This window comes from Podarcis gaigeae (genome assembly GCF_964106915.1).
Source record: "Podarcis gaigeae genome assembly, chromosome: 6".
Taxonomy (NCBI): domain Eukaryota; kingdom Metazoa; phylum Chordata; class Lepidosauria; order Squamata; family Lacertidae; genus Podarcis; species Podarcis gaigeae.
In genome coordinates, this window is record NC_139682.1 from 41,998,975 (window position 1) to 42,120,870 (window position 121,896).

Below are 121,896 nucleotides of genomic sequence, written 5' to 3' on the forward strand. Positions count from 1 at the left end.
TTTGTGACTTTTGTGATTTGTCCCCACAAAACACTTCATCACAGTTTCTTCCAATCTATTCAAAGGGTCTTTGCTGCACAATACCAAATGTAACAATTCACTGTGAAATGTACTGTATCTATGTACTGGCTCACTGGGAAAACTTCAGAAATTTATATAGACATGTGAGCTCAGCTACTCAGCAGCCCCTCTTGCCTGAGTGATAATCCCTGGCATCTTGATACCCAAGTGCCAGACAGGAAGCCACTCCAGAAATAAGAAACCCAGATGAAGACAAAAGGGTGTGATTAACTTGACTGGGAAACAGGGAAATGTAAATATCTCTTTTGTTTCACTTGCCGGGTGTTTGGCAAGGGGAGGAATGGGGCAGGGTCCAGGATGCTCAGATTACTGCCACCAGACCTCCCCTTTCATTGTGTAACCATTATGTATTAGTGATGTCGTTTTGGGGGTGTAACATGGGGGTTACTAAAAAGGTAAAGGTACCCCTGACCATTAGGTCCAGTCGCGGACGAACTCTGGGGTTGCAGCGCTCATCTCGCTCTATAGGCCAAGGGAGCCGGCATTTGTCCGCAGACAGCTTCCAGGTCATGTGGCCAGCATGACTAAGCCGCTTCTGGTGAACCAGAGCAGCGCACAGAAATGGTGTTTACCTTCCCGCTGGAGCAGGTACCTACTTGCACTTGATGTGCTTTCAAACTGCTAGGTTAGCAGCTAATAAAAGTTTGGGTTCTCTTTTGTATGGGGCTTCCATCTTGTTTCACCTGGTGGCAGGTGGGAGTCCTGTTGCAACAGTCTTCAATAAAGACCAAGCCTACTGGCTGCTGTTTTGCTCTGGTATTCCTGGCTGGTGTCCTTGTTTTTTGTCCAAGGGAGCCCTCAGATTTCTCCGTTAACAACTTGAGTTTAAAATTCTGTATTTATTTTTTTTATAAGCCACCTTTAGACTTTCTAGGTATAAGGCATCTGAGAAACACAATGGGACAAATTCCAAATTGCGCTCTTCCAATTGTTCCATCTGTGCGAGAAACTTGCCAGATGGAAATATCCCCCATACCCCCATACACCACATGCTGCTCTTGGGGTTCTCAGTCACAACCCCCCAAGGTTGATTTTAGGGCATGGGGAGGGAAGGGAGCGGGAATCCTGTTGCATGAACAGAAGTCCTTGTGCAAAGATTCTGCTGACAGAGCTGGTTAGGTGAATCCCACCTAATTATTACAGCATATTTTTTGGCTTTCTGTTCTCAGATGACAGGAGTGCTTATCAGAAGCCTTGGATGGCACAGGATGACAGCAGTGATCGCTGTACAAATACAATGAAGGGACTAGCACAGCTACCCCTCTGAAAAGAATACTGTTGTAGACTCTGCATTTCAGAGTTCAGGCTTAATTGTCACTTATTCTTACGTATTTGTTCGCTCTTCAGTGCATTGTTTGGTTCTTTCCACTAGGGGGCAGGTTTTACCAGCAGATTGTGTGGCTCTTAAGGGCAAGAGATTCAGGCAATCTGCTTGAAAGTAGAATTAGCACCGTCCGAAGAGGCACTGCAAACAAGCAGACTTTCAGCATATGCTACTTACATTGTAGCAAATGTATAATATCGATCGCCTTACCCCATTTTGTTTTTTTCTGCAGTGTCTGCATCACACCTCAGCGTCACTCCGTTTTGGACATGCATAATATACTGCCTTTACATTAGCAGTTTAAAATTCATTGCCGATTTAGCAAAGCGTTTTTAGGCTTCCATGAGACGTAGCTGCGGGTGGGTTAGAAGATCTGCAAGCATCAGTGACAAAAGAAGAGTGCAGATGATTCCAGGCTTCACAAGTCTTAAGATGGGCTATAGTTCACCGTTCCTCTTTCCATAAGACTTGTGAGCTGCACAAATGTGAAGCTCTAGGTCATGGGTAGGCATACTGGATCCGGCCCAATCGCCTTCTCAATCCGGCCCACAGATGGTCTGGGAATCAGCATGTTTTTACATGAGTACAATGTGTGCTTTTATTTAAAATGCATCTCTGGTTTTTTGTGGGGCATAGGAATTCATTCTTTTTTTTCTTTTCAAAATATAGTCCGGCCCCCCACAAGGTCTGAGGGACAGTGGACCGGCCTCCTGCTTTAGGCAAAGGAACTGGGGAGTGACATTTCCTTAGCTGCAAAGGTGCATGATTTCAGTGGAGGAAACATCATGCAAAAACCTACCTACTGTACAAAAGCAAAATTTACATTCACTGCTGTGCCCACTTTTGCCCAGAAGGGAATGTGACCCCTTGACTGGACCCTGGAAATGGGATAGCCCTATGCTTCTAAGGCATGGGGCTGTGGAAGCAAAAAGGAATAGCTGCGACTTAGGCTGTGTACATACTACCAGTTTCAAATGCAGCTAGCTCCTTGGGCATGGGCAGATCTATTCTGTACCTTTAAAGCACATCACTTACCCCCAAAGAATCCTGGGAAATCTTCTTTTCCCCCTTCACAGAGCTACAGCTCCCAGCATCCTTAATACACAGGATTCTTTGGGGAAAGTCATGCGATGGAGATGGGAATGATGGAGTGGGTGTGCCCCTTTTTCTCAATTAGAATTGAAGCAGTCTTCGGGGGGGACACACCCAATTTAAAGCATGGTATTTCATAAAAGGACAGGATAGATGCAGGCTAGGTATGGCTAACCTGGAAGTGCACTGGAAGATGGGAGTGTGCACAACGTCCTTAATGCTACTGAAATGACAAAAGTGTGAGGAACTGAAAGTAGATTGAGAAGCAGTGGAGGAAGTGCTGTGGCACCTGAGAGGCTGGCTGGCGGTGGCCTGCTTTTCCATAGCAATGGCCCACTTACTTTCAGATACAGTACAATGTAATATTAAAAGTGGAATCTGTATTTCGTGCATTTGTGTACCAGGAGTTAAATTCTGTAAATGCCTTGCGTTTGTTGTTGTTGTTTAGTTGTTTAGTCGTGTCCGACTCTTCGTGACCCCATGGACCAGAGCACGCCAGGCACTTCTGTCTTCCACTGCCTCCCGCAGTTTGGTCAGACTCATGCTGGTAGCTTCAAGAACACTGTCCAACCATCTCGTCCTCTGTCGTCCCCTTCTCCTTGTGCCCTCCATCTTTCCCAACATCAAGGTCTTTTCCAGGGAGTCTTCTCTTCTCATGAGATGGCCAAAGTATTGGAGCCTCAGCTTCACGATCTGTCCTTCCAGTGAGCACTCAGGGCTAATTTCCTTAAGAATGGATACGTTTGATCTTCTTGCAGTCCATGGGACTCTCAAGAGTCTCCTCCGGCACCATAATTCAAAAGCATCAATTCTTCGGCGATCAGCCTTCTTTATGGTCCAGCTCTCACTTCCATATATCACTACTGGGAAAACCATAGCATTAACTATACGGACCTTTGTTGGCAAAGTGACATTTGCAATTCACCAAAGCCAAGGTCCCAAGCACACTGAGCGGGGAGTTTCCTACCTTCTCTCCCTTGTGGAACCTGTATGCTTATAACAGTCCCATGACAGGCAGAAATCCAACCGGTATAGCTTTCCCTTGTATAGAAAACTTTGGTAATTATGTGGTATATAAATACCTTAAATGAAATGAATAAAAAGCTGCACTTGTTGAATTGCTGCTGCTGCGAGCACAGCCTCTCTAAGGAACGTCGGGAGAATGATTGCGTATGTTCTTGCACGTCTGTGATCAGTCAGAAATTGTTATTATTTTTTGAATTTATATACCGCCCTATACGCAGAGGTCTCAGGGCGGTTCACAGAACAAAATCAAAATACAAAATGTAAAACCACAAAATAAAATTAGTTTCAGCAATGAGCATGACTTCTAAGTATATCCTAAGTGTGGAGCCATTTACAATCGGAGGCCATATCCCATTTTGGGTAATTTTCTGAGGGCCACATGCCTCTGTTGGCAGGGACAAAACTGGGTGGAGCAGTGAATGTAGAAAGAGATATTATTGGAGTTGAAGGACACATTTCAGCCAGGCAAACACAAGTCTAGGAGGCTGTGAAGCAGGACCAGTGAGGAGTGGGCTTGGGTAGGGTCTAGAAACAGTTCTGACAGCCAGGTAGAGAGCCCTGGAAGGCTGATTTGGCCCCTGTTCTAAGCCAGGATGTTGTTAGCAGGGCTGTCGGCTTTTTATCCGGCAGGGCTCCTGTGCTTCTGAGAGCTGCCTGACATCCAGAAATGCAGTAGGTAAAGTCTTCCAAGTGTGCAGGAGCAATGATAGGAAAAAGCTTCACCTGGTCAATGACTGCGTGGAGACTTTGCCGTGGTGTTTGCGTAGGAGTGCGTTGGATAGTTTTGGTATTGCTTGTACTAAACTGCGACATTCCTTTTTTTTCCTTTTAGGTTTTGGAAGCTGAAACAAATCGCCATATGAAACAGAATCCGAAAAGCCAGCAAAAGGACTAAATGAATTTTGCTGCTATCCCAGCCCTTAACACATGTACTGGAAGCAAAGATCATTCAGAGAATTTTTCCTCACCAAGTTGAGATAATGTGCACTCAGAATTACATTAACATGTATGTGTTCAGGATGTAGAGGGTGTGTGTGTGTTTGTGTGTATAAAAGCTGTGTTCCTCTCAGCTCTACATCAAAGAAAGAGGCTGGGACAATTATTATGGATGTGCATTACCATGCGCTCATCACAGCCAGCCCATTTATTAGTTGTATCAGTGACAGCAACCTCAGCTGGCATGGCGTGAGATCAGCACAATAAATGGCCACTTAGTTACAAGCACACAGGGGCTCATTTTCTCTGTGTGCGTTGACATTTTCATTTTAATTAATCCATTTCTGGGACATAATCCCAAGCTGACAAGCCAGAGGTAAAGACTGTCTCTTGGCAGAAGTATTTTTTTGTTTTGTTTATTATATATCTATTCTTTGCCTAACCCAAGGAGCCCAGGGCAAATTCACACTTCTCCCTCTCCCCAAACACCATTTTATCATCATAACAATCCTGAGGAGTAGGCTGGACTGAAAGAGAGTGACTGACCCACTGAGCTTTAGGGATGAATGGAGAACTGAAACCCAGCTTCCCTAAGTACAATGCTTGAAACACAATATATTTGTTTTGTATTTTGTTTTGTTATTATTTTGCATTTCATTATTATAGAGTTTTGATTTTTCCTTGCTGTAAACTGACACTAGGGATGTTAACTGCAGACAACAGGGTATAAATTGGTTTTGTTGTTGTTAGGATTGTAGGAAGCTGCCCTATGTCAAATCACACCATTGGTCCATCTAGCTCAGTATTACTTACACTGATTGGCTGCAGCTCTCCAGGGTTTGGGGCAAGGGTCTCTCCCAGCCCAACTTGGCCAGGAATTGAACAGAGGATGATGATAGTTGTTACATTGATAAAACATCTAAGATGACTTCTTCATTATTCATTTTCCAGTGTCCTTAACATTCTTAGAGCAACTCCAGTCATTCATTACAAATTGTCGAAATGTGATATTTAAGCCATTAGTCAGAATAACCTTTACAATGTCCATAAGCCATTCACACTCTTCCATACTGGATTGGATCAAGAATGGCTACCAACAGTGTCTCCACCCACATCATTTAGCCCAGACACTGAAGTCCAGGACCTTATGTGGTTCCCTCACTGCGAGAAGTGAGGTTGCAGGGAACCAGGCAGAGGGCCTTCTCGGTAGCTGCGCCCGCCCTGTAGAATGCCCTCTCATCAGATGTCAAGAAAATAAACAACTATCTGACTTTTAGAAGACATCTGAAAGCAGCCCTGTTTAGGGAAGTTTTTAATATTTGAAGTTTTATTCTGTTTTTAGTCCTCTGTTGGGAGCCGCCCAATGGGCTCCCAGATGGGCAGGATATAAATATAATAATAATAATAATAATAATATCAGTGATCCTCAAACACATCCCTTCCCTACCACCCCAGAATATATCTTGACTGTGACCCAGATCAAAGTACAAATTCCTCTCATGATGATCAAGGGTTAGATATCGGTGGAGCTATTCCTTTGCCCCATACACACTCCAATCTTTTGCTCTGAGATTAATATTGTCGGGCTCAAAAATCCTGCTCTTTCATTTTCCTGACGATCTGCTTGCCCTTAAGCTTCGGATGAGGACACAAGTGAAGACTGCAAATGTAATCCTCTCAGTCGGGCTTGTTGAGAAATACGTCTTACAGAGTTCAGCAGAGGTGACCTCCCTAGGAAATATCCATAGGATTGCGATCTAGGTAATTTTCCACACTAACCCTTTTTTCTGGTATCGACAGCATCATTTGCTCACACATGAACCAGAGGCATCTATCCCAATCCAATGCACTCCCGTGTTTCGCCCATTCTTCTCCTGTTCTGGTGTTGGTGGTGGTTTGGTTGTCAGTTTCCTCCCTTCCAAGTGCTAGACCATCACGGTTTATCAAACAAACAACACAAGAACAGTACAAGGCTTTCAGGTGTGAACTGACTGATGCTGTTGACTCAGCTGGTTCGCAGGCCTTACTTGTGATATAGCTGGCGACAGTGTGGAACCCTGCCTGCCTCCCTTGTTTGGCAGCCTCACCACCAGAGCCGTCTTGCCCATTGGTCTTAGTGGTTTGTTGCACCAGGGCGCCGGCCTCTCAGGGGCGCCCTAGCGAGTGGGGGGGGGGGTTGCGTGGCTTTGCCAGCAGCCTCCCCTTTCCCTGCACGCCTGCCAGCTGTGCCACGCCAACTACAGTGGTACCTCGGGTTAAGTACTTAATTTGTTCTAGAGGTCCGTTCTTAACCTGAAACTGTTCTTAACCTGAAACACCACTTTAGCTAATGGGGCCTCCCGCTGCCGCTGCGCCGCCGGAGCACGATTTCTGTTCTCATCCTGAAGCAAAGTTCTTAACTTGAGGTACTATTTATGGGTTAGCGGAGTCTGTAACCTGAAGCGTATGTAACCCGAGGTACCACTGTATATGGCTGGCGGGTGTGCAGCTTCCTTCCCAAGGCTCCACAGGAGGAGAGCGATCACCACAGAGGCTTAGGATGGAAGCTGCACGCAGCTTCCCTCTCAAGCCTCTGCATCTGCTAAAGACGGGGTTGTTATCCTTCTCCTGCTTCCTGGCGCGCAGCTTTCCTGGCTTGCCTTCTCAGGCGCCCCTATGCCAGAGAACATGTCCGCCAGCACGTTTTCCTACTTGATTGCCGCTGCCACGCCGGGGATCGGGGCAGTGGGCGAGGCAGAGGACATTTTCCACTGCCCTCTCCCTTGTTTTGGAGTTGCCGGGGGGGGGGGGGCGCCGGAGGGATCTTCGTACCATGGCACCGGATATGCTTAAGACGGCCCTGCTCACCACTGTCCCTTCCTCTGCTCTTCAGTGAAATTGACAAGATGGGGGTGTGATGTTACCATATGAGAGTGCTGGAGGTGAAATAGTTAAACAGGTTACCCTATCAGAACCCAGGGGGGTGGAGTCAGGGGGACTATAAAACCAGCTTTGGGAGGGGCAAAGGGGTGTGTTTGTTGGGGAGTTCGTTGGGAGTTGGGTGGTTGGTTGGTTGGTTGGTTGGAGTGGGAGTGAATTGAGATACAGTTTGTGGATAGGTTGAGTTAGTGTAGCGAAATAGGCTGAGTCAGGAACAGTTAGGGGCTAGGCAGACAAGTAAATATCTGAGAGGTGGTTTAGTGAGTGAGAGCAGGTAGCAAAAGTTATAGGTCTGGATAGGCACCCCATTAATGTAATTGACTGATACTGTTTATGAAACCACACACTTATTAAACTGTAATAAATAAACAAAAGTTTCTGTTTCAATTTAATCCTGACTGGACTCAGTATTGTCGGAGGTAGGGCCTGGGTGGTGGCAGCGAGAAATAAAGTGGTGACACAGGGATCAATAGACAGTGAAACGTCCGGGAACCCTGTGTGATTGCCACAGGGTGGGGAGCCTTTCCTGTTCTTTACCTCAAAAAAGAAAGAAAAAACTCTGCTTGAGAACACACATGCACTTTGATGCAAATATAACCTAAAAGACCCCTATCCTTACAGCGATAAGGCAGGGAAAGGATGTGAATTATCAGAAAGGATGTGCAATGGGGCAGAAGCAGGCAGAGATAGGCAAGTTAGTTCCCACCAAGGTTCTGCAAAGTAACGCCGCTCTCCCCTGCACTGCCTATCTGGGGTTGCAACATTGCCTGCTTCTGTCCCTTTGCCCTTCCTTGTACTTGAAAATATTCATTTTTGTTAATGCGTGGGGTTATGTTCTGCTGCTGTGCACAATCGCCAAACAAAGTTAATGCTAATTTAGGGTTAGTTTCACATCAATAAACTTTCATTAATGCAAAACTAGCACTAACTCTGTTCTGTTCAGCGTGGCAGCTGCTGTCCTCTGGATGCACCCCCTAAATTTCTCTAAAGGCCAGTTGCCTGAGAGCATGAGCTGGAGAGAGTGATGTTGCACATGTGTCCTGGTTGTGGGCTTCCCATGGGTATCTGGTTGGCCACCTCCAGAACAGAAGGCCAGTTTACATAGGCATTTGGACGCATCCAGCAGAGCTCTTCACGTTCTTACCTCTTGTTTTGAGGAGGCTTGGCCATTTCAGGACCAAAGGTCAACTCCTTTTATCCATTTAAAGCCTGTGATCGAAAGAAGAGAAGCAAATGAATCTCAGCAGCAATATTTTTATTTGTTAAATTTGGCTGCTGAAATTAATAGGGTTATGGAACCAGAAGCAGATTTCTGTGTGTAATAGTAGGGCTTTTAAACTCGGGTACCAAAGAACATCATAAACCATTTGATGATGTCTGTTGCAGAGAGTAGGCTTATTATTGCATTATTTACTAGGTTTTGTTTGAAACATGTCAGTGTTGATAGTGCTCTAGCGCAAGTCACTCCCGTATCTGGGAAATGGCCAGCTTCATTCAACTCGGGTCTTGATGCAAACTAAAAAATCATCACCATTCTGATGAAGTGGGCTCAGGCCCACAAAAGCTTATGCCACAGTAAATATGTTTGTCTTCAGAGTACAATAGGGCTATCCCAACTACCTTCCAGAATTGTCATTTGGGGCCTCTCAATGTCTGTAAACATCTACCAGAAGCCTGTTTCGGAATCTTACTCTTCAAACTATTATAGGAAAAGGAAAATCTTCCATCCAACTTCTCGTTAACTAGGACCAATCATGTAATTACCATCAGCAAAAGGAAATACAACGGCCCAGTAATGAGAGGACTTGTTTAATGAGAATTGATTTGGATGTGTTGGCAAGGTTAGGCAATGCTGTGTTAAACAAATGTTACCTCTGACTTTCCAATCATTTTCCTTACTGCAAAATGTCCAAAGGTTTTTTGGTGGGTGGAGAAGTGGGCTTGTTTTGCAAGAGCTCCAAATCGACTTAAATTGTGCAACCTAAATTGAAGGTCCGTATAGTTAAAGCTATGGCTTTCCCAGGAGTGATGTGTGGAAGTGAGAGTTGGACCATAAAGAAGGCTGATCGCCAAAGAATTGATGCTTTTGAATCATGGTGCTGGAGGAGACTCTTGAGTCCCATGGACTGCAAGAAGATCAAACGTATCCATTCTGAAGGAAATCAGCCCTGAGTGCTCACTGGAAGGACAGATCGAGACTCCAATACTTTGGCCACCTCATGAGAAGAGAAGACTCTCTAGAAAAGACCCTGATGTTGGGAAAGATGGAGGGCACAAGGAGAAGGGGACAACAGAGGACGAGATGGTTGGATAGCATTCTCGAAGCTACCAGCATGTGTTTGACCAAACTGCGGGAGGCAGTGGAAGACAGGAGTGCCTGGCGTGCTCTGGTCCATGGGGTCACGAAGAGTCGGACACGACTAAATGACTAAACAACAACAACATATGACTGAATCCCACCCCAAAACAGTGAAATTTTGAAGCAATGAGATGAAGTCGCCGTTTTCTTTTTAAATATTTTGAGCTGCTGCTGGTCTCAACATGGCAACAGGACCTTCCACAAAACCCCTTGGATCGTTTCCCCAGCAGGAAACAGAAACATCTTAACCGTAATTTATTTTTGCATGCATGTATGCAAGAAATGCAGATATGGCGAGTCTTTGCCCGCTGCCTGGGGCCTGGCACCTTTCTTGGACTCGGAGACGAGCAGAGGAGCAAAGAACTTTGCCGTGTGAAATGCAAGGGGGCCTGTCGGTTCCCCCGCGCGCAATGCAGCATCAAACTCCAGCGGATGAGCTTCTGCAGAAAGGCGGACACGATCATATGCCTTCGGCTCCTCCACAAAAGTCCAGAAAGCAGCCGGAGCCCTTTTTAAAGCGCCAGGGTTCACGGCGGCCGTGCGCGAGGTCTCCAGGAGATGGCGCGCGCCTTTGCGGCGCCTCTCGTCTCCATTGTCTGGCTCGCTCGCATCGCCCGCCTCGCTTGGCTGTGCTGGGAATCTGCAGCTCGCCGCTTTCGCTCGCCAGCTCCCCTCCGAAGAAGAGACCCGTTCCCGGAGCTGCTGCTTGGATTTTAATGCCAGATGCACGAGGATTAGCAGATCGCCCCGAGGAGCTATCCTGGAATTACCACAGGAGGAGGCGGAGGAGGAGGAGGAAAGGGGGGAAAGGAAAAGGCATTGTGGAAGAGAGAGAGAGGAGAGGGAGGGAGGCGCGCAGGGAAAAGACGATCGCTTGGAAACGGCAGCAACAGACCAGGAAATCGCTGGGCAGACACCAGGTAAGCAGGGAGCAGGAGGAGGCGTTTGCGAAATGGACTTAGGGAGGCACCGGCAGAGAAGATGATGTGCGAGACGCAGGTTTGGAAACCAACCAGTTCTCCCTTTCGCAACATGGAAATCGGGGAGGGAGGAAGCTTGTGCAGGGAAGCTGCTTCCACTGCAGTCCCAGCCTTGGATGCAGTGCAGCAGGCGCAGCAAGCCTTGGCGAGCAGGTTGCGCGCATGGAGGCTGAGCCTAGCTTGCAGAGGAATGCTTCTGGAGCGGGATCCTGCTCAGTTCCTCCAATAATCTCTCCCCCAGTTGCAGCGATCTCTCTCTCTTAAAAGCTAAAGCTGGCTTTACTTTAATCTTTCCCTTTGGGTTGGCCTTTCTCTCCCCACCCGTATAGCTGGAACCACATGTGCTCGGATCTCCTTGCAAATTCCTGCTCGCTTTGCGTTCCTCCCTCTTACAAAGCGACGAGCTTTTGGGCAAAGCAAAAAGCGGGGAGAACGGACCGCAAAAGGGGCGCGGTGCCGGAGGGTTGGTGGGGCGGGGGGTCGTGTAAGAGGGATAAATCCAGTACCTCGGACATGGGCAGCAGAATCTCTCGTTCTGGGCAAACTTCCCCAAGCTGACGGGGCACGATGGATCTCTGACTTTTCTGAAAGTTGTAATACTACAATTCCTCTTCTTTCTCTTCCCCGCCCCCTAATAACTATCCGAGGAATGGACAAGAATTGCCCAAGCTTGAGCGAGAATACAAGGTTGGGCCTCTGTTCCGTTTATGTTGGTTGGTTTCTGCAAAATTCCTGGGATCAATAATAATAATAATAATAATAATAATCTATCCCTTGGGATAATCGATTCCAGGAGCCAGCAGCAATGTTAGCACCCTTATTCCTTTGTCTAGTATTATAATTATGACTACTGTCTGTGTCATGAATATGTATTTTTAAAGCCTGGCTCATGCATTTAGGAAAACGTAAGGAGCTTACGATTCCCGTGTGTAGACTGCTTTATATGTAATTTATAGGGTTCTTACTATAATCCTGGTTAAAGTGATGAGCGGGGGAGCAGAATCCTTAATTAGAGGGTCATCCCTGTTTTTCTTTTTAGGAATGCATGGAGGGGGGAAGAGCCACTGACCTACTAAGAAAAATAGTGGTGTGGGGATTTTTTTAAATCAGGCTTTGGGTTGTTTTTCCTTTGTGCCAACTGTGCTGTCAGTGTCCCTCCTCCGCCCAAGCAACATAAATGCTAAACATAAAATAAAAAGCAAATGATAAAACTGGATTTGGAAAAGTGGATGTGTTCAACCGTTTGGTGGGAAAGACCATGACCTTGCACTGAAATGGGCAATAGTAGAAAGCCATTTCTTTTACTTGTGATAAAAAGGAATCCACAAGTTATAAAATTGCACACCGATTGTAACTTTAGAAGCCTTGGACATTGAGACATGCTGCCTTCTCAGGTGCCAAACTGGAGCAATGTTTACATATGTGCTTCTTAGACTCTCCCTCCTTGTAGTGGCGATAGACAGGGATATGATCCCTTCACAGCAAAACAAGTTTGCTATGTGTTGATTTGATATTGGCTTAAAATGAATCAATGGCCACACTGCGATTGTGTTATAGTATGCCATATAGTTTCCTGCTTCGTAGGCCTTTTATGTCACAGGTACGCTTTCCTTTAAGCATAGATGTAATCCCACAAAATACAACGAGTCCATTCCTGACAGGGCTGTTGGAATAACTGGAAGCTTTGCTATTGATTTTCAGCAACCTTTAGAGAAAGCTAGTAGCGCTAGCATCCATGCATATATATATATATTCCATTTTAATGCCCACCAGCGGAGATTTATCTGCACTGAAATCTGATTGGCAAGGGAGGATGTCTAGCCCAGCTAGCAAGGCTGTCCTGGTCAGGGCTCATTAGCTGCATTACCATGGATTTGTGTGAAACAAAATACAGAGCGTGGTTGGGATCAGGCTGAACGTTTGCATGCGTTGTTCCCAGGAGGAAAGCTGAAATGCATTCCAAGGCCAGGATAGCAATCATTAAAGCTCCATGCCTTTGCGGATTCAGATGGAAAGATGTACAAATTATACATTGCTGGCACCCTAGAATGAAAACTGCTGCCAGTGTGTACAATAGTGAGCAAAAGGAACCAGTGGCCTGAAGGTGATGGAAAGTAGTTTTCTAAGTTCTTAAGAAATGAGCAGATCCAGAGTGCAGGGGGGCCACAAACCAGAGGAACAGACTCTTGCACCGGGGTGTTGTTTCAGGGGTTTTGTTGGGAGAGGGTTAGGGTTAGGGTTAGGGTCAGTATCTTTTTAGATTTCTGTGGAAAATGTTCAATTTGGTTGTTTACTTTTTGATGAGTTTTATTTATTGTTTATGACTACTTTTGTGATGTTTGTCATTATGCACATTTTTTTCATGTTGTAAGCCGCCTTGAGCATTTTAACTATAGAAAGGTGGCATACAAATAATAGAATGATGATAAACCACTTATATTCTGCATGGTGCAATGCAGTTAGCTGCTTTATATCAAGTCAGAATACTGATCCATCTCACGCAGTGTCGTCTGCACTAACTGGCAACGGTTCTCCAGGGTTTCAGGCAGAAGTCCTTTTTTCCAGCCTGACTGAAAGTCACCAGCAATTGAGCCTTCAAAGCTCTTCCACTGAGTTGTGTTCTGCTCATACTGCATTCGCGCTTTTGGGTACTTTGAGCGAGGGTTGTACCTCGATGGTGGAGCACATGCAAAAGGTTCCAGGTTGAAACCCCATCCTCTCCTGATTGGTCTAGGAAAGCTTGTCTGGAGTCCTTGGAGAACCCCTGGCAGTCAGTAGATAATACTGAGTTATACAGACTGGTGCTCTGTCTCTGTATGAGACAGATTCCCATGTGCTTAATCTGATGGCAGTGAAGGAGGTCCACAGCTGCTCCAGCTATAATTTGCCAAATAAGACCTACTTTAGATAACGTACGCAGGCAAATGCCATCCTTTCTTCCCCAGAGGAAAAGTGTCTGCTTGTGGTGTTTCTAGTACCTGCTCTAGCATCCTGTGAATCAAAGTGGGGTGCTCAGCATGACACAAGGAATGGCAGAAATGGAACATGAGTGAAAGAATGAAGCTAAGGATTTCTTAGTAGGGTAGGGTGGGATGGAACCTATGACCTAATTTTCCTAATGTAGGATATTTCCTCAGAAATATTACCCAGACATTGGACTCAGCGTAGGCTCTGGGAGGCACTGCCTGAGGGACGTTGCAAAGATTTACAATTCACTCATTTATAAAAAGTCAGAGGGAAGAGAAGGCATATGAAAGGGTAAAGCCCTGCTTCTCATGTGACGGCTGATATTCCACCTCTCTCTCTCCCACCCCCTGGCCTTGGGTGTCCTTATTTTCACTAGGCCTTATTCCCTGCAGCCTGAAAGTATGTTTGTGGCTGAATCAGGACCTGTGTTTGCAAAACACAGGAGTGTGTCACTTTAGGGCAGGACTTGACAACCCAGCCTTCTAGTGATTCAGAAAGTGAGTTGAGAGAGACTATGTGAAAGGTGCGTAACCTCCTGTCGTCTTGCTGCATTACCTCTCAAGGAAACTTACTTTGGCTCCATCATGCTGCCTGTTATGAATGTCATGCATTTAGGTCAGCCTTTTCCCTAACCTGTGGTGCCTCCGGATGTTCCAGGCCACATCTCCCATAATCCCCAACCACTGACCATGCTGGATGTGATTGATGGGAGCTGTAGTCTAAAACATCTAGAGGGCACCCAATTGGGGAAGGCAGGTTTAGGTGATGGTTGGAAGGATATACCTGCGCTGATGCAGCCAAGGAAGGCTACGCCAAGGAAAGATGGGCATTCCAGTTAGGATGTTGCCTTGGATTTGGAGCCAACAGACACAACTGTGACTTTGCACACTACAACTTGGGGACGCGGGTGGCGCTGTGGTTTAAACCACTGAGCCTCTTGGGCTTGCCGATCGGAAGGTCAGCAATTCGAATCTGCAACGGGGTGAGCTCCCGTTGCTCTGTCCCAGCTCTTGCCAACCTAGCAGTTTGAAAGCATGTCAAAGTGCAAGTAGATAAATAGGTACCAATCCAGCAGGAAGGTAAACTGCATTTCCGTGTACTGCTCTGGTTTTGCCAGAAGCAGCTTAGTCATGCTGACCACATGACCCAGAAAAACTGTCTGCGGACAAACGTCGGCTCCCTTGGCTAGTAAAGTGAGATGAGCGCCCCAACCCCAGAATCGTTCGCGACTGGACTTAACTGTCAGGGATCCTTTACCTTTGCCTTTTACTACAGCTCAGTACTATCTTAAACTTCCTATGAGGTCAGGGACAATCTGTTAGATGGTGGCCATGATCCTATACAGAAATCCAGTCACTCAGCATCCAGAGAGAGACTTGGGAATGGGAACTGAAGCACCGAAGTCCCTTAATTTCTGCAGGAAGATGATGTCTTAAATATCAGAAGTGTTTGAACATCTTAACGCAAAAGCCCTCCAGCACTTATCAGAGAAACTGGGATACAGAGCTGCTGATAGCCATGCCCTGATGCAGTCACACCTCCTCTAGGTTATAACAGGTAACATTTACATGTATTCAAATGTGCCTGTTCTTTTGCCTCTTGATAGTTAAGAACCAGATTTTCAGGATTGTGCAGAAGGTGGAACATATGTACTCAGCTGGGGAAAATGCTTGTTATTTCAGTGTGTATAATTTTGTACAAAACCAGAGTTTGGTGGTCATTGCCAAGCAGCTGGGTGCCTAATCTTGGACTCCTCTGCAAACCTGCCCCCTTTTCTGTCTTTGTCCCAGAGGTGCAGCTGCATGCGTCTGCCGCGTGTACATTGATATGCACAGCTGGTCAGTTCTGCAGAACTGAAACTTCTGCATCGGAAACAAAAGGTTGTGCTGAATTTGACTGTTAGGCGTGGCTTCAGGAAGTGCTGCACCAGGTAGCATAGTTGCAGAGAGATAGCTGTGCAGAGCAGCAAACCTTGCAGGGATATTTGCTTAGCTCAACACTACTGACATAGATGAGTCAACGTCCGTCACACCTCAGAACTTCCAGGCCTGGTGGCGATACTTGCCAGTTGCACAGAGCAAGCAGGTTTCAAAGCAAATGGAAACTGCACAGTATGTGGGAAATTATGCAGTAGATGCTGGCAAGATGTGTACCTTTGTTAGGTATCTGTTCTGCTTTCTACAGGCATGTAAGACTGAAAGGGTGCAACGTGGGGGTGGGAGCGAGCCGTCTAGAGCCATCCCCGTCATGCTAATGAAACTGAGCATGAGGCTTAGCCAGGCCTTGCTCCTCAAATATAGTATAACTTTACCCTGACAGATGGGCAAAAGCAACCTCGTCAGAATGACAGTTCTATCAATGACCCCTCACTTTCCCTTTTTAACGGTTCGGTGTGCTCACTTTGAAGCCCTTTCAAGGTAGAAATCAGGCATTCCGTGGATGTCACATAATAATAATAATAATAATAATAATAATAATAATAATAATAATAATTTCTACCCCGCCTATTTGGCTGGGTTTCCCCAGCCACTCTGGGCAGCTTCCAACAAAATATTAAAAAATACATTAAAACATCAGTCATTAAAAACTTCCCTGAACAGAGCTGCCTTAAGATGTCTTATGAATGTCAGGTAGTTGTTTATCTCTTTGACATCTGATGGGAGGATGTTCCACAGGGCAGGTGCCACTACCAAGAAGGCCCTCTGCCTGGTTCCCTGTAACTTTGCTTCTCGCAGTGAGGGAACCACCAGAAGGACCTCGGAGCTGGACCTCAGTGTCCAGGCAAAAAGATGGGGGTGAAGACGCTCCTTCAGGTATACTGGGCCAAGGCCGTTTAAGGCTTTAAAGGTCAGCACCAACATTTTGAATTGTGCTTGGAAACGTACTGGGAGCCAATGTAGGTCTTTCAAGACCTGTGTTATGTGGTCTCGGGGGCCGCCTCCCATCACCAGTCTAGCTGCCGCATTCTGGATTAGTTGCAGTTTCCGGTTCACGTTCAAAGTTAGCCCCACGTTTTGTTGTATTGTTTGAAAATCGCAATAAATATCTTTATAAAAGAAAAAAACAAAGTTAGCCCCACGTAGAGCGTGTTGCAGTAGTCCAAGCAGGAGATAACTAGAGCATGCCCAACTCTGTCGAGACAGTCCATGGGCAGGTAGGGTCTCAGCCTGTGTACATGTAAACAGATGGCATAATATTTTGTTGGGAGCTGCCCAGAGTGGCTGAGGCAACTCAGTCAGATGGGCAGCATATAAATAATAATAAATAATGAAATTATGGAGTCAGACTGTAGGCACCGCACCATAGTAAGAAAAGAAAACTATATATTTCACAACTATGACCAGTTCTGTTCAATTAAAGGAAAGATCACTGAAACACAGCACCAAGATGGGGTCGAAATGACATTTCTCCTCCTTTTAGTAAATTGCACCTGTTCATCTGATAGGTATATACTGGGGAATGATGTGTTCAGAGAATTCAGGCAGCTGCATAGGATCATCTGGTTATAAAGTGAAGAGGAAAGACCAGTGATGTGAACCTCCATTCGTGCTATTAAACATGATCAATCTACTGCCTTAGTTACATGCCAGTTTTGGCCTTTGTGGAGATAAAGGAGCACAATAGTTCAGTTTAAGGACCAGCAAATCGGTGGCCATATATGATGATGCCAATAGTTCATGATATCCTTCCTCCTGATTGCCTCCTGGCAGTGCTGGTGATCCATTTATTTATTTATTGCATTTACATCCTACCTTTTCCTCCAAGGAGTTCAAAGTGGCATACATGCTTCTCCCACTTCTCATTTGATCCCTACAGCAACTTTGTCAGGATGGTTGGGCTGAGAGGCCATGACTGGCCCAAGGTCACACAGTGAGTTTCATCATGGCTGAATGGGAATTTGAACCCTGTTCTCCCAGGTCCTAGTCTGACACTCTAACCACTATGCCATGCTGGTTCTCAAGGAGGAAAAGAAGAGCATATACTACACAGCACACAAGCTCTACTTCTTTGGTTTGCATGCCATATTCACAGGGCCGTCATAAGCATATCTGGTGCCGTGGTGCAAAGATCCCTCCACCCCCCCCCCTGTTTCCTAGAGTTGTCGACCTTTTTTAAGGGGGGGAACCCCCAAAGTTGTTGACCTTTTTTAGGAAAGGTTCCCCATAGTTGTTGGCCTTTTTTTTTTTTTTTTTTTTAGGGAGCTGACACCACACTTACACAAAATAGAAGAAAATCTAATGAAGTCCTCAGTTCCAAAGCCAGACTCGTTCAAGACTCAGCAGTTCTTCTAATTCATCCTCATGATTCAAATCACCACATATCAAAAAGTTAAAGCAACCACCAGTTTGTTCTTCTTTAAATAAAGACACAGAGAATGAAGTTCCTGGCCAATTTGTGTTTTAAGTACAAAGCTGACGTTTTCAAATATTGTGGGTGGGTGGATGTAAAGCAGTGACATCCTGAACCTAAAAAGGACCCAAAACTTGGGCCACAAAAGCTGCAGCTCTAACTGCACTTACCTGAGAGTAAGCCCTGCTGAATCTAATAGGATCTCAAAACCCGCCCCCGTCTTTAAAGGACTTTTTGTTGGTGTGTGTTTGTTTTTAACCACTAACTGCATGGAGAGCACACTCTCGAATCCAAACTTGCCTCCAAACTGAGTCCTAATGGTAGTGCACCCCCCAGCTTTCCCCTCCCACTGCCCCAAATCTGAATGAATCCCTCCTCCACCTTTTTCCTCAACGGAAGGGGCAGGGGGTGATGTTCTTGGCACCCCTCCTCCTCCTTCCCACCCCCTGATCTGGGCAGCTCGAGGTTCGCTTGCCACGTGGGCTTCCTAAGCAGTCCCGCTACTGCCGCGGGGCGGACAGGAGGAAGGGGGGCGCTACGTAGCTTTGCGCACCGCTGACGCTGCCTCCTCTCCCAGGCAGGAAGTGAGAGAGCGCGGCTGGCCGTAGGAAGATCCGCTGCCGCCGCCATCCAGCATGCCCTCGCAACTGTTACCGGTCGGTCCCGGACTCTCGCTGCTAGGCGCCCCTGATGGGTGGGCGCCGTGGCGTAGGGCACCACTAACCCTAATGGGTAAGATGGCCCTGCATATTCAGATACCATGCGCATGTATATTCTTTTCTGGCAGCCTGTTCCTCAGCGTAGCAGCAAATGCTGCCCCTGGAAAGAATTCCTCATAACACCTACACACCCTCCAACTGTTGTTCTGGTACAAGTGAAAACACACACAATGTTTTACACAGTATCCAGAAGGGCAGCCATGGGGAGGCTTGCAGCAGCGAAAGGGCAAACAGTGCCAATTCGTGCTGGAGACTTGCTGGTGCATTGTGGCAAGAGCTGATTTGGTGGGCAGCAGCCTGACCAGGTCCATGGAGGAGATGTATTGTTTTACACAAATCTTAGTAATGGAGTAGAAAGCAAAAAAAGGTATGACCTAATCATGGGGGGGGGGGGGACTATTTGGGGATTGGATGTGGCCCAGACTGGATGTAGCTGAACATTTTTATCCAAACAGTAAAGTAATGATAGGTTGGCCACTTAGGCATTGCCCAAAAGGAGGAATTGCCTTACCAAAAACAGGGCAAAAGATGGCACAGAGTTGCACAGAATGCACTAAGGCAGTGTTTTCCAAACTTGCGTCTCCAAGCTGCTTTTGCACTACAATTCCCATCAGCCCTGACCACTGGTCCTGCTAGCTAGGGATGATGGGAGTTGTAGTGCAGAACAGCTGGAAACCCTGCACTGAGGTATGATCATAGGCATGCATATTTATGCATGAAATAATTGCTATTATTTAAATATATCTTACCATAGTGAGGAGGAGGGTGACCTGCAGGCCTGCTCAGTCAGCTGACTAGGTGCTCCCTGTTGATGGGCAACTGCTCTGCCTTCATATGGATTTTTTTTTTTTTAACTGGATGTGAGCTAGATTTCCCATCAAACATAGACAGGCTTTGAGTGGAGAATTGTTCTTTTTAAAGTAGGACACGTGGCCACTCTGGGCTGAGAGCTAATTCTCGCGATTAGCTTTATCCACGACTCACATATGGAAAACAGCAGGCAAGAGATGTTAAGTGGCCTTGTCCAAATCTATGGTGGAATAAGGGAACTCAAACCTGCAGTGGAGCTTGAACCCAGGACCTGTGGAGTTCAGCCTGTGTGCTGCTACTGAGTCTCCAGAGAAAAGCTTGTGAAAAGGCTTGACCTTTATAAACACCAACAAGAACTTGCTGATGGTAAGAGCTGTTTGACAGTGGACTCTCCTTCCTTGGAGGTTTTTAAGAAGAGGTTGGATGGCTGTCTGTCATGTATGATCTAGTTCAGATTCCTGCATTTCAGGGGGTTGGACTAGATGACCCCTGGGGTATCTTCCAGTTCTACAGTTCTGTGATTCTAGGAGCTTTTTTGAGACAGGGGTCTGCCTCTTTGGCCTGAGCAGCAGAGGGACACGTCCCAGATCTGTGCAGCCTCATTTGCATATTATGTAAATTGCTTGCTAATTATGCAAATCAAGCATCTTAATTGGGTACGTTCTACCAATTGCTTTGTGTTTGCTCCTGGCTCGAAACTTCCACAAAATTTGGGGGGGAAGAGATCGGGCCGCTTGCTCCATGCCAGGAGAGAAGAGTGGCCTTTCTCATCTGTTCCGCCTGCCTTTCTTCTCTGAGTCTAAGAGTGCAGCAAAGGCAAATTCTTCTGAATGGGCTGCAGCTTAAAAGCTCTGCACATGCCAATGAGGACCAGAATAATGCGGTATTTCTGCAGTGAAATGCTGCACTGAAACTGCAGCAGGTACACCCGGAAGGGGCATGAAATAACCGCCCCACTGGACTGTATGGCTGCTGGAAACAAATGGCCCATGAGAAACAAGCCAAATTTATCAAGACAATTCAGCCTCCTCATTTCACTTCCTGGGCGAGAATGAACCTGACTTAGTTAAGCTCTTGATATAGTTGGAATTAAGTCATATCATGACTGAAGTGTCCAATTGATTTCAACTTACTCAGTCTAGATGTAATGTTTTCCTGGAGCTGTGAGGGACTGGAAATTTGCCCTTGCAAGGCGAGGAGCTAGATGTTCTGGGGAACCATGTCTACCCTGGTCTGAAATCAGTGAGTTATTTCAGAATCAGGCCAAGCTGTAGGCCTCAGCTGGCAGGTGAACAAATTAACAAGAAAGCAGGGAAGGTCAAAGGTCAAAACTAGCCTACCTTGCAATTAATTCCAGGACTTTGGTAGGCCCAGAGCATTTTGGGGGCAGGGTTGCTGTGCCTGGAGCATGAGGAGGGGGTTGGTTCACAGATTGGTGAGCCAGGATTTTTGAGACGCTGCTTCTGACCTTGCTGTCTCACATCATCATTTGAATCGGAAGCCCGATGGTGGTTTTGCCAAGCTGATGTGCTTCCATCTACAATAAGGGTGAGTCGTAGCTAGATTGCAAGCCCCTGGTTGAACCTCTGACCTTGTTGGGCCAAGCCTGCCTGACTTTCTCATTGCTTAGCAAGTAGCTGCCCTGCAAGAGGAGTCACATGTACTGTCTCCCAGTCTTGTTTCTGGGCCCAGTTCAAAGTGTGTCTCCCCCCCCCCCCCCCATTGTACCTTTCCACATCTTGAGATATTCTTCAGGGGACCTCCTCTAAATGCCTCTGCCAAGTGAAGTTAGGCAGATGTTTATCATAGGGTGGGTATTCTTGGTGGTAGCACCCCAGGGAAGCTGGCCAGGCACCTTCTTGAAGCTTGTTTTGGCCCCAGGTGAAAGCTTTACTTCATTCTCCCAAACTCTGTAAAATTGCAATTTTAATGTTTGGAAACACTTTGTATATTCCTCTCCCTGGTTGAAAATATCTATGCTGCAAAATGTTAATTTATGAGAGTCTGTTTTATCATTATATTTCTGACAATCCTAGTGAGTAGCCTTATAAATATGTAAGTGGAAATAAAATTGAATGGAGGACTGAAGTTGAACAATGGTAGGAATGGAGAAAGGGCTCCATTAGGGTTTTTTTTTAAAAAAAAAAAAGGTGGGGGGTGTAGGAATGAGAGGATCTCACAATTATGTTGAAATTAGAAACAGCCATGGAGTGCTGGTTTTGATTGGAACAGTGCTTACCCACCAAATTTTTTCCAATGAAAATAGGGACATTTATAATTATAATATAATAACTTTTACCTCGCCCATGTGACTGAGTTGCCCCAGCTACTCTGGGTGGCTTCCAACATATATAAAAACATAATTAAACATTAAAAATTAAAAATGACCCTATACAGTGGGGAGAGACTTAATTCCTTCACCTGTGCCATTTTCCCCAAAGTAAATTGTGTTCTTAGCTCTACTTGGGGTTGGTGGAAAGTACCTAACTGTATCATACCTTACAAGGGACTCCTGAGTTCAGGAGATGAGTGCAAAAAAGGCATCACCTTCTTTCCTTGGAACTTCTTAAGCAGAAGTTGGATGGTCCATTTGTCATGAATACTTCAGTAGAGATTCCTGTATTGCAGGGGGTTGGCCTGGATGATCCTCAGAGTCTCTTCCAGCTCAACAGTTTTGTGATTCTATTCTTCTGGCCAATTAGAAAAAATGAACAAACCACACAATAGCTCTTCTTCATTTTCAGTTACACGTTATTCTTAATACAGTGGTGCCTTTGGTTAAGTACTTAATTCGTTCCAGAGGTTTGTTCTTAACTGTTCTTAACCTGAAGCACTACTTTAGCTAATGGGGCCTCCTGCTGCCGCTGCACGATTTCTGTTCTCATCCTGAAGCAAAGTTCTTAACTCGAAGTACTATTTATGTAAATTATGTAACCCGATGTACCACTGTAGTGAGTTCCCACCATGGCTAGAATGCTGAAAGGTAAGAAGATGACTTATTCCCTATGAGTCAGGAAAAAGCATGCAGCCTGCACGTTTCCCCTAACATCTCTGTCACTCTTTTCTTCTACATTTTTAAAATGAAAATTAAGAATTGGGGCCAACCAGTGGCCTCAGCAAGTGGGGAACCCTTGGTCCACATGCTTATTTAGGCACACGAGGTCTCCCCATTTGGCCCACAAAGTTGTTTCTGCCAAGCCACACCCACCTGCCCTACAGCTGACCTCTCATGATGTTAGGTGAGGATCGGGTAGCAGTGGGGCTTGCACAAATGGGGCTTTGCAGCCCTTACAAACCATCTGATTGGTGGTGCCTGCAAAGCCTCTTGGAGGCTTTAAGCACAAGGCATTCTGCACACACCTACAAGGCACGCTTAGAACCTGGGCAAAATCTGCCTATCAGCAGGATAACTCTCTTTAACTTGCTTCTCCCCCAACCATTGCTTGCCTTTCTTCCCCATCCCACCGGACCTTCCTTTGCTCTGCTCAGCCTTTCTTCATCCCTTGAACCAGCAGCAGCCACTGACACAGATCCTGAGTTCCCTGTAGAGGGGGGCAGAAGAATGCAGGCAGAAAGCCTGTGTGGTGATCTGGGAAGTGAGGGAAGAGTTAATGGAAGAATTGCAATAGAAGCTGCAAAAGCTGGCACTTTTTACCTTCCAATTCCCTCTTCTCCCCATTATTGGAGGAAGCAAAACTACAGCTGTCTCCTCTTTGCAGGCATAACCTTCATCTCTCCTGTTTGGATAACCTTGGGTGTGCTCTGTTTCGATGACCTTGGGAGCATGATGGGTCAAACATTAGCAACTGCCTCTGAATTATCGTTTTTCTGCACATCACACCGGGAACCTCAGTGCACCCCTCTCTTCAGGGCGAGGAATCTCTGCTACATCCCCCCACCCCGTCCCCCGCTCCCCATCTCAGCTGCCAGCAAAGCCATCTTCACACACTGCTGTTCTTGCTGCCTAATTTGGGGGTGGGGGGTGGGGAGGGTGGCGGGCTCTGCTCAGAATTCCCACGGACTTTAGCACAATCTTTCTGCTTGACTTCCCTTGTCTGTCCCCAGAGCTGAGCAGGTGGTGCTCAGCTGCTGCAAACACAAGAGCACGGGCCGCAGGCTGTTCGCATTTGGGCTGGCGCAAGCCCTAAAGTGTGCAGACGCACATGTCCCTCGTACCAGATGGGTTGCCTTCCCCACCCCTCCAGCTCTCCTTTCATGTTCCGCCTCTTTGCGCGAGGTTTCCTGCAGTTGTAAGCAGAAAGCTGGGAGGGCAAGGTTAGCTGGGATGCTTCCCTTTCTGATTTTCCTGCTCTTTCTGGGTGTGCTAGTTCTTTCTCTGCACCTGTCCAGTACCCTCCTATAATCCAAAGTAAAATATGTGATTTATGCATTGCTTGTAACAGAGCAGATGGAGCTAGTAAGGTTTTTAATCAAGACCTGATGGAAAAGAGAAGGTGGCAAATCGACTGTTTTCTCTGTTGCGGGACTAACGCTCTGCATAGCATGGGGTAAGAAGCCTTTTCATATGAGGGCTGCATTCCTTTCTGTGTAACCTGCCAAGAGCGGTACGGTGCAAACGTGGGCAGAGCAGCAAATGCAAATTTTCCCTTTGGACCAACAGTTCAGTTTCTGCACACCCACCCATGCCCACCTCTATTTGAGAAGTTTCTAAGAGAGAATCTACTACAGAGGTTGGCAGTTTTCTTAAGCTGCGGGCCAGTCCATTGTCCCTCAGACCTTGTGGCGGTCCAGAGAAGCGTCACGGGGGGGGGGGGCTGGAAGAAGAGGTGAGGGGGGCAAGTAGTCCTCCTCCCCAGCCCCAGCTCCAGCTGCTGTGCTTACCTTCCCAGGGGCTGGCTCTGGAGAAGGACTGCTTAAAATGGCGCTCAGCCAGCTCAGCGCAGCCCTCTTCCTCCTCTAGGCAGGGCAGGGAGAAGCCAGGAGGAGGGAGGAGGCACCGCTTGTTGGGGGGGGATGGAATGGTGCAGAGAAAAAAAAGGCACAGCCCTAATGAACAGAATCCCCACGCCAATCCACAGACAGTCTGCGGTCCGGATCCTGAAGGCAATTGGACCCGATCCGGCTTGCGGGCCTTGGTTTGCCGACCCCTGATCTAGTACATCTGGAGGTGGCCTGAAAAGCTTTTGAAACGGATGTGTAAGCAAGAGGAAGACGTGGCTTTTGATTTGGCAGTGTCTCCTGGTTCAGGGGGCCTGGCTAACAAAGAAATGGGATTGCATTTTGAACGGTACTAAGAATGTGGGCATCTGCATAATGCCAGGCCACAAATCTAGAGGTTTTCCTAAACTTTGAAAAAACTGTTGGCCACCTGCGTGGAGGATGGCACACTGATGCGCTGTCATAGGAAGTGGCCTTATACAGAGTCAGACCATTGGTCCACTCAACTTGGTGTTGTGCATCTTGCTGGCAGGAGCTGGTGGGAATTGTTGAAAACAACTGGAGGGCAGCAGGTTGGCCAAAGCTGGTCTACTTGAACAGTTACAGAATCTCAGGTAGAGGTCTTTCCAGTTACCTGCTACTGAATCCTTTAAACTGGCAATGCAGGGTTGCATACAATCGATGTGTTGTGCCACTGAGTTCCCATTGCTCCCTGAAAGTTTACAGGGGATAATCTGTGGCCTCAGTTCATATAGGGATCTTGACATCTGCAGAGTACTGTGCACAAGCTCTAAAGGGATTGCTCGTGTCTCATATCATTGACTGTCCACTGTATGGGCACCGTGAAGCAGTACAGCAAATGGCTTCCAGCTTCCAGCTCTTGGCCATTGTCCCACCCCACTTTCTTTCTTGTTTCCTGTTTTCCCTGTTAGGTTGTTTCTGTAACTCACTCATTAGAGAGGGCAAATCCAGGTCTGCCAGTGACTCTGCCAAATCTGACTCCCCAACCAAGACGTACAAGGCTTGTGTTTGTTGCATTCACATTTTTAATTTTGGAGTTGGGCCCTTTTACGCTTAAACTATATTGGGAGGCACTGTTGCTGCAACTGCCTGTGACACATAGAATTGTAGAGTTGGAAGGGACCCTGAGGTTCATCTAGTCCCATACAGAGATTGAACCTACAACCTTGGTATTATCAGCACCATGCTAACCGACTGAGCTATGATGATCACATGATCTGCAGCCAGTGTGGTGTAGTGGTTAGGAGCGGTAGTCTCCTAATCTGGGGAACCGGGTTCGCGTCTCCGCTCCTCCACATGCAGCTGCTGGGTGACCTTGGGCCAGTCACACTTTGAAGTCTCTCAGCCCCACTCACCTCACAAAGTGTTTGTTGTGGGGGAGGAAGGGAAAGGAGATTGTTAGCCGCTTTGAGACTCCTGAAGGGGAGTGAAAGGCGGGATATCAAATCCAAACTCTTCTTCTTCTTCTATGGAGAGGCATATCTCAGCAATGAATTACCATTACTTGTATCTGTATTTCAACTATACCAAGTGTGATTGGCAAACTGACAAACTCTACTCCAAGGTTTGTTTGTGTTTATTGTTCTTCTGCAGGAAAACCAATAAAACACATTTTAAAAAACAACAGTAGCAGCAACTTGGGAGAATCCCTAAAAGGGTTTCCTGCAAAAGATCCGCAGTCACAAGGGCAGCAGCTCTAATTTGTTTTGCTTTGGAAGGACCTTCAAAATCTTGTCTGTTCCTTTGTAGCTCTGTTCAACAGGCTGTAAACAAAGATACTAGCCCAAACCAGACACTGCGGTTGCTTGTAATATGCTTTCCCCCTCCATGAGAAGTGTTGTGTTGCACTTTGCTATCATGCCACATTGACAGGTACCATAACTGGGAATGCAATTAAGCATAAGTTGAAAGAATTTGAATAAGTTGTACACACACATGCACAAATACAAATTTCTGAAGAAAATTGTGTGTTTCTGAAGAAAAAGTGTGTATCTGAAGAAGTGTGCATGCACACGAAAGCTCATACCAAGAACTAACTTAGTTGGTCTTTAAGGTGCTACTGGAAGGATTTTTGTTTTGTTTTGACTATGGCAGACCAACACGGCTACCCATCTGTAACAACAAATTTCTTTGTTAACCTTTGGCATACTTCTTCCCAGCTTCAGCATCAAATAACTAGATTTTTATTCTAAGCAATGAAGCTGCTTAGTTACTGAGAGTGTGCTAAGGCCATCAATATTACCTACTCAACTTGCCTCGTGCACTCTAGGTCAACAAACACTCTGAGATTTAAGATATGTTCCTGCCTGCCCAGTGATCAGTTGGAGCCCTGCTCAGTCTTTCCTAACTAAATTTTCTGAGTGTTCTATAGATGTTTCCTGGCCATCTTCAATTTCACAACAACATAGATTGGAAACATTTTTAGGTTGAAATTTGGATTCTCAGGAAACAAGTCTGCAGCATATTCTGTATATAATATTGAGTGGAATGCATATACATTTGAGATCACTCAAATGTCAGGCAGTTTTAAAAGAAATAAAATACGAAGGTCTGGTAATCTTGTGCCCATTCTTTGGAGAATGGGGTCTTCTCAGAAAGACAGATCTGTGAAATGCTGTAAAACAGAAGACAAGCCCAGTGCAATTCTTTAAAAGAAGCACATCACCAGTTCATTTCTTGGCACAAGGCAAGCAGGTCTAGAAGATGTCAGGGGGATAATAATACTGTTAATTTGTAAGGAAGCAAAACGTGTTTGTCTTGGCTCTTCATTTTTTAAGGATTGAATCTGCCTTCTTTATTAATAGTATCTCATGAGGGTTTCCAGCTGGAATATCCAGCAGGATCCTTATCTAACTCACTTCAATTGGAAGGGGAATGAGTCTTATTAGCGAGGGAAGAACAGACAACAACGAGAGAAGACCTTAAAAAGAAAAGTCTTCTGGACTCTCATCTTATTTACCAGCAAAGGCCTGTGGCTGGCTGTTCTCTGAGATTGTAGGTACAATTTTATATACTGTTTAATTTCAAACATTTCTAAGCTGTGTGCAATCATCTCTAGGTGGTGCAAGGTAAGAAAATACTTCTTTAGTTTCTGGGTCGTTTCGCATGATGCTTGTAGAAGCTGCAGCTCTTTCTATAGGGAGACCTACCACAGAGAACAGGAGTCAGTTGGCACCCAGGAGCAGCTGGCATCTTGCCACAGCTTTATCAAGCAGATAAGCACAGAGGTAGAATGCTAGGCCTATGCAGGGAGAGTCATCAGATAAACCCGTAATAAGAGGCTGCTGCAATTGAAGGCTGAAGGGCAGCCAAAAAGCCACCACACTGGCCTTTCATGTGGTTTCTCATTCGCGTTTGATCCTCCTCGGTTGCCCACACACACACAATGCTTACTCCCTTCCTCAGGACTCAAATCTCTGCTCTCTTAAAGAGAGCAGATATTTCTCCCACCACATACTGTCAGATTGGGCTGCAGTTTTTGTCTTCCTTGTGTTTCTCAGGAGATGCATGAATGAAATCCGTTCCTTTCCATCTGGTGCCTGTACTGATTGGCAGTGGCCCTGTGAGGTCTCAGGCCTGAACCGGAGGTGCCCAAAGACTGAACATGGGACTATGCGCATACAAACCATATGCTCTGCTACTTCAAAGGTGGAGATTTGGTACCGATTTGCATGTGTAGAAATTTAGAATCAGAATTGTACAGCTGGAAGGAACCCCAAGGGTCATCTAGTCATCTAGTCCAGCTGCCTGCACAGGCAGGGAAAAAGGCAATTCTTCAGATATTCTAGCTTCAAGCCATAAAGGGCTTTAAAGGTCAAATCCAGCACTAATAGTTGTTGTGGTTTGTTACTTTATTTATAGCCCATGCTGGGTGGCTTACAATGAGAGGTGGAGGCTCACTGCTAATATAGGCACAAGTAGCTTTGCTGATAACATGTCAGAAAGTGTGCTTTTTAGTGACATGGTAGCTCTATGCATGTTAGAAAATAACTGGGAATTATCCCTTTGGACATGCACTTATATAGGCCTGGGTTGAAGCGCTGCAGATGCATCTATGGCTGTTCCTGATCCACATGGTGCACCTTACTTGAGTCGGTGTTAATCTGCCTACTGAAAGTTTGCATGGAGCAGGGACAGGGAACCCTCCTTATCACTGGCATAGATGACATTCCAAGATGAGCCGGGAAGATGAGCAGCTATTGTTGCTGGCATTTGTCTGTCTCAGGAGACAATGGAGTACGACTTTGGGAGTGAAGTTAAACTGTTGGAAGGCTGCAGCCCTGGCTGTGTCTGTAGAGACATGTTTTGTTGCAGCTGGGGCAGATGAAGGTGTCCAGATGTAATGCTGCAGATGCGCCATAGTGTTTCCTTTCTCTGTACTCCTCCCTGGTCACAGCTGTGGATGCACAACCTGACTGTCTGGCCCCAGGCGTTGCAGTCACCCGGAAGGAGGAGATGCAGTGAGTTACCTATCTTCCATTTAGCATCTTCCATTTAGCATTTGCTCTGTAAGCTTCCGTTTATTAGAAGAAGAGTTGGAGTAGCAAAGGGAGAGTTAACTCATAGCAGACATGCTGTGTGTCATGCCTCTTCCTCGCTAGGAGCCATAGGAGCACAAAGGGGACCCAATGCATAGAACACAATCATGTTGTGCGGATGCCTGATTATCGTCTTCCAAAGCAACTACTCGATTCCAAACTTAAAAATGGAAAGGGTAATGCTGGTGGTCAACAAAAAGACTTGTCTCAAGGCAAATTTTTAAAAATGTAGTATAAACACCAACAATTGGGAAACACTTGCCTGTGAGCGCTCCAGTTGGAGAACAGCCTTTACCAAAGGTGTCATGGGCTTTGAAAACACTTGAACTCAGGACGCAAGGGAGAAACGTGCTAAGAGGAAGGCACGCTTGGCAAATTCACACCATGATCAACTCCGCCCGGAAACCAATGTCCCCACTGTGGAAGGACATGTGGATCCAGAATTGGCCTCCACAGTCACTTACAGACTCATTGTTAAAACTGTGTTTATGGAAGACATTCTTACTCGGCTGCAAGTGATTGCCAAAGAAGAAGAGGAGGAGGAGCCAATAAAACATTTGAGGGGGCTGGGACACACATATTCCCAAAGTTGACGAGCATTGCCATTCAAATGGTGTGCATGCACCATGTCTTGTGATCGATTATGTAGGGTGGTGCTTACCTGCCGCCCCCCATGTTAATCATGTTGGCATCCCTGCTAGGAACAAGCAGAGCTGCCTTATACCAAGTCAGACCATTCATCTGTCTATCTCACTATTATCTTCCACTGACTGCCAGCAGCTCTCCATGCTTTCGGACAATGAGGTTTCCCCAGCCTTACCTGGAGATTCCAGGGATTAAACCTGGGACCTTTTGCATGCAAAGGATGTGCCTTACCACTGGGCTACAGCCCCCACTCTGTTTCCACGCTCTGTTTGTTTCAGCATTCACATATTTTCAGAACTCAGACACACCCAGTAACAGCTCTCTCTTCACATGCTCTTTTGGAGAGGGCAGCACGAATGAAGCAGTCAGGGTCAGGCTCGGCAGACCCTCTGCAGCGACAAAAGCACAAGAATGCTGCCGAATCATCAGGACAGAAGCCGTTAAGCAGGAAGTGCTGCGTCTTGCCTTCTTTTGTCTTTCCTTTTGCAGATGGTGCTCACATGCACATCGTGGCTCACGGGATTTCTTCTCTCCTACTGATTACTGCAGTGACTTTGATAAAGCCTCTTTCTGCTGTTCTAGTGACATCCAGTAGCTGTTAGGAGAAATAGCTGCAGCTTCATGGATGGATTTGAGCATGGGAAATAGCTGGTTCTAGGAGTTAAGGGTTGATTTGTGTACGGCCTTAAAGGGGGGGGGGGGCTAATGCAAGCACAATAGCTTTCTGCATTAAGGTGCAGCCCAGATGATCAGGACTGGGATAAGGATCTGTGTTCAAATCCCAGCTAAGTCATGGAGCTTCTGGGGTCACTGTGCTTGACCCAGTTGCTTTCTTTCAGCTTAACGTAACACAGGGTTGTGATGAAGGAAATTACCTTATTTCATTTCATTCTTCAGCCCAATATTGTCTCTGCTGATTTCCAGGTCTTATTAAAACTGGGAGAAATTGGTTTACTACAACCCAAGGTTGCAAACCATGGTTTGTGGTTGCAAACTGCTAGGATTGTGGCCAGAGCTTAAATGTTTGGACATAACAGGTAAGTATATACGGCTTAGCAAGTCTTGGAAGTATTGCAGTAAGTCAAGAGATCGGGGGTGAGGAGCCACGACCAATAACCATGGTTATTATGGAATGAAGATTATTACATCTGAACTGATTCTAAAAGTGGTACCTGCAGATTTTTTAATGTCTTGTTAACTGGTTTTCACAGCAGAGTTGTAATGGTAGTAGCTGTAAATTTTTACCCTCCAATCAAACCGGTGATGAAGATGTGTGCAGCAAGGTTGATTATTATTAAGTATTCATAATACAGAGTTACAATGGTACCTAAACTTAAATGGTGCATGAACAATGGTACTTAAACCCAAGAGAGAGGGATGAAGGATTCAATGGGCCTCATAGGCACAACTCCCTTTTTAAGTATCCAACACGGGGCTGGAACATAATGGACAGGATATGCTCTTATTGAAATCATTTCTTGCCTCTGCTGTGCCCATTTTCTACACAAACAACATTTTTGGTCCACAATGATTTGGCATCCCTCAGTAAAATCAGATTGTCCTGTGGGTGGAAGCAACCTGCCAAGAGTTGCTTGCACGTTGCCACTATTGGGATGAAAAATGCACTCAGGAAAACATCACCCTGTACTAATTTTTCTTCTTTGGTGCTTTTCACTTGAATACTTGCTGCTGCTGTTTATTTTCTTGCTGTTGCTGCTTATTTAACCCTAAGCATGTTCTTAAAACCTATCAGTTTTACTGCTTTGAAATTGGCATGCGATTGCACAACTTTGCTGTTAGTATCGTAATATTTGGAAGCAACGTCTTAAATTTGGTGCCATATATTTCTATGTGCGTAGGTCAGGCTGCAACACAGTCATGAGTTCTGAGTCCAGCCCACCAGCTGAAGACCAGTAGTTTAGAGTGGAGGGGAGGAAACCTGTCCAGAAGTTGCTGTCTTCCGTCTCCCATAATCCCTGGCCACTGGCCAAGCCGAATGGGCAGATGGAGTCCCACAATATATGGCGGGCCACAGGTTCACCACCCCTGGTCTAAAGCAACCCATTTGATAATCTCTGAAGATGTAAGGTTTGGTATTGGTCGGACATTGAGAAGCGAATCATTCCAAACCCATTGTATCATGGACTCCTGACTGACTTTTCTAGAGAGAGGGTTCCTGATCTCACTCTTCCTTGCTGACCAGGCCATGTAGTTTATTGAGGACATCAGAACGCTTTGTATCTGGCTTTGTCATGTTTCTCACTAGTTTTATTATCTGTTGCTATTATTTTGCGCCGCATTGTTTGTTGTGGTGAATCATGAGCTGCTAGTTTGTGGCTGTTTTGCTGCCTAAGAACAGTGTTCGCATCATGTCGAGTGCTTCCATGCAAATTGCAGCAAGCTGCTTTGATCAGCTAGAGTATTATTAATTAAGGGCCTGGAGCGCCACAGATTGATGGGATGCAGTGAAGAGATGAAGGAGGTTGCTGTCTCAGTGATGCCAGTAAAAATAGGGCACCTCTTCAAATCCCCTGCTGGGTTTCCAGTGAAGTGCTTTAAAGTCATGCTTCAACATATTTGCCTTAGTGTAAAGGAAGAACGCCAGCAGATCATCACGGAATAATACTTTTTCTCACTTTCAGACACATTCATTTATGTATTCTTTATTGCAGTTTTAACATGCCTTTTCTCCAGAGACTTACAATGCAGTGTGCAGGATTAGCCCAAGACAGCTTGCTGCCTGTTGTAAACGTTGCGTTGTGCCTCTCACTGTCCCATTTCACATTCAGAAGCCAGCTGAGCTGGCAGTTGCACCTTATTTCAGCTCTGGTGATGAGCTCTAGTGATGAGAGGACAGTGCAGCTCTGTCCTCGCCACCACTTCCTGCTCTCCAGCTTCTGCTGCTGAGGCAGCTGCTCACTCTGTCTGATGGTAGGACTGGTCCTAGGTAACTGAAGTTAAGAGAAGCTTCCTGGTCACTTTGTTTGAGTTCTGCAAGGAAGCATTTGACATAAAGATCTTTATTTTATTTTTTAATGGAAGTGATCTCTCTGATACGTAGTTCTGATTATAGACGGTCAGAAGCAGGTTATGGAGTGGAGTGCCTTTGAAAAAGTAATGTTGACCTGCTTTGTTTGCTAGCAACAAAATTCACAACCATACCCCTTTTTTTAGTGACGGAGCTAAATTAAACAGCAAAAAGCAGTTGCAAGGTTTTTTTCCTGAGCTGTTAGCAGATCCACAGGTGTTGGGTTAAAAAAATATCCAGTCAAGCAATAGAATAGTGTGGTGAAGTGGTTAGAGTGGTGGATTGGGATCTAGGAGGTCCAGGTACAAAGCCACATGCAGACATGAAGTTCACTGAGTATTCTTGGGAAGTCACTATCTCCTTCAACAGGGGCAACTTTCTGAATGTTACTGGACTACAGCTCCCTGACCACTGGCCATGTTGGCTAGGGCTGATGGGAGTTCAAGAGCATCTGGAGGCCAACAAATTGGCTACACCTATCTCAGACTGACCTACTTCACAGGATTGTTGCGAAGATTAAAATAGTAGGATCTAACCGGGTGGCGCTGTGGGTAAAACCTCAGCGTCTAGGACTTGCCGATCGCATGGTCGGTGGTTCGAATCCCCGCAGCGGGGTGCGCTCCCATCGTTCGGTCCCAGCGCCTGCCAACCTAGCAGTTCGAAAGCACCTCCGGGTGCAAGTAGATAAATAGGGACCGCTTACCAGCGGGAAGGTAAACGGCGTTCCATGTGCTGCGCTGGCTCGCCAGATGCAGCTTGTCACGCTGGCCACGTGACCCGGAAGTGTCTGCGGACAGCGCTGGCTCCCGGCCTATAGAGTGAGATGAGCGCACAACCCTAGAGTCTGGCAAGACTGGCCCGTATGGGCAGGGGTACCTTTACCTTTAACCCTAGAATTTGTATGTCAGCCTGAGACCTGTTGTGCAGGTAGATGAGATTAAAGTTTCTAATGACCCACTGTTGTGGTCTATATAAACACAGAGCCAAGCATGCTCCATTGTACAGTGGTACCTAGAGTTAGAAACGCCTCAGGTTACAAGCGCTTCAGGTTACAAACTCCGCTAACCTGGAAGAGTTACCTCGAGTTGAGAACTTTGTCCCAGGATGAGAACCGAAATCATGTGCCGGCGGCGCAGCAACAGCAAGAGGCCCCATTGGGCGAAAGCACGCCTCTAGTTAAGAACCGTTTCAGGTTAAGAACGGACCTCCGGAACGAATTAAGTTTGTAACTAGAGGTACCACTGTATTGCAAAACTGTTGGGCAGGACCCATTTTATAGGAATGCAGAGCCTCTGCTGTGCTGCATGAACCTCCTGAGGCTGTTCTGCTCTTTGTGATCTTTTCCTGCACCCAAGACAGAGATTATTCTTCCTCTGAGCAGCCTTATGTGGCCTAGAATCATAGAATCATAGAGTTGGAAGAGACCACAAGGGCCATCGAGTCCAACCCCCTGCCAAGCAGGAAACACCATCAGAGCACTCCTGACATATGGTTGTCAAGCCTCTGCTTAAAGACCTCCAAAGAAGGAGACTCCACCACACTCCTTGGCAGCAAATTCCACTGTCGAACAGCTCTTACTGTCAGGAAGTTCTTCCTAATGTTTAGGTGGAATCTTCTTTCTTGTAGTTTGGATCCATCGCTCTGTGTCCGCTTCTCTGGAGCAGCAGAAAACAACCTTTCTCCCTCCTCTATGTGACATCCTTTTATATATTTGAACATGGCTATCATATCGCCCCTTAACCTCCTCTGCTCCAGTCTAAACATGCCCAGCTCCCTTAGTCGTTCCTCATAAGGCATCGTTTCCAGGCCTTTGACCATTTTGGTTGCCCTCCTCTGGACACGTTCCAGTTTGTCAGTGTCCTTGAACTGTGGTGCCCAGAACTGGACACAGTACTCCAGGTGAGGTCTGATCAGAGCAGAATACAGTGGCACTATTACTTCCCTTGATCTAGATGCTATACTCCTATTGATGCAGCCCAGAATTGCATTGGCTTTTTTAGCTGCCGCGTCACACTGTTGGCTCATTTTCATTTTAGATCCTTTTCACATGTACTGCTCTCAAGCCAGGTGTCACCCATCTTGTATTTGTGCCTCTCATTTTTTTTGCCCAAGTGCAATACTTTACATTTCTCCCTGTTGAAATTAATCTTGTTTGTTTTGGCCCAGTTCTCTAATCTGTCAAGGTCGTTTTGAAGTGTGATCCTGTCCTCTGGCGTGTTAGCCACCCCTCCCAGTTTGGTGTCATCTGCAAATTTGATCAGGATGCCCTTGAGTCCATCATCCAAGTCGTTGATAAAGATGTTGAATAAGACTGGGCCCAAGACAGAACCCTGTGGCACCCCACTAGTCACTCTTCTCCAGGATGAAGAGGAACCATTGATGAGCACCCTTTGGGTTCGGTCAGTCAGCCAGTTACAAATCCACTGAGTGGTAGCATAGTCAAGTCCGCATTTTACCAGCTTCTTTCTTTACAAGAATATCATGGGGCACCTTGTCAAATGCAAGGTATTTGGCCTAGCCAAGGTATTCTGGCCTAGCCGGAGCAGATCTCAGGACCTCTACTCCAGGAAGTGGAATTCCAGGGTAGGTGATCAGCTGGCTGAGTGAGATCTGGCTGCCACTGAGAACTCTGTGGTTGCTGTGGTTTGCATGGTTTAGGGCTGGGGCTAATAAGACAAGTGGTGTGTTTATTTGCTTTTTCTCCTCTTCTTTCTACACTTGAGTCATGAGAGGAAGAGAATCAAAAGGATTATGTTGTGCATGTCCCAACAGCTCTTTGTGTGATCTGCTCTTTTCAGGTAGCAGGCTGCTTTGACCTCTGATAAAGGTTATGCGTAGTCCAGTCACTTGCCTATTTACTTGGAAATGATTAAAATTGAGTTCAGTAGGGCTAGGTGAAATAGATTGCCAAAAGAGGACAAAAGTGGACACGGATTTGAATGAAATTTGCCTATGGTAATTTATTTGTAATTATTCAGAAATAATTACTGTACTTTTAAATATCTCGCCATGGCGAGGAAGACTGTGACCAGGTGACCTCTGCATTTGCTCAGTCTGTGCTCTCTAGGTGCTAACTGTTGGTGGATAATAGTCTTCTATCACTTCTTTATCCTCCTTAAACCAGATTTGGATCTGTCTGAACTGTAGTGTCCTATGGGCTTTCACTGTCTGAGAACATCTTGCAGCAGCTATGGCTAATTCAAAGAAGCATCAGGACAACAACTTCAGTTATCCTATTTACTGGTGCACAATACTTCAACACTCAGCAGGGCAGCTAGGACTTGCTAGGCAGGTGAGACTAAGGTTCCCACTGAACTATGGAGGGAACCACATTGAGAAAGGAGAGGGGAGTTTCTAGGACAAGCCACACTCGCTATGCAGATGGCCCTTCAAGTGTAGGATGTCTTCAAATAGAGGACTGCCCTGTTCCCTCTTTGAGGTAGGACACATGGCCTATCTCGCAGTAAGGTTTACTCCCAAGTAAGTATGTATAGGAGCACACCCTTAGCTTGTCTTTACTTACAGCATCCAAGTGTGTCAAGAATATAATGGAAAACTAATGGAGTGTAACAGCAGGCATATTGCATACTCATGAAGCCCTTTAAGATCCAAATAATGGAGTTTTAGCTGATTTTAGCTCTGCAGATGTGGCATGGCATGCATCTCCTTTGCCATCGAGCTCTCCCCTTTTCCATCCTTCTGTCAATCTTTAACTTCTTCTCTTGCCTCCAAACAACGCTGCATTGTTCAATTACGGAAGAGGCGCTATAATTTTTGCATAGTATCTGGCTCTAAATGAGTCACATCATCTGTAGAATATGGTCTAAAGAAAATAAGGGTGTTCTTGACAATATGAGGAAATTGATCAGAAGGCTTCTGGGCTTCCTTATCCTCGATAGAAAACAACTATCTTATTCTGGTCTCATCACTAATCCCACAGTTGGCTTTAAGAAAGTCATGTGAATGCTCTGAAGTAAATTTCAGCCGGAATTTTCTGGAACTCAATTCCCGCACCTCTCAGGTGGGTGCCATTGTCATTATGAGAGAACAAGGGGGGGGGGTCATGGTGAGTTCAGGCACCTGTTTCTCTAGAAAATAGTTAATTTAGTTACTCTTGTTGAGTGCACCTCATATACTTTTCATCAGAAACTGGCAGAAGATACGTCCTCCTGAGGGGCAGATAAGCACTAAGAGACCCAGCTTCACTTGAGGACTCCTGTCCCTCCAAAAGTGCATGTCAACCAAAACTCTCACTAAAGCTGATAATTGTTCATGAGAACTGGCCTGTTTACACTTCCTTTTGGTTTCTTCACTTGTAGGTGACTGGTGGCACAGCATGACTTTCTTCCTAAGCCCTGAACTGAGCACCCAATAGTCACTGGATTCAGTGGCTTCCCCCCTGCCCCCCTTACAAGAGATGTCTGGAACTAGAGGCAATGGAGAGCACTGGAAGTCCTTGGAGTCCGTGGGGATCAGCCACAAGGAGCTGGCTCTTGCGGAAGCCCTGCAGATGGAGTATGATGCTTTGTCCCGCCTGAGGCAGGATAAGGAGGAGAGCCAGGCGAAGCAGAATACTGACCAACCTCTCATTTCCTGGGATGATCCAATTCTGGATTACAACAAGCCTGCTGTAAGGAATGACTGCCACAATATCAAGGTCATGAGAGGCCTCTCTGGCTCAGACTCTACCCTAAACTACAATGACCTCTCTGGCCAGGAGGTTTCGAGAGCTTTTGGGACCAACAACTCTACCTCATCCAGTCTGCTGCCCGAGCCAGAGAGCCAGCCTTGGTTGAAGGGACCTCTCTCCAGCGACTACTTGTACATCTTCGACAGCACGGGGGGTGACTTCCTCACTGACCCCCCCAATAGTACACCTCACCAGAACAGCAGTAGCGGCAGCTCCCCTAAGAAGCTTTCTCCTCCCCCATTGCCCCCTCGCATTGCCATCTGGAATGCCTCTGAAGTGAACCAAGCTTCCTTGAAAGGCTCCCAACCCAATGATATCAACATGTTCTCCTCAACCCACGAGAGGGCTGATGGAAAATTGCTAGGCCGTAGAATCTCGGAAGAGGACCCGTACAGCACAGTGGACTACGATGGCATCAACGACGCCATCACCCGGCTCAACCTCAAGTCCACTTACGACACCGACCTTCTGAGGGATGCCCCGTGGAGCTGGAAGGAAGGCAGAAGCATTTTTGAGAAAGAAAGCAGTGGGAAGCCGGTTGCTCGCAGCAAGACTATGCCTCCTCAAGTACCTCCCAGGACCTATGTCTCCAGGTCTGGTGGACGGAAGAATTCTGGACCCAACAAGAACCGGAGGATATCAGCAGATCCGGTAAGGCCATTTTTATGTAAGCAGAATGATGTATGTCTAAGGAGCCTGAGTGGTGTGGCAGAGGGATGCACATAATGTTCCCTGCCTTTGTTTTCAGATGCAGTGTGTATCATTACAGGAGTCAAATTATTTGGTACATTTCCTAGCATTCACCAAAACCAAACTCTTAGTCCTTAGTAGAAGTTTTTTATTCCTCCAAAGATTATTTGTAGCTACATCTCAGAAAAAGTGGCATCTCAATGGATATAACTGTTTTCTATGCTAAGTTAAGCCATCAGAAAATGGTTAGGGAATGCCTGCCATAAGGCTACCTAATCTGCTTTCCCCTCTCCTTTCCCCCACACATATTATGATACAATTGTTGAAGGATATCGTGGAAGCTTTTGTACATACAACTATAGGTGCAAAGGCCACCACCCAAGGATGTATGCATTCTTCAGTGTGGACATTTGGGTGGAGGGTCAACTGAAACGTTGTTTAAACCCAACTAAGTACAACCAAGTGTTTTAAAAGGAATCGAAAAGGGACAGAGACAAAGTTTGCATGTTTTGAGTGACGGTTTGTGAACCTATCCATGATACAGTGAAAATCAGCTTTTATTTTCTAGGCATTTGAATTTGACAGCATTTGAAATGTATGAATCCTTACTAAAATATCACATGCAAGGGTCTTTAATATTGCTGTGGGATGCTTAAAATGTTTCTGTCCACCAATAGCCATAGCTGTCAACTTTTCCCTTTTCTTGCGAGGAATCCTATTCGGAATAAGGGAATTTCCCTTAAAAAAGGGAAATGTTGACAGCTATGCCAATAGCAGCTCTTTTCTGTGGGAGGCAAGAGGTTAATTCTTGCTCTGTGTGTGCTACACTTCCAATTCTGATCACCCCGACTGCTTCCTTTTTTAAAAGAGCAACAACCTCAAGCCCTCCCAAACATACTGAATAGGTTTAACATAGTTTGTTTGCTTAGATTTCAAGTCCTCGTGCAGCTGTATCCTGTGTGGCTCATAGGCATACAGTTTCACAGTAATCCAGTCCCACCAGTCCTCATGCTCCTGGTTCTCTACCCTTAGTATCTGCTTAACATATGGAAACAACAGATCTCTTCTCCATTTCCCCAGTTTATGAAGACAGGACCTTGAAGGACAGCTATTGCTTCATCAGTGAGGCAGCTCAGACTGGGAGCTTACATAGGAGCTGGAGGCTCCACCCCTTCCTGGCTCTCTGCCAGGCCCCGATTCAAGCAGTTGCTGCCATATGCTTCTGAGTCTTTTTGAGTCGAAGTATAGCTAGTTGGACATTTCAGCAGCAGTTGGTACTGAAGGTCCTGCTTTTCTAAGCCATTTCTTCTGTTTTTAGGAAGTAGGGGTGCGCTGGGAGGCAGAAGAAATCTAGTCAGTCTGTGAGGGTTTTTTCCCCCCTCCATTTCTCATTTTTCCAATCTTAAGTTCAGTTTGCATCAGTTTGCCTTTTTAAAAGTCCTCATGAAAATATGCTGTTGTGCTAGTAGGCTCTTGACCTACCTTGCAAACTTTTGCAAGCAATTTCCCCTAATATAAGTCATTTTATACTATTTTTAGTAAAATGTTTGCTCTTATGCATGAGTCCTCTAATATGCACTGACTTTTCAGGATCCCTGGCAGCATGGAGGTCTGCTGAAGGGCCCTGCTCCCCTTCCTCTTCCTCTAGGAAGACCATGGGTTGCACTCATCACCCAGTCCCACAACGTTAGGTCTCTTCTCTGTGGGGGAACCACTCTCTGTTTGTCCATTTTACACGAAAATGCTGAACTGAAAGGCAAAGCTCTTGTGGAAGTGCACAGAAACAGCTGCCTAGGATGCTTCTGGAATAACAGATTCTGAACTTGTTTCCTCTTCCTCATCCTGACTTAAATGTCACCATGGGAATTCATTGTCCCACTTGTATGTTGCCTCTACTGAAGCTTGCTGGCACACATCAGCTGCCTTGAAAGGGCTGTCTACATCTGTTGTGCTATTTATATGATCCACACAACAGCAGTCAAAGGGAAAGGCAGCGTCCAGTAAAAACTTTCCCCAAAAAGCGTGAGTCCATCCTAGCTGTTAGAGCTCCTGCTTCCCAGAAGCTACAGCTTCTGAAATGTCACATGGTCCTCAGGCCAAATGTTTCCTGTTAGTAAGCAAGGATTGGATGGAGTATTTGCATCTTCACTTACCTTCCCAATCCTTTTTTTAAGGATCCTAAGAAGAATCACATAGCAATAATTTTTTAGAAGGAATCCTTTGCTGTAAAAGATTCTTGGAAACAGGGGATATCCATGGGGATATCCTTTCCTTGCTGCTTCTGGGATTGTGAATGGGTCTAAGGCGTATTTTTAGACATAGGAGTAGATGACAAATACCTCTGGCATCTGAAGGATATAAATACAAGCAAGCTCTCCACCGTCACTAAACTTCATGGGACCAACTCTCCCTGTACGCTCAGTGAAAAATGTTGTCAGAAGCTGCTGGCAGAGGTTATGTAAGTCGTTCTCTGCTTTTGCTGTGCAAGAAACTAATTATAAAGGAGCATTAAAATTGTCTTTAGTGTCTGTTGTGTTCTGTCCTTTTCTCTCTCTTTTTTCTCCCTCTCTCCCCCTGTTCCTCTAACTATTTGGTGGGTTAATTGCTCTGACAGTGGGACCTTTGTTTGCTTTGAAGGAGTGAATTGAGGCTCTGAGACCATGTGTGCACTCTGGCCTGGCATTCAGAGTGTTTCTGTCCTTGCTCCTTATCCTACTGTAACATTTGGGAAGGAGGCACTGGAAACAAAAAGAAATGTTTTTGAGAATTCTCCCTCTTCTGAAAATAAAAGCTTAACAACAACTATCTCGCCTGTGTGATGACAATGATGATTTTTTTGATTTTTTAAATTTTAAATGGCATCTGCTTCTGCCAGGGCTGGTGCATAATAATATCAGCACCATCCCAGCAGAGCTACAGATCTTTGAGAGAGATTGCATAAGAAATAACCCAAATGCATATGCAAGGGGTATGAATCTATGTGCATGCAGTCTTCCACTAGTTTCTTTCCAGAGCAGAAACTTTAGCAAAGTTTAGTTTGGGTGGAGGATCCTTGGTATAAAAACTGAGTCTTTACAAACAAAAACCACTGATGAATGCACTGTTCTACAAAGACTTTCCTTCCTATGGGGTCATTGATTAAATTATGGCCAGTTTTCTTTTAGGCTGTGGAATGCTATTTAGTTCCTTTTTGCCATACTATAACTGTTTGTTTACGTTATGTTTGTACATCTCTTTGGAAATGTTTTTAGAAAAGTGATTTAGAAATATTTGAAATAAATCATATAAATATAAATATGGTGCAGATCAGGCTGTGGACCAGTGTAGGCTGCTGGATGTGTACCTACAGCTATCCTCAGAACTGCTAGATTACAAATCTGCTTTATGGTATGTTCAAGCACTGAACTTAGATCATATCAGTTCATCCGGCATTCATAGAATCATAGAATCATAGAATTGGAAGAGACCACAAGGGCCATCGAGTCCAACCCCCTCGCATCGAGTCCAACCTCCAAAGCAGATATATTCTGCTTTTTTTTTCTTCATTTCTTTTTTTTTAAAGGCAGACAATAAATCCAAAGCTATTTGCAGCAGTTATGAGTTCTGCATTGGCTCAAAGGAGTGCAGCTGTTGTCCTCATATCAATAACTGATATTAATCATTGAATTAATAGCTGTAAGCCAAAGCAAGAACCTCCTCAATACAGTGAGCTGGATAGATCTGCAGCATAAGCTCAATGCACAACTTAACCCACATTTATCAGAGCACTACAAGGCTGCCAAGGCTGTTAGGGTTAAGGTGGGTTGAATTGAAGTCATGTGGAGAAGAAACTCTCTCTCACGCTTCATCACGTGCAGACATCTGTCTTTTCTACTCAACCATTTTTTTGATATCCTAATTTTGTGGGTAGAGAAGATGAGAAAGAAATTTGATTCAGTTCACATTTAAAGGCAGACTTAAAAAATCCACACTTTTCAAAACAATATGCAAACTGAAACACAGCCATCCTTCAAAACTCAGTTTTCAGAATTTTGCAGTGCTGCTCTATAGCAAAGCAATGCATACAAAAATACATAATATTAGGCCAAAATATGCATATAAATGCATATATTCATAAAAGTTACATGTGCGTTGGGGAAAATTGTTTACAAAAAATGTATTTGTCAGAATAGTGTACAAAAATGTGTTGGTTGGAAGAAATTCGTATTAAAATGCTGATGAATTTTCAGGTTATGTTTTGTTTTTGCAAAAAAATTGCAAAGTGCTGCATAAATGTGGAGAACTGAATTTAAGATTGGAAAAAATGAGAAACAGAGAATCAAAAACTGACAGATTTGCCCAGTTGACAGTGTAGATTGGTGTACCTTCTCCATGAATTGACCCTACGCACAGATTATATGAACCAATAGCACTTCCTCTTGCACAAGAGGAGCAGAGACTTTTCTCCAGCTGTAGCCCCCCACCCACCCCCAGGCTACATCCCTCATCATTCCTGAGGGTCGCTGACCATCAGTCAGGAGTGGCTTGGGTGAGATGAGGAATAAAGTCTGCAGCATGGAGAAAGAATGAAGACCCTGTTCAAAGAGGAAACTTCACTTGTGCTGATTAAGATATAATCCTGTATACTGAATTATGGAAATAAAATAAATCTGAGATTGGCCAGTGTACAAGTTGGAGGTGGATAGTAGAAACTATATTTCACTGAGAGTATTGTCTCTATTTCCATTTCTTGTTTGGTATCAGACCACTTCTCAACATTATCCTGTGGCCAATGGCTATGAGCTGTTTGAGGTTTCTGAGGAGAAGGATGAAGAGGTTGCTGCTTTCTGCCATATGCTGGATGTGTAAGTACAGGCAACTCCCCCTTTGTGTGGGAGTTGCTTTGTGGGTCTTTGTGTGTGTTGGCATAAGCCCACCCCGCTCCATTCTGCCCCCTTCCATGGTGCATGTGTATTGAATGGGCACAAAATGGTCACCACCTGTACCAATCTAGGACTCATCAAAGCACCCTACTAAGGGGATCCTTTGGCTGCAGTCCTCCTTGGAACCTAAGTATCTACAAGGGAGCTCTGCATCAAAATAGCAGAGTGCTGCTATTCAGAATTCCTCCCAGTCCATTCCAGCACTGCCCCACAGTTGGTCATAGGCGCCGACTCCATGGGGCCTGAGGGGGCCTGAGCCCCCTCAAAAATTCGTTTGGGGGGGTTCTGCCCCCCCAATAATTTAAGAAAATTATTAGTTATATTATGCTTTGTAAAATCACAAAATTATGTTGGTATTTTTTATTTTCCTTGTTTGACGATAGTTACCTTTTAAAATACATTCAGTAATGAGTTAAAACAAAGCCACTCCCGATCTAGAGAGGGGGTGGGGTTGCGGGCTCTCGACCCATCAACAATCTCGCGAGAAGCGGGGATTCCCCCTAGCGCATTAATATTCACCGCCCACGGCGGCAGCCAATCGGCTGCCGCAAAGGGCGGGCCCTCACAGGTTCACTTAAGGTCGGGGCAGCCCGGGGCTCGCCCCTTTCGTTCCCCCAGCAGCAGCGGTTTGGAGGTCTTGGCCCCCCCCATATTTTTTATAAGTCGGTATGGGCCCCCGCCCCCCCCATATTTTTTATAAGTCGGCGCCCCTGCAGTTGGTCAACGTTCTGTGCCCATTGAGCATGCTGAGTCTTCATTGGGTTGCCTTTGCTTCCCATCCCCTCCAAGGGGGCTCCAGAAGGACCAGAACTTACAGAACTGTGGTTGTGGTCAGTATCTGTAAGTGGGACCTATGATAAAATGTTCCGTTGTCGAGTGCTCCTGTTACAGCCGGCCAGCCATACTCTACTGCATTCCATTCCCTCTTCCACCTAGTTTTCCATTACCCCCACGAAACAGTCAGCATTCCTTTAAGGCAGGAATCTTAGATTTGGTGTTAGCTTAGCCAAATATTTCAGAAGATCAAATCAGTTATCTGAGTAAATGGGAAATTGAGAATCTCAGTAGCATAATACATTGGTATAAATTTTAACAGGGGTCAAAGATGAGGAGATCCAAGTGCAAAGACCTTTGCCAGCGTCCCCTTATTTAAAAAAGAATAAGGAAAAAGATGAGATCCTATCAGATGCCACAAGGAATGGGCATTTGGTGGTAATGGAAACTAATTGTACCCATCTCATTTTGCCCACAGACTTAGATCTGGCTACAGTACCAAGGACTATTCTCTTACTGGTTTTGTCTGGAGTGCTGTCAACCTCAGTCGTGAACACCTTGGCCATGGAGTCAGCTTGAAAGTGACTGTGGTTTACGATAGCCTGCAGGAGCCTCTCACTTTTACTTGTGACTGTAAGTTTTGCTGGTTTGAACTGGGATGCACTTTCCGCTTGTATCAACAGAACAAATGTTCCCAAACTGTGGTCTGTGGACCACTGGTGGTCCATAAGCTCCATTCATATAGTCCACAGAAAGATGCTGGAACAGGCCAGAATATATGTATTTGATCTTACTCTTAATATTTTTTTGGGGGGGGATGACAGAGACGGGGGCCAAATAGACCAGGGTTATATTATCAAAGAGGCTAACAAGGGCTTGTCATCTTTTATTTTTAAGTAATCCAAGGAGAACCCCAGCAATTTTCAAGTGGTTCCTGGGGGCAGGAATTTTTGAGAACTGTTTCAGTATTAGGTATATTATATTCTTCTTTTCACGGCAATGAAGTGAGCTGCGCTAGAAGTTAATACCACAGAAGTCTCTTCTAGACCTAGGTTGGGAGTGTCTGGATGGTTTTCTGGTGACATTTTGTATTGCTGTGAAGGGAACAGAAATATAATCAGGTTCTGGGAGAATTGTGGAGTCTGTGATGCCAGAGGGAGTCTACTGGACTTAAGAGGGAAAGGCCCAGGATGGCAAATTCCAGGGAATGTTGTCTTGAGACTCATCATGCTGTGATTGTTCTCTCCCTCCCCCCCTCCTGGCAGGCTCCTCCACCGTGGACTTGCTCATCTATCAGACTTTGTGCTACACTCATGATGACTTGTGTGATATCGATGTGGATGACTTCGTTCTCAAACTGTGTGGCCTTGAGGAATTCCTGCAAAAGTGAGTCAGTGGGCAATGCTTGTCCAAAAAAGTTTAGGCTGCCAGCTTATACTCACTCACTTTGTAGTAAGCCCCATTAAATTCAATTAACATCCGAGTAGACATATAGAGGCTTGTGCTGTAAAGACTTCCTGCCTGGTTTTTCCTTTTTCTTTGTCTCCACTGGTGCATTCTAAATCTTGTGCTCTCATGGTGTGCTGCAGAAATAGTTTAGAGACCCTGATGTCTTGTGGGGTGTGGGATGCTACCTATGGAGTGCTGCCCTAACAATCACAATTCTTTACCTTTCGGGACCACACCGGTTTGCAAGCTTTGCACATATCTTGAATGGTGGTCGCTAGTGCTGTGTGGCAGTGCCTACCTGACTCCATCACTGGTGTCACTGCCAGATACCAGGTGGAGGAGGGGTGAGGTGGCAGTGAGGTCAGCCTGGTGCAAATCTACTGGCTGAGCCAATCAAGTGCACTGCTGGTGCATTTGCACCTCACAAACCTCATCCCTCTTCCTTCTAGTAAGTTGCAACAATGCTAGTGATGGGAGATCAGGTAAGTGCTGTTGCCCCATTGACCACTATTGTTCTTTAACCCTCTTACAAAGTGTGTTTTATAGATCCTCCCTCTGATCGTCAACGATTCCCCCACCCCATCCCACAGAATGTTGTGTTAGGCCGTTCCATAGACTTTTCCCATCACTGAAGACTGAAGGGCCACTTGGGGATAGAAATCTCTTTAAATAAATAAGCAGAGAAATAGAAATCTGGGTTAGTTAGTGCCATGTTTGTCAGGATGGCATCAGTCACAATTTCACAGCCTCCATTTGGGATACTTCTGTGACTTCACCCATTTGCTGCGTACACAGTTTCCACTAGTTTAATCATCTCTTGGCATATAACATCCGCTTCTCCCCAAAGCAGGGTGATGTGAAGCCTGAATTATTTTAGCACCTGTTAGGAACATAGTTAGGGCTATGTGATGTATATGATAATGATTTTTTAAATCATTGAGCGATTCCTGCCAAGACACCCCAGCGGAAGCCTTGGGCTGTGGAAAGATATTGCTAAACCTCATTGACTGTGTTGAAATTCATGTTCCATGGAAGAGTCACTTCATGAATTAGGAAGGTGCCAAGTATCCCTCTTTAGATGACTGTCATGCTTATAAGGTGATAGATGAGTCAAATAAGTTGCATTTCTTTAAGGTATTTGTCTTCAGCTTGTGCTATGAAGCTGTGTACGGTGATAGACTATCTTAGTGCTTTTTAGACTGATTGGGCTCCTGTAGTTCTCTTCCAGTTCTAGCTGCCAAATGGAGGATGTGCATTGCTTTCTCTCTGAACCCCAATACAACAGAAATCTTACGGAATGGTCATAAATGAAGCAGATAGAATGTGCTGGAGACTAATGCATTCCTTGATGTCATCATCAAGCAGACATAGCTGGAAACTGGGCATTTAAAAGGCAAAGATGGTTTACTGCTATACTTCTGTCTCCAACTGCTTCCGCAAGACAGTGGACAATTGGTGTACTTTGTGATGCGGAACTGTAGACAGAGAGCTGTTGTATCCCTTCCATATGTGGTTCTGCTTTGAGCAAGCTGCACAGTGGAGCACATATCTCCTTCCCACATTTGCTGCCTTTGAAAAACAGTCCCATCTTTGGGGCTCTTTTTTGCTTCTCATTGGTACTGAGTGGTGTGGTTAGATGAAATCTCCTCTGGGGGAATAATGAAGATACCATCTGCTTTCAGCAGAAAATCAATAAACCTTGCCTATGGGTTGGCTGTCCTCCACCCGGGAACTAGCACTCCAAGCTCTGGGCAGACGGTTTAGACCACCCGACCTGCCCTCCTTGACCATGGTGTGCTGCACTTCCACCAAACAAATTACTCATTTATGTACGGAGGCATTGAGAGTGGCTTTGCCGTTTTGATCTTAAGAGCTTGTGGTCCAGTTACAGCGACTGGGAATGCAAGTTGGCAAGTGCAAACTGATTATTACTGGGACTAGCTTGTTAGTGAACAGAAAACCACAGAGCCCTCTGCGGACAACCATTCTCTCTCTCTCTCTCTCTCTCTCTCTCTCTCTCTCTGTGTGTGTGTGTGAGAGAGAGAGAGAGAGAGAGAGAGAGAGAAGGAAGGGGGGGTGCGCAAGGGAGAGCTCAAGCACTGAAAGCCAGATCAAGGGAACAAATATCCCAGATTTCATTATTTATGTATGGAACACTATGAAAGTTTTTGTAAGTCTTGAGGCTATTTCGTGCTCTTGTGGAGCCCTGGCAGTGAGCAAAGTGACCTAATCCATGGTTTAACTTTCTCTGCATTGATGAATGACAGTGAGAGAGAGAGTGTGTGTCTAAACGGCTCAGAGATCTAACTATATCACTTTTGGCACCACAAGATCTCTTAGCACTTTCGAGCATGCACTGTCTGCGTAGCAAATCTCTTGTGACTGCAATGGAGTCCAGGGATGGCTGTCTGTCGGAAGAACTCAGCCAACCACTGCAGGGGGGAGTTGGGAAACAATGTCCCAGGCTGAAGCCCATAGAACCAGTAGGAGCTATTGAAATATTTCTTCTTAGTCCTTGCAATGCTTTCTTATTTTTAAACGGCCACGTTGCCACCAGCAGAGAAATCTCTTTTCTTTTTATGTAACATGCCTTAACTAAAAGCAGAAACAAGAAATTTGTATCAGATGAGTAGAAGCTACACTGCCAACCTAGAACCCACAGGCGCCGTGAGTTTTCCCCCCTTTTAAGTTGCTTTTTTTCCTTGCAGAGGCATCTGGCACCGTATTTATGGAAAGCAAAAGGCCTGTTCATGAATTACAGTCTATATCATAAGTGCAAACTAGCAAGGCATCTGGTGGTTGCACAGGCTGCAGAGGGGTGGCCATCTCCTTGCTGTTCAAATAATGGTTTGGTGATTAATGAGCTGGACTGGGATTGTAGACAACTCTGTTTGAATCCAGCCACTAATTAAAATGGCTATTGGGTCCTGCACATAATGCTTCCTGGCCACCCCTCCCTCCCATAGTGACCTTACTCATATTTGTGTACTCTCCTGCACATCTGGGTCCCTGATTTGTTCTCATGGGTTGCACCCTGCCTGGAGGCTGTTTTCGTAGTCCCAGGTGTCTGTAGCTTCCCAGCTTGTAAACAAGTAATAGTGAGACGTAGCCAAGGCAGTAGAAGCAACAAATTCTGGCTCCCGATCCCTGTGGAAAACCCTTCTGTTAGGGCTCAAAGACCGTGTGCAGAAGGCAAACAAACTCTCTTAAGGTCCTTAAGGCAGCTTTCTTCAACATGTGGGAGTTCAGGCCGCTTTTAAGACCTGGAGGGCTGAAATTCCCCTCAGGGCCATGGTACAAGGGCCATGCTGCCTGTAGCACTTGAGACCAGGGCGAGTTTTGTTGGTGTGTAGCAGGCCTTGTTCAGTCCCCTTGCTCTCCTAGAAAGACAGCCTTGTAGAACTATACAGTGGTACTTCGGGTTAAGTACTTAATTCATTCCGGAGCTCTGTACTTAACCTGAAACTGTTCTTAACCTGAAGCACCACTTTAGCTAATGGGGCCTCCCGCGCCGGAGCATGATTTCTGTTCTCATCCTGAAGCAAAGTTCTTAACCTGAGGTACTATTTCTGGGTTAGCAGAGTCTGTAACCTGAAGCATATGTAACCCGAGGTACCACTGTATTCCATGTGCGCTGCCTCATGGCTTCTGTCAACGAAGAAGGAATGCCGCGCCCTCTGGGATTTAAAATTTATGCTTCGCAACATGGGGGCACAATTTTATTGTATCCGTTTGGGAAGCTTAGCACAATAATCTTGATATGAATAAAACTGGTGGTTTTTACGGGCCTGCAAAATCTCTGCCCGAGCTCAAAAATGCAGGCATTCCCTGTGCAAATTGGCACGCAGGCTGCGCCCCCCCTTTTCCGCACGTAGATTGAAATGAAATGAGCTGACCCTTCTCTCCGCCTGTGTTGTACGCCTGCCTTCTTGGCAGGACACAAAGTGCCGGATGCAGACAGCAGAAATGCTCCTTGCTTGACCTTCCATCCGGATGGAAATCTCTCTAATGAGCTAGTGTGCAAATGCCTGCTCTGCTGCAGCAGCACCTTCAAAAGATATTTAGAAACCTCCTCTTTTTTGCAATCGAGCTTCCCGTCTTCCCCAAACAAGCCTCCCCAAACCCCTTCATTGTTTGGCTAGCAGGATTCTTCGCTTCTTGAAGACAGAGAGGTGTTTGGGGTTTTTTTGACAGGCCTACCTTCAGTTCTTTTCACACCACCAGATAGAAACTGGAGGAGGATGAAGTGAGGGTGTCATCTTTCGACAGCTGCCCTGCACCCCCCTTTTCCAGCCCTCCTCTAGTGAGGGACACTGGTTCGCCACCAGTGAAATTGTCCAGAAAAGCCCTGCTGCGACACTACCTCACAACAGGCAATTGAGCAATTAAAAATGGGAGCCATTTGGCGCTTTCTGGAAGAGTGCAGCTACCGTCCTCCTCTAGCAATGGTGAGCCTGCCTTTCTTTCACTGTGTTGGAGCCAAAATAAATAGCAAGGGAAGGAAAAGCTCCTGCTATGTGGTGGTTGGGGACTCACGCCAGCATGGAGGGACACCAGGAGGTCACAGGCAAAGTTCCTTCACACCTGGAGTTCATTTATTTAATTTATTTCATCAAATAAATAATTTCATCAAATTTAATTTATTTCATCAAACTGCTTGATTGTAAAACAAAAACCTCAACAACATTCCTCTTCAACCAGGCCTTTGGCTGATTAATATTCTACGGCCTTTTAAACGTGTTTGGGGGGAGGGTATTTTTGTTTTTTTAAAACTATTTATTTTGTGCTTCTATCCTGCATTTTTATCTTGCAAGCTGCCCGGAGATCTTCAGATGAAGGGTGGTATAAACAAAACAAAATTAAAAATATATAAAGCAATGAAATCAAGAACAATTGATAACTGTACTTTGAAACATGCAAAAGCTGGCCGTGAGATCCTGTTTGACAGTGCTAGGCAAGCTGTTAGCAACTAAAAGGCAAGCTATAAAGCAGAAAGGGACATAGCACAGGCTTTCCACATTCTGTCCATCTTGGTGCAAATGGCCAAATTATTTTATTCTTGCATGTGACAATCTCTGAAATAGACAAAGTGCTGTTACCAGTGCACAGTTGAAATGGTTTTAGTAACCAGTCCAATTGTTACATTGGGAATATATGGCAAAAAGAGGAAGGCTTTGTTTCCTGCAGTAATGTTATAAACTGGCGGCCCCTCCTTCCAGACAGCTTCCCCTAGGACAACTTTGCTGCAGTTTCAGCTTTAATGCACTGCAACAATTTTGTTGCTTCTTTTGCTGACTTGGCAGTTAGCTAGCAAATTGCTTTTATTCTCAAACCACATGCGCTTGGGGCATGTACCATTTTTTGGATTTGCTGAAGGCAGTCTAAGAAATAAAAGCGAAAGAACTCTGGTTATCTTTTGTATTTTTAAATGTTCTTATTTGGAATTCCATAATGATTTTATGAAGTTCAGAAAAATAGTACAGCACTAGAATGGGGGGAATTTGTTAGGTTTTTGTCCAGGCGATATCACATGAACAAATCCCAGTCTCTGTAATAATAAATTTTCCCGTGAACATTTTAATTTGTTTGAGCGATAAAACCTTTTGAGCACTGCGTTTCAGTTCCAGTTCTAAAGGAGAGATTTTGAAGCACTGGATAGCATGTTAGAAAACTAGTGACAGCTTTTATTTAAACATTTTGTACATGTCAGCTAAAAGGCAGGATAGATGTGGAAATGGAGGACGTGTCTGCTCCCACAAATTGATTTAATGGTCATTTAAATCCTAGAATGTTGTCCAAATCCAATAGACTTCAATGGGATTTGGGGTTGAGATACACGTGTCTCCTTCAATAAGGGACTGTTGATTTCTGTTTGTTGTGAGGATGAGCTCTTAGGCTTTGTGTTGAGTTTGTTCGTTTACCCCTTTTCCCCAAAAAATTATTGTATGTTTATCTGTTTAAATATATATAAATTCCCTCCCTCTCCCCGCATAGAAGGCAATCTTAAAAATAAAGGAACTCAAAGCATGGATCAGGGTAAGTGGGAAGAGTAGCTTCCTGAGTCTTGCAGTGGCTTGTGAATCAGCACTCAGCACAGTCCGGCAAGGAGACAGGAGGTTGCCTAAATCCCACATAGACTAGCAGGCAGCATTCTGCATAGCTGATGCCTCCTGGAAACAAACAAACAAACAAAAAGTTGCAGAAGTTTGTACAGTCATACCTTGAGTTGAATGTGCTTCGGGATGAGCGTGTTCGAGTTGCGCTCCGTGGCAACCCAGAAGTAACGGAGCGTGTTACTTCCGGGTTTCACCACTTGCGCATGCGCAGACGCTCAAAATGACGTCACACGCATGCGCAGAAGCGGCGAAAAGCAATGCGTGCGTGCGCAGGCGTGCCATCGCTGGTTACGTTAGCTTCTAGATGCAAACGGGGCTCCGAAACGGATCCCATTCGCATCTAGAGGTATCACTGTACATCTATCTCAGAATGTCTGTATCCGCCTGTGCCTTTAACTAAGCTCTGATCTGCACGATTGAAGGTGAGGGGTTTTCGCAAACAACAGTCTCCTGTTTCCCTCAGCTTTTGACACAAGTGCCCTTCTGTAGACAAAAGCTAACATTTTATTTTTTTTACATCTCACTGTATGCATTTGATACTGGCTCTCATATATATAAAACAACCATTCCTGGTGCATGCCGAATACTTAAAGAAGTTCTGGAACTTCATGTAGCTCAAACTTGAGAGGTCAGGGAAACTTACCTGTGGTTACTCCTTGCCCGACATGCCCAGACTTGAGCCCAGATACCAGGCAGGGACGTTGAATGGAGTGGGTGGGGGGAGTCCACCTACAGGAGACACACGGAAATAAATCTTCCATAAAATGTACAGATCCTTCTTTTCATAGGTTTCAAAGTGCCCACATCCATTCAGGTTGCAGCCTTGAGAATAGAAGTGGCGGAAATTTAATCTGCCAGCCAGGCAGGGAGGCTTCTCCTGTGGGACAAACACTTTAAATTGCACAAGCACAAACAGTGATAGATGCTCCTTTTTTAATTGAACATATACACATATTTTCAAGCGCGTAGGAACGTAGGCAGACCATTGGTCCACCTAGCTCTAGATCTTTTACACTGACCACCAGCGGCTCTCCAGCATTTCGGACAAGGACCATTCCCAGCCCTACCTGGAATTGAACTTGAGAGCTTCTACACACAAGGCGGATGCTCTACCACTGAGCTGTGGCCCTTTTCCCAGAGTCTGAAGCAGGCCAGGCAGTCCATCTAGCCAGTACAGTGGTGCCTCGCAAGACGAAATTAATTCGTTCCGCAAGTCTTTTCGCCTTGCGAGTTTTTCGTCTTGCGAAGCACGTTTTCCCATAGGAATGCTTGAAAATCAATCAATGCGTTCCTATGGAAACCGCCTTCAGACCAGGTCCGGGTACAGTCTGTCCCCCGACCTCTTCTGAAGGCCGGCGGGGGGGGGGAAGTCTTTGCTTCCCCCCGCCTGCCTTCCCGGGACAGCGGAGACTTCTCTGCTGTCCCGGGGCGATCTTAAAATGCTGGCAGGCGGCAGCGAAGGCTTCACTGCCATCCCCCAGCATTTTAAAAGCCCCCGGGACAGCGGAGACTTCTCCGCTGTCCGGGGCGATCTTAAAATGCTGGCAGGCGGCAGCGCTGCCGCCCGCCAGCATTCTCCGCTGTCCCGGGGCGATTTAAAAGCCCCCGGGAAGGCAGGCAGGGGGGACAAAGACTTTTGCCCCCCGCCCGTCTTCAGAAGAGGTCCAGAGGGCTCCCCAAGCAGTGAATGTTTGCCCCGTGCGAGGGGCGCTCTGCTTAAGAGCGCCCCTCGTGCGGGGCAGCAGGCTGCTATCCGCAGCCTAGGCGGGAACTCTTCTGAAGGCTGGCGGGGGAGAAGGGCTTTTCTTCCCACCACCAGCCTTCAGAACAGCCTTCTGAATGTTGGCGGTGGGGAGGAAAACCTTCCTCCCACCACAAGTCTTCAAGACAGGTCCGGGAACAGAGGATAAGCGCTGCGCACCTTCCCCTCTGTTCCCGGACCTGTCCTGAAGGCTTGCGGTGGGAGGAGGGCTTTCCTCCCCACCGCCAACATTCAGAATGCTGTTCTGAATGTTGGCGGTGGGGAGGAAAAACCCTCCTCCCACCGCAAGCCCCGGGAACAGAGGAGAAGCCCTTCGCACCTTGTCCTCTGTTCCCGGACCTCCCACCGCAAGCCTTAGGACAGGTCCGGGAACAGAGGAGAAGGCGCGCTGCGCTTCCCCGCTGTCCCCAGAGATTTCCCTATGGGCTTTCGTCTTGCGAAGCAAGCCCATAGGGAAATTTGTCTTGCGAAGCCGCTAAAAAATCGGAAAACCCTTTCGTCTTGCGGGTTTTTCGTTTAGCGAGGCATTCGTCTTGCGGGGCACCACTGTATCTTACTGGCAGCAGCTCTTCAGGGGTCTTGCCCCATCACCTGCTACCTGATTCTAACTGCAGATGCCAGGGACTGGACTTGGGACTATCTGCAGGCAAATCCTGTGATGTAACACCAAGCTGTGGTCCCTCCCAAGGCCTCTTGCCCTTCTGTTAGCTCTTGTCACTTCCTTCTCACTCCCTGAGTTGATCAGGGAATATATGAGAAGCACATCCCACATTTGCCCACAAACTGCAATTACACTTTCTTTCCCCTTTTGCTAAAATGACAGAACAGCTGGGGTGGGGATGTGTGGCAGGACAGGAGGGGCAGCAGAGCAAGCCACTGAGAGCAGCAGCAGGAGGCCCTCCAGGCCCGGTCCAAATTAAATGTTTTCAGGAATTCCCTATCTGCTTAGGGGCAGGTGTTAACAAGCCAACCTGAATAAGAATGCCTTGTGGCACTTCCTGAAAATGAATGCAAAATCTTCCTTTTGTGACCCTACTCTCTTTTTTTGGCTATCTCCTTTTTCCAGCTGTTGAGTCTGAGCTGCTTCAGTGTTATTACTCTACTTGTCTTTCTTCCCTTTAAAAACACAGCACTCCCCCCCTCGCTCTCTCCTGTCTCTGCAAACTGGCTTTCTTGTGTGATGGCAGCTATGCCTAGTCTAGGCCAGGATGCAGGCTTGACATAGATAAGAATTGACCCTTTCCTCTGGCAGGTGAAAGGACCAGCTTCCTTTCTGTCACTGGCCTTCCAGCATGGCTTTGCTGCTTCTGTGGGCATGTTTCATTAGAATCGCAGGCAATGGCTCAGAGGTTGGCTCCAGGGCTTTATGTTACAGATTTGGGTTTGCAAAGATGCATGTGGGTCTTAAGTAGACCATACTGAGAGGTCATGAGTTACAAGGAGGTTGCAGGACAGTTAGAAATAGCCAGGTGTTCAAGTTGTGATTTGGCTAATCTTCCTCCCAAAGATTCTCCGCTTCAATACATTTTTATCATTGTTGCAGTTCAGGGTTAAACATTTTTTAGAATTCACCTGATGTACATATTATATTTAATCTTTCATTCTTTGTCATTCCTGAAGCTTTCGAGTTTTCTTTTGGACATTCTTGAGTGTTGCAATTTTTTACACTGGGTGGGGGAAAGTATATACATTTAATTGAAGCCTATCTATGGGATTTGTAGACCTCTGATTCTCTGAGAGCAAAACTGAAGTATATAAATATTACTTGACACACCCAGTGTCTTCAAGCCAAAGCAGTTGTAGAGCTAGGATATATTAGGTGCTGGAAGCTCCAAGTAATCTGCTCTTTCCTGCCTGGTTTATCCTCCATACAGCACAGAGGGAAAAGCCGTTTAGTTACAATTTATTGATGTGTTTGCATCCTTCCAGCAAACATCCACTGGGAAGTCATGAATACATCCAGCACTGCAGGAAGTTTGACATTGATATCCGGCTGCAGCTGATGAAGAGGAAGGCTGTGCGCACTGACTTGGCTAGGACAGTAAGTATTTGCTTGCCAGTGAGCAGCAGAACTGTGTGATGTCTCTGCCATTACAGATGGAATATGTGCTCTATTTTGCCTAAGGTTGCAGGTCCAATGGTGGCATCTAGAGCACTGTCTGTTCCAGCCATACTGGATCTGTTTCGATTATTGCAGCTTAAGGATGCGGTCAGGCAACCACCAGCCTCCTTGACCCTTGCCCATCTTGGATTCTTGGAGCTAGCTCTAGGGGGTTGAGTGGGTGGGTCCCAGGAATGATTGATGCCTCACTGGAGAAGGGGGAAGTACCATCGGCCTTGAAGGAGGCAGTGTTGCTCCTCCTCCTTAAAAGGACCTCCCTGTACCCAGAAGTGTTAAACCTCTGAAAGGCCCTCTCCTTCCATGTAACTCTCGGGTTTTAAAAGTGGGTGGAACCGGAAGGGGGGTGGTCTGGAAGAGGGGATTCTCTTTGGCAGCCCCAGGGGAGGAGCGCAGTAACCATGATTTTGCTCCAGGAATCTTCACGCTTCCTCATTCACACTAAGCCATGGTTTTCCTTAGCATTACATGCAAACGGAGTCAAGATGCATGTGAGTAATTAACCTTCACTTATGCAGGTGAACGATGACCAGAGTCCTTCCACGCTCAACCACTACGTTCACCTCCAGGAAAGGCCAATCAAGCAGACTATCACCAGGTAAAGATGAAAGGAGAATCTCCGGGTCACGGGTTCAAGCCCCACGTTGGGCAAAAGATTCCTGCATTGCAGGTGGTTGGACTAGATGACCCTCGTGGTCCCTTCCAACTCTGCAATTCTATGATTTTATGGAGTGGCAGCAGCAGCATACTTCGGGTGGCCTATGTAAAGCCAGTGCTTTTTTAATGGGGGTACTCATGGGTACACAGTACCGGCACCTCTTTTTGTTGTTGTTAAAAAGTGTGGCACTTACTGTAACAACTTCATGGTGAGTACTGGCACCTATTTTTCTAGGAAAAAAGCACTGTGCCCCCCAAAAAACCCCCAAAGTAAAACAAAAATAGACCCAGTGCTGAGTTCTTAATTTAGGCCTTCCATATTGAACTCCCTCCAGCCTCTTGGGAGAGAGGGCCCTGGCTTAGTGGTAGAGCATGGCTTACATGCAGAAGGTCCCAGATTGAAGCCAAGCATCTCCGGGTAGGAATGGGAAAGTCTTCTGTCCGAGAATCTCAGGAGACACTGCCAGTTTCTGAACTAGATGGACCAATGGCTTTGGGCTGTTGCTTAAGAACTCTCCTTGACAGAGATCTGTTTCCTCCATACGTACCAGCCGTGACTTGCTTCCTTTCTCTATGCCAAGCTGTCTCTTGTTGTTTCTTCCAATAGGCAGGCCTTGAGTCTCCTCTTCGATACCTTCCACAACGAGGTCGATGCATTCCTAGCCGTGGAGGTGAGAGGATAGCATTGGGGTTAATGTTGTGGTTAAACATATGTTGAACTATGCATATGGCTTTGGTGTGCTGCAAACGCCTCTGTGTTGGTGAATATTATTAGATGTAACCATTACACCTTTGGCATCTTCAAGCTATGAAATCCATCCATAAGGAAGCTTATGATAAGGAACCCAGGAACCCTCAACCACTTTCCCTGAGACACCCTGATCGCCAGTCTTCCCATCACTTTCCTCTTAGCTCGAACCATTGCCCCATGTTCTTTGAGCTACATCTCCAGTTCCTGGTCTTCTTCGGCAGCAGCAAGATAAGAAGCACGTAGCTTTGCACTTGCTTTCCCTGCACCCACTTTGGTATAAAACCCACCATATTGTTTGGCAATGAACAGTAGCGGCTGGTGGGGCAGAATAGACCCAGCTGTGTTGCCAGTGGCGTAGCGTCGGGGGTGCAGGGGGGGGTCGTCCGCACCGGGCGCAACAATTGGGGGGGCGCGCTCGAAACTCGAGTGCTAAAATCCATGGGTTAGGGGGCGCAAATTACTTGCCTTGCCCCGGGTGCTGACAACCCACGCTACGCCACTGTGTGTTGCGGAGCTGGCTTTCCAAAGGCTCCTGCCACTGTCGGTTAACCAGATGGAGGCTTGGCATGGTGTGGGCGCAGCAGTGGAGCCAATCTGATGTTTCTGGCACTGTGCCCACACTTTGCCAAGCTCCCTGCCACCATACCCCTCTCCCTCTTGGTAAGTGGCAGGGGCATATGGCATAGGGAAGCCAGATCAGCATTGCTGCCCTGCTGGTCACTACTGCAATATAGCACCTGGTATGGACATCACAGGTACGTTTGAAGATGCCAGATATAACAGACCATTGTATGATAGTATTTGTGAAAACACAGGCTAGGGTTAAATGACAATGCAAGTATTTTTCGACGCTGCAGTTTCCTCCAGGCCCTTCCCATTTCACTATGTTGCTCACATTGTTTCATTTCCTGCTTCAAGCTGATAAGGTGCTAGTTTGTTTTTTTACTGTTTTTGCTAGAGTGACGTTTGCTTTATAAAATAAATGCCCTGAACCTTGCTTCTCCCATCTCGTCTGACAGTCCACTGCTTGCTTGCTTTTCTTCCTCATTCCAGTCTTGAATCCTTCATGAGAGTCAAATTTCCCAACGTAAGGTGAAGGCTGCCAGCCACAAGTGTGCTTGGGACTACAGCCAAGAGGCGGATCTGCATAGCAGCCTTTGCTATCAGTGCAGAAAACAAACAGGGTGTAGTGAAGTGATCCCCAGGTTCTAATCTTGAAATTGTCAGCAGCTTTTAACAGCAAGTTCCTATCTACTGTTTGTTTCAGTTTCCCTTCCCTTGCGATAAATACAGTCAAAAACATACTTGTGAAGGTAGACAAAAAAGAAACCCAAGACGTTGTGACGGTTACATTTCTCATGACGGTAAAGGGATTCATATAGGGTTTTTTCCCCCTATTTTGAAACCTCTACGTTATCGAGCACTTAATGTGGAGGTTAGAAGGTGTGTTTTAGATCTTGGGAGTAGTGAATTTAGCGAAAGGAGAAGGGTAAGCAGGAGACTTTGACAACTTTCTAAATTGCCAACACTGAGGTTGCCAGCACTTTATAATTCCAAAAAAATTATCAGGGATAGTGGATTCAAGTCCTAGCATAGCTTTGTGAACTGAGCTGAGAGTGCAGGAACAATAATATATTCAACTGAGCAGCTAGAATTGCCTTTAGACATCTCTCTTGTGTGATTGTCTGGTCCTTGCTAGTGATGAAGGTGAAGGGCTTTTTAGCAAACCGATTGGAACAAGAACTAGTTTGGTCCCTATCTGTGAAAGCACCCTCTTGCAGTCAGATCGCCATGACTGGGGGCAGAAAGTATGTGTGAGTGTGAGAAAGAAACCATTCTCCTCCTTTCAAGAGGTGAGTCATAACAAAGCTATCTAGGAAATCTCAGCTGAATGGAATGTAGTTCACTAGTATGTAATCTTGAGGTGTGTGATGGATCCTGAAAATAACACATTTGAGAAATGAACAAGTTACTTGATCCTGTGTTTTTTGAGCAGGGAAAAGGAAACGCTTTCTAGGTTCCAGTAGCTAGATTACTACGCTCTGAAGATTTTGCTCCCCCTGCATGGTCCTACATTATTTCTCCCTTCCTGCACGTTTGTATGGAAATGTATGTCTGTGTATGTACTACCTGCAGCAGGGGTCGGCAAGGTTTATCTTGCCTGGGCCAGATCGGTCCTGTGGAGATCCCTTTGTGGGCCGAATTGCGCACCTGCCTGCCCGTGATTTCTGGTGCCAGCGCAGACACAATTTCTGGTGCCACGGAAGCGAGTCCTCGCGCTGCGCTGCGCTGGTTTAGCGCAGTGCTCAAGCAGGCAGCTCAATTCAGGGGCAGCTCGTGGGCCAGTCAAATGACCTCCGCGGGCCGCTTCCAGCCCATGGGCCTTAGGTTGGTGACCCCTGACTTACAGTGTCAGAGTCTGAATACCAATTGCTGGGCATAATAAGGGTTGCTGCTGTCTCACATCCTGCTTGCGAGCTTCCCATTGGTATTTGTTTGGTCACTGTGACAACAGGATGCTGATCCAGCTGGGCTCCTCTTTCTGGCCCTTACCCCACTATTCCACAAGCTTTTGCTAGAGCAATTGTCAGCATGGCATCCTTCCTTCCAGATGAAAAAAATAAAAAGTTATGTGCAGTGAAGCTGGAAAACTGTAGGTCCATTCTTCTACATCCTCTGTAGTGCTGACTGTTGACTCTTTTGCCCCTGCAAACCATATACTGCAGAGTCTTATCAATCCAATGGATTATAGAGCTTCATGTGCAACAAGCAACAGTGCCCCTTAGTGGCACTTCTACCTATTTGTTCCAAGGTTCCCAGGCTGAAATTACCGTATATTGTTGGAAGGAGCTGGTAATATCAAATGGCTTCATGGGTTCCAGGAAACTTGGTGTTGACATTAGGACAGTAGTTCCATCAAAGCAGGACTTTGGAATGGAATTCCAAGGTCCTATTACTTGCACCAGTGCATTAGGACATGCTTGAACACAACAGAGTAGCTGCTTTATTTCTCCAAAACCTATTATGTTGAAAGCCAATATTAAGATGCAGAGCTGGTGGCCACGATACGGAAATGATGATGATAAATACCCATTTGTCTTCCACTTTTATGACATTGGTTGAGTTTGGGGTAAAAGGAGCAGAAACAAGCTCTTTTGTGCTTTGTTGAGCAGCTCTCTAAGATCTGCTGGAGTTAGTAGGCTCCTTTTTATGTTCTCTTTGGTCAAACTCACACAAGGTGCTGGGATTTTACTGCAGAATAATCACCCAGTTTATGTCCAGGGAAGCCAGATTTAGTGATAAGGCAGTTAAGGAAGAGGTAGATAAATGAAGTAAATTTATGGTGGGGTTACTACTCTCATTCACCCTAGATCAGGGGTGGGGCACCTGTGCCCTCCAGATGTAGGGCTCCGACACCCATCACATCCAGCAAGCATGGCCAGTGGTCAGGGATGATGGAAGTTGTAGTTTAGCAACAGTTTGAGGGCTGCTGATTCCCACCCCATGCCCTAGAAGCTGGCTATACGCACAACTCTTTGAGGTGACACATTGTGTTTTGCTCTATGTGCTGTTGCCTTGAGACATGAGACTTTCAATTCTTCATCCAGGGAGACGTCCAAGTGAAGGCAGAACGAGTGATCCAGTCTGTCATGGCCATTTGCAATGCTCTGGCTGCTGTGGAGTCCCAGGAGATCACAGCAGCCCTGAATCAGCTGCCACCCTGTCCATCTCGCATGCAGCCCAAAATCCAGAAGGTAAGAAGCAGGAGCTGGTGAAAGGAAGCAGCAATATTTAATCTGAGTGCCTAAGCTAAATATGAGAGAAAGAGGAGAGTAGAATTATTTTAGCAGACTCTTCCATTTTCTAAAAAGACGTAGCTAAGAAAAGACAAAAAGTGCCCTTGTGACAACTTAGTTTTCACACTTGACACTAAAAAGCACATTTGAGATTCTCTTTTTTGCCATATGTGAATACTGTTAAGGCAAGATAGCTGTGGACACAAATTCAGGTGTGAATTCTAGCCCGTGTAAAGTTTTTGCATTCACACTGTGCACTGATTTTGAGCACACTTGATTTAGCCTTGTGTGTTAATTTGACCTTGGACAGTTTTGTTGCTGATAACCTTGCTGCATCCAATATGGAGTGCATATTTTAAAATGCCCTCTTTCAGTACATTCTTGGGAGCTAGATCTGCCTTAAGTGCCATTACATTGGCTGGTGCTTTCCGTTGCAGCAAAAGGGAGAGCCTTTTCTGCAGTGGATCAGCTATTTGGAACTCCCTAGGTCCTTTGTTCTTTGCGTTTAGGGAACATTCAGAGACTTTTCCCTTTTCAGAAAGCTTTTTAATTACGTGGATGGATTTTCAATCAGTTTCATTTATTTATTTTTAAAAAATAGTTCTTGAATTTCTCTTTGTTTTAATGGGCTTTGTGTGTATCTTCTGGAATTTTATTTTATTGGCGGCTTTTAAAATGTTTTTGATCGTAAGTCCATTTTTTAGCTTCTGGACAGAAGCAAGAAACACACATTTTACAATAAAGCAATAAAGTGGTTAGAATTTTCCCCAAACCTGGGAAAACGTAGCTGCTATTCCCACAGTTGGATAGCTTGAGTTGCTGGGAATGGAAACACATTGACATATGTTATATAAAGTGTTTGCTCAGAGTTGCTTACATTTCAGTCTGATTTTCATAAAATATTTCTCTTCTGGTTTCTCTTTCCTGAGCAGGATCCAAAGGTTTTGGCCATGAGGGAAAACAGAGGTAATAATTTCTCTTCTCCTGTAGTTGCTATTGAATTCTGAAGGCTTTTTACTGTCCACTGCCTCCCAAGTGCACTTTTCCAATTATTGTATACTGTTATTTATTGAACAAATTATCATCATCATTAGCCCTTTGAATCTTCAGCTTAGACATCTTGAGTCCATAGAGTTGCTATTCCATTAACCAGACTTTTCAGAGCAGGGTGGTTTCCTAGTAATAATGAAAATTCAGACTTGTTTTTCAAAAATATTGAAGCCCCAACTACACTAAAGACCTTGAGGGATTGTGCTTCGGGGTCAAAGTAAATATAATGTGGGAGATCCCTGAACAGGAACCTCTGCAATGATATAAAAAAGTTGAAAGGAGGTGTAGAACCCTTTAGACCATGAGAGACATCCTTCCAGGCCATTTTACCAATGGAAAGTGATCCTCACCCACCCACTGACAAGCTACTGCTTGCAACACAAGGGAAAACCATACATTTGGCTATAAGTTTTGATAGAATACAGATAATTGAACAAATCTTGTGGCATTACATTCTTCACTAAATTATCTTTCCACTGGTATATAATTTTATGGCATTACTCCAAAAGAAAGTGGTGTTACAAGCCATCAAACCTTGGAAATACATTTTTTCCAAAACGTTTCCACAGTTTTGGCCACTAGTGTAGAGACCTGTATGTTTTGGCCTGTGTGGCAAATGGTAGCTTTTGAGTTTTGTCCCGAGAAGAGGAAAGGGGCTTGTATCTGTAGACAACCCCCAAGATCTTTCCAAATCTGAAATTCTATTATCTGTGCTTGTCTTCTGGTATCCCTATCTTAATGGAGATGAAGGAACTTCAGGAGTAAAGGAATAAACTTTAGGATAGATGTGAGGTTAAGTAACTTGAGTAGGAGCTACAAAGTGATGCATGCTGACTTCATCTGCAGTAGCCCTGCCAGTTGTACACCTGAGCTTTATAAATGTTTGTTTATAATCGTTTATATACATGTATGTATAATTTATAGTTTATTGTTTAGATTTGTACTTCAGTCTAAATGCATTATTAAGGTGGCATAAAGTAAAAAAATAAAAAATAAAATGAAATGTCACAAACACATATACACCAATATTTATTTGCCAAGTTAACCCAAATTCTGCTGCAAGAAAAACCAATTTCAGTAACCTGTATAAATTATGGTAATTAAGCAGCCTTTAAAAAAAAGCAAATCTCTTGCCAGTGTAGCTGCAAAGGGAGCCATGTATGGATGGATGCATGCAGTCATGTAGAAGCCTGTGGGTAGGCTGAGCAGGATTTTATGTTGACCTGGAGGCAGGGCGTCAATGCCTTGCAATTATTGTTGTTGTTGTTGTTGTTGTTGTTGTTGTTGTTGTTGTTATTTATACCCCACCCATCTGGCTGGGTTTCCTCAGCCACTCTGGGCAGCTCCCAACAGAACACTAAAAACAGGATAGTACTTCAAACATTAAAAACTTCTCTAATAGCTGCTTGCTCACTTCAGATAAATAGAAGCAGAGTAAATTACGCAAAATAAGCAAATTTATGCAGCTATCTTAATATGTATAACCCACACAGGACTTTTCTTGGTGCCGAATGCTGGTTTCTTTTTGGAAAAGCTTCAGACTATGACAGCCCTGCAGAGAGGGAACTATAGGAGTCATAGGGAATTTCCAGAAAGGGTTAACAACTTTGAAAGTTGGAACTTGGCAGGCCTTCCTGTTGTCAGAGCGTCTGCCAAGCATATTTGCTCTGTGGGGGCATATTTGTGAGGTTTCAAAGTGCTTCTGTCAATCCCCCCCCCCTTACAGAGAAAGTTGTGGAAGCTTTGACGGCCTCCATCTTGGATCTGGTGGGGCTCTACTGCAACACATTCAATGCCGACTTCCAGACTGCGATTCATGGGAACCGAAAACATTGCCTCTCCCAAGAGGCCCGGCTTCTCTCCTGCCCCCTCTCCTTCACCGTCTATGCCACTCACCGCATACCCATAACCTGGGCGGCAAGGTAAGCAGCGGCGTCTTTTCTCTGGCACCAGGGAAGGACCATCTGACACTTTGCGTTAGATCTTGGGATCAAGTGTGTGTACATATATAGCAGCCATAGTGGGGGCATTGTACGTATTTGGATCAGGACTGTAGAGCTGTGCAAAGGTGCAACTCCATTTTCCTGATTTATACACAGATATCCCTGAAGTTTCTGCTTCCGCAGCACACAGGTGGTTATTATCCAATGGAGCACCTCTGAACTAGTTGTGTCACCCTGGTCAGAAACACATATCGACCTGGCAGGTTCACACATCACAGTAAGCCAAGCTATGATGGGACAGTGCAATCTGTTAGCTCCTAGGGAGGAAATTTCGGCTGTTTTGCTCTTCCATAGTCCTTTTCACTCAGCACGGTGTGGCAGCTAAACCAAGGTTTGGCTTAGTGTGTCATTGGAACCTGAGATTGTGGTTATGCTTTACAGCACGTGGTTAAGGGGGAAGAGAGCTTTAACTATGACAACACACCAAACCAAACCTTGGCTTAGCTGCTGAGCTAAAAAGACAAGCAAAGAGCAAAGCAACTGTCCCGTCCTCCATGGGAGCTCACACATTCATCCTAAGTCATGGCTTGGGCTCAGCATTATGTGTGAACACAGCCATGCTGTTTATCTTAACCATTTCATGACTTCCTGGTTATATTTCAGATTCCGTTTGGCTGCCCGAGGTCACCATCAGTGGGGAGAAATTGTTTCAACCTTTACTGGCTAAATGAAGCCAATTTGCCATTTAAATCCAAGTTGCCGTAAGATCAGCTTCATGGATTCAGTGTCGCATATTCCCGGCCCCTTGCTCCCACAATTCTGACAAGTCCTTAGAAATCAGGCTGGTAGGGATTTAAGCAAACACAACATTTTGTACTCAATGCATTTCCCCTCGGAAGAATGAGGCTGACTAGATGAGGTCAGAAGACTAGAGGAAAGCTTGCCTATAAGGGAGTTGGCTGATCTGACTCTTGTTCAGGGCTGTTTTTGGAGGCTCCCTGGAATGCTATGGGAGAATCCTTTGGTCTCGGCACCCCGCCTCCCTGGCTCGGTCCTACAGACAGTGACAGATGGCTGCTTCTCAGCCTGGGCTCTTGCCCCTTCAGCCAGTGACTGAGTGGAAGGGAATCGCTTAATGGATATAGGGACAATAGGAAGTCTGGGCAGGGAGGGGACATTCCTTTGTAAGCAGCCTTTTGCTTGTGTGTTTGTGTTTCTCTAAAGGCACGGAGGCATTGCCTGGGAGGTGCCCCTTGGTAATCCACATCCCCAGCAGCAGACACATGCAAGTGGGGTGGGGGGGGGAGGGTCGGGGTTGGGGAAGTGATGGCAACATTAGCCGCCGCCCCTCCAGGGACCTCTTGCCTTTGTACCATCCTTAATGTATTCCAATGAGTGACTCTGAACAAAGGCAGTAGCCTGGGAAATCCAGGCCTGTCTTGACCTTCGTTGCCCCGCAGCCCTCCCTGCATCATCGCTTGGCACCTGTCACATGGCCGGTCCTTCTGACAAGAGCGCCATGTGATGGCATTCTCCGTGGCGTATGTCAATCCAGCTGGCTGGGAAGGAAGTTGGGAGAGTGTCTCTGAAAAGAGCACAGCCTGAGGAAAAGACTCTAGGCTTGGCTTGTTGGGGTATGTGTGTGACAACTGCCACCTCCTAGCCCCCTCTCCCTCAGTCAACAGCTGGAAATGGATTGAGTTCTGCCATTGAGTAGCCAAAAGGGTTTCTGCTCAAATTTGGGTCCGGTTTGTGGGAGTTAAGTCAGGGTTAAGAAACCGTCTGATTTGAAACTGCAGCCCTGTCTGCGACCTTGGAGGATAGGCTGTTGATGGCTACTAACCACAGTAGCTGTTTTCTACCTCTGCTGTCAGGGGCTGTGGGGCTCTGAATACTAGATGCTGGAAATTGTAGGTGGAGAGAGTGCTGCTGCAATTGGGTCCTGTTTGCAGACTTCCCTTGGGCTTCTGGTTGACCACTGTGAGAACAGGATGCTAAGTGAGGTAGGCCTCTGGCCTGGTCCAGCAAGCTTTTCTTATGACCAGAGTTTTAAGAAGAACATGGTTGGCACAACCCTCTTTTCATAGCCCTATTGTTGCTTGTTGTCACGGGGAAGGGGCGCCTAGAATCAGTCTGTGGACGCAGGGCATTGACTCTAAGCTTGTAAATGTATAGGTGTATAGAAATCTAATGATTTCTGCTGTGGCAAAAACATAGTTAGAAGAGGAAGTTATTAATTAGCCATTGTTTTATTTTAGTATTTTAACGTTTTAATGACTGTTCTTTTTGAAGACCACCCTGGAAAGGTGGAAAAACACAAAAAATAATTCAACCATTTCACTCAAGCATCTTAGTAAGCTATGTAAGTGAAGCTGACAGTATTTTGAACAGTGGGTTAAAATACCAGCATTTTTGTCTTGTGTCTGTCTGCTGGGCATATTTTATATCTGTGCAATGCAGCAAGAACAAGAATATTTCTGGCATGTGGAAAATAAGCATGACACTCGGTAATGTACATGTTGACTATTGTTTTATAACGTTTGGTGTTATAAAAGGTCCTTGCCCCAAGTGGCATACAATCTAGAAAGCAACGCCAGAATAACAGCAGAGGAAGGAAAGGGGAGTGGAGGTAAACAGGGGAAAGAACAGTATTGCAGTTGCAATACTGAATAGGGTATTGAGGATTCAAGGATTGCATCAAGGAGGTTCGTGGGAAAATGTATTTATGTTTTGAATATCCTCCAAGGCTCTTTCCAACCCCAAGGCTCAAAGGTGGTTAACTGTAGACTGAAACGCAAACATAAAATGTCCTGTAAAAATACTGCTGAAACAAACAAAGCAGCACAGATTGTAACCCTGTCCCAGTCTCTCTCCATCTCCCCAGCCCCTCAAAACTGAGCTGAAATAAAAGACCTAGCAAGGCTTCTGGCCTTGATGAGTCTCAAGGGGCAGACGAGAAGTTTTGTAGTTGGGGGTCATCTACTGAGTCAGGATGCCTCTAATCGAATGGACAAGATTTGTGCCTATCAACCAGACTTGAACCATCTGGGGTTTGCCTGCCATTCATTCATTCTCCTTTGTGTGAGGGCTGGGGGGGGGGGAGGGAGCCAGGGAGGACTAGGTGGGGCTGTTCCAAGCTTCAGATTAAAACAGATTCTCACCAGTGACTCAGCTGCTGAGTTTGAAATAAATCAAGTCAAAGTATTTATTTCATGGGTTCCTCCTGTTTGCTATTCGACTGCAGCTAGGAATTGTAGCAGGCTGCTTCCTCCCAGCCCCTGCCTCCAGTCTTTCGGAGATCAAGACCTTTTCTTTCTGCTCTGCGAGATAACAAAAATTTACCCATCTCCCCCCCCTTTTTTTTTTACAGCTATGAAGATTTCTATCTCTCCTGCTCACTCAGCCATGGTGGCAAAGAGCTCTGCAGCCCCTTGCAAACCCGAAAAGCTCATGTGTACAAGTACCTCTTCCATCTCATCATCTGGGACCAGCAGTAAGGCACCTCCCCACCTGCCCTTCCCTGTCTGTGTTGAGAAGGGTATAAAGGAAAGGGTGGGAAAGCGGCTGGGGAAGGGCGATCTCATGTTCTTTTAATGCAAGTTGATAAGGGAGGTGGATGAGAAATAATTCTCCTCTGCTTGTAGCTACATAGCTTTGCAGGCAAAAAGTCCCAGTTTCAATCTACAGAGTGAAGAAGCCGTGTACGGTGAAGGGGGTTCTTAATCTATTGCTACTTTTAATTTCTCTGCTCTACATCAGCCTACCCTACCCCACAAGGCTTCAAGCCCTATGGTAAAGGTAAAGGGACCCCTGACCATTAGGTCCAGTCGTGACTGACTCTGGGGTTGTGGCGCTCATCTCGCTTTATTGGCCAAAGGAGCTGGCGTACAGCTTCCGGGTCATGTGGCCAGCATGACTAAGCCACTTCTGGCAAACCAGAGCAACACACGGAAACATCGTTTACCTTCCCGCCAGAGCGGTACCTATTTATCTACTTGCACTTTGACGTGCTTTCAAACTGCTAGGCTGGCAGGAGCAGGGACCGAGCAACGGGAGCTCACCCCGTCGCGGGGATTCGAACCGCCAAGCTTCTGATCAGCAAGTCCTAGGCTCTGTGGTTTAACCCACAGCACCACCCAAGTCCCTCAAGCCCTATGAGGAAGACATAATATGTGTGTGTGTTTGAATGGAGTGAGGTATGGCCCACAGGTCCCCCATCCCTGCTGTAAAGCAACACGTGTATTATAAATTAGTAATGTAAAACAGTGATCCCTAAAAAGCATGCAGCAGGTATCAGCAGTAAAGCAGGGCTACCACTCTGTGTGGTTGTGTATGTGTAGTTTGGCCTTCCCGTCTTACAGTGCTGGTTTTCCAAGGTGCATCTCCTATCAAGCGCCGTAATGTCTGCAGAGGAGAGATGCAGGTCTGTAAGGCAACAAAGGGACAAGCGACAGGCACATGCCAGGGAACTAGGACTGCCTGTGGCTTTTGGCGCATGTCCACTGGGTCTCCTCTTCGATCTTCACGGGGGCTTCCTGGGGAGACAGATAGTGGGCAAGCAGCCAGCTCGTCTGCTGTGTAAAGCGTGACTCGGTCCCTCGCTGCTTTTGTGACTCCACAGAATCGGCCCTGCATGCCTGGACAATTCCCTCCCATAGGCAGAAGTTTGAATCTGAGAACCTGGCAAAATAACATCCGATAGGTGTAGGATTGCAGAGGAGTGGGAGCGGGTGTCATCTCCCAAGACCTCGTTGCTATACACTGTGCAGTTGCTGAAGGGGAAGGGAACTTGATCCTAAAATAGCCTGGGCAGCAGGAAGACTGCTGGCCATCCCCCTCTCCACTGAGGTCCAGTAACATTTGACGTTTTTTCTAGGCCAGCAAGAGGAGATGGGGGTGGAGGTGGGAAATAGATAATTTTAGAAGCTGCCTGTCCTGCAGAAGGACGCACAGTGAAGCTACATGGAGAGCGTTGCCTCAGCTCCGCTCAGTGTGAGTGCTTTATTCAGTGGATGAGCCCCAGGATGGGAACAGCCCAAATGAGGAGCCTGCCATGTAGCAGTTTTCCTGCTGGCCCTTAGCTGCACAAAGGGCTTCCAGGCATGTGCAGCACCCTTGGACTGCCTCTGGGCGGGTATCAGGCCGTGCTGATCTGGCACACTCCCCAGCTTTGCTAACACTACAGGATCGACTCAGGGGACTGGCTGGTGGTCCTTCCTGTTAAGATGGCTGAATAGAAAGGGGAAACCCCCTTGGACAAGGTTAGTGCTCATGTGCCTCCCCCAGCTCCTCCCAGGAAAGCTCCAGATGGAAATGGGCGATGCAGGGCGGTTGCACTCCCTCTTGCAACCGGAGACGTCCTCGCACAGCTTCCTCCGAAGCCGGCCTCACTGTATCTCCAAAGCCTGCTTTTTAAAAAACAGAAACCCCCACAGCACAACCCTGGGGCATATGAAATGTTTAATAAAGCATTTCTGAACACATGCAGTGTGTCATTTCCTCAGCATTTAGTAATGAGCATGTCAATTATTTGAGGGGAAGCCTTTTGGAAAGAAGGTGTTTTCCTAATCTTTATACAGCACTGAGAAAACCCTTGGGTATTTTATTAAGAGTAGTGGTAGTTGTGGGTGATTAATGTATGACTTCCAAATATGCTTGAGCCCCAATATCACTCATTTCCAAGAGTGGCAAGCCTGTGTGGTTCATTAGCCAGATGCTGGATTTTTTAAGCTGGGTCACCTTGCTTCAACTCCCTGTTCAGCCATGGACTTCACCGCGTAATCCTAATCAAGTTACTGCCTGTAAAGCTAAAATAGTGATTTGTGAGAACTAATAAGGGAGCCTTCACTGTAAAGGTCCTTCCCTTTATGATGAGCTAGAACAACCTCCTTCAAACTGGTGTCTCTCTTCGAGGTGAGTCTGGTGGCAGTTATATTCCAAAACATCTGGAGGGCATCAGGTTGGGGAAGGCTGAACTAGAATATCAGGGTGCAGGAGTATGAAGGAAGAAAAGCACATTTGTTTCAAGGACTCTTGGGAAGCAGCTTTTAATCTCTGTATCCAGGCAGTGGCCTGAAGTTATGAATTTTAGGAATCTATAACATATACCTGCCAACTCAGGTACCTATCCTTGGTCATAGATATATGTATCAGTATATTTAAGATGTGGCACCTCCTTCATTAGAGTCTCTTAAGCAGAGGCTTGGTGGCCACTTATCCAAGATGTGTAGGAGCTGATTTCCAACATCAACAGTGGGTTGAAGTGGATCACCTGAGAGGGAGCCCTTTCAACTTTGATTCTATGCAATGTCTAGGGAGGAAAGTCTGCACCCTAACACTGAACATGTTTGTAGTGTCATGGTGTGTAGTTCTTATCCAGTGGGATGCGGGTGGCACTGTGGTCTAAACCACTGAGCCTCTTGGGCTTGCCAATCGCAAGATTGGCAGTTCAAATCCCCGCAATGAGGTGAGCTCCCGTTGCTCTGTCCCAGCTCCTGCCAGCCTAGCAGCTCGAAAGCACACCAGTATAAGTAGATAAATAGGTACCGCTCTGGCAGGAAGGTAAATGGTGTTTCCGTGCTCTCTGGCTTCCGTCACGGTGTCCTGTTGTGCCAGAAGCGGTTTAGTCATGCTGGCCACATGACCCGGAAAGCTGTCTGTGGACAAATGCCGACTCCCTCAACCTGAAAGCGAGATGAGTGTCACACCCCATAGTTACCTTTGACTGGACTTAACTGTCCAGGGGTCCTTTATCTTTTTACCTTTTAGTTCCTGTCCTTTCACTGAACTGCTGCTTCTCAATGATACCTGATCACCACTTTGTAATTTTTCCGTCTGTATCTCTGATCTTCAAGAAGGGAGGTCTTCGGCTCTGCTTATCTTTCCCCTTTTCCCTTTGTTCCGATGAGAAGGACCAGCCTACCTCTTTCTCCTGCCAGGAGTGACTTGAGCCAGAAGCTTGTGTGTCATGCAGTGCTTTTTTTTTTAATTTCCATTGCTGCATAGCAGGGGTTCAGACGCTGAGCGTTAGAGCAGTGATAGTCTTTCAACATGACCTATTTCTCCTTTGGCTGCAGCTACAGTCTGAAGCTTCTCCAGAGGAATAATAATAATATGAGCTTGGGTGGTGGTTGTGCTGTGTATGTCCTGGACGTGTATCCTACTTTCCTTCCTTGCTGCATTTTTGTGGGGAGAAATGAAATGCAGAAATACAACACATATAGGCTAAGCCACACAACTGGAGAAAAGTTAGAGATGGACGAGAAAAGAGCAGGAGGAGGATTTGTTAACAGCTGAAGCCTGTAGAGCAAGTTGGGCAGTTTGAGCAGGTCTTCTGCAAAGTGGTGGGTCCCCTCCTATGCCATTGGGTGCCCTGATGGTTAAAAGGGGGCTTAGGGCACCAGTGAGCCCTTCTGAGGCACTGGGGTTTGCCCAACCAGATGAGGACCCCACATGCTGATACTCAGCCTCCTATAGGACATGGAATCATAGAATTGCAGAGTTGGAAGGGACCCTAAGGGTCATCTAGTCCAACACCCTGCAATGCAGGAATCTTTTGCCCAACGTGGGGCTCGAAGCCACGACCCTGAGATTAAGAGTCTCTTCTGACTGAGCTATACTGCAGATTTAAAGCAGGATTAATAGTAATTTTCTTTCTCCAGGCAATCCTGGGATATTTCCGCACCCTCCCCAAACAATATCCCTTGAGATGCAGCTTGTTGGACATAGCGTTCATTGAAATCCAGTTGTTTGGTGTCTTAAAACTGTGCTCCATTGTTCCCACGTTCCCACTCTGGACTGCCTCAGAGCCTTGAGGTGTTGCTTATCTTTGAAACCCAGACAGAGAAAACGAATGTTGATGGCAGCACACTAGGCCCGGTGTCCCTATAGCTGTAGGATTAAGGCAGTAGAAACAGGTTTCCTTGTGGAAAAGAGATAGCAAAATGACACATTTACACAACTCGCACTCTCTTTGTAGCTTTCATTTGTGTACGGTATGTGTGAGTCTGCATGCACACACACATGGATCCAATTCTGAGCAGTGATTTATTGTGTTTGTCATACATCTGAATGCTTCGCATTTTTATTTTTATTTTTTGCAATTGGGCCTTGAATGCAAATGCAAGTGAGGGAAAGGAGGAAAGAAGCACTGGCTCAAAACTGGCTGAAGTGCACAACCTTCCTACAGGGTGAAACAAGGTCTTATGTGGCCGAATCTTAGCAAGTGCTGGATTTATGCCAGGAATACACTGATTCAGCCGCTGACGTTTGGCACTGTCTTTCAGTGTCTGCTCAGAACCAGTCAAATGGAAACCACTGTCACTTACCTCACCGCCCCCTCCTCAAAGACTTTGCGTACTAACCATGCAACAGCACAGCCTTCTTCAGCCTGATGCCCTACAGATGTTTTGGGGCTGCAACTCCCAGTAGCCCCAGCAAGTACATGTGCAATACATCTGGAAGGTACCAAGTTGTTGAAGGCTGCGCTGCAGTGTAAGTTATTTTATTAGATAGTTGCTTCTTCGAGGGAAATGGATGTTAAGCTGTCGTTCTTGCTCATTGGCTTCTACTTCTTCCAGAATCTGCTTCCCGGTCCAAGTGAATCGCCTCCCGCGAGAGACTCTCCTGACAGCCACGCTCTATGCCATTCCAATCCCGCCTCCCGGGAGTTCTTCCGAGACCAACAAGCAGCGCCGTGTCCCAGAGGTTTTGGGCTGGGTCACCACACCGCTCTTCAACTTCCGGCAGTACGTGTGCCTGCTTCTGTGTGGGAGAGTAGCTCAGGATAGAATAAGCAGTGTAGCTTTCCAGGACATCTGTTTGGGATGCATTCCAAAGGGGCAGGCTGTGTCAGCCTGTTAAATCAAATGCAAAAGAAGAGTCTTTTGTCAACTAGAGGCTACTTCATCAGTTGCATGAAGCATTGTCCTCAGCTGACAAGGGACATATGCACACATATCCAGATATGCTGGTGCAAGTGGGGGAAATGGCACATTTTGAGGCCAAAATGGTGCAAAAGTCCCTGAACTGCAACAGGCACAGTCTGCCATTACTGAGCAAGGCATGAGTTGATCACAGTCGTCATCTAACAGCAGCAGTAGCTTCCTAGTCAGTCGTCCTAGTCATTTTCTGTTCTGTTCCAATTGCACATGTGTAGTGTAGTGGGAGAGGAAACCCTGGCCTTGATTAAGTCTTCAGTGAATAGAATCAGATTTGCAGACCATAAGTGACCCAGGGGATTGAATAGAGTTGTGGGCTATTACATGCTTGGTGCTTAAGGTCACTCTGTCCCTAATAGCCCCTTTTAAGAAAAAGGCAACTGCTCAGGAAAGCAGGCCAGCGAAAGGGTCTTGAGTGATCATGTGAGCAGGATCATATAGTGGCTAGAGAGAGAGAAATTCAGGAGCTGACCCTCCCTAATTTGTAGAGAGAGGTCCTAAGAGGAGCAATTCAGGGTTCATCAGTCCAGCCATCTTCTTCCAGATAGCTAAGGAATGGAGTGTGGTAACAGAAAACAACCCCAATGTTCTGTGGGGTGATTTGCTTTGATAATTGTTTTTTTGTTGGCACTGCTTTTGCTAACTGGGTCTTCTTAACTACTACTAGAGCCTGAATCTGGTGCTAATGTCTGTTTTCTTCTGCGTGTGCATCCGTGCAGGGTCCTGACCTGTGGACGGAAGCTCCTGGGTTTGTGGCCAGCGACTCAAGACCCGTCTAGTGCCAGGTCAAGTGCTCCCAACTTCAACCAGCCTGACAGTGTTATTCTGCAGGTGAGTCTCTTCCTAGGGCTCTGTCACCACACACAGACAACCCTAATGTACTTTGTGGCTCTTATTGTTTGCCTCTTGAGAGTGGGGATCCAGCACTACTCACTGAAAGGTTTAGCTTAAGCTCTTATTCCACTATGTGCTGAACTTAGTATCAGGATAGGGCTGTATTGATTTATGCACCTATCCAAGCAATGGCAAAATAACTGGGGCTAGTATTAGTCCCAATAAGTATTAGTCCCAATCCACTGAGAGTGGCACAATATCGAGAGTGGCACATAAAAGATTGAGAAGGGGAATAGACTCAGTACATAGGGGTAGGAGTAGTGCCAGGAATCTCACTGTTTTCTGAACAGGGGGAGAGAGGCACTCCACTATTGGAAAAGGGGGTTTTTTAGTTGTTTTTAAGGTAATGGCATTGCAGGAGATTGCTATGGGGAGTCATAGCATATGTATAAGTTTTTAATGTTTGATATTTTATTGTGTTTTTAATATTCTGTTGGGAGCCACCCAGAGTTGCTGGGGAAACCCAGCCAGATGGGTGGGGTATAAATATATTATTATTATTATTATTATTATTATTATTATTATTATTAATTCATTCTCTGTTGAAGGGAGGGTTCATGTACTGAAGCACTACAGCAATGGCAACTCAGCCTTATATATTTAAAAGCACATATAATCCTTTGGAAAAATTCATAAAACGGTACAAACATGAAGGAAGAAGGTACATCTTATTAGCTGTGGTGTAATGGCCACTTCAAGTCACAGTCGTTAGTTGCTACAAGGGGGATAAATGACACTTTCTCACTAGCCAAGGCTGGTTGGTGGTGGAATAAATGGCATTTTCCTAACAGCTACTGTGAATGACATTGGATTCCTTGCTACAACTACTTATTTGTTGCATATTCATTCATTGTACAAATATTTGAAGTAAATTATAAACTGTGCAATTCTGTGATAAGACAATTCTCTGAAAAGGCTTGGATTCCAGTTTTTGGTTGATCTGGTAAAAATTGGGATAGGGAGAGCTTTTCTCCGAATAAGCCTAGTGCTTGGATGTATGAGATTGTCTTCTAGTAAATTCTAACCCCAAAATGATTATGCCAGTCTTTAAGGTGCTACACGACTTTTTGTTGTAAAGAGAAAAGTGTCTGAAAGGTGACTTATGGAGGCCTGATTTTGCATAGGCTGTAGTCCTAACAATGTCTACTCAGAAGTAAGTTCAATTGAATTCAGTGGGGCTTAAGATTGCAACCTGATACTGCCATTTTGGGAAGCTCTTTCTCTCTGGGCCTTGGCACCCTGAAAATCCTTGAGCTAAGGAGTTGCAGTAGATTTGTGACCCAAAGCACTTGCCTAGTCCCAACACAAACATAGCATTCTCTATTTTTCTTTCTTTCTTGGATTCATCTATTACATCTGTCTCTCCTCTGGCTCCAATGTCTCCCCCCCCTCCTTTTTGCTCATTTCTGTCTTCTTTTCCCCTCCCCTCCCATGCACTTGCTAATATCCTTTTGGCTTTGAAGCTAGATGGCAGGACCCCAAGCCTGCTGCTTAGGGTGTGGACAGAAGGAATGGAGGGAGAGGCCGGTGCCGATGAAGTGGAGATTTGGCAGTGGGAGGGGGTTGGGAGCTGGATCCAGCTGGGCTGGGTCTGGAGAGGTTCTCCCCTGGGTCATATCGTGTGCACTATCCTCCTTCCCTGCTGATTTTAAGCGAGCAGAAGGATTATTACTAAGCATCCAAACCAGGCCCTGCTGGAGCTTCAATTACTTCCCTTCCCTAGCCTCCCTTCCCTTCTGTTGCAGTTCTCCGACCTGCTTGTATGGGACTGATTTCTTTGGCACGCAACCAAATGACTTGTTTTTCTTTTCCAAAGCCACTTACAAACCCATCGAGTTTTGTTTATTTATTCATTTTAAACTCAAGCTGTTGCCGGTAATCCCCTAAATGCTGCTGCTGCTGCTGCTAAGGACCATTGAGTAAATGATGCACATTGCCGGTGGCGCCATTGCGTCCCATCCCATCCCATCGTGGCTTTTCCAGCCCAAAGCTGGGTGTGGTTGCGACTTTCTAAGGCTCAAGAAAGACTGAGCTCATTTTCCATCTTTCCTTTTGAAAGATTTCAAGGAAATGTCCTGTTAAACTCATCCATGGCTCCAAACCTTGATACACTATAGGCTTATGTAGGGCTTCCCCAAGCAATTTGGAGGTCAGCAAATAGCTGCCACTCTAAAGCATGGACAGTGAGTATCTAATTCAAGAAGGGGTCGGACCGCAACTCCCATCCTCCCTGGCTATGCCTGATGGGAGTTGCAGTCCTGCACTACATGGAGAGTACAGGCTCCTCACTTCCAGTCTAATGCCTGTGCTGTCTGCCTAAAAGAAGCTAGGGATAGTGCATGCCTTGTGGCGGCTCTTGATGTCTCATGGCACCCAAAAGAAGGAAGGTCAAACGAAAGGACCAGCTCTGTGCATTTGGGTGTTTAATTCAGAGCCAAATCTGATCATTCCACTCAGAGTCCAGATTGGTCTGGGCACGCCAGTATTCAGCTGATTTTGGAATTTTCGGGATGGTGTGGTGAGTCACAACCTGAGCACATGGTGTTTGGTGGAACAGCCAGATGATTCAGTATTTGCCACTTCCCCAGTGACCTAGATGTGGCCAGGCTAAAGGGGTGTGTGATTTGGCCTTAAACCCCTGTCAGTTCCGCTTCCTGATCTGCTCTTTGGCCTTCTTGCCCAGAAGCTTAGTTTCGCAGCACCCTCGCAGCTTTTCTACAGCCCCATCTACGTTCGGACCTCTTTGTTGCAGGAACATAGTTTAGAGCTAAGAGGAAAACCTGCTAAAGCATCCCAGTGGAAAGGAAAGCATGTGAGAATTGAAACAGCCAAGAGGGTGGTCTGGAATTCAATATGGGCATCAGCTGCCCAAGTGGCAATGCATGGTGCTTTTACATGGCTGCCACTATCAAGTAGTGCCCCAGAAGAACAGGGCTCCACTAGGAGGCAAGGTACAGTCAGTTGTACAGTGTACCCTGTGACTTGGGGGAATGTGCAGGTCTGCATACACATTACACCCTGCAAAAGGGTGAATGCATGGCCCCCACAATAGTTCTGAATGGTGTGGGCAGAAAAATGGAAAGAGAAAACATACTGCTTTCATTACAATAGAAATATGACTACACAAATGTCTTCATAATTTCTTGGCTGGTTGGTAGGTCTGTCCATTACACAGATGTGTGTGTGGGATGGATCTGGGACTGCAGTGTGACTCATTATTGTGTCTGCTTTTCCTACTTCTGTGCAATGTGTCATATTCTGTGTGATGTCTGCCTGGTACCCAGGCACATGAATAATAGGATGCTCAGGTGTAGGACTCCTTTTTAGGCTACTTCCATGTGCTGGTAGTGGAATAAAGCATCCCTAGTATCAGTCTGCCCTTTCAGGGTGGCAGTAAGTATGTGCTTAAAAGGCCGTTCTTGTCTCCCTACCTTTTGCAGATTGACTTCCCCAGTTCAGCATTTGAAGTCAAGTTTACCAGTCCACCGGCAGCCGATTTCAGTCCCCAGTACAACTTCAACAGCCTGTTTGAGGGAGACCAGCGGAAGCTGAAGGAGGTGATGCAGAAGGAATCACTTTATTGGTGAGAGGATGGAGAGTGTGCTTGGGCGCACTGTTGTATCAGGGGAGAGATTCTTGGTCACTGACACTTTTTGATGGCCCTGAGTTGAACATCTCGGAGGGGTAATAGGCAGGGGTCCCTCCAGATATTTGCTGGACTATGATTCCCATCATTCCTGACCATTGGCCATGCTGGTTGGGGCTGATGGGAGTTGGAGTCCAACAACATCTAGAGGGTCAAAGCTCTTCCCCATCCTTGGTTTAAGGGGTGAAATGGTTCCTACCAGGCTGGTCGCCTCTGCTTCTACTCCCCCCATTTAATATAATCGCTCTTGCTGCCACATACATTATGTTCCCTCCCTCTTTCTGTGGGATCTGTCTCGCATATTGTCTAGGCTTCTTATCTCCAGTGCTTGCCCCTCTCTCTTTCCATCACTTTCTGAGGCCAGTGCTCAAAGTACTTTCTACATAGTCTGCCCAGGCATGCAGTCTTCATCCAAACTTGTTCAGCATATGTTTCTCTGTTAGCAATGTACTTTCATGACTACTGACCGCCTTGCTGGGTACTGAGGTAAAAGGTAAAGGTAAAGGTACCCCTGCCCGTACGGGCCAGTCTTGACAGACTCTGGGGTTGTGCGCCCATCTCACTTAAGAGGCCAGGGGCCAGCGCTGTCCGGAGACACTTCCGGGTCACGTGGCCAGCGTGACAAAGCTGCATCTGGCGAGCCAGAGCCGCACACGGAAACGCCGTTTACCTTCCCGCTGGTAAGCGGTCCCTATTTATCTACTTGCACCCGAAGGTGCTTTCGAACTGCTAGGTTGGCAGGCGCTGGGACCGAGCAGCGGAAGCGCACCCCGCCGCAGGGATTCGAACCGCCAACCTTTCAATCGGCAAGTCCTAGGCGCTGAGGCTTTAACCCACAGCGCCACCTGCGTCCCCTGGGTACTGAGACTATCATCTAAATAAATCTGTTTCCTCCATAAATAGCCATAAATAGTCTCCAACTGGCAGAGGTGGTTTCGATCTAAACACAAATAAGAATAGAAGGGAATCTAACACTAATAAGCAATCATCTCAGAGTCTTCCTTGTTCCTATTAAACTTGATGAAAAGATTGTGGAGAAAAGTCTACGGATTAATGTTGAAGGAAATACTGTAGATAAGGAAGGATTTCAAATACTTCCATTATAGCCTTGAACAAGTTATTTGGTTTCTAGTTTATAATCTGCTCAATGAGGGGCAGCCTGCCCCCACAGTTTATTCCATTTTTAAAAAGTTTTGTTTAATTGACCCTGAAAATGGCCCCCATGAGACATTTTACAGCACTATAAAATGTACAGTTAAAAACCAGGTAGCATTGAAACACAAGTAGAAAACAGCTATAAAACTGGAGGCCGGATCCACAGTAATGCTGTTCTCATCCTGGGAATCTCCATGGCTAAAACCTTAGATGACTTGGAATATGAGTGGCAAAACTCAAATGCCACAAGAGCCAGTAAGGGCTGCTGTCAGACTGTACCCGCTTGATATGTTATTAACAACATTAATGCCGATTGCTTCCATAATTGATCCCTTTAGTGTTTCTTTCCTGTAATTAGCCTGAAGTAGAATTAAAGCAGAGATTCCATACAAGCACTTAATAAACTATATAATCTAGCAATGTTCTTCTCTTTGGCCCAGATTCTCCTATAATGGGCTGAGCCTGCATGCAGGGAGTTCTTAATTAAAGACACATGGGATTTAAGAGCCTCAATAGCACTTAGTCCACCCAGGACAGGCTGCTATGGTAATTGCATTTAAATTAGCCAAAATAGTCATAGGTCAGGTTTGCAAAACACTGAGGGACACTGAAATGCAGCAGATGGACAATGACATTGTCTGGACGTGCCATAAAAAGTGAACAAAGAAGGGCAATTTCAGAAAGAAAGTCTTAATATGAAAGCAGGTGCTGCTCTTAACTGTTAAAATACAGTGGTACCTTGGTTGTCGAACTTAATCCGTTCTGGGAGACAAAACATCCGAGTACCAAGGCATTCAACAACCAAGGTACGACTGTACATTAAAACAGGAGAAGGTTTTGATTTAGTAATTTTCACCTTCTACCCGGTGCCTTCACTGGCATCATTTGGGTACCTACCTCTTTTCCCAGGCCTTTGATGGAGTTAATTGATTTTGTTGTTGTTGTTAGTGTGTGTCTAACACTTCCTGTTGCTGTTGGGGTGGGAGGGCTGTTTTCTGAATGAGAAATTGTTCATGTTTATATGATTCTTCTTTAAGTATGGTATAGTATATATGAGTGTAAATCTTAAGTACTTGATTAATTTATATACCACTTGGATGCAAAAGTGGCCAATATATTGTAATTTGCTTGGATAACTTTTTGGGTAACAAGCAGCTAATAAGCCCAGATAGAGCTGTAGTGTTTTTCTTTGAAGGTTTTTCTTCTGAGTGGTTGGGGTCATCGCCTTCAATTTATTGGCTACCTCCAATCCTGCTCTTTGTCCTGAACATATTAGTATATAAATAGGTCCAATGTCAGGCTGCCCTCGTCCTTTCCCCTCCTTTGGCTGAAAGCAAGAAAGCTTTCTGCAGCATTTTCTCGGTGCTTGGTAGGGGCAGACCATCCCTTCCTGGCATTGTACAGTAGGTTGTGCCACTTCCCTTCCTGTCTGCTCTGGGTCACAGCTGCGGTGGGAAGTTCTCATGTGCTTTTCACTCTCCTTCATTTTTGTTCTGGCCTGAGTGAGTGAATGTATTTCCTGGAGGTGGCTTAAGGAAACCTGTGGGAATGGAACTGGCCCTATTATGCGAGTGCCTTGGCCATATTGCTTTGCCAGCATCCGGACATTCAGCCCCTCCCTGTTATTCCTCTAGCACTGCGGCTGGGCTGATCTTGATGGCCCTGGATCCTAGCTTTGGCCTCTCACAAAACCAACCCTGGTCTCCCTCCAATTCTTCTGTGTGATTCAGTTTTCCTCTCACTGCCTTGCCAAGACAGCTCAGAGGCACTGTCAGTCCCTGGGAAATGGCTTTCAATGCAAAAGCTCAACACTGGAACACACCAAGTCATTAGTAACTGCCGCAATGGCTGCTCACCACTAAGCAGTCACTCTAACATATTTGGGATTGGGAATGTGGCTTCCAGGTCCCTTGTTCTTCTCTACTCTTGTCTCTCCAAGCTATTCTATTTTCTTTGGCCTTCTGTTCTCCCCCCCCCCCTTCCCCCTATACTGCAACTTCTCCCTGTTCTATTCCAGTTCAGGACACCTCCAGTTGCTCCTCAAATTTTGGCCTTTTACCTTCCCTGAGCACAGGGCTCCAAATCTCTCTTCTCTCCACCACTTACTCTTTTGCAGTCCTGAACTGATGGACAAGTCCTGCTCAGTCCCCCCCCCCCCCGCCTCTCTTTAAGACTGACTGCCTTAAAAGATCTCTTTCATACCCCTCACTTTTGACCTTTTCCCCCTGAGCTGCCCCCATGAGCTGCATTGACCTTCAACATGGAAATACCCCTGAGGCACCGAACAAAATCAGTGCTAGCTAATTTTCTAGCTGGAGCCTGAGCCACAGAGGGGCAAGCATCATTTCCAGGGCTTAGCCGTAGAATCATAGAACTCTACAGTTGGAGGGAATCACAGCTAAAGAATCCCTGACATGCGGCACCCAACTTCTGTTTCAAAACCTCCAATGAAGTAGAGTCCACCATCTTTGGTGTTGGACCATTCCACTGTCAAAACAGCTCTCACCATCAGAAAGTTCTTCCTAAAGTTTTGTCATAATCTTCTTCCTTGTAAGTTGAATCCATTGGTTCAAGTCCTACCCTCCAAAGCAGAAAACAAGCTTGCTCCATCATCCATGTGACAGCCCTTCAGATATTTGAAGATGGCTGCTGTATCAACTCTCAGTCTTCTCTTCTCCAGGCTAAGCATACCCAGCTTCCTCAGCCATTCCTTGCAATGCTTGCTTTCCAGACCCTTTATCATCCTGGTCACCCTCCTCTGCACACATTCCAGCCCATAATCCCTGTTTTCAGTGTAGGGCTTCACTTTGAAACGTGTAAAGAAATAGTGTCTCATCATTGTCTGTTATTAGCTCATTGCCAATCATCTGTGGTTGGCCAGGGTTGGTTGGTAGGCAGAACATCTGGATCAGAGAATGTGCTTTCTGAGTCTCATTACCTCATTTTCTCGAAATTAAACACTACTAAGTTCATTCTTTCCTTTAGTTATTGCCAGACTGTTGTGCTATCAAGTCTAGGTTTTTTTTTTAAGATAGCATCATAGTTTTCCAGGAATTTTTAACCCCCTCCTCCCTAAAATTCAGCTTCATGTTGAATCATCAGTGCTTTGGTGGGGAGAAAGGATGCAGGTGGAACCTCAAGCAAGAGCAGAGGTATTTCACTGCGTCTGGATGACACAGTGCTCCTCTTTCTGAGGGCTTTTGCGTTCATCACGGGCCGCAACTTCCTTTCCTCCTTTAGCTCTTGCGGCAGGAGAACCTTTGACCCCATTAGACAGGGGATGGAATTGCTTCAAGTCACCCCATTAGCCACCTGATCCCATCTTCCCCATGGAGAGAAATGGATTGACTGGTAATTGAAGCACGCAGCCTTGCTCTGTTTGAGATGAAGCAGTGTGTGGTTGTCTTTCTGTGGTTTTGCTGCTCTCTGGTGGAGTCCCAAAGCAACATCAGTTTGGTGGTGGTGAGGAGACACAGAACAGCCAAGGTTCAGTCTGTGTTCCTGTGAACAAACAGTATATGATCAAATGGCACGAGGCTCTTCTCTAGCAGTCCTACATGAGAATGGGCTGTTCTCTCCCTCTCTCATGCAAACACACTGCACAGAAATATATTTCCAAGGGCCTCCTCATTCTTCTTGTGCCTTTATTCTGCGTCAAATGTGCATAAGGTTCCCTTAAAAGCACAAGTGCCTTTCTAGATCAGGTCAAAGAAAGGCTCATAGTGTCTGTTCCAGCATCGGGTTTCCAGAATCAGCCAGTTTGGGTGCTTCTGGAAATTTTGCAAGTGCCATAGCTAATAGCCCTTGTGTCCCCAGACTGATCTTAAGAATTCTCTTGTCCCAGGCTAACAGATGCCGACCGGAAGCGGCTGTGGGAGAAGCGTTATTACTGCCACTCTCAGCCGGGCTCCCTTCCTCTGCTGCTGGCCAGTGCCCCGAGCTGGGAGTGGGCCTGCTTGCCTGACATCTATGCCCTGCTGAAACAATGGACTCACATGAATCACCAAGATGCTCTTGGGCTGCTGCATGCAGCGTAAGTCCTCTTCCTAGTTTTGGGGTTTTTATTGTATTTTGTGAAGGTGCTTTTATGCATTTGGGGGAGGTTCGTTTTATTGTCCGTTTGTCTTATTGTTGTCTGTTGCTTTGAAGGTTCTTTTTGGGGAGAGAAAGAGGGGAACTGTTAAGTTTTATACATAATGAAAGGTGGCTATCAACATGGAGGTGGAGTTGTCCTCTAGTGAAAATCTCCTGATATGTCGCTGCAGGTTCCCAGATCAGGAGGTGAGGAGGACAGCTGTGCAGTGGATTGATTCCATATCTGATGCTGAGCTACTGGATTATTTGCCCCAGCTGGTACAGGTAAGTCACATGTGTTACCTGAGAAATATTTCCATTCCATTTGGGAGCACACATGCCAGGGGCTTGTGTGCTTAGACAGCATTGTATCTCGGGAGGCAGCTACCGTGGCAGAGGGCTTAGTTCTTTGGAAGCTCAGAACCTGAGCAGCAAAACCCTAAAGCAGTTTTTCTCCAAATGGTTGGAATTTCAGAAGCCTTCGTAAAATGGCCAGTTTCTGATACCCTAAGGATAGGTTGCTAGGCTTCAGTTCACCTGTACTAAAGTTAATGGAGCATTCAGAATTAAAGCAGGATGGTACTGGTAGAAGAACTCTTAAACAGCAAATCCTTCCAGTAGGACTTCAGGCTGCTGTCATAGGCCACATTCTTCAGTTTGTTCTCTTGTATTCTACAGTTAATTAGAAATAGTTTTTGTTCTCACAATGAGCAGTGTTTAGATTTGTCTTGGGAGGACTGTTTCAAAATCTTAACAATCTGCCTTGATGAATTCCTACTAAAAAACAAAATGAAACTCCAGTGTAATAATTTTGTTTCTCGTCTTTGCTGCCTGGAATGTAGAGAATTTTTTTTTTCTGTCTTTTGGTGAATGCTTGTACTGAGGTTGTCCAAGGTTTGCCTATATTTTCTAGGCTAATTTACCTCAAGTATTTTCACAATTGCAGTGTTGAGCGGAACTATCACTACTATGTTTGTTTTTGTTTCTTTTTAAGGAAGGGGCAACATTTTACTCTTCTACCATACTTTCAATGTCCCAATACAGTATGTGTTCTCATAAAAATGGTTATGTTTTCAACACCCTGTATGAGAAAATAAATAAATAAATAAAATAAATAAATAAATATTGTCTTGCAGTGTAAGAGGTAACATAGTAATAGTACTACATTAATTGATTTTTGGGTGATTTTTTGGGTGCTTTCCAAGCTGCAGAGCCAAAAGGAAAAAAAAGCACATGTTTTTCCTCAAACAGGATACACAAAAGGGATGGTGATGGAAGCTGTTTCTCCACCCCGGGACAGGGCCTTTTCTGTGGTAATGCATTGGTTGGGGGTCCTCCTTCCTACAGAACAAAAGGCCAACAAAATTCTGAATTCTCTACATTTTTTATGATTCACGTGCATCTTGATTGAGTCTCCTTTAGTTGTATACCAGCTTGTGAGGGCTATGCTCCCAAGGGCAGACTGTTACAGAATCTGTAATAGTCCAGTCTGTTCTTTCCTCTCCCAGGCTCTGAAATATGAATGCTACCTGGACAGTCCCTTGGTGCGGTTTCTTATGAAGCGAGCCGTCTGTGACCTGAGGATAACTCACTATTTTTTCTGGTAATGTTGGTGGATGTGCTGTTGGCATAGTGAATGATTTAGAAACAAGGGTGTGTGTGTGGGGGGGGGGTTTAAAAAAGAAAAAGAGAATCTGAAGTTATGATCATCAAGTTTGAATCTTTCTAGCAGACGCTAGAAAATGTTCAGAACATTATGCTTCCATTCATTGTTACCAGCCTTTGAAGAAATGATTTCTTTCCTAAGAATTGCTTAGCATTACACCCATAAATACCTTTGTTCAGAACTGGATTTCTATGCTTTCATTTCTTTCTTTCTTTTAATTAAATCAAGCTCTTTTTAAAATTAAATCAAGTTTCTAGTCCTCATGAGGGAGCAGTTTCAGGAGTCCGAGAACCTTAGCCCCCTCTGTTTTATGTTGCATTATTCTGGCTACCTTTAACTTACATTTTCAATTTTTGTAGATGGGGGGGGGGGCTTTTTAAAAAACAAGAAATTTGGTTTTAATCAGGAAAACGTGGTCTGTCTCCTAAGTTGACCTGGTCTTTCTAGGAGACAGGAAAAAGACTTTGCTTAGCTGTGCTTGTTTTGGTGTGGATAGATGGGTCTTTCACATGAACCCCACTGCTTCTGGTGACAGTGTCTCCATGTCTCTAGGCTGTTGAAAGATGGTCTTAAGGATTCTCAATTCAGCATCCGTTACCAGTATCTGCTGGCAGCTCTGTTGTGCTGCTGTGGCAAGGGCCTGAGAGAAGAGTTTGACCGCCAGTGCTGGCTGGTGAACACCCTGGCTAAGCTGGCTCAGCAGGTTCGTGAAGCTGCTCCTTCATCGCGACAGGTATGTGTGCTTGCAAGCACCTCATGTCTCCCATGAGTGTGTGATGGGGAAGGAAGGATGAAGCAGCAAAGCTCTAGGAGACTATACACCAACCTGGTTCCCTCCCAAATGTTCTGGACTACAGCTCCCATCAGCCAGTGCAGACTGGAACTGATGGGCTTTGGGCCACAATACGTCTGGAGGGCACCTGGTTGGTGAGGCCTGCTGTAGGAACCGTCTAAAGTCTATTTTGTTTGGGAATGCAAAGGCTGATGTGAGAACTAAATAAATAATTGCCAGATTGCCAGCCTCTCTTACCACGAAGCAAGGGCCTGGGCTAAAATTCAGCCATTACAGTTTTCAGCTTCTTCCATAAGTGGCTTTTGAGGTTCACCTTAAGATTGCCCTGTTCTGTAGCCTGACTCTACAGCACGTGAACTAACACCTAAGGTTGTGTCAACAATAATCAAACTCAAAGTAGACCCACTGAATTTAATGGACATGGTTAATTTAGGTCCACTAATCTCAATGACTAGGATGCGGGTGGCGCTGTGGTCTAAACCACAGAGCCTCGGGCTTGCCGATCAGAAGGTCGGCGGTCCAAATTCCTGCGACGGGATGAACTCCCGTTGTTCGGTCCCAGCTCCTCTCCACCTAGCAGTTCGAAAGCATGTCAAAGTGCAAGTAGATAAATAGGTACCACTCTGGTGGAAAGGTAAACGGCATTTCTGTGTGCTGCTCTGGTTCACTAGAAGTGGCTTAGTCATGCTGGCCACATGACCAGGAAGCTGCCTATGGAGAAATGCCGGCTCCCTCGCCTATAGAGCAATGAGTCTACTCTGAGTTGGATACAACCTTTAGCTCCCAAGCTCTTCCCCTCCCACCTCCGATGTCATGCTTCGTGCCAGATTAAGCTGCAAATTCTTTAATAATAATAATTTATTATTTATACCCCGCCCACCTGGCTGGGTTTCCCCGGTCACTCTGGACTGCTTACAGAAAATATTAAACATAGTAAAGTATCAAACATTAAAAACTTCCCAATACAGGGCTGCCTTCAGATTTCTTCTAAAAGTTGTATAGTTCTTTATCTCCTTGACATCTGAAGGGTTCCACAGGGAGGGTGCCATTACTAAGAAGGCCCTCTGCCTGGTTCCCTGTACCTTCCCTTCTTGCAGTGAGGGAGCCAGCAGAAGGCCCTCGGCACCAGTGTCCAGGCTTAACAATGGGGGTGGAGACGCTCCTTCAGGTATACTCAGCCAAGACCATTTAAGGCTTTAAAGATCAGTACCAACACTTTGAATTGTGCTTGGAAATGCTCTGGGAGTGTTTACAAACCTAAATCCTGGAAGCAGAAGGTACTCCTTGAACCTGGAAAAAGTTGTGTATTTGAACATGGCACCTCGTTTGCAAACTTTTAGGCAAAATTTGCTTTAACTGCACAATTGGATGTGGAATTTGGGTGGTTCTTGGTTCAGCATTGGCAGAGGGTGTTGGAACAGCATATAAACATTATGTAATGAATGGGCTCGTGCAGCAACCTGTTTTGGGATGGGTACCAAACCCAGACCTGCTGCATAAGACAGGTGCCTGGGGCAGACAGCAGATCACATAGCCTGCTACTTTCTGCTGAACAACTTTGTGCTTGTGTTTTTTCCTTCAGGCCATCCTTCGTGAGGGGCTGGAGGATGTAAAGCAGTTCTTCAACGTTAATGGCTCCTGCCGCCTCCCGCTCAGCCCCAGCCTGCTGGTGAAGGGGATTGTGCCCAGGGTATGTCTCTGACTGTGGGAACCACTGTTTCTGGTGTGCTGTAGCTTCCTTCCTCTAAGTTCAGGCATCCTGGATACTTTGAGCTTCCTGAAGATGCCCAGGCTTGGCTTCACCGTTTGCATTGGCAAGATTTGAAAGTAGCTGCTTCCTCTCTGTTGCAAAGCAAGCGGCTCCTGGGGATAGGAATGATTGGCTTCCAGCCATTAGCATCTGTCAGAGTTGCCTCCAGGTCCCAGCTCACAGAGGACCAACGCTAGTCAGTAATAACATATAAAAGTCTTTATTGAAGATTAGTTTCCATTTCCAAACCGCAGCGTGCAACTCTACGTCCTAGACCTTAGACCGGCGAAGCTCCATCTGAGTCTCCGCCTCCTAGACACCAGTTTAAGACTCTAGCCTTACTCCACCTCTTCCGTTGTTCCTTCCTCCTCTGGGTCCTTCTGCTCCCTGGGGTTTCCTCCTTTCTGGACTCTTCTGACGCTGACCCCCCTGAGTCTTGCCCCTCCTTCTGGCGGGCTTTAGGACCTGGCTCCCTATCCGGGCTGCCTGCTGTGCCGCTCGCCTGTACATTTGAACTTGGCGCACGCGCCCAGCCGGTAACCTTCCTCTTGACCATTTCCCCGCTCTCCGATGGAGGCGTGGTCAATCCTGACTCATCTCCTCTCGCTGGTAGTGAGAACACTGGTCCCGATTCCTGGGACTCCTCCCCCCCACTGCGCTCTGGTGGGGAAGCTGGTCCTGATTTCCAACTGCTGCTATGGGAGTCCCCGCTGGCCCCTTCCTTCTGGGGTTTCCCCCTTGGCACCCCCCTTGCCCTGGCCATCGGCGCTCCCTTCTGTGAATCTTCCGATTCGCTGGAGAGGCTCGTGGAATCCCTCTGACCACTGTCACTGCCTATGCCCTCCTCGGATTCCTCCTCCTCGCTCTCCATTTCCTCCCTCTCCTGTGCCTCTGCTCCTGAGCCCCTGACAGCATCCATACCACTTAACTTTTCAGTTTCAATTAATTTCTGTCAAATCCTCTTTTAAAGCCATCTAAGTCGGTGTTCATCACCGCCCCTTGTAGGAGTGAGTTCCATAGTTTAACTAATACACTACATGAATAAGCACTTTCTTTTATCTGTCCTGAGTCTGTACATTAATACTGCACATTAATTAGGGCATCATCAAAAGACCAAGGGGAAGAAAACCCTGGTACAGTGGTGCCTTGGTTTACAACCATAATCACTTTCAGAGGTCCATTTGTAAACCAAGGTTGTAAACCAAGGCGCTCTTTCGCCAATGGGGCCTCTAAAAAAAGTTTGCAAACCGGGATGCGCACTTCTGGGTTTGACGTGTTTGTAATCCAAAATGTATGCAAACCAGACTGTTTGCAAACCAAGGTACCACTGTATCTGGGATGAGCTGGAATCCTTATCTTGGGGGAGATAAAACATATTTCTGGCAGGATCCTAGGCCAGGGGTCCCCAAACTAAGGCCCACGGGCTGGATAAGGCCCAAGGGACTCGTTTATCCGGCCTGCGGTGACCTCCGCTGCCACCCCCGCTCTTACCGGCGCTGCGTGGCTGCCCACTTCTGGGACAGAGGAGCACCAGAAATAGCTTGTGCGCATGCACAAGCGAGCGTTCTTTGCACATGTGCAAGCGTTTCCGGTGCACATCCAGGTCGCAGGAGGCCTGTGTACATGCACACAAGCTATTTCCGGTGCTCCTCCAACCCGGACGTGCACCGGAAATAGAGTGTGCGCACGCATATGGGCATGTGCTCCCCCACCCTCCGGCCCACCGCATGATCGGTGCTGGAGACACCGGCCTGAGACGTGGTGAGTTTGCTGACCCTTGTCCTAGGCCTTTGTTCTCTGAGAGTCCTTCTGTTGATGCTAGGGGACACCCGCTTCTCATGCAGCCAGGGTGAGAAAAGCACTGGCCATTCTGACCATTTGCTCCCCCATCTCACTCTCTTTGACTGCAGGACTGCTCCTATTTCAACTCCAATGCGGTTCCCCTGAAGCTCTCCTTCCTGAATGTTGACCCTCTTGGGGAGAATATCCGTGTCATTTTTAAGGTGAGCTGTGATGTTTCTTACTTGGTTATGGCTACAGTTTTTCTTTGCCCAGATGCTTCTGAACAAATCCCTGATCTAGGGATTCTAGTGTTGCTTGATCTAGTGTTCAAGCAATATATTGTAAGTTCTTCTTGTGCCTTCTAAGATCCATCACATTTTTAAATTTTTTTTAAAAAACGTGATTAGAGGTTTTTAGTCTGTGGCAAGCAGGGTTGAAAAATAAGCTATGCACCCATGAAATAAAAGCACTGGCTTTTATTTGGCTAGGAATTTCAGTGTGCGTTTCTGGTTGTGTATTTGCAAGGTTAAGCAGGCTTCAGCTCTACTACCCACAGCAGGTGGGCAGTAAAGCCATAGCCTTAGGCAAAGGACATTTTATAAGGCCTGCATGCATGTTGCTGACTTTGGGACTTCAAAGTGAATAATCACCTAACATCAGGTGATTGACAGGTGGACCAAATTTGGCCTGCAGGCCTAGGACCTGACCCCAGGAGCCAGAAAGGTTCTCCACACTTAATCAAGCTGTTCTCTTAACCTCTAGCCTCTTTTCCCCATTCCCCCTGAACCTGCCTGCCAAAGAGTAGTCCTCCAGGGTCTGGAGTATCAGGAAACAACTCTCTTTCCAAATAGCTTCAGAACCTCTGGGAATCCACATCATTGCTTCTCCACACTTAAATAAAAGGTTTTGGAAGCAGGGATTTGATTTCCAGTACTGCCTCTTGCCTTGCCCTGTTTCACTCTCCACAGTGCGGAGATGACCTCCGGCAGGACATGCTAACTTTGCAGATGATCCGCATAATGAACAAGATCTGGGTGCAAGAAGACCTGGACATGCGCATGGTCATATTTCGCTGTTTTTCTACTGGTCGAGGTCGAGGTAAGTTTTCATCCAAGTACAAAATGCAACTTTTTCAGTTCCTCTTCCTCAGCTGCGCTCACATTGTTTTTAGGCTGGTGTGAGGTTCTTGGAGAAATCTGTTGGAGCAGTGCTTTCGGGGCTAGGATGGATACCCAAGGTTCTATATCACTTCTCTGGATGAAGGCCAAGAACTTTTTAAAAAACCGCCTCTAATTTGTCTCCCTACAGTAAATAGCCAGAAAACCTGCTTGCCCTCAGTATCTGGTAATCAAAGTCAAGTGCCTTTGAAAGAAGGGTTTGAAACATATGGACCTCCAGTTGTTGGACTACAATTCCCATCACCCTGACTGTTGGCTGTGTGCCCCAGAGCTGATGGGAGTTGCAGTCCAGCAACCCTTTGAGGGACCGAGGTTCCTCTGCCCTGCTCTAAAATATAGCCTATTTTTAGTCATTGCAGCCACTACCATACATTTGTCATGGTCATTTCAAAAATCAAGTATGTAAATAGCCCCCACAACATTCTCTAGTAAAAGAATTCAGTAAGTTGCCGATGACAGAAACATTGTTTATCCATAATGGCACAGCTTTGTCAGCTCCAGCCAGCATTGGTCAGGGTGATGAGAACTTCCCATACCCGTTCTAAATGTAGGCTGAATTTTACATGCAAGAGGAAGATGATTCAACATTTTACAGTAAAAAAAAAAAAAAGACCAGTCCAAGTTGGGTTCTTTGTTGGTTATGTGTGTTAGATGGGGGAAGGAAAGAGGCCCTTGTTGCCCATCTTGTAGTCATTTGCTGTGTTTCACAGGGATGGTAGAGATGATTCCTAACGCAGAGACTCTACGAAAGATCCAGGTGGAGCATGGGGTGACAGGCTCCTTCAAGGATCGTCCCCTGGCAGACTGGCTGCAGAAGCACAACCCCAAAGAGGATGAATACGAGAAGGTGAAGAGAGCGAGAATAACATCATTTGGTTTAGGTTAAAAAGCCAGGCCACTCCAAGTCATGATCAAAGACTGTGCTAACGTCAAACCCATTGTGCCCTCTTTTGAGTCTAATGGTTTTAATAATTCCATCGCAGTTTGACCTCACTCCCAAAGGTGCACTCCTCCATTGTCTCCCGAGACAGACGAATGCCAACCCCAATAAGCAAAGTGGAAGCATTGCAATGTGGACTTGTGGGTGTGCACCTGACTTTTCTTGCAGGCCCACATTTTTCTTTGTTCTGTAGCAAAACGTTGGATTGGAGAGATGCCACCTTGGTTTTATTTATTTAAAATTTGAGCAGTTTTAAACATCTGGACACAAGGGAGATCACAAACACAACACCAGGAAGCTAAACTGCACTGTAAATAAGCCAAGCAAGCATTTTAATCTTGTGTAAACATAAATGTTTTCACTTGTTATTCAGAATATATGAAATATGGCTTGGGGGCGGGGAGCTTTTCCATTGTACTGAAAAAGCCTGGCTACAAGTTCTGACTTCAAACAAAGACAGCACAGTAGAATGCCACCTGTAAATACAACTAAGGGTAGGTTACCTCAAGGTAGATTTAGGTGCCTTTCTGACATCTCAAGTTCCCAGGGTGTTCTAGAAAACAGGCTAGTATATATTAAATATATAGGCAGGTAATATAATATTCCCAGATGACCCTAAATGCAGGAACCTTTTTCAAAAAAATTCCCTCCAGCATTTTGTCTAGCCTTACTGCTTTCCTGTGCAGCTCTTCACATTACTGTGTTAATAACATCCATCTTCATCTGCCAGGCAGTGGAGAACTTCATCTACTCATGCGCTGGCTGCTGTGTAGCTACTTACGTGCTGGGAATCTGTGATCGGCACAATGACAACATCATGCTCAAGACCACAGGGCACATGTTCCACATTGACTTTGGCAGATTTCTGGGCCATGCTCAGATGTTTGGCAACATCAAGAGGTGAGCACTCTAAGCAAACTAAAGAGGCTGTGTGTGCGTGGCTGACTGAATTATCGGTGCTGGGGGCGGGCATGTATGTTATTTTTGGAAATGAAGGTGGAGCTAAACTAGTACGTAGTTTAGCTTCACCATGAAACTAATGGTTTCAGTTTTTCACATTAGTTTCACATAGAAATATTTTTGCAAATTGATATATTTCTGGAACTCCTGTGTGCAAGGCTGGAAGGAAAGGATGAACCGAGAGATCTGTGAAACTGTGAAAGACATGCCAGCTCTGAACAAAGGAAACATTAATTCAGCGGCTGCAACAATCATATGGGGCTTCTTTGTCCAATCTGCCTGGAAACTGGCAGTTCTGATGCCCTGGAGTGGTAGTAGAAGCCCTGCACTTTCCACAACGTTTGCATGGAAAACAGAATTTGTTACAAGGAGGAGAAATGTAGCTGTTTCTCTCATTTAAACCAATAGGAAGCTTTCTGGATACGTCTTAAAAAAAAAAAAAATTGCTTATAAAATGTAGTTCCTGTTTAGTGCAGCACCTGAAAATGCCATGCCATTTGGATGGAAAATATCATGGTCATTAAGCAGCAAGCTGGGTCTCCGCTGCAAAAACTCAAATGAAACTCAAATGAATGTGAAACAAAATTGATGCAAATGAAAAGAAAGTGAAACTAAATAGGGTAGATTTTAAATACTTAAGACATTTCAAGTGCACGCTTCTGGCCGGTGTTAAGGAATGAGCCCTGGAGTTGCAGGACTCGCAGAAGTGGGCTAAGATGAGGAAGGCACATGTCTTGACAGCTAACTCTTTGTTGACAAGAAAAGCACGTACAGCAAGCTTCCACAGTGTTCCGGATACACACACAGACACACGTTTCTAGCCTCTAGGCAGCTGCCCACAGGTCTAGGCCCTGTGAAGCAGTTACAGCAACAGGGAGACCCCGCCTGCCCCTGCTGGCTTATATACCCTCTCATGACAGCTTGCATGCCCACAATCTGAGACTTCTCTTGTCTGGAAATTGTCACTGCTCTTCCCTTTTCAAGACCCTCCTGGGTCTAGGAGGCAGTGGGGCAGGGCAAGGTGGGGAGTCTATTGACCTGTTTGTCAGCTGAACAGCCTCTTCCACCTTACCCTGCGTATGTTCCTCCATCTTGGACTGCCCTGACTCTCCCTCCTCCCCTGGCTCCTGCCTTGGGGGCAACGTGAAACCCCATAAATCACTGGTCCCCTCTTCTGGGTCACTCTCCTGGTCCCTTGCCTCCACCCCACAACCTTTGGAGTCTTGCCAGCTTCCTGTTTGCATGGATAAACTAAAGTCTACATTGTAGCAGGGACGCGGGTGGCGCTGTGGGTTAAACCACAGAGCCTAGGACTTGCTGATCAGAAGGTTGGTGGTTCGAATCCCCATGACGGGGTGAGCTCCCGTTGCTCGGTTCCTGCTCTTGCCAACCTAGCAGTTCGAAAGCATGTCAAAGTGCAATAGATAAATAGGTATCGCTCTGGTAGGAAGGTAAACGGCATTTCCGTGCGCTGCTCTGGTTCGCCAGAAGCGGCTTAGTCATGCTGGCTACATGACCCGGAAGCCAATAAAGCAAGATGAGCGCCGCAACCCCAGGGTTGGCTACGCCTGGACCTAATGGTCAGGGGTCCCTTTACCTTTACCTTTACATTGTAGCAGTAGCTAATTAATAATGATGTGGGTGGGTATACATTGTTGGTACCCAATACAAGTTCTTATCTGCCACGCATATTTTGTTGGGCACCATATTACGTGCTTTATCTGGAAAGGGAATCTGACAATTTGACTTACAAATGTTGGACTTGAAGTTCCAAACTTTTTACTAAAGATTTTTTTTATAAAAAAGCTTCTATTTTCCACCCCTTAAGCATCATATTTTCCAGCCTGTTTCAAAATGTTCTTGGTGAAGCAGGTTGCTAGTGGAATGTGGCTTATCGGTTTCCACATTGTGATGCCCTTGTTCAGTGAATGCAAAACCCATTATCTGTCAAATGCGTTCAAGCTTTTTCCTGCTGTTGATACCAAGCATGTGGCTTTTGTTCCAAAGTCCTTCAGAATGTGTTGTGTGTGGATCTAATGGGATCTAGCACTCTCTGGGTCAACTAAGGTATGTTCAGAAATGAAAGCATAGTGACTCTTTTGTCCCTGGGATTAGCCACATCACTGTGGCATTTGCACATTTCTTCCGTACAGGGACCGAGCTCCATTTGTCTTCACATCAGACATGGCTTATGTCATCAACGGCGGTGACAAGCCCTCCAGCCGCTTCCATGACTTTGTAGATCTCTGCTGCCAGGCCTACAACCTGATCCGCAAACATACCCATCTCTTCCTCAACCTTTTGGGCCTGGTGAGACACCCAGTTTCTACTTTCCTGCTGCCTCTGCTCTCCAGTAGCAGTGCATTTGTCCAGACAGTGCATCATGGTTATTACTGAAAAGACTTTCAGCTGTTCTTTGCAGGAGTTTGAAGGGTTTGCATAGGGAGACAGAGACAATGGTGACCATCAGACTTGACCTGAGAAGTAAAGAACTGCCTTCTCTCTTCCAAGCCTGCAGTTCCCCCATGACAGAACCTTCTCAGTCTATATCCAGACCTTCTTTATATCCATACCAGGGAAAGGGTATAAGTTTTTTTGTGTTTTTTGGGGAGGATTTGATATCCCGCTTTATCACTACCGTAAGGAGTCTCAAAGCAGCTAACAATCTCCTTTCCCTTCCTCCCCCACAACAACCACTCTGTGAGGTGAGTGGGCTGAGAGACTTCAGAGAAGTGTGACTAGCCCAAGGTCACCCAGCAAGTATTTGTCTGTGTAAGAGCAAAAATCACTTGGCAGATGCAGCACACAAACGTGTAGGCTCTCAGATAGGAACTTGTTGCTGCTTCGCTGCTCCATGGATGAGGAGCCGCATGTGCCTACGGTCAAGCTGAGCTAAGGTTTGACTTAGTATGTTGTATGAACCAGACCAATGTCTGGATTCACACATAAAAGTATCAGCAAGCTAACAACAAACTCCGGCTTACTTTCACTGACAAGCTAACAACAAACTCCGGCTTACTTTCACTGACAAGTCATTGTTTATTTGCCGCTCTCACTGCCCTGCATGTGTGGTTTTGTCAGCTTATAGTGAAATAAAAAATGTCCACTTTTTTTACATCAAAAACAACCAGTTCTAGTAAAAAATAAGTAATAATTGTAGTGCTTCCCCCTCCCCTCCAACTGCTGGGATAAGGACACAAGCCGAGCATCAACCACGAAAGCCTGTCTCCAACTATTGAATTGCCAAAGACCCCTTATTGTTCCTGAGACTGCAGCAGACATTGCTTGCAGATATGCACCATAACTAAAAGGGTTGGGAACTTGCCTTTCCTGTGTTTTGAAAGAAAGCTGAGGGTTTTGGGAAATCCAGTTAGCATGTGGCACATTCTAGAATCCATGAAATTCCCACAGCTCACGTCTGGAGTGTTGGCATTTCTTTCTTTTCTGGTGCTAATCCGTGGCCTCTTTGGTGCCCAGATGCTGTCGTGTGGGATCCCTGAGCTTTCTGACCTTGAAGACCTAAAGTATGTTTATGATGCATTGAGACCACAGGACTCTGAGGCAGATGCCACCACCTATTTCACCAGGTAAGGGGAATCCTGATGGCTGGGAAGGGAAGCCAGGAGCCACCTTGGTGTGCCAAGCTACTCCCACAGAGAAATCTTCGTTCTCAGTGTCCTCTCTGAAAGGTCTGTTGTAGTCTTTGAAAATGCAGGGGGCAGACCAGTCAATTCTACGTCAACCCAAAAAACAAGAGGTTTTATCCTCTTGTGCAGGTTGATAGAGTCCAGCCTTGGCAGTGTTGCCACAAAGCTCAACTTCTTCATTCACAACCTGGCGCAGATGAAGTTTGCAGGCTCCGACTCCCGACCGGTGCTCTCCTTTGCCCCCCGTGTTCACACGATCAAGACGTCCAGCCGGATCCTTGATGTCTTCCTCTGCCGTCACGAAAAAGTCTTCAATCCCAGCAAGGGCTTTGTGAGTCCCTTCCACAGGCATTTTGGTGCAGCAGGTGGTCAGTGTGGTGGAGGCAGTGTTAGGGAAGCTAGCATATGGCTGCGCCAAAGCGCAAGAGCAAGTTGTGCTGCATGCTGGAGCAGCATCTCCAGAAGGTGCTGCTGAACCATAAGGACTGCTTCCCTCTCTGCCTTGCAGATATACATTGTGAAGGTGAAGCGAGAGAACCCCTCCGAAGTCACCTACATCCAGCGTACCTTTGAAGAGTTCCAGGAACTGCACAACAAGATGCGCCTCATCTTCCCCTCTTCGCATCTCCCCAGGTTAGTCCCGTTTGGTTTACAAACTCCTTTTTTCTTTTGACACTCTACTCTGAACACCCTCTGTAAGAATCGCAAACCTTTGAAGACTAGTTTTGTATTCATTTCCCAGAAACTTGCTTATGCTCCCCTGATTTTGTGCACTAAAATTATGTTTTCTCCTTGGGAAGTCTCAGCGCTAGGATTTTGTTCAATTTAGGATCTAACCGAAAGAATCTCTTTCACCAGATTGGCTGGTGATCCAGTGGGTGTGATACAGCAGACTATCTTCTCAAAATTATATGTGTGCTTAATTGTTTGTGTGTGAGTGGTCCTCATCACATGACGTTAACCAAAAGTTTTGTTTCTGAAACACTCCAAATGGATCCGTCTGACAGCCGCTATCCGTGTGACATGAAGAAATCCTTTTAAAAATTATTTGTATGTACTGTTGCAGCCAGGAGCAAAGAAATTTGGCAGACCTTCTTCAGTTGAGATTTTGCTTTTCATTGATAGATGGGGCCCAACACCTAACTGTTTCTTTACCCTCCCACCCTCCTCAAATTGTCCAGCTTTCCTAGCAGGTTTGTGATTGGACGCTCACGAGGAGAAGCAGTGGCTGAGAGGAGGAGAGAAGAACTGAATGGCTATATCTGGCACCTGATCCATGCAGCTCCTGAGGTGGCCGAGGTAAATAGGCAGGAGCGAGGTAGTATTACCCCAAGACCTTTAGGATGAACTGCAGGCAGACACAGCAGCGTAGAATAGTTTAATCTAAGTGCTTCTGCAGAAGCCTGACCCTGGAATTATTCCACACTTTTTGCCATTCCTCTTTAGCAAGCTTTGTTAATACATATGGAAGCTTTGGATAGCATTCCCTGTCCTTGCCTACATGTAAATCAAGGGACCTTCTTTAACCACTGCTGGAGAACACTCAGCACATAGGAGGCAGAAGAACTTGCTAGGTAAGTATAGTATCAAAAACTGAGCTGAGAGTAAGGAATATCAAGTGTGTGTTCTGATGGCCTCTGGGTGTGCAAACTGGTTTACCTGTTACGTTTTCTGGTTCTCCCATCTATATAACTGAGATTATGTGCTACTGTAGTATTAAGATTCATAACCAGACATAGGCAAACTCGGCCCTCCAGATGTTTTTGGCCTACAACTCCCATGATCCCTAGCTAACAGGACCAGTGGCCAGGGATGATGGGAATTGTAGTCCCAAATCATCTGGAGGGCTGAGTTTGCCTATGCCTGCTCATAACCATTCTAAGCAAGTAAGGAACTGCAGGAGTCTTCATAGCTGAAGGCCTAAGAAATAATTAGCTTATTTATGAAAGTAAGTTATTATGTGAATTGAAGCAACATGCCCAACCAAACTTCTCTTTTCATGTCAGAGGGCATATCAAAAGTAGGTGACTTGCAACTGGAGTAAAACTGTGGCCTGATGGTGTGCTTCTCTTGCAGTGTGACCTGGTGTACACATTTTTCCACCCCCTCCCAAGGGACGAAGTTGCTGCAGGCACCAATCCAGCACCCAAACTGCCTGGTAAATATCTGTAGGACACAAGCAGCAGGACTTATCTGCTTCAACACTCTGGCTCTGCATGCTGGCCAGTACTGAGGGAGGGCAATGCTCTCATGCAGCTGCCTTGGAGTGAAGTCGATCATAGCCACAGCTTCATTCTTTAGCAAATAAAATGAAAGTGCTGGGCACATGGAAAGGATCTGCCTATTCAGTAGAGGCTGGAAGTTTGTGTCAGGACCTGACTGGAGGTTCAGAATGGTGCTGTAAGACTGGTCATTAAACTATGTTATGCAGGTATAGGGTAGTGCAGAGGAGAGATGTTGTATTAATTAAAACAGTATAAAGCGCAACAGAGGCATAATATAGTACTGATTTTGATTTTATTGTTTTTGTTTGTATTTTTTATTTTAAAAAATAATAGTAAGTTTTCCAGAAGATGGCCTTTATGGAAAGGCGCTAACACCTGTTTACTGTGGCTGTAGTGCCTTTCCTCTCTTTTTTTTGCCAGTAGACATGGTAGTTTTCCATGCCAACACTGCTCCCTGTTCCTTATTCTTAGATGCATCATGGTCCCAACCTGTTGGAAAACTGGGTGGGGAGGTGAAGCTGTCTGTTTCTTACAAGAACAACAAGCTGTTTATCATGGTGATGCATATCCGAGGCCTGGTAAGTGCTGAACTGTGTCTATGTCCCAGTGGCAGCCACTGGCCAAACTTTTCAAATCTCTGCAGCCTGATGTGGCACAAACAACTGATGACTGGGCTTGACTTTCTCTCTTCCAGCAGCCTATTCAAGATGGCAGTGATCCCGACCCGTATGTTAAGATCTACCTTCTGCCCGATCCCCAGAAAACCACCAAGAGGAAAACGAAAGTCGCTAGAAAAACATGCAACCCTACTTACAACGAAATGGTATGCTGCCGCACACCTTGTCTTTACAGGCTAAAGCAGGGGTGGGTGGGAAACCTCCAACCCACAGTTGCTATCGAACAATTAATTAGCTATGAAAACCAACATTCTTTCGTGAAAGATCCAGCTGCTAAAAAAAAAAAAAAGTCCAGACATATTTTGAGTTAATGTATTGCAGGGTAGGGGACAGTATGAACTGATTCTCCATTATACATCTCTTGGAAATCTATTAATGTTGCTATGGAGTGGCAGCATGGACAATTTATTACAATATAGCCTTACAATAGAAAGCGGGGGTGGGGGGGTTGGCTTGAGAGCCACCTGCACCCTTGGCCAATCCTCTGGCGGAAGCATGCCAGCAGGGGATGTGGACATCCCATACACTCAGTTGTGTGAATTCACACATGCGGGTTAGGGAGGGGGTGGTTTGCTTCCCCATCAGGGCATTGGGGTGGGCAGAGAGATTTAAACCACCTACATTAGCACTGTCTACTTTTAATCCCCCCCCTTGCCATTGCTGTCAAATTTGGGGGTCTTGGGGAGGTCAGAATTTACTTGGGGCCAGGACATGCTCCTGGGCCAGGGATTAAACACCCCTCCTTTATTTAAAATTCCTATCAAGACTGCTGTCATAGTTGAATTAGTTCAAGCTTAAAGACTCGGTATTATACGTGTGTGCGTGTGTACATTTATCATTTTCCATTTTCTCTGACAGATTTCTACCCTAGGTCTAAATGCTAGAAAAAATATATACTAGATGGGCGTCTGCATTAAGATGCATATGTATTACTGAAGAATACACAGAATTACTATAGTCTGGCCTTCTGCTATAGAGGCCAGAGACTGCTGTTCTAGGCAACTACTTCTTCCACCTTTCTAAGGAGAGTGTGAGTGAGTTTTAGCTCATGTCCTGAAACTTCCTGTATCTTTCAGCTTGTCTATGATGGGATTCCTAAAGGAGACCTCCACCAGCGGGAACTTCATCTGAGTGTCCTGAGTGAAGAGGGCTTTTGGGAGAACATTCTCCTTGGGGAGGTCATTATCCGACTGCGGGACCTGGATCTGACACAAGAGAAGATGGGCTGGTTTGAACTGGGCTCTAGGAGTCACGGGACCATGTGAAGAGGAGCAGCAAGGCAGTCGCTGTGTCTTTGGAACCACTCTGGCCCCATGGGAGTCCCTGGGAATTGGTGCATGTTCCAGGAGTTCTATCCTGGTGTATCTGACAGGATTTAGTTTCCTGCAAATAAGGACGGACGGATGTTAAGTTTCTCTGCAAATGAAGGGTTAATTTCCTGTGGAGAGTGAGCTTTTTGGGGTGGAGTCATGATAGGAAATTCATTTATGACTTAAAATGGCTGCCATAGACTTTCCTTTTTATACATTTTCCTTGTGTCAAGGGAGCAATGACTTATGGGGGGGCGAAATAATAGGGGGCACCCCCCTCTTTGGTATATTTTAATTTTTTAAGAAAATTAACAAATGATTTCAGTCCAGATGGGACATAGGAGCACATGCTGAGAAGCTTTTCTAGGCAGGATATATCATCAGTGAGATTCTTGCTGGACTTCCTCAAAAGTTGTTGTTGTTTGTTGTTGTTTTAAGTAAATAAAGGAATGTGTGCATAAGAACTTGAGGGGCGGGAGGGGAAATGTTTGGGGTGGATATAAATGGTAGATGAAATCCTTATCTCTGGGACAGGAGCTGGTGTGGTCCAACTCAAGCCATCTTGGAGAATTTGCTTCCAAAGGAGAGCTATGTAATGTATATATGTGAAGAGCTTACAGTTCTCGATTTCCTGCTTGGAGATGTAACCTAAAAGGCATGCTCTCTTGGACTAACATTTAGACTTGTCTTAGGAGGCAAAAGGCAACCATATTCCTCTTGATTCTAAACACCTACTAAGGCCTTGGGCATAGCAGCTATCTGAAGAGCTATGTGATATTTCCACCTTACTTCCTTGCTTGACTGAACTGAATTGCCTTTTGCACATCTGGCCAGTCTGAGGAGCTGGAACTGATTAAATACGGTTACGTTGCATCTTGGAATCAGAGCGATTTTCCTGGTCTCGCTTCTCCCAAGCTGTGACTTTGGAAAATGGGTTCCTTGAATTAGCCAAACCGCCTCTGTGACAGTTTCCTGTGTACGGCCATTTCTTTCCTGTTGCCTGAAACCAGATTACATTAGCGAATACTTAAAGCCTTTTCAGGATTCTCATCTTCAGTGTCACCGCAGGCTCTTCTTCTGAGCTAGTGGGTGGGAGGCAAAGGAAAAGGCAAACTAGCTGGAAACCCGGTTAAAAGGTTACCTGGCATTTTGCCACTGAGCACCCATGACTTACTGAAACCTTTGCATATACCCACTGCCCTGCAATGCCTTTTGTAGGCCAGGTGGCCATGAGCTGTTCCTTTGTAGCCTTTCCTTTGAGAAGTAAACCTGTGTAAAATTAAAAAAAAATAGAAAGGTGGGGAGGGGGAATAGCCAGCTTTTAAACCTTTGTCTCTTTGCAATTATATAAAGACCAGAATGTGTGTTGTTGGATCGTTTTTCTCTCTCTTTTAAGAATCATTCTTAAAGGATGTCCTGTTTGCGGGTTGCCATTTGCCTCCTTGAATGAAAAAGAGAGCACTTCAAAATGGAGGGGAAGATGTTTCCCATCTCAGACAGGAGCCTTGCACCATTGGGCCTAGCCCTCTCCCTCAGAGTTTGTCATCTTCTAGCTAGCCTGAGCTGTTTGTTTACAGCAGGGACTCCTGTACAGATGAAACGTTTCTCAGGTTCAAGAACAAAAAAATAAAATATTGTATCTGAGAGGTATAAGCCAAGTTTTTTTAACCATTCTCTAGATCAAGGTTTGCCTGAAACTTGGATTTTAAAAAATCTGCACAAGTGCAGGTGGATTTCAGAGTCAGATAAGCAGCTACGTGAGACAACCTTGGCCTGCTCATGTCACCTGTTCTGTAGGAAACGAGGGAGAGACGGCGTCTCACAGATCCCTGGATCCTTCCTCTGTTGTAAAATGGTGGCATTATTTGAAGTAAATAAATAGAAGGAAATGGAATTCAGTAGAAACTGTGTCGTCTCATCCTTTGCAGCGTTGGGGTTATAAAGCAAGCATGGACTTTTTCAAAGAGATGCAGCATCATTAACCCCAAATAGATTTTGGTAAGTTGATGCTTGGCCAGGATGCTGCATTTGGGCTGTCTAGAAAAGTAATGACTGAGCAGCTCAGAGAAGGCATTTGACCTTTAGTTTCCCATACTCAGTGTTTGAAAACAAGTTACCATTAGCCACAGCCAGTATGGCCACTGGTCAAGGGCAATGGGGGTTGTAGTCCTATAATATGGAAGGCACCAGGTTGATCAGTCCTTCCCACTTGGTCTACCTTTGTCCGTAATCCTGTTCACAGTGCATTTTGGGAGAGGAGATAATATGCAGGATCTGCAAGAACAGGTTGGCTTCTGCGTCTTTGCTCTCTTAATTCAACCATATATTTGGATTCAAAACATTTGCAGGCTTTAACACCAACCTGAAATGTGGTCCCATTGTCTGGCTTACCCGGGAAACAGTATCTCTGTGTGCCTAAATATTGACAGGATGACCAATCACCCTTCTTCCCCTGGACAGTGAGAAGCCTGTCAATAGAGGGCCCATCAGTATTTGTACATGTTGCAGTATCAAATCAAATTATGTAGGAGGCTTAAAGAGAAAGGAGACTATAAAGCTGATTGCATCCTATGTAATATAGTGCAAAGACACTGGAAGCATCCATAGTTACCACTGCTTGCACATTCATGCCACAAGGCTGTTGTAATAGCCGTGCAATCTGTTACCGATGCTATGTTACTAGGTAGTTAAGATAATACATACTTTAATAGGCTTGGGTATTGAATCAGTCATAATCACCGCAGCACATTCCTACAATGCCTAATTAGCAAGAGTGCATACATTTAAAGTACTGTGGAGTGACACGTCAGCCATAGGTACAAAGGGCAGGTGCTGTGAAGTGACTGAGCTTGATGGAATCTGGAGAAACATAGCCATAGACAGTGGCTGTTAGAAACCATGCCACTTGGATGTAGTTAGAAAATAATACACAGAGATTTCATGCTGGGAAGATGGGGCCAGAATCACTTGAGTTTCCAGATTCCAAATGGAAGGAAACCTGTGCTGAGAGTGGTTGTGTAGTAAGGATGCAGTTTCATCTATTCCCCCTTCTGTGCAGTTATTAAAGGCAGGCCACCACAAAATGCCCCACAACGCAATTTTTATTCACACATTTATCCAAATGTTCATGCTGTCTTTTTGTAGCCTGGGCAGCTTACGAAGAAAAGGTTAATGGAAAAGCCCCAGAATCGCATCTCCAAAAGCAAAAAATCATGGGTAAGCAGAAAATAAAGATTGCCCAGCATTATTCAAAAGCCAGTTGCTCTCCACAATAAAAATAAATTGCATTCTTTTTTGAATTAGATAAGAATTAGATTGGAAGAGCTCTGCATCTTCTATTGGGAGGATATTCCAGAGTTTGAGGGAAACTGCTAAAGGTCCTATAATCTGTATGTTCTTTTGATGAAAGTACTTGAGGTAGGACCTCGCCCAGTGACTGCGATTGTCATAGGAACATAGGCAGCTGTCTTATACCAGGTCAGACCTTGGGTGCATTTCGTTCAATATTGTCTATGCTGACTGAAATAGGGAGGGTCCTAAAAAGAGACATCTCATTGCTCACGGCCAGGTTTAACAAAGTGCATCTTCTACATTTGTCAGAAACTTGGGTTGCCAGGCACACTTCTGTGGGGAGAGAGTTCCACAATCTAGAGGGTACCGCAGAGAATACCCTTTCCTGGGCCACCCCTCCTCTACTGAGGGCAGCAGAACTACCAATAGGTCAAGGGTCAGTAGGTGAGGAGGTGGTCTTTGAATTACCAGGGACCTAAGTCCTTTAGGGCTTTAAACACTAACGTGAACACCTTGAACTGGGCCTAAAAACAAACTGGCAACCAATGCAACAGGTTATGTGAGATCTAAACAGAACCCCAGCCAGTAATATGGCTGCTGCATTTCGGAGCAATTTAAGTTTCTGAGTCATCTTCAAGGGCAGCCCCACTCAGAGTCCATTGATATAATGCAGTTTGGAAGTTAACAGAGCATGACATACAGCAGCCATATCTGTCCAGAGGGAACTGTAGCTAGAAAAAGTAGCCACTGAGGAAACCTGAGTCTCCAGTGGCAGTGTTTGATCCAGGATCAGGCTGCAGAACATTCCCAAGCCATTGATCATTTGTACATAGGTACTAAATAGGTTCACATTAAGAAGAGTGAGATTATCATTGCCTAACATTAAAGATGGCTCATACACCCCAGGTAGTGTGGTTGCTGACCTTGAGCCAGACATCCTGGAGAGTGAAGTCAAATTGGCCTTAGAAAGCACTGCAAATAACAAGGCCAGTGGAAGTGATGGTATTCCAGCTGAACTATTTAAAATTTTAAAAGATGATGCCGTTAAGGTGCTACACTCAATATACCAGCAAGTTTGGAAAACTCAGCAGTGGCCAGAGGATTGGAGAAGATCAGTCTACATCCCAATCCCAAAGAAGGGCAGTGCCAAAGAATGCTCCAACTACCGCACAATTGCACTCATTTCACACGCTAGCAAGGTTATGCTTAAAATTCTACAAGGAAGGCTCAAGCAGTATGTGGACCGAGAACTCCCAGAAGTGCAAGCTGGATTTAGAAGAGGCAGAGGAACCAGAGACCAAATTGCAAACATGCGCTGGATTATGGAGAAAGCTAGAGAGTTCCAGAAAGACATCTACTTCTGCTTCATTGGCTATGCAAAAGCCTTTGACTGTGTCGACCACAGCAAACTATGGCAAGTTCTTAAAGAAATGGGAGTGCCTGATCACCTCATCTGTCTCCTGAGAAATCTCTATGTGGGACAAGAAGCTACAGTTAGAACGGGATATGGAACAACTGATTGGTTCAAAATTGGGAAAGGAGTACAACAAGGCTGTATATTGTCTCCCTGCTTATTTAACTTATATGCAGAATTCATCATGTGAAAGGCTGGGCTGGATGAATCCCTAGCAGGAATTAAGATTGCCGGAAGAAATATCAACAACCTCAGATATGCAGATGACACATCCTTGATGGCAGAAAGTGAGGAGGAATTAAAGAACCTTTTATTGAGGGTGAAAGAGGAGAGCGCAAAATATAGTCTGAAGTTCAACATCAAAAAAACAAAGACCATGGCCACTGGTCCCATCACCTCCTGGCAAAAAGAAGGAGAAGAAATGGAGGCAGTGAGAGATTTTACTTTCTTGGGCTCCATGATCACTGCAGATGGTGACAGCAGCCACGAAATTAAAAGACGCCTGCTCCTTGGGAGAAAAGCAATGACAAACCTAGACAGCACCTTAAAAAGTAGAGACATCACCTTGCTAACAAAGGCCCATATAGTAAAAGCTATGGTTTTCCCAGTAGTGATGTATGGAAGTGAAAGCTGGACCATAAAGAAGGCTGATCGCAGAAGAATTGATGCTTTTGAATTATGGTGCTGGAGGAGACTCTTGAGAGTCCCATGGACTGCAAGATCAAACCTATCCATTCTTAAGGAAATCAGCCCTGAGTGCTCACTGGAAGGACAGATCGTGAAGCTGGGGCTCCAATACTTTGGCCACCTCATGAGAAGACTCCCTGGAAAAGACCCTGATGTTGGGAAAGATGGAGGGCACAAGGAGAAGGGGACGACAGAGGATGAGATGGTTGGACAGTGTTCTCGAAGCTACCAGCATGAGTTTGACCAAATTGTGGGAGGCAGTGGAAGACAGAAGTGCCTGGCGTGCTCTGCTCCATGGGTCACGAAGAGTCGGACACGACTAAACGACTGAACAACAACAACATTAAAGATTGGGGCTGAAAGTAACTTTCCAATAGCTATGTGGCAATGGAAACTCGGGCTGCTTCAGAATAGCCCAGGTGCTAATTCAGTGTCATAAGAACGTAAGAAAAATTCTGCTGGATTGGACTGAAGTTCTATCTAATGCAGCATTCTGTCTCCCACAGTGGCTAACCAGATGCCAATAGGAAGTCCGCACATCAGACACATGCCTACAGTTCTTAATAGCCTCCTTTGTGGTAGGTTGAGTAGCAACTAAATCATAGAACTGTAAAGTTGGAAAGGACTCACCAGTCCAACCCCTTGCAATGCAGGAATCAAAATACAGATAAATTTGGCACAATTTAGATGTCACTTTATTTCTGAGTGAACTGGAGGCAGCCATCCAGTGTGAGAATAAGCAGAACTTGAACCCATGGCCTTCAGAGATGCTGCCAAGCTCCTTAACCACTGGACCACTTGGCCACGGAGAAAAATATTTTCTTACCTAAATCCTAGATTGTAAAAACAACCCTGGATTATCTCTGAGCCTCTCCAGTAGCATCCTTTTTTTGGGAAAGGCTTCTGTTCGTTTGGTGGTTGGGTGCATGATAGGCAGAAAATCAACTGGTATAGCATTTCTTGGCATGAAGATGAAATAATTGGGAATATTGCACCTGTTGAATTTTTGCCTGTTGTAGATTCCCTGGCAGAAAATAAAGAACACAGGCAACTGTAATGTAGCGTCATGTAAATTAGCTCCCTAAAGAAGACGTGTGTGTTAAAACCATGTAAATAACAGAATCAAATTTTGTCATTCTGTTCCTTCAAATACTTCAGATCACAGTCACAGGTTAGTAGGCAATGGCTATGTGTTGTTACCATATGATCTCTATAAGCAGGATGCCTGTAACATTAAAGTAATTGGATTACTAATGACCTATGTGAGTTTCAAACCTGCACACGTGCCACAACTTTTAAAAATTGGTTAATCATCTCATATGACAATATGACTTATGCTTAAAAGAAAGCACTTAGCTGATCACCAGTATAGTGTGGTTAACAAAATGTTTTGTAGCAACCATGAGTAAATATGTTCAAGACAGTTTTTATAATGCAACCTATGCATGTCAACTCACCTTGCCAACAAAGGTCCGTATAGTTAAAGCCATGGTTTTCCCAGTAGTGATGTATGGAAGTGAGAGCTGGACCATAAAGAAGGCTGATTGCCGAAGAGTTGATGCTTTTGAATTATGGTGCTGGAAGAGACTCTTGAGAGTCCCATGGACTGCAAGAAGATCAAACCTCTCCATTCTTAAGGAAATCAGCCCTGAGTGCTCACTGGAAGGACAGATCGTAAAGCTGGGGCTCCAATACTTTGGCCACCTCATGAGAAGAGAAGACTCCCTGGAAAAGACCCTGATGTTGGGAAAGATGGAGGGCACAAGGAGAAGGGGACGACAGAGGACGAGATGGTTGGACAGTGTTCTCAAAGCTACTAACCAAACTACTGACCAAACTGCAGGAGGCAGTGGAAGACAGGAGTGCCTGGCGTGCTCTGGTCCATGGGGTCACGAAGAGTCGGACACGACTAAACGACTAAACAACAACAACAACATGCATGTCAACTCAAAAGGAAGGCCCACTGAATTCAATAGGACTTAACTTCTGAGTAGACAATTTTAGGATTGCACTGTTACCAAATCTCCAGTGCATGATAAATTTTAATATTTATATTTGAAGCACAGTCAGAATGGTACATCTGCCTGGATTATTTTATGTTATTTCTAAAGAAGGGGAGGCAGAAGCATGGCATCTCCTCTGGAATCTGCTGCTGAAGCAATTGCCTCCTGGTAAAACCAGCCCTGCAAGGGTGCACTGTTGGTTAGCATTGCATGGATATATGTGCAAGTATATGTGCCTCGATCTTCCCAATGGAAACACAACCCTGGGTAAGCGACTGGAACCCCTGGAATCTTGCACTGCTTGTGGAGACTGATTTGGTGCGTAACAGAATCTTATGAATTAACTTCCAGGGGAGGGCAGAGCTGGAGGGAAAAGTAGGTGTGGCAAGAGGTAAGAAGCAGGCAAAGCAACGGATGTGACCCTTATCTTTATACAGTAGGCTGCAGCCCATATATGCAAATATCAGAGATTTCTACACACACACCTCCATTGAAGCAAGAAAGGGATGCGTACTATCTATGGCAGGGGTCAGCAAGGTTTTACCTGCCTGTGTCGGTCAAGTCCCACGGAGATCTCTCTGTGGGCCGGATCGCGCATGGTGTGATTTCCGGCGTCTGGGCATGTGCAGGCGTCGTTTCTGGCATCTACGCATGCGAAGATGCAATTTTTGGTGCCACAGAAGCAAGTCCCCATGCTGTGCTGGTTTAGCGCATCGCATGGGGACTTGCCAAGCAGGCTGCTCAGTTCATGAGCAGCTCGTGGGCTGGTTAAACTGCCCCCGTGGGGCGCTTGCCGCCTATGGGCCACAGGTTGCCAACCCCTGATGTATGGTTATGTGGAAGTATGTCTGATTTGCACAGATGACAGCCTTAAAAGGCTTGTACCCTTCTTAAACCAATGACCTGCTGCAGCTGACCTCAACACACCTCCCGAGAACCAGTTACAGTGGTACCTTGGGTTAAGTGCTTAATTCGTTCCGGAGGTCTGTTCTTAACCTGAAACTGTTCTCAACCTGAAGCACCACTTTAGCTAATGGGGCCTCCCGCTGCTGCCGCACCGCCGGAGCATGATTTCTGTTCTCATCCTGAAGCAAAGTTCTTAACCCAAGGTACTATTTCTGGGTTAGCGGAGTCTGTAACCTGAAGCGTATGTAACCTGAAGCATATGTAACCCGAGGTACCACTGTATTAACAATAGGCACCAAGGGAAGGCTGTTTCCTTCACCTCCTGCTTGTGAGCTTCTCAAATGCAAACTAGTGGAAACAGAATGCTGTATTGGAAGGACCTTTAGTCTGATGCATCGTAGTAGTTTTTATGCTCCTTAGCGCTGCAACAAGGTCATCTTATCTCTATTAGCTCCTCTTGCGTAACTGACCTTTGGCGGGGTAGCTAACCGTATGTTATCATTGTTTGCAGAGCAGCCTTATCTTTGTTCTGCCCTTAAGTGTACGTTTCTACATTTTTTTGTTTCGCTTTGACTTATTTCTGCTGTTCATACAGAGATGGGGGAAGCCTGGCTAGACAAAGGCAGTTCACCACCAATTATTAGCAGACAGTGCTTCCTAAGTACGATGTTTTGAAATCTGGGGAACAAGTTGGACATAAACCAAACATTAGTTAGGGGGACCAAATGCAAAAGAGGACAGAGGCTCAGGCTTTGCAGCTGTGACAACTTTGTAGAAGGAATTTTAGCAAGGGCAACTTGTCTTCTGTATCTGGCCACCCTTGCAATGTGGGGTACTCCTATTGATAATACCCACAAGCCAAGATACTCTACATCATCCCACCTCATATTTTCCATCCCAGTCCCAGCATTGCATTGGGCTGGTTTTATGTACTTCTGAAAACCTTGGGGTTTTGACGCCTGCTGATACCTTGGACCTTGTGTGTGGATGGTACCGTTTCTGGCTACAGAAGGCACCATCCCTGGAGAACAAGTTTGCTATGAACATATAAGGCAGCCTTCCACGAGCTGTTGTCCTCCATATATTTTGGACTACAACTTCCATCAGCATGGCTGACGTTTGGGGAATGACATGGTTTGTAGTGCAGAAACATCTGGAGGGCCCCGGGTTGGAGAAGGCTGCTAAATAGTATGATTTCTGAGGTAAGTAACTGGGAGATGTTTCCTCTTCCTCCTTGATCTTCATTTCTTTTGAATGGAACTTTGCTAATAAGCTGCACCTCAACAGGTATGAAGCGCCTTTAAAAAACAAAAACGTTGCAGAATGTTTCTATAACCCTCTAACAATTTAGAAGAGCAACCGGCTGATGCAATCGCCCGCCTGCGCCAGCGCTCAGTCACCAAAGTGCGCTCTCTCGCTCTCCCTCGAGGGAGGCGGGGCCGCGAGTGTGCAGGGAACCAATCGCGAGCAGCCGACTGCTATCTAGCTTCCCCGGATGTTACTCGAAGCGCCACCCGGCCTTTAATCTTCCCTTTTCAGGTGACAAGAAGAGACGCTTTTTTCGCTTCCGCGCTTGCTGAGGGGGGCTGCGTGTGCGCCTGCGCTCGGTAAAGGAGGGGTCTTCCCGCCCAGCGGCCTAACTGCTGCGCCCTTCTCTCGCCGCCATCTTGTTCCTCTCGCTTCAAACCAGCGACTCTCATCCAGCCCCGAAGCGGCCGCCGGTCTCCGCCGAGACGGAATATGGCGTGGCCCAAGCCGGGGAGAAGCCACCGCCGCGTCCTCAGCCATCCCCGAAAGGCCGCCGGAGCGGCCGGGCGACGCGGGGCTGAAGCGCTGAGGTGAACAGCCCTGGGCGCACCCGTCACCATGGAGCCGAGCAGGGAGCGGGAGCAGGCGGCCCCTCGCCTCGGCGCTCGCCCCACCGCCTTGCCGCCGCAGCCGGAGGCCGACGCCCCGTTCTCGCTGCTGCGGCTCTTCTCGCAGCTGCTGCAGCGCCTCGTGCCGGGCCAGGCCGCTCCGCTCTTCTGGCTCCAGTCCGAGGCCCACGCCACAGGGCTGCCGCCGCTGATTGCCGTCCAGCACCAGCTACGCCTGGTCGCCTCCTCCTCCTCCACCTACGTGCTCGGCGCTGCAGACAAGGGCTCGCTTCCGGGCCCTCTCAGCGCTGCTTGGGAGGAGCTGCCCGAGCCCCGCTCCGCGCTCTCCAAGCTCCCCGAGATCCTCCAGCAGGTGCATCTGCGCGGGAGCAAGGCCGGGCTCGACGCGCAGGACCCCGACGGCGGCTACTATAGCTTGGAGGTAGAGCAGCAGCAGCAGCCGGACTCTTGGGCCCCGAGAGACTCGTTGCCTGCAGATGACCGTGAGGAGGAAGCTCAGGAGCACCCAGGCTCTGGGGATGCCTGCGGGCGTCCTGGTGCGGGGGATCCGTGCGGGGAGGAGGGTCTTTCCGAGGCCCCGTCCGACTCGGACTCGGACATAGAGCAAGATATCCCTGCGGTGACTAGGCCTGCGTGTCCTAACAAACTGATCGATTACATCCTAGGGGGTGCTTGCAGCGGGGAGGAGAGCGATGGGGAGGAAGAAGGCTCGAGCGGTGAAGGGGATGAAGACGACGACGACGACGGGTTTGACAGCGAAGGCTCCCTTTCCGAATCCGATGCCGCCAGCCAGGATGGGGAAAACATTCACTTGTGGAACTCCTTTTGTAGCCTAGATCCTTACGATCCTCGGAATTTCACAGCAGCTGTTCGAACTGCTGGGAACACACCCGAGGAAGCGCCTCCTGTTGAGTCAGAGGAGGTAGAGAATACTTCCTCGTGGACTGAAAGTTCCTGGGAGGAAGATGAGTGGGAGTCCAGCAGCGTGGATGAATCGGAAAACTTGAAATTGTGGAACTCTTTCTGTAACGCTGAGGATCCTTACAACCCTTTCAATTTCAAGGCACAGTTTCAGACTGCAGAAAAGAAAGGGAAAAGTGGCTTGAAAGGACCGACAGGGACAGGCCTTGGACCCTCTCAGTGTAGCATCTTACTTAGCTGTCAAGTGCACCTGATCAATAAGAGAGACACTGAGGTTACGGAAAATGTGAAGCATGGTGTCCTTTCTAGAGGAAAGTGTAAGAAGAAGAAAAAGGTATGTTTTACATTGGTTTATTATGCAAGCAGGAGGTGCCATTTAAATATATATGTGTATCCTTCCTGATTGACCTGTAGAGTGGCTTACCACAGAGCTAAACATATGGCTGTAGGGGGTTGTACTAGATAACCCTCAGGGTCCCTTCAAGCTCTACAATACTATGATTCTATACCAAAGTAAGTTCTGGGAGGCCTACAATGGTAATGGGGAAACTGGCCTTCCATATGTTTTGGACTACAACTCTCATCAGCCCCAACCAGCTTGGCTAGAAGTCAAGGATGATGGAATGGTAGTTGAATGACATCTGTAGAGGTGCAAGTTCCCCATTACTGAACTATGACCTAAATTACTAAAGTTATGGTGTCACAATGTGGTAATTCCTGGCATAGCTGACTTGTTCTTTCTACTTCTTTGAAATTATTGTTCCTAAAATAGTACACTTTTTTTTTTTTTTGCCCAGGACTGAGCTTAAAATAGAGTATCACGTTGGGTATCCCAAATTGGCTATCATGGGGCCAGGATAAATTTCCATAGAACTGCTTTGTAGATTAATTAATCCTGTGGCTGGAATAAGAATGTAAAATGCCTTGCAAGAATTTGTCTTTATCTTCCACTTGCAGCACACATTGTGAAATCACATTTGGGAGCACTGTATGTATTGGGGAATGGGATACACACATGTTTCTTAGAAGAATGGAGATTTCCTCCAAAGCTAGCATTGCACCAACAATGCAAGTTAGTACTAAAATTACAAAGCTGCACATGAAGGGGTTAAATTTGTTTCAAAGTGATTTATGCTTACTTGTCTTACTATTTCCACTTCTGTACTTGTCTTGCATTTCAGAACTTCCCTTCCTTTCATTGCATTGTATCATATTGTAGATTTTGTAAGAATGGGGAGTTGACTCATGGGTGACAGGCTCCATGTGACTGGCAGGAGTTGTGCACCCTCTACTTTCAGTCACAATTCAGCCACTCTGTTTTATCCTAGACTCCATTCTCTCCCCGCCTTCCCTTGATAAATCCCATTTGAAACAAAGCTAGAAATGCTTTGTAGTAGTGCAAGTGTGGGCCTCCTTGTGCACCAGTCTGTTCTTTCAAGCCTCCAGTCTGTTTGGGGCTAACAATGATTAGCTGCCATGGCTTTCTGAGGAATTTAATATAATTACTTGACTCATGCTTTGTTTGCTTAATGTTGTTCTGTCACACCTAACTTTCCTAGGAGAATGCTGTAGTGCAAAATTATTATTAATCATCGTGGATACTTCAGCTTAGCACTGTTCAATGTAGAAACCTGAGAAAGGAGAACTCTTCTCTGACACATTAGAATGCAGTATTCATCTGTGTAGTCATGTTTGAAACAGTCTGTTTTGCTGTAGTTATTTGTGCTGCTCAGCAAAATAACTAGCAGGTGCACGTAATTGCAGCAGAATAAACACTTTCAGGGTCTTCAGAACTGACAAATACATTGTGTGTTTTTAAATCAGGAAACTTGCTCTATTTAGGAATAGGGCAAGTGGCCTTAAGCTAGGACAAGCTGGAACTTTCCATTCATTTAGTTGTGTTGCTATTTGTTTATGCATTCCCCATGATGTATTACCTTAAAATTCATTGTACAGTTACAACAAAATCAAGATAATTATCACAAAACTTCTGTTGTTTTCTTTATTTAAAAGGGAGTATTTATAATTAGATCAAAATTCTATTCTAGGCAATGGCTATAACTTTTAGTTTTTAATCTTTCTTTTTCTCCAAATAGCTCCAGTGCATGGTTCCTCCTAATTTATATTATATTTTATTTATATTATCCTGTATGATAGGTTACACACAGAGAGAGTGATCAACCCAGTCTTCCCAGGCCTAGTTTTGGAGCCTACACTTGTTTTTTTCTGACTCCTGTTATAATGCGAGGGGGTTGGACTAGGTGAAGGATGTTGGACTGGGTGGAGACATCTCTTCAGCTAACCCTGCTGGCATGGCACTCCTTGTTTCACCCACCTTCAGCATCTCTGCCAGTGGTGACATGCAGAAAGCCCCAAAATGGCATTCTGGCTACAGAGAGGGGTTGAAGGGCATGACAGCATTTGACTGATTTAGGTGTGAATGCAACACCAGCTTGTCATAACAGCTTGTCTGTCCCTTCCACTTCTGTTCTGAGCCAAGGTTGGGATTGCCTTGCCCAGCTGATCTTTGATATAAAGGATTGCAATAGAGTTAGGAACTAAGGGATGTTTAGCAAAAAAATATGCATAATAATTCATGGTGTCTAGATATACATGGATTACCTTTCTGTTAACCAAACATAGAATTTCAGAAATCCCTGGAGTGGTGAAATTACACATTTTAACTCAACCTTCCCTGTAAATCGCTCACAGTGACTTCTCTCAAAACAAATTCAACCCCCTTGTGTATTTCTTTCTAGTGACACAGTAAACGAACAAGGATCTGTGTGCAATATATACCTTAATGTTACATGACCTGGTAATGGTGCCCTGGAGGATACCTTGGAATGATGTAAATGGCAAGAAAGCATAAAGCAGAGGCAGAAGCTGATGTAACTATCTAGGATTCTTGTGTCTCACTTTTTGAATGAAGATTATTATAAACTTTAAGGGACCTGATATTATAAAATATGTATGGGTGTGTATTACATGCTCTAATCTTGACAGATTAAGGAATTCATAAAAGGAAGTATTAAATTCATAATTTCTAGCTGTAAAATTGCCTAAGTAATAGTTGATTAAGACTGCTTAACAAGCAGTGTTTGCAGTGTTGTTTAAAGAGAAGGGGGAAAGGGCAAGCAGCCATGTTAGTCCTTAGAGAGAAATCCACAAGTAACACTAGGGTAATAATGTTCAGATTAATAAAAAATATTTATCAGAATGGGAAGAAAAAGACATTGCTTAGCAAGATGAAAAAGCCCTAGTCTGCACAGCAGTTCATAATAATAGACTGATTCCTTTGATGTATCTTGGACAGCCATACACAGTGGTACCTCTGTTTAAGAACAGCCCTGTTTACAAACTATTTGGTATAAAAACTCCGTAAAACCGGAAGTAGTGTTCCCCTTAGTGAACTTTACCTCGGTTTACGAACAGAAGCCGAACAGTGGAAGGGCACCGGCGACGGGAGGCCTCATTAGGGAAAGCGTGCCTTGGTTTAAGAATGGCTTTGGTTTAAGAATGGACTTCTGAAATGGATTAAGTTCGTAAACCGAGGTACCAGTGTAGTCGTAAATGTTTTTAATAAATGGTCTCTTCTGACACAGTTGATTCATACTGGCCTTGGAAGAAGACCAACATTCGAGATTGGTTCTGTGTGTTCGTCTATAGTGCTGTGAGTGCATTTTTGTCAAGCTGGGGAAAGATTTCATAACACATCAGAATTTAAATGTGAGTTTTGCTGACTTCCATCATATGACATCTGGAAACTTCCTTCATAACTATCTGCAAGTTGGGTAGGTGTGGCTTGGCCAAAATGGCCTTGTGGATCAAATGGAAAGGCCCGACAAGCCTAATTAAAAGAGCAGGCCAGCGGTTCAGTATTGTTCATGGCTGCTATCTATTGTGCCCCTTAACCCACAAGCACTGATCTCTTTAATACACATGAAAATGAATAAAATGTATTGCACAAATGTCACAGTTTAGTCCTCTCACCTAGGTGATAAATACTTGGTAACTGTGTATTTAATTTTCCTTTACTGCGCTTTAAAAACAAATGTAGAATTAAAATAGATGCTATTTAAATGCAAGTTGATTATTTGATCTAACTTTGTCTCATGTAGGTGACCTTCCTTGAAGAAGTTACTGAGTATTATGTGAGCAATGAGGAAGATCGGAAAGGACCCTGGGAAGAATTTGCACGTGATGGGTGCCGGTTCCATAAACGAATTCAAGAAACTGAGGCTGCTATTGGATATTGCTTAACAATGGAGCACAGGCAGCGAATATTTAATAGACTCCAGGAAATGTTGTGAAATTATGTTTTCTAGCACCTTAATAAAGTATAAAAATAAAAGGGTAATGCATTTTAATGACACATGAGCTTCTTATTAAAATGGCAGCTGCCTACATGATGTAAAAGTTGGGGGGCAGTAGTAATTTAATGCTGCATCTCAGTACTCTGCAACAGATAATGCTGTATGTGTATGGATGCAGGCTCCATTTGGTATCATCAGGCATGATTAGTGCATAACTGTTCCCTTCTAAAGCCAAGTGTATCTGCTTTGGCAGAAGCCAATCCAGAGATGCTTCTCTCTGCATGTGCAAAGAGTGCTCTCTCACATATAAGACAGACAAATGTATGAGTGTGGATTTTTTGCACTTTTTAAAAGGGAAAATATTTTGAAGTATATTTATTGGGTTTGGAACCCATCAATGCAGTTCTGATTTAAAGTTTGCATATTGCAGTCTCTTCATTTTATTTTAGCGCTTGTGTATAATAGAAATTGCAAATCTTATAATAGTACAGTGGTACCTCGGGTTGCAGACGTTTCAGGTTACGTGAATTCGGGTTGCGCACCGTGCCGAATCCGGAAGTACCAGAACGGGTTACTTCCGGGTTTCGGCACTCACGAATGCACAAAAGCACTGAATCGCAACCCATGTGTGCGCAGACACGGCGCTGTGGGTTGCGAACGTGCCTCCCACACAGATCACGTTCGCAACCCGAGGTTCCACTGTATATCATTCTTGAATCAAACATTACCCATCCTATATGTATGTATTTCTCATACAGTCTCTAATGTTCAAAAAGACAAGAATGATACATGTTTGTTACATCTTTAGTTTTCAAGTATCTGCTTGTTCCAAGTCATTTGCAATAATCTGCCTCTCAAACTGTACCATACTTGTCTCTTATGATCAACAACCTGAATTTAGGCTGCTGAAAGAAGGTAACTGTAGTGTCACTCTTAAGAATGGATTGCTTAAATTCTAAGACAGTTCTGCTTATACTTCCTGGACAGTGCCCAGCTAACACATCCTGTTAGTGCAAGGAATTCTGCTTATATAATAGGATTCCCCCCCTCCTCCCCCACCTGCACCTAATGCCATCCCCAAATTACTCTGGAGGGTTAGGAGAACTCCTATAACAGATTTAGGGGGCAGTATCATTGGCACAAGTGGAAATTCTTACACTGATGAGACTGTGACATAGCATTCCTTTGGCTACAACCCCAATTCATACAGGCACCTATAATCAGCTGAGCACTGTGAAAAGAATAAAGCAAGATGTTAATTTGATTAGTGTCTGCTCTAGTACACAGATATATCTACACTCATAGTAAATAGGATTTAGTCGTTAACAATTTGTAATTCCCATCAGCTATGTTTACAAAAAATCAGTATTAATGCAATTGTTCACAATAGCATCATAACTGGTTGCAAGTCTAATTCAGCAGCTAATTCTTAATGCATTCATGTGATTTGGGATGCATCACATTATGTAGCTATTGGTCAAAAATTCTGTTTGTGTTACCAAGAGTTGGATGCGTGTTTGTATTACAAACAATGACTTCATGGCCTAGATAAAATAGCTCAGAGTCCAGAGATTTTGGAGTAAAGCTCAGTATGCTACTCTTAATAGTGCAACTAAAAATAGTGCTCTGTTCCTTCTGATTTAAAGCCACACAAACATTAATTTGAACCATTTTGCCCTATTTATACCCTGAACTTTTTCAGTTGTAAATTCTAATTGGATAAGCAGTTTTCTTTACAAAAATAAATCAATACAATACACATGGAGGGAGGTGTTTCTGATACAGAGATGTTTCTGATTTTTTATAGCTTTCATTCACAGTATGCTTTATTTTAGACAATGCTTATTTTGAAGTATTTTTTAAGCAGGTTGAGTTGTCGGCAATGGCCTGCTGTAGAATTTCATTAATCGATCTGGATCTGTGCTATGACTGCAATCTTGTATACATTTCCCTGGGACTAAGTAAAATCTGAACTCTGGATTAGGCTAAATGAGGAGGGGCAAGGGAATCTTTCTCTTTTAAAGGCTGCATTCATTTGGAGACAATATGAGAATAGATGCTAGTAATATGTGTAGCCTCCCCCTTTTCTCTAGCAAAGTGCATCTCCCATCTTCCTGTGTTCAGCTCATTACAAAGTGGCAGGGTCATCTTTCTATAGATTAATGATTACACTGAAAATAGAAAATCTTCCCACTTTGATACTATTTTAATTACTGTTTTTTACTAGTCACCTGCAGAATACTGGGTAGAAAGGAGATTCTGGTTCTCAATTTGAAGCCAAAAAAACAGGACAGCAGACTTCCTGAAATAGAATTAGTCCATTCTCTTTCTTTAGAAACATTTAATGGTGCTAAATGTGGCAATGAAGTATGTCTTTCAGCTCGTTTTTTTTCTGAACAAGTCATGAAAACCCACTACTTCTAAAACTTTAAATCAAAACCGTAATTGATCAGAATTTTATTTTTATATTGTTTTAGGAAGGCAAAGTTAAGAGCCAGATAACCTTTCACTTTATACAGATTTAAGTGAATTTGATTGTATCTCATTGGGATTTTATATTTAAAGTTATATTTCTGTATATAATAAAACAATTTCCAACTAATCTGTAAAAGTAATAAATACTTTGCAAGCTACTTTCCTGTTGTCTGGACTATTGATATATAGCTCCTGTAATGGAAGAATGGGGGCAACTGGTGGTTTCAGAGCTGTGCAGTATTACTGCCATTGCCTGTGGAAAAACACTTATATACTATACAATATACTGTATAAAAATTAGTATTTGGGAATCAGCACAACAGCTTATTTAGTATTAAACAAAGGCTGGTTGATAGTGAGTGTGTTATTAAGATTGGTTCCGTTCCCTCCCTCCCTCCCACCAATTGATTGGTTGTGTGGGACCTTCAGCTAGGGCTTGCTTTCCCTGGGCATATATCCCAACTGCTCAGATGGCTTTAACATGGATAAGTGGGATAGAAATGTGTCCTGTCCTCTATGACTTTCTTCCTAGGCATGCCACTTCCAATACCATGTTGTTCACTTTTCTCCTCTCCGCTAACCTGCCCATCTCTGATCATATCAAAGAAGAAGCAGTTCAGTCTCCTTGTGGCAGTCATGTTGTGAGCACTGCCTCTGAAGAGGTGGGGAAAACAATGAATCTGCTAGTTAAGCCAAATGAAATGCTACAAAATGTGCCAATAACTCTTTAAGTCCTCTAGAAGGCATGTTAAACTTAGCACCAGTTTAGTACAGTGGTCCAAGTGTCAAGACTAGGAGCTTGAGCAGAGTTCCAATCCCCACTTGGTCAGGAAGCTCACTGGGCAACCTTGAGCTAGGCACTGCCTCTCAGCCAAACCTACCTCACTGAGATTGTTGTGAGGATAAAAGGAGAGGGGTGGGGGTTGGGAGATGCATGTATGCCTTCTTGAGCTACTTGGAGGAAAGGTTGAGACAAGATGACCCTTAGGGTCCCTTACAACTGGACAGTTCTATGATTCTATAATATAGAAGGAGCTTTAAATTGACCAAAGTAGCAGAACTGAGATCAGCAAAAAGTCTGAGGATTAGGAAATTGTTTCTATGTAGGAATGGGCTGATTTTGGAGTAATTCACACTATGTGTGTGTGTAATGTGTGAATTACACACTTGGATTTGTAGGAGCATATTTGTCATGATATCCAGAATAGGTTGCTGAGTGTACACTGATGGCAGACTCAGGTTTGCTACGATGTAATAATAATAATAATAATAATAATAATAATAATAATAATAATTTATACCCAGCCACTCTGGGCAGCTTCCAACAAAATATTAAAATACAATAGTGTGTCAAACATTAAAAGATTACCTAAGCAGAACTGCCTTCAGATGTCTTCTAAAAGTCTGGTAGTTGTTTTTCTCTTTGACATCTGGTGGGAGGGCGTTCCACAGGGCAGGTGCCACTACTGAGAAGGCCCTCTGCCTGGTTCCCTGTAACTTGGCTTCTTTCAGTGAGAGAACCGCCAGAAGGCCCTTGGCGCTGGACCTCAGTGTCCAGGCGGAATGATGGGGATGGAGACGCTCCTTCAGGTGTACTGGGCCAAGGCCGTTTAAGGTTTTAAAGGTCAGCACCAACACTTTGAATTGTGCTCGGAAACATACTGGGAGCCAATGTAGGTCTTTCAAGACCGGTGTTATGCGGTCTCAGCAGCCGCTCCCAGTCACCAGTCTAGCTGCTGCATTCTGGATTAGTTGTAGTTGTAATGTGTGAAATGGCCCAAGATGCTGAAAAACTGGAATGGCAGAATATGGGGACCAAGGAAGGGAAAAGGTTAATCCAATCTATGTTCATCACAAGCCTTCATAAAGCATGATCTCAAGGGAATAAAAACACCATGCACACACAGAGCATTGTAAGGCTGAAAGCTAGATTCGGTGGAGGTTTGTGTATCTAAGGGTGAAAATGACTATGACCACAAGGTGGCAATAGCCACCTTTTAGTTACAAAATCCAGTGCTGATGCTCTCCCTAGAGAGGTTCACCTGGTGCCTTCAGGTGTCAGGTGAAAATGTTCCTCTTCAGGAAGGCCTTTAGCTGATTACCATCCAATACCCTTTTAAATGTGTTGTGAGAGTGGGGAATTCTTGATTTGTTTTTGTTCTTATTTTTATTATTTATTCCGTGTTTTTTATATTGTATTTTTTTATGTTGTGAGCCACCCTGAAATCTACAGATGAAAAACAGTATACAAATTTAATAAAAAAATCTTAAAAGCAACCAAGTAGGTTTGAGATCCTAGGAGGGTATTGTCAAACACTAAAAATATATGAAAATACGAGTTCTCTAAAACTATCATCTTGCAATTCCTATGATGTTGCTGAGAAAGGCAGAAGCCAAAATATTTAACTAAACAATTGCAAATCTGTCTCCGTGTGGTCATTCACATATAAATATTCATGCCTTTTTAAAAACAAGCTGATTTTTATTGTTTTCCAATAAATATTAACATCAAATTTAGTTAACAACAGCAACATCAAATACTAAGAAGAGGAATGATCAGTTCATTCATGAGCTCCAGAAATATTCCGACAACCATGGACGTAGCTTTGTGCATCAACATTTCCACACAGTGGTGGACTTCAAGTCATTAGGAACCATAATTCTGATGATGCCACAACATGTCTTGCTGGGAGCAGTGACTAAGTATTTGTATACCTTACTTACCAGCCAGAACACACAACATTAACCCATTGTCTCCTATGGTAACTTGGAGGTGGACTTTTTCACTGGTAGTACCAGGGTGGTGGAATGGTCTCTCTGCTGAAATATGAGAAGTCCCATCAGAATTGGCATTCTGCTGGCTCTGGAAGACACACCTGTTTAGACAAGCATTCCTCCGATTGCCTGACTTGAACCTCCTATTTTAATTGCTGTTTTAACTTTTTTAATTGTTGTGTTGTTTAAACGGGGTTGTTATAGTGCATATTTTAGTCGTGCATGGCTATTTTTATGTTTTGATGAAATTGCTTCATTTGGCATTTTAAATTTTGTGTGCTCATTTTTTTTTTTGTAACTGGTTTTATGCTTGTAAACTGCTTAGAAGCCTCCTTGACAGTTAAGTGATATATTAATTAACAAATAACAAGAGCACAGGGACGCGGGTGGCGCTGTGGGTAAAACCTCAGCGCCTAGGGCTTGCCGATCACATGGTTGGCGGTTTGAATCCCCGCGGCAGGGTGAGCTCCCGCCGTTCGGTCCCAGCTCCTGCCCACCTAGCAGTTCGAAAGCACCCCTAAGTGCAAGTAGATAAATAGGTACCGCTTTATAGCGGGAAGGTAAACGGCGTTTCCGTGTGCTGCGCTGGTGCCGGCTCGCCAGAGCAGCTTCGTCACTCTGGCCACGTGACCCGGAAGTGTCTCTGGACAGCGCTGGCCCCCGGCCTCTTAAGTGGGATGGGCGCACAACCCTAGAGTCGGACACGACTGGCCCGTACGGGCAGGGGTACCTTTACCTTTACCTTAACAAGAGCACAGTTGGGCCCTGCAATATGACTGCATTTGCTCCAGTCCTTCATAAGAGTTGCTTTGTACAGAACTGGTGCAGCAGAGAAAGTAACAGAATCAATAGGGTAACACTTGTCACCTACTTACCTAAAACTTCTCCAGCTGCATACTCTTAAATGACCTTCCCTTTCACAGGTTTTGCTTAAAGACAAGCCCCTCCCTCCCCCATTTACTTGCACATGGGTCACTAACTGGAAATGCAAAACCAGGAACAAGCCCTGCAACTAACTACACCCCCTGCCTTTACTTGAAAAATACTACCACAGAACCTGCAGCATCAATGGCTCCTTAACTTGAACATCTTCTAGTCTGCTCAGTACTTTAAAAAAAAGTATCAAAAGGAGACTCTTGCTTGAAGCTACTGAGTTGGAAATCATCTGCTAATTTGACACTGAGGAACTTGGAACCCAAGAGATGTCCTATGCATTGTTGTACCACTACAGAAAATGATCCTCTTTCTTCAACTTGCTATGTCTGCTCATCACCAGCAGAGGGTGAGTCATACCTATGTTGAATGGCTCTTCTCTCCATTCATTCTCTGTTTAGTAACATGGAACGCTTCTTGCCATCACAAATGAATGGTTGAGGCTAGTTAGCAAATCTTCCTCCTTCTCTTGGCATGGTGTGTGTGTGTGTGTGCGTGCATAAGATTAGAGCTTTCGGTTTATTCTCTTCGTCACCTATTCCGGAAGCACCCTTTCAGTGGTTGACAAACAAGTCCAGTTAGCCATTTGCTGTCGTCATCTTCCAATTCAATCTGGTCCAGTCTCTTCTTCCTTCTAAGTGCTGGGCTGCACCAGTCTTCTTGTTAAGAGAAACCTCACCCTGACACTTGCTCATTCTTGAGAACTCACTCATTCTTCCTCACACCCTTGCCACAACCTAACCCTTTAAATAATGAAGAGCTTGCTCCACAACCCACATGCCATGAAAGTGAATAGGCCAGATGCAAAAATGCCTTGTGCTCATGAGGAGCTGAGCAACATTTTAAGAAGGCCTTGCCTTGCATTGAGTCAGATAGGCTTGCCATATTTTTAAAAATTCCTGACGCCCTCAAAGTTGTTGAGTTTTTTAAAGAAAATTGGTGATTTTAAGCATTTTGAGCTGTTTCCAATACTTTTTCCATTGTCGTGCCATACATCCGGGTTTCCCCTGGCATTTTGCCAGTTTGGCAAAATTCCCCTTGACACCATTTTTACACCCCAAAATCAGGACATGTCAGGAATTTTCCTGACATATGGCAAGCCTAGAGCCACAGCTGATGTCAAATTACTAGAACAGGGCTCTCTGATTTGGCATTCCACAGCACTGGCACAAGCAATGAAAAAGTCCACCTCCATGTTAGCATAGGAGCAGCGGTGGATTTGGGGCTTTCAAATTTCAGTGGCGCCCT

The 121,896-nt window shown here is 45.5% G+C and overlaps 2 protein-coding genes across 3 annotated transcripts; both read left to right on the forward strand.

Moving 5' to 3' along the window:
• The first annotated feature begins 10,320 nt into the window (after window positions 1–10,320).
• On the forward strand, window positions 10,321–100,955 carry PIK3C2B (phosphatidylinositol-4-phosphate 3-kinase catalytic subunit type 2 beta). Of its 2 annotated transcripts, XM_083745657.1 has the most exons (33): window positions 10,321–10,657; window positions 37,014–38,035; window positions 42,818–42,918; window positions 44,249–44,403; window positions 45,036–45,156; window positions 55,027–55,138; window positions 55,735–55,814; window positions 56,481–56,544; window positions 60,233–60,379; window positions 61,354–61,387; window positions 63,198–63,393; window positions 66,785–66,907; window positions 71,994–72,161; window positions 73,073–73,184; window positions 76,688–76,830; window positions 81,893–82,081; window positions 82,314–82,407; window positions 83,631–83,725; window positions 84,341–84,521; window positions 86,164–86,271; window positions 88,242–88,334; window positions 89,082–89,211; window positions 90,002–90,138; window positions 90,962–91,131; window positions 93,345–93,501; window positions 94,669–94,778; window positions 94,968–95,169; window positions 95,347–95,471; window positions 96,020–96,137; window positions 96,915–96,996; window positions 97,535–97,641; window positions 97,758–97,886; window positions 98,817–100,955. In XM_083745657.1, exons 2-33 carry the CDS (start codon window positions 37,112–37,114, stop codon window positions 99,003–99,005), a joined length of 4,896 nt encoding a protein of 1,631 aa, XP_083601783.1. In that variant the 5' UTR covers window positions 10,321–10,657; window positions 37,014–37,111; the 3' UTR covers window positions 99,006–100,955. The 2 variants fall into 2 exon arrangements, with proteins under 2 accessions (XP_083601783.1, XP_083601784.1); XM_083745658.1 differs by lacking the exons at window positions 10,321–10,657; window positions 37,014–38,035 and adding an exon at window positions 40,033–40,532.
• A 7,808-nt stretch (window positions 100,956–108,763) lies between these two features.
• On the forward strand, window positions 108,764–117,098 carry PPP1R15B (protein phosphatase 1 regulatory subunit 15B). The gene is made up of 2 exons (XM_083745292.1): window positions 108,764–110,483; window positions 114,271–117,098. Exons 1-2 carry the CDS (start codon window positions 109,218–109,220, stop codon window positions 114,460–114,462), a joined length of 1,458 nt encoding a protein of 485 aa, XP_083601418.1. The 5' UTR covers window positions 108,764–109,217; the 3' UTR covers window positions 114,463–117,098.
• Window positions 117,099–121,896: the final 4,798 nt, after the last annotated feature.

What these genes read in the sequence shown, in the direction of transcription:
- PPP1R15B (XM_083745292.1), top strand. Translation starts at nt 109,218, where the DNA reads ATGGAGCCGAGCAGGGAGCGGGAGCAGGCGGCCCCTCGCCTCGGCGCT. An exon ending in AGTGTAAGAAGAAGAAAAAG is followed by an intron (nt 110,484 to 114,270) that starts GTATGTTTTACA and finishes TGTCTCATGTAG; the next exon opens with GTGACCTTCCTTGAAGAAGT.
- PIK3C2B (XM_083745657.1), top strand. Translation starts at nt 37,112, where the DNA reads ATGTCTGGAACTAGAGGCAATGGAGAGCACTGGAAGTCCTTGGAGTCC. An exon ending in GGAGGATATCAGCAGATCCG is followed by an intron (nt 38,036 to 42,817) that starts GTAAGGCCATTT and finishes GTTTGGTATCAG; the next exon opens with ACCACTTCTCAACATTATCC. An exon ending in CAGCTCCTGAGGTGGCCGAG is followed by an intron (nt 96,138 to 96,914) that starts GTAAATAGGCAG and finishes CTTCTCTTGCAG; the next exon opens with TGTGACCTGGTGTACACATT.